The sequence below is a fragment of the Perca fluviatilis genome, chromosome 7 (genome assembly GCF_010015445.1).
Source record: "Perca fluviatilis chromosome 7, GENO_Pfluv_1.0, whole genome shotgun sequence".
NCBI classification, from domain to species: Eukaryota; Metazoa; Chordata; class Actinopteri; order Perciformes; family Percidae; genus Perca; species Perca fluviatilis.
In genome coordinates, this window is record NC_053118.1 from 36026756 (window position 1) to 36151810 (window position 125055).

The 125055-nt window shown below is 39.3% G+C and overlaps 4 protein-coding genes across 12 annotated transcripts; 2 read left to right on the forward strand and 2 right to left on the reverse strand.

The window, feature by feature from the left end:
- Positions 1 to 36806: 36806 nt before the first annotated feature.
- Positions 36807 to 44348, reverse strand: kcnv1 (potassium voltage-gated channel modifier subfamily V member 1). Its single transcript, XM_039804897.1, has 3 exons — positions 44041 to 44348; positions 40912 to 41579; positions 36807 to 37642 (listed from the first exon to the last, which is right to left on the reverse strand). The coding sequence occupies exons 1-3, from the start codon at positions 44346 to 44348 to the stop codon at positions 37116 to 37118; spliced, it is 1503 nt and encodes a 500-aa protein (XP_039660831.1). The 3' UTR covers positions 36807 to 37115.
- Positions 44349 to 48864: 4516 nt separating this feature from the next.
- Positions 48865 to 63737, reverse strand: LOC120563092 (NACHT, LRR and PYD domains-containing protein 12-like). 5 transcript variants are annotated; one of them, XM_039807181.1, is made up of 20 exons: positions 63701 to 63737; positions 63281 to 63323; positions 63019 to 63156; positions 61114 to 61346; positions 59150 to 61001; positions 57711 to 57887; positions 57446 to 57619; positions 56844 to 57017; positions 55495 to 55668; positions 55172 to 55345; positions 54666 to 54836; positions 54101 to 54274; positions 53908 to 53948; positions 53659 to 53714; positions 53441 to 53487; positions 52629 to 52846; positions 51037 to 51302; positions 50814 to 50930; positions 50333 to 50474; positions 48865 to 50142 (listed from the first exon to the last, which is right to left on the reverse strand). In XM_039807181.1, exons 3-20 carry the CDS (start codon positions 63144 to 63146, stop codon positions 49793 to 49795), a joined length of 4668 nt encoding a protein of 1555 aa, XP_039663115.1. In that variant the 5' UTR covers positions 63147 to 63156; positions 63281 to 63323; positions 63701 to 63737; the 3' UTR covers positions 48865 to 49792. The 5 variants fall into 5 exon arrangements, with proteins under 5 accessions (XP_039663115.1, XP_039663114.1, XP_039663113.1 ...); XM_039807180.1 differs by lacking the exon at positions 63701 to 63737 and having other exon boundaries at positions 59150 to 60998; positions 63281 to 63692; XM_039807179.1 differs by lacking the exon at positions 63701 to 63737 and having other exon boundaries at positions 63281 to 63692.
- Positions 63738 to 65443: 1706 nt separating this feature from the next.
- Positions 65444 to 83377, forward strand: dek (DEK proto-oncogene). Its single transcript, XM_039807323.1, is given in 15 exon segments — positions 65444 to 65556; positions 66704 to 66857; positions 70144 to 70236; positions 70396 to 70505; positions 71614 to 71708; positions 74283 to 74412; positions 74902 to 74926; positions 74929 to 75206; positions 75208 to 75252; positions 76136 to 76300; positions 77558 to 77648; positions 78576 to 78718; positions 78862 to 78930; positions 80124 to 80240; positions 82811 to 83377. Coding segments are annotated over 13 exon segments (1410 nt in total). The 5' UTR covers positions 65444 to 65556; positions 66704 to 66733; the 3' UTR covers positions 80166 to 80240; positions 82811 to 83377.
- Positions 83378 to 84294: 917 nt separating this feature from the next.
- On the forward strand, positions 84295 to 102487 carry LOC120563175 (NACHT, LRR and PYD domains-containing protein 3-like). 5 transcript variants are annotated; one of them, XM_039807324.1, is made up of 14 exons: positions 89995 to 90061; positions 90610 to 90655; positions 90961 to 91047; positions 91916 to 92053; positions 92241 to 92378; positions 92613 to 92748; positions 93923 to 93968; positions 94281 to 94506; positions 96072 to 97857; positions 97957 to 98130; positions 99055 to 99228; positions 99333 to 99506; positions 99589 to 99635; positions 100376 to 102487. In XM_039807324.1, exons 5-14 carry the CDS (start codon positions 92351 to 92353, stop codon positions 100918 to 100920), a joined length of 3336 nt encoding a protein of 1111 aa, XP_039663258.1. In that variant the 5' UTR covers positions 89995 to 90061; positions 90610 to 90655; positions 90961 to 91047; positions 91916 to 92053; positions 92241 to 92350; the 3' UTR covers positions 100921 to 102487. The 5 variants fall into 5 exon arrangements, with proteins under 5 accessions (XP_039663261.1, XP_039663262.1, XP_039663258.1 ...); XM_039807326.1 differs by lacking the exon at positions 92241 to 92378 and having other exon boundaries at positions 91916 to 91968; positions 92664 to 92748; XM_039807327.1 differs by lacking the exons at positions 90961 to 91047; positions 91916 to 92053; positions 92241 to 92378; positions 92613 to 92748; positions 93923 to 93968 and adding exons at positions 84295 to 84393; positions 85471 to 85517 and having other exon boundaries at positions 89954 to 90061; positions 90601 to 90655.
- The last annotated feature ends 22568 nt before the right edge of the window (positions 102488 to 125055 follow it).

Sequence of the window (125055 nt, forward strand, 5' to 3'; positions counted from 1 at the left end):
CACCGGCGGTGAAAAACATGTTTTGCTCCAGTGGCTGAGCCGTGGAGGTCCTACATGTTGTTTTCGACGGCTCCCTCTGCTGTTGCTGCACCGTTACTGTGTGTGTGTGTGTGTGTGTGTGATTAAGCTGCTGTCACAGTGCATCACAGTGTGTGTCGTCCGTCACAACAGCAGCACATGGCTGTTTGGGGTCACTGGGTGGATGTTAGACATCACAACACATAAATCCTCATTCAGACTGAGATCCCAGGTCGAGACTGAACACACTCACCTGTGTGTGTGTTGCTTTGGGTGATTGTTAAACTTTTGTTCATATGCTATCAAAAAACTCAGACAATCTTAAAAAAAAATTAATGTTAAACACAAGTAAAAGAGACTAAAACCCATAAATGCCCCAAAAAAAATCAGTGCATAATTACATGGATAAATACAAGTAGAATCAAAGAGTCTTTCCATTTATGCTGATGTTTTAATGCTGCGTTCCAGATACAATTTTTAGCCCGTAAGTTACGACTCACGACTTGGTAGCGCTCCAGGCAAAGTCACTACAAACCCTTCTAGCTAGCCTTAGCTAGCAGCTACCTAACGTTGACGTTAGCTAGCGCTAGCTGATACTAGCGATTTCTAGTCGGCGACATATTTTTGGCTTCATTTAATAAACATAACCTGTAGTAGTAGTACACAATCGTATGTGTATTGTTTTGATTGCTATGTGCGGGATTACTTTACGTTGCCTATTTATGTCTATTTATTTCTAATCACCTGCATGCACCAGTTCACAGGGAGTAAGTTATGGGTTTGACTGGCGTTCCAGGGCACTTTCACCGGTATAAGGTTGTGAAAACACGGGTTACGGATTGCCTGGAACACAGCATAAGTACTTAGTCCACAGTTTCTCCAGATGGATCACCGAAACAAGTTCATGTAGCCAGTTTCTGAAACAAGGTGGATTTGATGTTATATCCAGTCCTTGAGAATTAGTTGTTTTGCTTGCATCTTGCCTAGCAATAAAGTTGTTTGGATGTGCAGAGGGAGGAGTAAAGAGTCCTCTGAGCATCCAAAGAGAGCCAAGTCTCTCTCTTATCTTATGAGATTCACCATGGAAAAGAAGACAAATATTGTTGACCAGAATGGATAAATCAATGGACACAGCTCCAGAATAAATGCAACTATGCACCATCATTTGATGTACATTCGTCATAAATTGGAGCAACAGTACTTTTAGCGAGTGTACTCAAATGTATTATAGTGGGTATACTGTACTGTGTATAAATATATTGGCCTATATATATGGGCCAGAATCTGCCTTTGAGCGTCAAAGACTTCATTTCCTGCATTCAGATAACTTGTATTCCCCACTTTATGGTGGAAATCCCTTTATTTAGCCTATGTGAAGAAGAAAAACACAGATGACAATTCAAATTATATCAAAAATATGATGGAAAGTATGTTGTTGCGTGTCATTGGGCATTGTTAAATGGGTATATGGAAATCCTGGAGCTTTCTTAATGGGTATACTGCGTATACCTGCGTATCACGTAGACTACACCACTGCTTTTAGCGTTGTTTCTATCCACTTTGGATGAGGTGTGTTTCACAATGATAAAATTGGGATAAAATGTGTTGCAGTCTGTATCTGAGAATAAAACACTGAGTGTGAATGAGCTCGTTTTTTCGTGGGCGGCTGTTTGTTCTTCAGGTCGGCCTCCCACACAGTTTCACTGCATCCCTGACGCACACAGAGCACAAATAGAAGATAAAAATAGAAAAAGCTGTGACTGTAGTTGTGTAAGCTCTCTCACTCATAAAAACATACGCTGTCTGTACCTTCTCTCAACTCCAAATACGTCATCTTGTGAAGAAGAAACACAAAAGACAGCTGAACAAAGACAAGACTTTATAAATGTAGGCCTGCAGCCTCGCTCATCTGTCTCTACACATACTAAACATCGATGGATCTGTCGTTCTATTGTATTGTATTTGAAAGCAGCAACTAGAACGGCAACAAAAAGAAACATGTTCAGATTCAGATTAAATTCAGATTCAGATTAATGTATTTGTCACAGTTACTTGTGTACTTCCATACATAAAGAAAATGAAACTGTTCTCAGCCAGCCACTTGCAGGGCAACAGGAAAAGACAACAATCATACATCATCATCATCATCATCATCATCATCAGTGTTGGGGAGTAACAGAATACATGTACTGGCGTTACGTATTCAGAATACAAATTATGAGTAACGGTATCCAGTTACAGTTACAATTTAAATAGTTGGTATTTAGAATACAGTTACATTGTTGAAATCAATGGATTACATGATGATACTTCTCCGTTTCACGAGTTTATTCACTCTCTATATAAATTAAGGCAACTCCATGCATTTCCCAGAAGCCCCGATATGAAAATGAAAAAAATTAGCTATTTGCGTGATCACTGATAGAGGGATGGAGCCAAGGGTAATCATTTGCTGTAGTTTTACTGGTCACCTTGCTATGTTATAGTTGGCATGCGACTTTACATTCTCCTATGTGCTGATTTACTAGCTCCAGAGCCGCTGACAGACTGACTAGCCCCGTTTGACATGCTAGCTAACGTTAGCTAAAATTAGATTTAGATTAGTTAGATTTTTGTAGTATGCAGGTCTGGACTACAAATACAACAACAATCTATCTGCTTGTTTAGGTACACATTCAGCCAGTTGGAACAGAAGAACACACCAGAGTAGGCCTGTTTAGTAAGCTGTATGTGATGGCCGCATTCCTACACTTATAAAATGCTATTCAATGTGGAAGTAATCCAAGTATTCAGAATACGTTACTCAGATTGAGTAATGTAACGGAATACGTTACAAATTAGATTTGTGGGCATGTATTCTGTATTCTGTAACAGAATACGTTTTGAAAGTATGCTTCCCAACATTGATCATCATCATCATCATCAACTTTATTGCCAGACTCAAGGTCCATTCAGAAGACACAGACATGACATACAACATACGTAAAAAAAGAGAAAGACAAACATACAACAGAGAAATTAAAACAAAAAAACAACATTACTATAAAAGACACTTACTGTATACCAGTGTTTCCACAGTGATGATTGGTATCGTATGGCACTAAACTTAATTAAATTATTAATTTGACTATTATCGCCACTGTTCATCATATCCCCAACCGGACCGTCAGACCCCGCCTACCAAGAGCCTGGGTCTGTCCCAGGTTTCTTCCCAAGAGGGAGTTTTTCCTCGCCACTGTCGCACTGCTTGCTCTTGAGGGAATTACTGTAATTGTTGGGGCTTTGTAAATTATAGAGTGTGGTCTAGATCTACTCTATCTGTAAAGTGTCTCGAGATAACTCTTGTTATGATTTGATTCTACACTGTAAACCCGAACGTTCAAAGTAATTAAATAGATTAAGTAGTGTATACTCAAAGTTTTAGAACAAGTTCTACTAACTTAATTTTGTCAAGTTGGTGTAACATGTTCTTCCTTTTTGAGTATTGTTAACTAATATTTTTTGATTAAATGGAACTATTTTGTGTATAAGTAAGCATAACTTAAAAACATAACTTAAGTACAATGTAATAGAATTGAGTAATAACATACTAAGAATGATAAAGTCCTGTTATTTCTATTGTTTAAAATAGGGATGATTTAAAAATAAACTGAATTTATATAGCACATGTTAAAATACAATAAAATCTCAAAGTGCTTTACCAAATAAGTAAAATCGATCATAATAAATAAATTGCAATAGCAAATGGTCTGAAATGCATTAGACATTAGTGGAGGACAAAATGTTTTTATTTGATTTATTTTTTGCTTCATCAGTTTAATGTAGCCTATATATTCTTTTTATTTTTATTTAAGCAGCTGCAGGGATAATTTTGTATGGAGAGTTAATCTCTGATTCAACCTCGCGAAGCGAGAGCAAAGGTGGCGCTAATTTGCACACTACACTGATTCCTTACCGTTCTTTGGAAAAACACAGAAGAAGAAAAGTTTGAACAACGCAGCAAGGCGGAAGCAGCAGACAGTAGGGTTGCAGAAACTACCTCACGCAGCAGCAATCAGGCTCACTGGACTTACTGTAAGTTTTGAATGTTAATATTCATTCGCGCTTTACTTCTTTTTATACATTTTGTATGTGTTTGTCTCAGAGAGCCGTAGACCTTCTCCAAGCCCCGCGCCTTCACTGGCTTATCACGGGAGTCTTGTAGGGATTGGCAACTTGTCAGATATAGGTTAGCTGCTAAAGAGCTAGCTAGCCACTTAGCTACGACCAATAACGTTACCAGAGACTATTTAGAAGGACTTTGACGTTACGCACTCCAGCAGCACAACTAGCGACCTAGCTACCACTAACCGACTCCCGAAGAATTTGACGACGGATGAATCTAGTAATCTCCGCCCTCATTCCCCGCTTAAAGGTGGTGTTAGAAAATTAGTTGTTAGTAGAAGCACTAACAGACACCTCGTATGCGATAGTTAGTTTTTTGTTGCTGGAAACTTTCAATAGTGCACAAAAGAGCATAAACGCCTCAAACTGAGTTCCTACACTGCAAGCACGCTCTCTGTGTAGCTTCTAGGGACGCTTAGTTTTAAATTATGTGTGAGCAGACTGTCTGAGACACGGAGATTGCTGTTAACAGAACGAGTCAACTGCCTCGGCCTGCCTGCTTGTGTTGCCTCGGGTTTTAAAACAAACGACCCTGCTGGAGGCAAGCTGCTTTTCATGACAAAGATGAATAAAGTAAAACCCTTAACAGTAAAGCTTTGGTTTGTAGAAATGGTATTATTGTTGATTAACCATGCACTAAGGTTCAAGTGTGGCTGCTTTTCTTTACAGTAATGTTAATTTTGCTTGATGGCTTTAGTAACTTGACACTTATGGGGATTAAATGAAAAGATCATTAACAGGGAACATTTATAAATGGAAGTATTTATAATTTGACACTCTTTGAATCTTTTAATTGTTCAGTTTCAGATCAGTTTATGCCTTTGCATCTTGCTGTTCCAGTTTCAAGAAGTTAAGGAAGATAACTGGAGATGTGATAACGATACCAGGTAATCCAATGAATGTGAATTCTTCTATCACCCCCCTCCCCTCTAAATACCAATAACTTGAATTGTTGTTTTTTTCTCAGACAAGGTTTTAGTGTGGTAACCCCAAATCATACGCACTCCCACATACACACATCATTGTTTTTTCTACTTGCCTGTTTGATCAAAATAAAGTGTTTTGCTGTATTTAAGTCAACAAATAATGAATGTGTTCTGTTCACGAATACTACTAATCATATTTTACTTAACTTTGTATTTGCTTGCAAAAATTGTTGAAGAAGACTGAGAAGAAACTGACCCTCATTAGAAAGATGATGGAGACCACATTTCTCCCTAACGCCGACAGACCATAGTGATGTCCTGCCCACCAGTGAACGACCTCATGGACCTCTGGCCGGCGCTCTTAAAATAGAGTCTGAGGTAATATGGATCAGCTCTCTCTTTTAAAGTGAAAATTGTGATTCTTACTCATTTGGCTGATATTTTTGCTTTATGAATGTGTGCAAGATTCTTCAAATTGAACTGTTTTTTTTAATAAGTGTTGTTGCTGTATTCTCCTCTGGCTGTTATTTCTATGTAGTTGTATGCAGAGTTCCAGCGGATTACAAATCAGAACCTGCCCAACACGTGCTATGCTGAGCTTGACAGCTATCTTCCTCGACTGATGACCTTATTCAGACGGAAGGCATCAAAAACTGGGAAGACAGCAGATGCTCTGGCTGAAATTTTAAAAATCCATGATGAACAGGTAAATAGATTTTTACACATTTCATAGGTTGAACCAGTAGAACATTGAACAGGTTCAATGATTGAAATGAGCTTTTGACTTTTGCAATTAGTCCACTTTGTTTGCCATTTGTCTGATTGCATTAAAGATGTTAACAGGTTATTTGTGGACATATGTTCTGTTTGAACTGTTTAAAATCAGCTTTATGTAAACTCTTCAGTATATGCAATTCTGTTTTTATCTGAATAGGAAATCCATGACATACACACCAAGCGCACTACTGTTCTCCACGTCCTTCCTGTGTATCTGCGCGAGGACGTCTCTGGATGTTTAAGAACCTGCACAGTGAGTCTCCTTAAGTCACTAACAGATTCTGCTGTGTATTATCTAACCCGTAAATACTAACATTTTATTCAATGTTCAGTAAAACATTTTCTTGTAAATGTCCTTGGTTTCAGTCAGCACTTAGATTCTCTGGTATTTTGGCTGATTCATGTGTGCAGAACATGGATCTTATGTTTTTCAACTCTTACAATGAGACCCAGGTCTCTTTTGTAAAAGTGGTATTGGATTTCAATGGGACTTGGTTAAGGAAAGACAAATTATGTCATCTGTTCTGTTCCATGTGTTAGTTTGTGATTAGTATCTCTTTTTTCATTCATTCAGGATGAGTCTGATGAGCCAGAGCTTGATGGTGTTGCAGTGGGCCTCATTACTTTCATCGGTGACCATGACGCAAGTCCAGTTCACTACCACCCTGTGAGAATCACTGTCGTCATTGAAAGTGATGCCGTGGTCAGCCTTCCCAGACTTGGCGATGCCTTCCTGGTAATCTGTGGAGTGATCTATGCACTACACCTCAGCTATCCCAAAGCACTGACCAACACTTTTGAATTCACTCTAAAGATTTAACTTGGTCTAGAAAGTGGTAAACTATCCCCGAGGTTGCAGACCCTCAAGAATGAATTAATGATGTAGAAACTCATCTGAAAAAAAGGCTGCAGGGTAAAGCATTATAAAAGGCTAGTTCAAAGTTATCTCCTTTTGTCTAAATAATGCCTCAAAAAGTTACTGCACTACTGCAGGTGTTCAGCCAATAGGCCCAAACTACTCAATATGCCTTTGTTCTTATTAATATAATGCAAAAGTAACGCTAATGTTTTGTATGTTTTAATGTTTTTCTTAACCATTGTGGGCTGCGGCAAGATGACTCACATTTCACTGTGCATTTGATATGGTTTGTAAAACATTTACATTTTAGAGTTTTAAGTGAAAATGTTCTTAAACTCTATAGAATATTTGAAATTTCATCCAAATTGCTGCCCTGTCGCCTTACTCAGGAATTAGCAAGGAAGCCAAAAGCAGTGTTTTTTCTTTTATAGCGGTAAACGAACGATAATTTCATTTTGGTATTATTATTTTTGATTACTCCGATTATTTTCCTGACTATCTGATTAGTTGTCTGGTCAATATCAGAAATGTGTGATAAATATTTATTTCCTAGGGCCTTAAAGAAACATGCCTACCGTATTTTCCGGACTATAAGTTCGCTCCCGGGTATAAATTCGCATCAGTCAAAAATGCGTCATGAAGAGGAAAAAAACATATATAAATCGCACCCGGACTATAAGTCCGCATTTATTTAGAAATGTATTTCACAAAATCCAAAACTACACAATAGCACCCAGAACAACAGGCTGAATACGGTAGGTGTCCGGTATATTAACGTAACACATTAACAGTTATTAAACTATACAATAGCACACAGAACAACTACCAGGGCGTGGCGGGAGTAGCGGAGCTAACTGCACCGTTGACAAGCCTCTCCCAGCAGCACGTTGTTCAAGCACCCATGTGTGACTCGTTCCTCCAGCTCTGGCCATCTTGCTTTCAGCCCGCGATTAGCCGATTAGCTTTCTTTGTTTTCTTCATTGCATAAGAGTCACCTTTTCGCCAGTCCCTCACAAGTTTCTCCCTTGTTTCAAACTTTCTTTCTGCTGCTCGATTACCGTTTTCGGCTGCATATTTTACTACCTGCAGTTTATCTCTTTTCTCTTTCTCAGTTGTCTTTAGGAGCAGCATTCTAGTTGTCACAAGCATAGAGGGCCTCTTAGCGGCTTTAGATGGTAATGTGTTCAGTATGAATTAACATTTAAAAACATGTTAAATTATATATATTTTGATATACAAGTCGCAATACGTCACAGGACGCAGCCAAAGTAGGAAAAAAAGTGCGACTTATAGTCCGGAAAATACGGTACTTATTGGGATTTATTCACAGTATCCCCAGAGTTAGATAAGTCCATACATACGCTTCTCATCTCTGTGGCGGTCGTATGTCGTACGCGACACCCATGCCTAGCTTAGCACAGATCCGTGGAGGTATCTGGCTCCATCTATGCTCCTAATAAGTGACAAAATAACGCCAACATTTTCCTATTTACATGTTGTGATTTGTACAACATGTGTGCTAGGCTAGCAGTGGGGTGCGCAGACAGAGTTACAACACACACTGAGATGAGAAGGGTATTTATGGACTTCTCTAACTCTGGAGGATACCTGTGAATAAGACAAAGTCCCATTAAGTCGGCGTGTTCGTTTAAGTGACCAGGAACACATTTGGAAGGATAGGATCAGAGAATTTTGTGTTTTTCTTCTTAAAAATCTCTCAAATTTATTTATTTATTTAATATACAATTAAAGTATATAAGTATATTTTAAAATTATTTTTTATTTTAATTTATAAATGTTTTTCTATTTAATTTTAACATGTAACTGTTCAAAAGCAGACGTTCACGACTTTAAGATATATTAAGTTAGTTAAACTTAATGTAAGTGAGGCAATCGGTTGCCTAAAAATGTTTAAGTTTTGAATCACATGTTTTTAAGTAAACAAACTCAACATATTTGACTAATGTGTACTTAAAACAATGACAAAACAAACTAATAAACATTGAGTTTTATTAACATAAAAATTGTTGTGTGGTTGTGTAATTATTTTTTTAAGTTCTGTGAACTTATTCCTGTGGTTTGAAAACTCAAAACTGTAAGTCATAATAACTGAAAATAATTGAGTTCCCTTAACAGAAAACTAAGTCATATTAACTGCAAATATTTGAGTTGAGCTAAATGAGCACTTTTAATTTAACTGTTATCAAAAGGTACAAGTAGCAATTCAACCAACCTTTTAAGTTCGGAAAATTTTGACTTTTAAGTTAATCAACTTATTCGGGTTTACAGTGTATAAATAAAATTGAATTGAATTGAATTGAATTGAATTAAACCTAGGACTTGCCAGCAGCATAACAATGCTGTTCTGGGGGACGCTCTGGCGACAAATTAATTTGTAGATCAGCCTCCTCAATAATGCCTGGATGCTGCTGACCCCTGCATTACAAAAGCTTACATACAGACGCACGTAAGAATACGTTGACTAAATTCAATCAGGAGAGACCTCATTTGAGTGAAGAATTATTTATTGACGTGTGCACAATAATAATAAATGATAGTCTTTGGTGAAAAAGACACCTTCGTGACATCAACGAATCCCCATTGTGACGTCATCATGTTTAAATGAGGAAAAATATCTAATTGCGATTATTTTTGACTGATATTGCGATTGTGACATGATTCACAATATTGGAGGGAATGATCTTTTTTGTATCATTATTCTCATTTTAATTTAAAAATTTAAAAATAAAAAAGCGAGGATCTGTACCAAACAAAGATGTTTTCTGTAGTCTGTAGGATAGTCCCTGCAACACCACAATACTTTATTTTAGAAAGGTTTGATACATATTTTTCCTTTAACAAATATTGCGCCCCCCTGCAATTTTGGATATTGCACTAGCCCATGTTGCGATTCCGATAAAATTGTGATTAATTGTGCAGCCCTAGCTGCGACGATTCACACTGAAATGAGAGCTGAAATCAACAGAGAGGAATACATTTAAATATTGAGAGCAAGAATGTGATTGGCTGATAGAGTAGAGTAGATAGAGTAGGTTAAACCTGGTTGGTTTTACTTAAAGAATAAACTTCCCCCTAATCCACTTGTAATGTGAAGCACATAGATATAGAACAATATGTATGGTGAAGCAGGAGGTTATGGAGAGAGAGGTGAATGAGAATGAGTGAGTAACCTAAGATAGTCTTCCTGGCTGAATTTATGCTAAGCTTATATATATATAAAAACACATTTTAATAAAAGTTAACCCTTGTGTTGTCCTCCTGTCGAAAGTGCACTTGATGAACACCTTTTTGACGACTTTTTTTCCATGTTTTTGACAATTTTTCTGACATTTATAGCTCTTTCTTCGACACTATTGATGCTTTTGTTCCACGTTTTCAATGCTTTTGTTACCCAACCGCCATACACCACTAACACTAGGTTAACACTTATTTATGGAATTTATGGACAATAATCTTCATTTGTAGGAAATTATACAAAATGTTTAATTAAAAAAAGCAGAAATTATGAAATAATTAGAGTAACAGAGGAAATTTGTGTTGATGGATAATCAGAGACTTCAAAGAGTCAAAGTTTAAATATGCAATATGCAATAACGTTGTTGAATACCGCAATAACAATATTACTTGCAATAAATAAACAGATGTTAAAATGTACTGCTGCTTTTTAGTGTTCTGCTAAAATTCACTGCTTGTTGAATTAAAAAAAGAATCAACAAACATTTCAACATACTTGTGTTAAACGGAACATTGAATTGAATATATATCTTCTTTCAACTAACACAAAAAATCTGTATCTGTAAAATCTGAGTGTATTTTGCGATATGTTGCAGCCTTTTGGGAAGTGTTTATCGCGGCAGTTGATATATATCGCGATAATAAAAAAAAAAAACATACTGTGCAGCCCTAGTTCCAGGCTTTTGAGGGCGGTGCATGTTGAGGCACATACTGTCGTCCCACGATTCCCTCAATTTATCCCTCATGACCTCCCAGTGGACTCACCTCTGGCAGATTTGGAAACCCACACCAGCACTTCAAAAACTTTCCAAAATACACAAGGCAGTGAAGAAAAGTAAAACCACAACAGACTCTGCAGTGTAATGACTGTGTGATTCCAGCAGAGGGCGAGAAGACACCAGAACACAGAGGACTCCCTTTAGTCCTCAGCAGCAGACTCCAACAAGTGACCTCAGCTGGAGAGTGACAGTTTTAACATTTTATATCTCGGGACTTAATTTTGTCGACTGTGAGGACAAAAGATGAAGTACCTGTGATGATTCCCCGTGATAGTGCTTGTCTGTCAATTTTGTTAAAAGATGTGTTGCCGTTTTTAATTGAGACTTTTGTCCTCATCTGTTGTGGGGTGTTAAAATAAGGGTTTATGTACAGTGGGAATTATTCAGACGCCTTCACTTTATGTTATGGTAAAATAATCTGTTTCTCGTCATTAATCTGCACTTAATGCCTCATCGACGCATTCTCAAGAACCGGTTTGTATGATATCGTACGAAAACGTATGCACACAAATCTCCACTTTTGAGCAAAATTGAAACTTTGAGCATATCAAACACTTCATTTCCTGCATTCTGGTGAATTTTTCTGCAACAATTTGTGCCTTTTCAAGTTATGTTGCAAATGTCTTTATTTATGTCAAGAAAATTTATAAGCGACTGCACTGGTTTTGATTATTGGGGAGGGAGCTTGTAACCCCCATCCCTCTGTATATTAGGCCTATGGTATGATATACTATGAAATTAGGGTGACCGGTCACATGACAGTTAAGTTGAGCGGTCTTTACAGTTAAATTTAGCTGAGAAAAGGTGACTGTGAGCCTGAACTCATAATGCATAAAGCAAACACAGGAGTTTAGACTTTTCTTGAACTTATGAAAGGATTTTTGTGACTGATACACAGCGAGTAAACCAGACGCTATGTAGAGTAAAACAGAAGCAGTATCACAGTTATATAACACAGATGAGATGTATGAAGTTTGTCTATATATAAAGTTTGTCTATGTCTGTCTTTTTCCCAAATGCATTCAAATGAAAAACTCTTTTAATTTATGTTATGTTTTTGTTGTTTCATTTAGCCAAACCTATGCTTGTTTTTTTGTGTTTTTATTCCATGCTTACTCGTGTTTAATATGTAGATCTCAGGACTTTAGTCATTTCTTTAAGTGAGATTCCTTCTATAAGCCACCCGCACAATCTTTCTTTGTTCTCTTTGTGTTCCTGCTGCCATGGTTTTATTGTGTTTGTCTAGTTGTTATGCAGTTCTTTGTAACCCAACCCTGAATCCCTGAGTCTCTGCTGATGAACTGGTTTCCACCAGGTTCAGATAAAACCATGTGATGACTGTTGGAGTCCTGCTTCTCTTCCTGCTCCAACTGTCAGCTGATCTGCTTCACTGGAGGTTTTCAGACGCTGTCTTCCAGCTCTTGATTGTCTAGTAAAATACTAAACTATAAGATCCAAATTGTAGTTAAAGTGTATATTTTGTAGCATAATTATGAAAGAAAGAACAGCAATTTCAGAATTGAAATGTTGTTAAATTTGCTGTTGCATGAAATACTGTAAATCCAAATGATTTAGAACAATTGAAATGTATTTAAAATAATATCATTACAGGCTACTATTGTGGTAAACAAATATCCCCAAACATACATGAAAAGTAAAGTTTTAATATATTCAAACATAGACATGTTTGGAACAGCTTAAGTGTACATCTGAATACAAACATTAAGAAGTCTTATAGGCTTTTAGCTTTTCTTTTTGACTTATTTAGAAAAGTACTCTGTACAATATTCCAGCCTTGCATAATGTATGAAATTGTCACATTTTAATTGTCTCACAACATTGTGAAAACATGCATAAGATGTGTCAGGGATAGGAGAGGCTAATGTGAATGTGTGTGTGCAGAAAAGAAGGCAATTGGTTCATCAGCTCCCTGAAGATCCGCCCATCAGGATATAAATTGAATTGGAGACTTTTTCTCTCTCTCTTTTTTCACTTTGTCTCTCGTTGAAATCGCTAAGTCATTTTCTTCTGGTTGGCAGTTTTCTTTGGTGTATTGATAAATAATTAGGCTATGGCTTCTTCATTGGAAGAGTTTAAAGCTGACCCTTCTTTGGAAAAACTGAATACATTCAGAAAAAAAGAATTGATTGCCTTGGCTAAATCATATGGCATCAAAGGTGTTCAAAATGACAAGAAGGAGAAAATAAAGGATATTCTATTTATAGAGTTGTTTAGAAGAGGTGCGACCCTCCAACCTGCTGAAACTGCGGAAGTGATCGGTGAGTTACAGAATCTCAGTATCAGTGGGTCGCCTACTACTAGGTCTACTCCCTCTTTATCTCCATCTGTGCCTATCGCTGATACGCCAAATCCCCCAAGCAGACCTGATCCAGAGGAATATTGGCAACAATTTAAAATTGCAACTAAAACTGCCAACCAGACATTTGTTGAATTTGAGAAACAGAAGAAAAACTTGTTTAAGAGTTGGTGTCAGGCTTCTCATGTAACGACGTTTGCTCAGTTAAAGAATCAGATTCTGCTGAAGGAATTCAAAAAACATTTACCAAGGAGAGTTGTTGACCGTTTAAACGAACAAGGAGTGGACAATGCAAAGACAGCCGCTGAACTTGCCGATGAAATTCCAACATAACATCAGCGTCAGAGTCTTGCGGTGCGAAAAAAAATTAAAATGCAACTTTTCCAGATCTGAAAATGACCATTATTCCATAATCATTAATGCCCCAGCAGATGTGCGTTTGATTAACATAATGTCCCGGCCTGAACTGCTCCCTGAACCTCAGCTAGAGAGTAACCATAGATTGTAAAACCACTTTTATTATTTTTACAGTCTGTGTGTAACACTGTGCAAACGTTTTATATCTCAGGGTTTCGTTTCGTTGACTGTGAGGACAAAAGATAAAGTGCCTGGGACAATTCACCGTGATAGTGCCCGCCTGTGTGTGGTGTTAAAGATGTGTTGGGGTTTTAAATCAGCCTTTTTTTCCTGATTTGTTTCTGTGTGGTGTCTAAAGGAGGGTTTATGTACAGTTGGGAGTTATTCCGATATCTTCATTTTTTGTTATGTTGCAGCCTTATGCTATATAGTCATTTTATTCCTTCATCAATCTGCACTTAATGCCTCGAAATGATAAAGCAAAAACAAGATTTTAGACTTTTTTTTGCAAATTTAATAAAAAGAAAAACTGAAATATGACATTGACAGAAGTAATCGGACCTGTAATTCATATGTAACATATGAACAATAAACCAGAATACATATTTACATACATATTTACAGCAGAATTATTTTATCTATGATACACAGAGTAACATGATGCTATATAGAGGGGAGAAGAGGCTGGATCATAGTTACAAAACAAATTAGTGTCTACTTTAGCAGTTGGTTTATTGATTGATTGATTGATTTTATTTGACCATTTTGTTATAAAATACAATACAGCTTTGCACCATACATTCATTACAAAATCAGGATAACACAATAAAGCCCTTAGACTTATTTCCATTGTGGTCCCTTGGAGGGGGGGAGGGTTGCAGATCAAGTGGCAGCAGATCATGTTCTGTTTGTGTTAACCCAACCCTGAATACCATAGTGATGTGTCTCTGCGGATGGATTTTTCCCCTAATGAACTGATTTATCAAGTTCAGATAAAGGAGTGTAATGACCACCAGAGGGCAGTGTAACACCAGAATACAGAGGACACCTTCAATCCTCAGAAGCAGACTCCTTTAAATTCGTTTTTTTCCAACCATTTTCCGATGTTTTTGTGTCTAATTGACTGATGGGCTGCAATTTAACGATAATGGACAAATGTTCACCTTCAATTTCCGTCCACTAAAAGTTCTGTTTTTGCCCCTGACAGACTCAGATTATTCTTCCATTCTTCCATGTAAATAATCAGGACTTTTAGCGTGTATAGAGCCAGCATATTTCCACCAGACTCCATGTAAATAATCAGGACTTTTAGTGTGTATAGAGCCAGCATATCTCCACCAGACTCCATGTAAATAATCAGGACTTTTAGCGTGTATAGAGCCAGCATATTTCCACCAGACTCCATGTAAATAATCAGGACTTTTAGTGTGTATAGAGCCAGCATATCTCCACCAGACTCCATGTAAATAATTAGGACTTTTAGCGTGTATAGAGCCAGCATATCTCCACCAGACTCCATGTAAATAATCAGGACTTTTAGCGTGTATAGAGCCAGCATATCTCCACCAGACTCCATGTAAATAATCAGGACTTTTAGTGTGTATAGAGCCAGCATATCTCCACCAGACTCCATGTAAATAATCAGGACTTTTAGCGTGTATAGAGCCAGCATATTTCCACCAGACTCCATGTAAATAATCAGGACTTTTAGCGTGTATACAGCCAGCATATCTCCACCAGACTCCATGTAAATAATCAGGACTTTTAGCGTGTATAGAGCCAGCATATCTCCACCAGACTCCATGTAAATAATCAGGACTTTCAGCGTGTATAGAGCCAGCATATCTCCACATGTAAATGGGTGAATTTAGGGTTTATTTCAACCAAACCAGAGTGGAGATTGTTGGAACAGTGGGAAGATGAACCAAGATGGCTTTTGATAGTTTTTCTTTGTTTCTGTCCACTTTGAATAAAGTGTGTTTTACGATGATAAAAGTACTGCTTATTTACATGGAGTTTGGTGGGTTTTTGGAGACACAAAACATAGGTAAATACAGTCCAGGTTAGTGATGTAGATCAGTTTTTTGTTCCTGGAAACCTCGCCCTGCTTCTTTTCCAGCTCCACCTGTCCAGATCAAGGTTTAAAACAGTTTGACATTTTCAATTAGTTTTTATTTTTATTTTAGTTTTGACTTTTAAATTTCATTTCCTATTAGTTTAAGTAAGTCTTCAGAGTGTGTTTGCTAGTTTAAGTAATTTTTTTAGTTTTAGTTTGTTTTTGTATGGGCCTGGTATAATGTCTAAGAAGTGTGTAGCCACATACATACAAAATGGTTGAAGAACTGTGAGGGAATAACCATGATGTATGGGCCTGGTATAATGTCTAAGAAGTGTGTAGCCACATACATACAAAATGGTTGAAGAACTGTGAGGGAATAACCATGATGTCTAATGCAGGGGTCTATAACATGTTTTAGACCAAGGACCCCTTAGCTGAAAGTGAACTGAAGTAGGGACCCTGTACTGCATATATTGTATATTCAGTAGCATACTGCATGTCACATGTCAACTTCATTGAATTTTCTGTATAAAAAAAAAAACAGTTTAGTTTTTTCTTTTCTTTTCCAGTGCTTGTTTTAGTTTTGGTTTAATATAATAACCCTGGTTCACAGAGGGTTTTCAGATTATGTCTTCCAGCTCTTGATTGTCTACTCAAAAATACAAAACAATGAGATTGTAATAAACTGGAATTATCTTCACTCCAGTGGTCAAGGCTGCAAAAGGTACATGTGGCAATAAACACTGACAAATATCACATTGACAGAAGTATTCAGACCCTTTGCCAGGACACTTATGTTTTGTGGAGATTGTTGGTGGAAAAGAGAGAAACTTCCAGAAGGACGACAACACAGACAGAAGCCTCTCCTCAGGAAAAGAGAGGTGCCCAGAGTTTGACTCTTAGACTGTGAGAAACATGATTCTCTGAACTGTTTGAACTGTTTTACATCGATTCTAAGCACCATGTCTGAAAAGAAACCAGGAAACCATCCCAACGGTGCAGCATGGGGGTGGACGCATCCCAACGGTGCAGCATGGGGATGGACACCTACCATTTTGGACTGGGCTGGTCAGGGGAAAGCTGAACGGACTACATTACAAAGATAACTTGCTCCATGACCCTAAACACACAGCTAAGACAACGCAAGGAACAACTGTGAATGTTCTTGAGTGGTCCAATTCTTCATGTCTGAAGGAAACCAGGAAACCATCCCAACGGTGCAGCATGGGGGTGGACGCATCCCAACGGTGATGGACAGTGTTCCTAAACACACAGCCGAGACACGCAGGAGGTGGCCCAGGAACAACTGTGTGAATGTTCTTGTGTGGTCCAGTCAGAGTGAGGACTTGAGTCCAAACATCTCTGGAGAGAACTCAAAATGGCCGTCCACCGACATCCCCATCCAACCTGACCCAGTCTCGAGAGGATCTGCAGAGAAGAACGGAAGAAAGTCCCCAAATCCAAACAGACTTAAGGGTGCCAAAGGTGCTTCAACTCCTGAGTAAAGGGTCTGAATTAGGGCTGCAACTAACGATTATTTTCATTGTCGATTTGTGGATTATTTTCTGGATTAATCGATTAGTTGTTTGGTCTCTAAAATGTCAGAAGATGGTGAAAAATGTGGATCAGTGCTTTTTTCCAAAAAGCCCAAGATGATGTCCTCAAATGTCTTGTTTTGTCCACAACTCTAAGATAGATTGAGTTTACTGTCACAGAGAAGAGCAGAAACTAGAAAATATTCATATTTGACAAGCTTCAATCTTTTTTCATAATTAATGACTCAAACGATTATAAAAATGGTAGGCATTTCATTTATTAGTTGACAATAATCGATTAATCTTTGCAGCTCTATACTCTGAATACTTACATCAATGTGATATGCACTTTTATGTTCATGCATCGCTGTCGGGTGAAAACCTTGTATGTCCAAAACTGTTGCTTCTTAGAAATGGAAAAAAATGCAAATTTGAAAACATTTTATAGAGCCTTTTATCTCAGACAAAACTACCTCGTCACTGTTGAAATATTTGTGTAAATCACACACAGACGTAATTGATTCATGAAAAAAGATTGAAATGACAAGATATGGAGATGCGAGTTTTCTGCCCGACAGCAACGAGGTGCAATGCGTGTGTAGTCATTCTGCAGGAAGACGAGCAGTGAATCGATCATCTCATCTTCTCCTTTTTCCAAAAAAAAATCAACAAACATCATCCGAACTGCAGCCCCATGAAGAAGCTCTCGTCCCGCAGCATTTGGAAGTGTTTATTAGATCAAATTCACAACCTGTCAAAATCTTTACTGACCACAATCCTTTGGTGTTGTTTTTTAAAAGTGTGACTCTCTCCTGCTGGTGTATCATAACAAATGTGCAAGAAAAGTAATAACTGATGCCTTTTAAATTTTACTTAAATGTCACTTACATGAAATGTAATAGGAAACAGCAGGTCTTTGAATTAACAAAAAATAATTGAATATGTGCTATGCAGTTATTTTATATTCCTTTGGCGAGCATCTTTTAATTAAGTAGACTTCAGTTGTTTTTGGAGAGTGGTAAATGTACAGGTGTTTCTTTGCATTGATTGAAATTGATTTGAAAAATGTAATAGAGTGTAAGGGAATGTTTAAATCTTGGGAAAGGGGGTGTTGCAGATGTGTGCTTTATTTTTCCATCATTATGAAAGTTTCCATGCGATGTGTCAGGATAATAATGTAATAATAATGTATACTTTATTAATCCCGCAAGGGGAAATTACAATGTTTTTGAGGAGGCGACCAGCTGCAGGTGATTGGCTCCCAAGCTGTTCTCATGAACCATTCGTATGTATCGCTGCACTGTAACTCGTATGTATTCCACGTATTAATTACCAACACATTCTCACTCCCGGCACATCAGGAAGTGACCGTTGGTCAGATGCCTTTGCCGTTAGTTACTGACGCAAAATGTCTCCTTATGTGTCCAGCCCTTTGGTGTCACTTTTTGACGCTCTGGGTCAGGACGTGGGTTTAACTGACGTGCGGCACAAGAACGGGGCAGTTTTAGGAAAAGATCGTGGGTTGGGTTACAAAATGCGTTTACCCCGGTCTCCTGTGTTGTTTGATTTTCCATCTTCCGTCTTCCACACGACTCAATACGGTTGTTGTTCTTAATACGACGTCAAACTAAACTCAACTGTAACGGCCGCTGAAAGGACCGCCCCCTCGCGCTGCTCTGTACCACCACTGTATCACAGTCACCTTTTCCCGGCAAAATCTAACTGTAAAGACCGCTAAACTCGTCGTGTGACCGGCCAACAGTCGCTTTTATTAATCATATCATAAAGATTGTTGTGCATACGTTTTTTGTACGATATCATACGAACACATTCGTGAGAACGCTTGTTGACTTTGTTTTCTCCTGTTTATGTCAGTTATGGATGTTAGTTATGTATGTAATTCTTTGATTTCCTTTGATTTGTTACATTCCTATAGATTTGTTTTGTGTGTTTTGTTTGCCTTTGCCGACCATGAACTTAAATCAATCTCTGTGTAATAAATTCAACCATTACCGTGTTGCAGCAATCTGTCTTTGTGTCTGATTGGGATTTGGAAGATGGGTTTTGTTCATGTTGTGTCTCAGTGATCTCTAGATGGGTGTGACACTAAAACAAGTATGGATGGGTGTGACACAACCCTTTCTTTCTTTTACTTTACTGTAGGTTCAACTTTATTGTCATTGCACTAAATGCCAGTAAAACAAAATGTAGTTCAACATCAACGTACACAGAATGAAGAATAAGCCAACATGGAGTTTGTCGTGTATAAATTTATGCTACCTGGATATTTAAGTGTAAACAATAAAGCAGCAGCTGAATGTACAGCAGAAACTCTGATAAACACAAAAAATATGTATGTACAGGGGAAAGACCCACATGAGTCAGAGAAGAATTTACTTAGAAATTATTCTAATTAAAGGCATACTCTGCAGTTTCTGTTTTTTTGTCAAACAGCGACCCCTAGAGCAGCTGTGGAGTACTTGTATTTAATGTTACTGTCGTATGCAAAGCCATCTCTGCACTCATGGCCTGATCCCCCCCCCCACCCCGTCTTGCGAGATTTGGCTTTGAAGCTCTTATATTAAGGTACAAATTTTGCATAGTGTGCCTTTAAACGAAAGTGAAACTTTTTTATTACTTTCTAAAGGAGCTAGTTTTATAATACCAAATCTGTGATTTCACAAGAAAAAGTCATAATATTATAGAATAAAATCTAATCCTTAAAAGAGACTCATAGCTTCCAAAAATAAATCTTGATTTTACAAGAAAAATCCTAACATCACAAGAGAAAAGTTGCATTGTGAGAATAAAATCATTGTCTTGCAAAAAAAAAGCGTTACATGTCATTTAGCTGACGCTTTTATCCAAAGCGACTTACAATTGCTATATACAGTATTTCAATGACAATAAACTGTTTATTGTGGACAAATGACTCTGGCAAGAAACATACACAGACATAACATGTTTCAAATTATTCATAAATAGGCCCATGTATAAAAAACAACAGCTTATACGTGTCCTTTCCCGTTGGTTGTCCTGCAGATAACACAAACACACACCTGTCCGTCTGCTGTTTCTATGTTCGTATAAGACAACAGCAGCAGATCTTTTGTTATTGTGGCCTCCATGTTTTCACACACCTGATGCTCTCGGCTACGGCCAACCGTTGGTGGCAGTCATGCAACAAGTTGTTATGCCAAACGGCCAATATAACAGAAGAAGAAGAACCGCATCCCGACCATGTGAACGCTGGCAGTCGGAAAAACAACGTAATCACGGGGGCGGTCCCTGTTATTCCCAGGCAGCATGAACGCAGCATATTGCTCTGTCTGACTTACTGTGCGTTGTGTAGGGCTGTTTATGTCGCTGTCTGCGATGTCTTGATTCGGGCCTGGTTTCCCGTGTGCAGATGCAGCTCCACATACACACCCTAGTGAGACTGTAACAGGGGTTTTCAAACTCTTTGTGTGTGTGGACCACTATTTGTAATCAAGAATTTTCGTGGACCACCTCATAATACACATAACAGAATATGTGTCTACACACAGTCCTGCCTGAATTAATGCACACCTCCTAATAGGCCTACTAGCGCTAAAACTAGAACTGGTCATCGCATCAGTACAACAGGCGATTTTAGGGGATTATTTATCTTCAGAGTTTGGACTTGAATGTCACGGCCGAGCGCCACTAGCCTATATTAGTAACACACACAATAACTTGACAATTTAATTAAAATTTAAATTGTATATAAGTATACATATTTTAAATTTTTTATGGGACTTTCCTGGTAAAAAAAACAACCTATTATTTTATATTTTATTTTGCTTTTCCACGGACCACCTGCAGTACCCTCACGGACCACTAGTGGTCCGCCGACCACAGTTTTGGGAATGACTGACGTGGAGGATGGTCACACAACCAAATTTCAGAATTGCATTGTTTTAATTCCAGGGCGGGGCTGCGCGATATGAGGAAAATATGCAATATGCAGTAACGTTGTTGAATACCGCAATAACAATATTACTTGCGATAAATAAACAGATAGTGTTATGCTAAAATTCAACAATCTGCTTGTTGAATTAAAAACAAAAACAATTTCCGACATACTTGTTTTTAACGGAACATTGAATTGAATATATATCTTCTTTCAACTAACACAAACTAATCTCTGAGTGTCTTTCGCGATATGTTGCAGGCTTTTGGGAAGATTTTATTGCACCAGTTGATATATATCGCGATGACAATTAAAAAAAAAACATATTGTGCAGCCCTAGTTCCAGGCTTTTGAGGGCGGTGCATGTTGAGGCACATACTGTACGTCCCACGATTCCCTCAATTTATTCATCATGACCTCCCAGTGAACTCAGTTCTGGCAGATTTGGACACTAAAACCAGCACTTCCAAAACTTTCCAAAATTCACAAGGCAGTAAAGAAAAGCAAAACCACAACAGACTCTGCAGTGTAATGACTGTGTGATTCCAGCAGAGGGCGAGAAGACACCAGAACACAGAGGACTCCCTTTAGTCCTCAGCAGCAGACTCCAACAAGTGACCTCAGCTGGAGAGTGACACAGTTCAAACATTTTATATCTCGGGACTTCATTTCGTCGACTGTGAGGACAAAAGATGAAGTGCCTGTGATGATTCCCCGTGATAGTGCTTGTCTGTCAATTTTGTTAAAAGATGTGTTGCAGACCTTTGTCCTGATCTGTTGTGGGGTGTTAAACTACGGGTTTATGTACAGTGGGAATTATTCAGACGCCTTCACTTTGTGTTATGGTAAAATAATCTGTTTCTCGTCATTAATCTGCACTTAATGCCTCATCAACGCATTCTCAAGAATGCGTTGTTGAGCATTTCAAACACTTCATTTCCTGCATTGTGGTACATTTTTCTGCAGCAATTTGTGCCTTTTCTGCATCAAGTTATGTTGCACATTTCTTTATTTATGTCAAGAAAATTTATAATAGGTTTTTAGGGAGATTGCAATGGCCAGTTTTGATTATTGGGGTGGGAGGTTGTAACCCTCCATCCCCCCTGTAAACTAGGCCTATGGTATGATATACTATGAAATTCGGGTGACCGGTCACATGGCAGTTAAGTTGAGCGGTCTTTACAGTTAAATTTAGCCGAGAAAAGGTGACAGTGAGCCGGGTACAGAGCACCTGAAGGGCCTGAACTCATGATGCAAAAAGCAAACACAGGAGTTCAGACTTTTTTTGAACTTACAAAAGGATTTTTGTGACTGATACACAGCGAGTAAACCAGACGCTATGTAGAGTAACACAGAAGCAGTATCACAGTTATATAACACAGATGAGATGTATAAAGTTGAACTGGTTTACATCAGGTTCAGATAAAACTATGTATTGACTGTTTCAGTCCTGCTTCTTTTCCAGCTCCACCTGTCAGCTGATCTGCTTTGCACTGGAAGTTTTCACATAATGTCTTAAATTTTGGCTTCTTTTTCTCTCAAAAATATTGCACCCTAGTTGTCAAATCTCAGATCACAGAACAGAAAAATCGAACATCTGTAACATAAACAGGAGGGGGACGAGTAGACCAAAACTTGCAAAGACCCACCCAAAGATAAATTCAATAGCTGGCAACAATTTTGGTACTAAATGTTTCACGGCCAATGAAGTTTTACATTTTTCCCTAGTAGTACCAAAACGTTAACCCTAACCCTAACCCCAAGCAGGACTACGCAATTTAAAAGTCCTATGTCATGAAAATCTCACTTTATGAGGTTTTTTAACATTAATATGCGTTCCCCCAGCCTGCCTATGGTCCCCCAGTGGCTAGAAGTGGCTGTAATTCTGCACCAAGGCTGAATTTTGGGAAAGAGACTTCAGATACAGTATTAAGGGACCACTAAGGTCTATATAAAAGAGACTTCAGATACAGTATTAAGGGACCACTAAGGTCTATATAAAAGAGACTTCAGATACAGTATTAGGGGACCACTAAGGTCTATATAAAAGAGACTTCAGATACAGTATTAGGGGACCACTATGGTCTATATAAAAGAGACTTCAGATACAGTATTAGGGGACCACTAAGGCCTATATAAAAGAGACTTCAGATACAGTATTAGGGGACCACTAAGGTCTATATAAAAGAGACTTCAGATACAGTATTAGGGGACCACTAAGGTCTATATAAAAGAGACTCCAGATACAGTATTAGGGGACCACTAAGGTCTATATAAAAGCATCCAAAGAGCACCTTGTCATGGGACCTTTAAAGAAACCGTTTAATAAGCCGACAGGCTTAGAACAGATTGAAAAAACTCCAAGCATGACTGTGCAATTTCAATGTGACATTAAAATAAGTAAGTGTGGGATATGCAGGAATGGAGAACTTTGACTGACGTGTGCCAATCAAAGGCAAGAGCGTGGGCTGGTCCAGTCATCCGACGAGGCAGGGGGAATCATTGTGATAACTTTTACATCCCCTAACCCTAACTAGCTATTAAGATAATAATAATAATAATAATAATAATAATAATAATAATAATAATAATAATAATAATAATAAATTGAATTTATATAGCGCTTTTCACGAACTGGTCGCTTATCTTTTTGTCTTATCTTTGCAAGTTAGACACTGTGCAGGAGTTTCTGATCTTAACAGTCATTGTACATTAACTTGAATCATTGTACTTCATTTGTGAAATAATATTAAAGCAGTTTTAAGTTTTCTTTTTCAAACTTCCAACACATTAGAAAATGTATCCGCCGACGGACAACTGTGATCAGAATTTAAACACATAGGCTAACTGTTGGTGATCAGTAATTACATTAAATGTGAGATTATAAAATGTCAGCAGCATGAGAAAAAGAGGTTTGTTGAAGCTAATTTAAGACTTAAGATTTGTGCCAAAGAGAGCGTGAGAAAGCCTGAGGGATGGAGAGATGTTTGTGTGTGAATTTTTCCAAATCTTTTTCAGATTTCTCTATATGACTCAGAGACACAAACACAGGTTTTTTTTGCTGCCAGCTTCTCTCACATCAGAGACCAAGATTTGCATTTATTTCCGTGTTAAAGAGCTGGTTTTATGTGACATCAATGTTCGTTAAAACGTTAATCTGAGAGGATAAATATACCACCATGTCTAATGTCTCTTATTTAGATTCAACTGTGACAGACTGTCACACAACGCTGTGGAGCATTGACTCACAGCAAAATACATTTACAGACATGAAAAATGCTGAAATCCATCGTTTAGGGTCAAACAAAAACATCAGAGGTTTTACTCCTAACCATTTTACTTTGTTTCCCTCCCAGTTAAACCGTGATCAAAGCAGGAATCAGGGATTATATTTTAAAGGAACATTTGTTCCAATCAGAGATGCTGCAACCTCTGATTGAACTTCTTAAAGGGATAGTTCAGATGTTTAAAGGTCCTATAACATGCTGTTTTTTGGATGCTTTTATATACTGTAGACCTTAGTGGTCCCCTAATACTGTATCTGAAGTCTCTTTTATATAGACCTTAGTGGTCCCCTAATACTGTATCTGGAGTCTCTTTTATATAGACCTTAGTGGTCCCCTAATACTGTATCTCAAGGCTCTTTTATATAGACCTTAGTGGTCCCCTAATACTGTATCTGAAGTCTCTTTTATATAGACCTTAGTGGTCCCCTAATACTGTATCTGAAGTCTCTTTTATATAGACCTTAGTGGTCCCCTAACACTGTATCTGAAGTCTCTTTTATATAGACCTTAGTGGTCCTCTAATACTGTATCTGAAGTCTCTTTTATATAGACCTTAGTGGTCCTCTAATACTGTATCTGAAGTCTCTTTTATATAGACCTTAGTGGTCCCCTAATACTGTATCTGAAGTCTCTTTAATATAGGCCTTAGTGGTCCTCTGCAATACTGTATCTGAAGTCTCTTTTATATAGACCTTAGTGGTCCTCTAATACTGTATCTGAAGTCTCTTTTATATAGACCTTAGTGGTCCTCTAATACTGTATCTGAAGTCTCTTTTATATAGACCTTAGTGGTCCTCTAATACTGTATCTGAAGTCTCTTTTATATAGACCTTAGTGGTCCTCTAATACTGTATCTGAAGTCTCTTTTATATAGACCTTAGTGGTCCTCTAATACTGTATCTGAAGTCTCTTTTATATAGACCTTAGTGGTCCTCTAATACTGTATCTGAAGTCTCTTTTATATAGACCTTAGTGGTCCCCTAATACTGTATCTGAAGTCTCTTTTATATAGACCTTAGTGGTCCCCTAATACTGTATCTGAAGTCTCTTTCCCGAAATTCAGCCTTGGTGCAGAATTACAGCCACTAGAGCCAGTCCCACGATGAGCTTTCCTTAGGATGTACCATTTCTGTGTCTGTAGCTATTGAGGAGGAGAGGGGGGGGGCAAGGTGGAGGGTGGGGTGTGGCCTTGACCAACTGCCATGCTTTACTTGTTTGCAACCAATGATGTCGCTCTCTTTCATGGGCGGGCCAAATTCTCTGGGTGGGCAAAGCAGAGAAAGAGGAGGTAACCTTGCTCCTTATGACCTCATAAGGAGAAGATTCCTGATTGGCCCATCTGAGCTTTCATTTTCTCAAAGGCAGAGCAGGATACCCAGGGCTCGGTTTACACCTATCACCATTTCTAGCCACTGGGGGACCATAGGCAGGCTGGGGGAACGCATATTAATGTTAAAAAAACTCATAAAGTGAAATTTTCATGCCATGGGACCTTTAAAAGTGTGGTTGTGTGAGCTACTTCTACACAGTCAGTGTATTAGCCACAGTCAGTTGGTGAGTTTGTTTTAGGGATTATCTTCATAGTCAATTAATCTGACCATTATTTGCTTGATGAATGGATCAGTTGTTTGGTCTCTAAAATGACAGAAACTGGTAAAAAATGTGGATCAGTGTTTGCCAAAAAAAGCCCAAGATGACGTCCACAAATGTCTTTTTTTGTCCACATGTATAGTGCCCAAGTATTCAACGTTAACTGTAGTGTTTACAGGATTAGAGTTATGACATCTGAAATCTATACACATAGTCTTGGTCTTTGTCACATTTAGTTCTGAAAAGATTCCCAACTATATGAAATGGTATAGCCTGTGTCTGGGCTGCAGCTTCTGTAAGCAGAGCAGCAGTTTGTGTCTCCGGACAGGATGATGAGCGTCTCCTCCGCTCCTTCTGCAGTAAACAGAGTGTCCTGAGCTCTGCAGAGGCTCCGCTGCTGCCGTCAGCTGATGATTTAACTCTCACACAGGGAACACAACACATTTTGTTTGACTGTAACCAGGGGTGTAGTGCTATCTGTTTAAGTACTGAAGCGTATGACACAGTGGTGTAGTCTACGTGATACGCAGGTATACGCAGTATACCCACTAAGAAAGCTCCAGGATTTCCATATACCCACTTAAAAATGCCCAATGACACGCAACAACATACTTTCCATTATATTTTCGACATATTTTGAATTGTCATCTGTGTTTTTCTTCTTCACATAAATAAAGGGATTTCCACCATAAATTGGTGCATGAAAGTGTATCCAAATACAGGAAATTAAGTCGTTGATGCTCAAAACTTCCCTGTGGAATACACCCAGACCCCCCACTGTGATACGCCACCCCCCAAAAGGCAGATTCTGTCAATATATATATATATATATATATATATATATTCATCAGGAAATCATCACAGGTCGGAGTCCCTGCAGAGATTTGAGGGGCAGTTAACCATAGTCCTCATAAATCCACCGGAGTTCAGGATTACAACACAAAGAAAGAGGAAGGTGACAGACATCCGGTCGAAAAGAGGGACATCACGGAGCAATCCCGGAAGTGGAACATCGTGGATATAAACTAGTTATAGACTGAGAAAAATCATTTAATTCACTGGGCTGCTGAAAGGCTATTGCCGACAGCTACCGGAAACTTCCAAGGGGGAATGTTTTCTTGCATGTTACTCAATAGAGCTGAAGATCTTTGCAGGTTCGGTCTTAATTTCTATTATTTTACACGGGCTCGGGCTTGCACTCTGGGTTGCGCGGTAAATGAGCGGTCAGGTGATGCGTTTCGATTAGCGCGAAAATGGATGCTGAGGAGGTGAAACGGAGGCTGGCCTCTGGAGGACTTATTTTATTTCTTTGTTCCGACTTCCAAGCGGCCGATAGCCCACGTTAGTCATGAATAAATGATGTTAACATTTTTTTAAATGACTCATTCTTGACAAAAGGCGAAAGGGCTGCTATTTGAATAATGTCTGGCTGTAAACGGGACGGCTGAGGCTCAGTGATAGAGCGGTTGCCTGCCAATCGGAAGGTTGAAGGTTTGATTCCTGGCCCTGCAAGACACTGAACTCCAAGCTACTCCCGATGCTGCGCCATCGGAGTGTAAATCTATGTGAATGTTTATCTGACGAGCAGGTGGCACCTTGAATGGCAGCCTCAGCCACAGTATATGAATGTGTGTGAATGGTACTATGTTAAAGCGCTTTGAGTAGTTAAGACTAGAAAAGCACTACACTACTATACAGTACATTTAAACAGGTTCGGGCTTTTAAAAAGCTAAATTACTGTCGGGCTCGGGCCTTGTCCAGCTTTGTACAGCTCTATTACTCAATGAGATGACGTGAATCAATCAACACACTTTACATGTCAATATATATATAACAACTTTGACTTATGAATTTATTTTTTAATTGTCTCTCTGACATGATATATGATTTAGTGATTATTGGATCTTCAAGTGCTTAAAAAATAGGAATTTCAATTGGATTATGCAAAATTAAAAAATTTGATTTCCTAACTTGGAGAAAAAAGAGGTGGCGGAGCGTCGTTCCAGTGCGGTCCGGCAGCAGGTAATATTTTTTAAATATTCGCATAACAGCACGCTTTCAGAAGGTCTCTCCTGGAAAAGGGATATATATGGGATTTGTTATTTGATCATATTGAGTGATAAATGAGCGATTTAACTGTACAGTTCAGATACTGTTAAGTTAGTGGAAGCTGACCCACTTTGAGCGGGACTCTGTAACCAGGAAGGTTCTGAGAGGACCACTGCATGAAGAATGAGAGACCGGCCTCATTTCCTCCCCTCTCGCCTCCCGTCACAGCCGGGAATACCTGCAGCTCCGTCCTTGGAATGATCCCCGTCCACCTCCTAAGGTCTTCTCGCTGAACAAAACTGGGCTAACGAGAAGTCCCTGGCTGGGAATTCTGGGAAAGTAGGAATGAGCCGTACAGACGGAAGGAGAGAGAGAGAGAGTACGTTGTGTCGTTTCCTCAGCTCGCTCTCCGATGTGGTTGTTATTCTGAGCAGCTGACATGTGAATGTTTCTCCTTTAAACACTGCATCTATCTATCTAGCTATCTAGCTATCTAGCTATCTATCTATCTAACTAACTATCTATCTATCTATCTATCTATCTATCTATCATCGCTTGTTTCACAATGAAAGATGAGAGATAAGGGTCTTGTGTTAATGTGGACAAAGACTGTTCAGGCTGTTCCAATGAACCATTTGTACATATAGCTACAAAAAGCAAAGCACTGTAATTATGTATTCCACATGTTTATTAATGTAGTACCACATTGACTGCTGCTGTATGAGAGCGTGAAGATCCTTGTCGTTGCTGCAGGACAGTCACCGTTTGTCGGCTAAACTAAACTGTAACAGCTGCAGAAACCACCGTAACCTGTAAACACCGCTAAACTCAACTGTTGTGTGACCGGCCGGCGGTCACCATAACTTCGTAGAATATCATAGAAATTGTTGTGCATGACTTTTGTTATACAGTAATTTCAATACATATCTGAATTCACATTGCATCATTCGTTGCTGTACATGTTGTCATAAAGAGTTTCTTTTTAAAAAATTATGGAGACATCTTCAGGTGGACCCTGCAGGTCTCTGTTTCTGGCTAAAAGGCAAAAGTTGTCTTTCAGAAATAACCTCTGAGACCCAGGAGACATGGGGTCAGCCCTATGTTCCCACAGCCCAATGGTCCCAGCCCTATGTTCCCACAGCCCAATGGTCCCACAGCCCAATGGTCCCAGCCCTATGTTCCCACAGCCCAATGGTCCCAGCCCTATGGTCCCACAGCCCTATATTACCACAGCCCTGTTCCACAGCCCTATGTTCCCACAACCCTATGTTCCCACAGCCCAATGGTCCCACAGCCCTATGGTCCCACAGCCCTATGTTACCACAGCCCTGTTCCACAGCCCTATGTTCCCACAGCCCTTTGTTCCCACAGCCCAATTGTCCCACAGCCCTATGTTCCCACAGCCCAATGGTCCCAGCCCTTTGTTCCCACAGCCCAATGGTCCCACAGCCCTATGTTCCCACAGCCCAATGGTCCCACAGCCCTATGTTCCCACATTTCTAAGAATTTGTTTTTAACTGAAAATTAGTCCCTATGTTCCCACATTTCTAAGATTTTTCTTAAAATTAGGCCCTATGTTAGGGTTAGGGTTACATTCCATCTGTGGTCCATTGCTACTGGATAATAGGTTGGGTGTAATTGGCTACCAAATTGGGAGAAAGGGGGATAAAATCTGATACAAACTTATGAAAAAGGAACTGTGGGAACATAGGGCCTAATTTTGAAAACAATCTTAGAAATATTGGAACATAGGGCTGTGGGAACATAGGCACGCTCCCGGAGACACATCTCTGTGCGGCCTCATTGGAGCCGAATGTATTTAGTTTTAAAAGCAGAGCAAACCAGTCCCAGCAGAGTGGACAGAGACAGGACACGCCGACGGGCAGAGCCAGAAGGACGCAGGGTGACCGGACGACGATGGTTATAGGATTCTAGTTTAGTTAACAACTTTAAAACTCTAGTTTCAACATTTCCTGTAAAACCGTCAAATTATTTGATCATATCCTACAAGTCATTATAAAATAATTCAACAGAAAATGTAAACGTGGATTTAACATAAAGTTGCATAATTATGTAAGCGTTAATGCCTGCCCTACACCCATGCCTTGATGTTACTAGTATTAGAAATGATCATAACAGAGAATGTATGAGTAGTGATTAAAAACAAAAAAAAGAGAAATAACAGAAAACTGTGAGAAATCAGACACACCAAAAAAGTAATCAAGCATTAGGGAAAGCACTTACAACCATTGCTTGTTTGCAAGTAAATGAACAAAGTGAGCAGAGCTCCTGTTTGGACGTCACTAGTTCTGTCTGGATCTGTCTTTTGTCAACGGCAGAGTTTGATCGGAGGTGGACGAAGAGGAAACAAAGGAGGGAATTAAAACAGCTCAGAGGTAAACAGTTATGACAAGCTGAGCCTCTGATCATCACAAGGCCTGAAACAAACACTTTGAATGGTCTATAGAGTCTGTTAAAGTGTCTCTGGTACGCTTCATGTTTTAACTTGAACATCCACATTTAATGTGTTTAAAATTAACCATAAAAAACATCACAATTTAGATTTCATTATTATTATTTTCAGAAATTATGTCCTTCGATTGTCATAATTTCCTGCTGTTCACAACACTTTTACAACAGTATTAATGTTAATATGAAACAAATTCAAAGCTGAAAAACTTCTGGACTTAAATAAGTCCAGATATCTGCCTGTTCTTTACTTTCATTAACCACATTCATCATCAAGTTGCTTTTCTTTAAACTATGTTCAGCCCTCAAGCCTTTTATTAACAGATTCTTACTTTCCAGTTTTTTCACACCCTAAATATGGGGTCAGCCCTATGTTCCCACAGCCCTATGTTCCCACATTTCTAAGTTTTTTATAAAATTAGGCGCTATGTTAGGGTTAGGGTTACATTCCATCTGTAGTCCATTGCTACTGGATAATAGGTTGGGTTTTATTGGCTACCAAAATTAGGAGAAAGGGGGATAAAATCTGATACAAATTTATGAAAAAGGAAATAGGGCATAATTTTGGAGAAGAAAATCTTAGAAATGTGGTAACATAAGGCTGTGGGAAGATAGGCACGCTCCCTTAAATATAAAGATTCCCAGTTTGAGTTTTGCATGTAAAGATTTATGGTTCTGTTGAGAGGTATAAAAATGTTGTCCTGTGCCTTTTCTGCCCTCTAACTAGATATCTAAAATAAAAAGAGACCATGAAGAGATGAAGCGGTAAGTTGAGCTGTAACTTGGTGGAAAAATAATGGTCTCTGGGGAACCACAACGGACTTCAGGGGATAACGAGCATGTCTAGACTGATACAGCGTTAAGTAGGACAGGAGATTTCACTCTGAAGCTCAGAGCAAAATAAATTGTGATTGATAGATTTCAGCACGGACAAGAATAAATACAGAATCTGTAAAATGTCTGGGAAAAATCAACATCATGCAAGTTGAGTGAATTAAAGTTGTGGGGTGTTAGCACACATCGAATGCATCAGACTAACAGAAGAAGTAGTCCGATACACTAACTGAGGGTGTGTTCACACTTGGCTCTTTTGAAGCAGTTGGTCTGAAAACCGGGAGTGTTTCCCCCCCACCCCCCAAAGATTGGTTCGTTTGAGCCTACAAATACGGCAATCGAACTAGGGTGCAGGACAAAACTAACAGACCCTGATCGCCAAGAAAGGATGGTCTCGGGGAGTGTACTCACCCCCTCTCCCCCAAGCCATGATATAGTTTGCACACTCAATATATCTTAGATTTGACCAACATAATGAAATAAAAGTAGAGACAAAACGGACACAGAAGCAGCTAAACTAAAGCACATCAATCACACAGATAACAACACACAAAGGGCCCTATCTTGCCCCCGGTGAGGTGCAAAGCCCAATGCGTGTCTTTGCTAGTTTAAGACTGATGCAGTTGTCAGTTTCCCGTCCAGCGCCCGCGTCGTTTAATATAGATATAGCAAATGCACCTACGCCCATCTGTGCGCCCATGAGTGTGCTGGTCTTACAGGGAGGTGTGTTCAGGTGCATTCTGGGCGTATTGCTATCTTGAGGCAGCGGGAAGTGATCGCGCCATTGACCAAAAAAACCTGGTCTAAAGTCAATAACGCAGCATTTCATTGTTATTTTAACAGCAAATTAGTAACATGCGCCTAGGCTTATGCACGGTGCGTGCACACTATGCTTGTTACACACACACGGACGCACAGCAGCACACAAACATGCAAACCATTACATATAAAAATATTACTGTGCAAATCCACCCTCAGCAATGCTTCAAGGTAGAAACGCGCCAGGCTTTTAAAGGGAATGGGAGATGATCTCTGATTGGTTTATTGCATGTTACACCCAAAACACATGATGAATTAACGGACACGTAAGACACTAAGTACAACCGTTTTTGAACAATGTGCGCGGCGCACGGACCCTTTTTTCTGCCGTCAAACTAGCAAAAGTGGATTTGGACACGCCCTAAATACAACTGCGCCAGGTGCATCACGCCGTGTGCTTAGATCGTTAAAATATGGCCCATTGAGGGAGACAAGAGGAGAGGCTGGATCACCTAAAAGTTGTAAAAGCATGGATGACTGACTGATGAAAGCCGTCTTGGTCTCTCTGCTTCTTAATGTAGTTTCAGTTCAGCGCAGTTCATCTGTGAATCAGATGACTTCCTGCCTGACTGCCATCACAACTGACCTGAATTCAGCGTTTGATGCCTCTGGCTGCACAAAGAGAGAGAAAAAACTAGAACATCACATTTGCATTTCAGTCATTTAAGGAGAAAAAGAGAGGATTTACAGTGAGGACAGTGTGTTCAACTCCTGGATCACTAACATCAGAGGTCATAGCACCCTGACACCTATTCCTGACCAAAGCATTCTCGTGAACGGGTTCGAATGCTATCGTACTAAAACGTAAAACAAAAAGTCGTAAGATAGGCTATGAAATTACATTAATTACAGTTAAGTTTAGGATTCTTGACAGTTAAATTCAATCTCAGAGGCTTGGAGGTTATAGTTGATTTTGAATCACAAAATGTGAAAGTCCTGCTGTGACGACAGTTAAGTTTAGACACCAAAACCAACCACTACTAGTTAAGATTAGAAAAAAGATTGTGGTTTGGGTTAAAAACACCAGCCCCCTTAAGTAGTACTCCCGGGACACGAACACCCGTTTCCTGGGTGAAAGTCTTGTGTTTTCTCCTTAACATCTTCCAGGATATGAACTCCACTTGAAGACCCTGTGTTTAATGAATAAAACATCCCACCCGACCTCCTCCCTACGAGGATGTTCACACTCTTATATTGCAGCGGTCAATGTGGTGCTGACAGTAATAAATGCGTGGAATACATACAAATTATAGTGCTTTACTTATTGCAGCTGTATGTACAAATGGTTCATGAGAACAGCCTGTCTTGACGTATTAAAGTCACTGGTTGTTGGGAAAGCAGGATGTTAATGTAGAGAAAACTACAGATCAGATTTTATTTTTTAAAGATTTGATGAATACCTGTGTGAATCACTCCAGAGCATCAGCTGCTGATATTGAAGTGTAATTAAAAGTGTAACATATTAAGTATTCAGTGCAAAGCAGACAGGAAGAGAACGTAATGCCTCAGAGATTCATGTCAGGACAAAAAGTGCACATGAAAAGGTTGTGTTATATAATTACAGACACACACGAACAAAAATAGCCATAGAGGAGTGAAAAGCTGCTGGATGTATGGAGGTCATTACTGTTTTTTTCTCGTCAGGCGTCACCTGAAGCCGACAAGAAAACATGTCTGGTAAAACTGTGAAACAAGCCCACAAACGGGCGTGTGTGTGTGTGTGTGTGTGTGTGTGTGTGTGTGTGTGTGTGTGTGTGTGTGTGTGTGTGTGTGTGTGTGTGTGTGTGTGTGCGTGTGTGTGTGTGTGTGTGTGTGTCTGTGTATTCTTGTATTAACACATTGTGGGGACAACAACAATTTTGAGTTCTGGACGAAACATGGGGTCACAGGATAAGCAGATGGTGTGTTTCCTTCATATACTACATGACATATCACAACCTTTTTTCTTGTAAAATCGAAACCGAATTCTTGAAATATAAGGACTTTTACTTGAAGTAGTTTTTTCTTGTAAAAATGTAAACGTTATCTTAAAATATTAGGAATTAAGATTATTCTTGACATATGGCCTTTTTGTCATAAAATTATCATTTCATTATTGAAATATTGTGACTTTGTATTTTGTTAATTTACAAATATATACTTGCAATATTTGTTTTTGATATTCTTTTCACAAAATATTGCAATCTCTTTAGTTGTGCACCTGACTTTATTCTATTTTTTCTTTGAATATAATAGAATCACTGTGCTGCGGAGGACAGGGGTATGAATCTTTACTGGTGTCACGATTCAAATTGATTCAATGACAATGCAGCAAAGGGCCGCAGGTCGGAGTCGAACCCACGGACGCTGCGTCAAGGAGTAAACTTCTATATATCCAGGCGCCCACCTCCTTAATATTAATATATATTGCTACACAACACCCCCACAGGACACAACCTCATTTTTTACTTCTTGAAGACTTTTTGGCCCGGCTATTCCCATTTATGCTTTTGAAAATGAATCACATTCAAATGCACATGAACATATTCTGGGGTCTGGGATTAGGAAGTTTGGGATTGGACCTAAAAATAGGTTTATAGGCAGAGTAGATAATTGGGCATTATGGGGACCCACCTCTCATATGGGGACAAAAAGCTGGTCCCCACAATGTAACTAATATGTGTTAGATTACGGTTTAAGTAAGGTTTGGACTAAGTCTACAAGGAGTGACTGCAAGTCAGTGTAACGTCCTCCTAAGTGACAAAAACAAGTCAGCTACCAACACAGCAACCTGTTTTTGTGCTTCGGTGCTTTTATATCAGCTTCTGAATTTGAACTGTGATAAAGGAACATTTTTTAATTTTTTGAAATCCTTGGGAAAGATAAATTATATCAAATCTACACACAGTAGCTAATCTACAAACAACAGTGTGATAAGGCAGAAAAAATCCCGGCAGCAGGTGACAGGTCAGTGTTGTTATTCAGGCCTTCGGGCCATCACTGTGATATTTAAGAAGACCACTGACCCACAGGAGAATGTCATTTATTGCATGACTGAGTCACAAAGCGATAACAGAACTAAACAAGGTGCCAAGACCAAAGAACAGCCTGTAGGGTTTGATGCTGACCTCTACACAACACTTACTAATGCATGTGTACTCTCTGAGAAGAAGGGTGGTGCACAGAGATAATGTGATGAAACACAACAGCAACACAGAAATATTTTTTCTCCGCCAAAGCAAGCGTTGTTGTGGCAACAACCTGTCTAATAACACATGACATGCTGTGAATTGTAGGAAACAACTCAGAATGCTTGCACCAAATTACATATTACGGTTACTACATTATGACTGTCCTCACCCGAAAAAAAACACATAACTCGTTGGTTCAAGCAGCAAATTACGAATTATATTTACATTTATAGTGGCAACACACTCTAGTGGCCTCCTGTTATAAAGGAGCAAAGCAGGAAGTAAGTTCATGAAGTGTAAGAGTGCCACAAGTAGGCCTGGCAAACTCAATTCCTTTTTAGGATTCAGGTTATTCTGAGTCACTCACTAAACTGATCCGGGTTATGCGAGTCACTTGAATCACTTGAGTCAGTATTGTATGCTACATCCAAGGCGAGCTTTTGATTTGGATAAAATGCCATGTTTTCATTTAGAATCTTTTAATTTTATTTGAAAAAAATATCCATAAATATAAATGGTCTGAAAGAAAACCGAATATTCATTTAAAAATGACATGTAATTATATTTTTTAACTTTAATAGGACTGACAAATAAGAAAGCCATCTGGACTCTGAACATTTACAATGACTTAAAATCTCTTTAATCTAAATTCCATGCGCCCCTTTTTCATGTATGCACTGTATGCATTTAATGTTTTAAATGTGTATGTGCATCTGTATTTGAATAATAAAGTTTTGTGAAGTAAAAAAAAAAAAAACATGAGTTGTCGGTGCAGGCGGAGCTTATAATGTTTTCGGACTGTCTGCTTTCGGCCTAATTGCATTTAACATACTACATTTATACACCAAACCTACAGTAGGCCTAGCTAGGCTACGTGCAGAACATTGTATGGTATTTCAGAAGTGAAAGAATGGCTTTTGTTGTTGATTTGCTTTAACCGAGCTCGGCGGAGAAGCTGCACCCGCTCGCTGCTCGCTCGTCTGAATCAGATCACACCATGCGCACAACGTAGCCGCTGATTCAGTTGATTCGGTGGATTTACTGACTCCGCGAGAACTCACGAGTCATCAACAACTCATGAATCACCAACAACTGACGAGTCATCGAGGGCTCGTGAGTTCTCGAGTGCGAATCCCACGGCTTCGTTCCGAGTTTCGCGGGTCGGGACTGTCTCTCTGCTCACTCAGGCGCTTGAGTTGACTTGTGGAGTTGCTGTTAACTACGAAATTGTAAGTTATAAAGCTTTTTGCAGCTAAGATGACTAGGAATAGTAGAAGCTAATGTTGCAAGAGGTTTGTGTATGCCCCTGTTATCATTTTAGATTGAATTGTAGTAGGACTCAACTGAACCGGGTTAATGATGCTAGAGACTCGTAATTCGTGAGTCAATTTAAAGTCTCGGGTTAAAGGTCCGAGTGAATCACAACTCCAGAAGGACAGATTAGGTTGGTGGACAGGTCAAACAAAGACAGGACTATCACCCAGGACACAGAGGGTTCATGTACCATTTAACAGCAAGTTTTTTTAACTTTACAGAACAAAATGGAAGTACTGCATGTTCTGCATCACATGTGGAAAGTTAAATAACTACACAAAAGATCAGAAACTCTAAAGCGGACTTATCAGCTTTATTACAAATTGTATTTCTTATGACAATTCCCTGTTTTTGACTTGAGAGAACATTTGAGTAATCCTATAGGTAAGAAATGTAAATTTTCCCACCCAGGGATTATTTTCTTCTCTTTATACTGTGGATTCATACCAGGGGATTCCACTGCTTTGTTTTCACCGGTTTAAACAGTTTATACTGGTTTATTCCAGTGGACCTCTAGAAAGGCCAGAAACATCCGAGGGTGTCAGTGCCACTGACTCTTGTGTGGTTGTAATCTGCAGAGCAATCACTAAGAGTCTCCTGGTTTTACCACCACATTTCCTCTCCTCTGCTGCTCTGGGTGCTCACCCTTTCTGGGCCATGCAGCCTCAACATTTCCAGAATGCTCCGGGCGTAGGCGTCCCTCAAGTTCATGCCTCCTCCCACTCCTCCCTCGCCCATTCCCCCCACCGAGCCGCGGGCCAGCCTCTTCAGCATCTCGCTTTGCCTCATCGCCGCATCCTTCACCTTCATGGTGTAGTAGCAGGCGGAGAAGCGCTCGTTGATGATGGCGATGGGCAGCGCCAGGATCAGGATCCCGGACAGGATGCAAAGGAAGGCCAGCACCTTCCCCACAGCCGTGTCGGGCCGGATGTCTCCGTAGCCGACCGTCGTCATGGAGGTGGTCGCCCACCACCAAGCGGCTGGCACGCTTGTAAAAGTGGTGGTGGGAAGATCGCGCTCCAAAGTGAAGACCACAGTGGCGAAGATGGAGATGCCAACACCAAGGAAGAGGAGCAGCAGGCCGACCTCCTCGTAACACTCAGCAATGGTCAAACCCAGAGACTTCAGGCCTGGACAGCAATGATGACAGACAAATATTTTATTAACACATCATCTATACTTTCCATTCATGCTGAGCATATAAATACAAATGTATGACATATGTATGACTGATTGTGCCTTTACAATGAAACATTTAAAATTGCAAAAATGTCTCTTTGATAAGGAAATGTTCAGTATATATATATATAGAGATTTCTCTAAAAAACAAAAAACAATCGTAGGTTATCCTTTTGTATCAAATGAGGAATACCACGTGACTGATGATGTATGAAAATTCAAACATGACTTTAGACAAACAGAATGTTTTGAAAGTTTTTAGTTTCTTTACAAAGAAAAGCTTGTTCCAAAATTTAAGTTCAGATCCGGAAAGTTTTTTCTGTTACAGTAGAATTCCCATTTTGGAAACTGTAACTCTGGTTCTCGGGTCTCCCTTTTTTTGTCAGAGGCAAAAAGATGAAACAGCAAATGTATAAATACACCTACATGTGAGGCGCTCACAGCGATGACGTTCACACCACAGAATGGTTTGACATCTCTCTATTCTCCTAAAAAATTTGATTTGATGTAGCCTAGAAATCTAGACCAACGTAGCGGCAGCAAATGTAATTTGCAGCCAGGGTCAGTCTAGTAACTCTCCGTTGGCTTGCAAGCTTGAAAAACCAAACTCTGGTCAGGCCAATCACATCGGGTATATAGTCAGTGGGCGGGGCTTAACATAATGACGGCAGAGTTGCGACGGTTCCGCGTGAATTCCCTGCTACTTGAAAAAGAAGATGGCTGCTGCTGCTGGCGAACAGCGATCTTTGGAATCGGCTTTGGCTGCGACTCTGGAAGACTTGGAGTTCAGCTTTTCTTTGAGAAAAGAACAAAGAACGGCACTGAAGTCATTCTTAAAAAAGGAAAATGTGTTTGGAGTTTTGCCGACTGAATACGGCAAAAGTTTAATCTATCAACTAGTGGTTTGCTCTTCCTGGTTGTAGCGCTATCCTATTGCATGCAGAGGGAATTTGAAAGACAACCGTTTATCACGCCCTTCAGATTGAACCCTGCCAATGGTGAGTTCCCAGATCCAACATCTTGATGTCGGTCTGGCTTGTCAGGCTAGCTTTGATGTTGAGTTTAAGGAGGATTTGAAATTAGCTCAGAAAGTGCTGAAGACAAAAAGTTTACTGCAGCTACAAGAAGCTGCTTCTTTACATTTGAGAATTTGAGAGAGAGTTTGCTTTCACTCAAAGATGCAGTAGGTAAGACTTATAAAGCTAACTTTCTTCATATTCTTCATATTTGCTGAAACTGACCCTATGTTCAAGTAGAACTATATGAAGCAGTTAATTTAAAAAAATCTGGCTCCTTAATTACATTATATTACATGTAATTTAGCTGATGCTTTTATCCAAAGCGACTTCCAATTAAATGCTTTCAACCCTGAAGGTGCAAACTCCAGACAAGAAGCAGTAAGTGCAAGTACATTAGCTTTAAATATGCAAAACTACAAAGATCCATATGAAAGTGCAGCTTCAAGAAATATAATCCTCTGGCACCACCTGTAGTGCGATTTGCAAAAATCCACAGCTCCCTGTTCAGATGCACCAATAAGGGCTGGGGGGGGAGGGAGTGTCTAACTGCGTGTCAATCACTGCTTATGCACACGCATTCATTCTCCCTCGTGGGGGGAGGGGCTTAGGAGACCAATTGGGACTTAGCTGAAAGGGGGGGAGGAGAAGGTGTCGATGTTAAAATTCTTTGGTTAAATCCTGGATCTTCACAATCCTACCTACGGCACCTTCAACACTCAAAATCCAAATCAAAACATCAATACGTCAAATCAGTTCAAAGAGTTAAAAGTGTGAAAATCAAAATGATTTTTAATTATTAATCGGGACACAAACCACTGTATCCTGGGTAAAATTTCTGCTTGTTTGGTGCTCTTATGCTTTATTATGTCACATTTGTTTCTGCTTTGCTCCTGTCATAACTACTACGGGCACTAGAGGTCGCTGCCACTATAAACGTAAATATGAGTCGTATTTGCTGCTTCAACAAGCAACCTATGTGGGTGTTTTTTCGGGGGAGGAAAGTCTGGAAACCTGATTTTATATAAAATTATATTAGTTGCATTTTTACACATAACAAGGACTGTGGATTTAGTTCCCTATTTCTTTAAAATGGAAGGATGGGATTTCCTGACACAAAGTATCAACATTATTACAAAAACTCTCAACATACACACTTCTCGTTTTCCTTTTTCTTTTCGCTCTCCTCCAACCCTACTCTCCATGTTCTCCATTATTCATCAGTCGCGTCCAGGGATTATCATCCTCCCCAAAATCACCCAGATCAAAAGCACTAACACATTTCCCAGTTTGATGCGCTCACACGCAAATATACTCACATATAATCACACACACTCTCCCTCTCCTCCCTGCGTCTCCTGAAAGAATTTACCATAAAAAAATAATATTAATTCAATAATATTTCTTTTTGTCATCGCCAGCAAACCTCCCGGCTGTAATCTCACAGCAGCAGCTTCTCACTGTGGATAATTTCCAGTTTCCTTTTGTCTTTATAGCTGCTCATATAAAAAAAAATTTAAATCCCCTGACAGGCTGCAACAAAGATCTGTTTATATCTGAGCTTTGTGGCATCTATTTCTTTTTTTAAATGACCCATATCTTTCTCTTGTTTACTCCTTTCCTTGAAAACAACCTGCACTTTCTACATGAGCACATTTCAAACGTAATCCGACAGTTTAGCCTCATTTTGTGTCTCTCGTGTTGTCTTGTTGAGTCTTTTGCATTGACGAATATTAAATTCTTGTCCACAACAATGCACGCAACATCATGGCTGCGCAACCGGTTCAAGTCTGCAGCTGTCCAGGCCTCCTGGACGGGTGAACTGGGACTCCGTTGCCTGCTTGTCGGTTATTGCTTAATGATCAGTTAACAAAAAAAACTAAATTAGCAATCACAATTGATACATAATCTTTCAAGAGAGTAATGCATCTAAGAATCAATTGTTCCCCTACCCGTAATGGTAATGTCATTACTTCTGCAGGTATTTGGTCACCAAAGTATTGGACACATCAACATGTTGAACGCGCTATATCAAAAGTCCAAGGATCACCGAGATATTACATTTCATCACAATCCATCAGATAGTTGTTTAGATATTTCAGTCTGGAACTGAAAATGTGTAGAATAATAGAATAATATAAAGGCAAACAATTATTTAGAAAAATTCAAATGTGTTTTTTGACAATACTAAAGCGTCTGTTTACCTGTCGAGTGTCGTCCCAGCTTCAACATACGGAGCGACCTGAGGAGTCGGAGGACCTGAACCACACGGCCCATGTTCTCCAGCTCTGTGGATCCTCCATGGAAGCTCTCCACCGCCAGCGTCACGTAGAACGGCAGGATGGCCAGCAGGTCGATCACGTTGGGAATACTTCGACTGAAGCGACACTTATCCCTCACGCAGAGAAACCGAAGTGCCAACTCGCCCGTGAACCACACCACGCACACGTACTCCAGGGCGTCGAACAGCAGCGGTGCACCGATACCGATGTCGCTCACGCCAAAGTCCTCCCCTAAATCTAGCGAGATGAGCACCATGTTGATGACTGACACCACCACGAAGAAGACTGAGAATGAGCCGAAGGTGCGAGCAGCGCGGGATGATTCAGGTTTCTCAAGCAGGTCCCACAGGCATCGGCGGAGAGCCGGGCAAGCAGCACCCACAAAGTCCTCATCGTTGTCCTCGGGCTCATACGCTGGCCGTACGTCCAGGTTCTCCTTCTGCTCCTTGTGGCGGTAGTAGCGCTCGCGGCAGCAGGGGTTGATGCGAAGCTCGTCGATGCCCCAGTATTCGATCTCCTGCAGGAAGGAGATCTCACACAACTCCTCCCTCACATGCAGGTGACCCGTCCGGTAGTAGTTCATCACATACCTGTCAGCAGAGGCACACAGAGACAGGAAACATTCTGTCAGCACAGATATTAAAAGACGTACAGGTTTACAGAAGAAGTCATTTATGACTATTAGCCAGTGCTATTTGAGTATCGGAGGGCAAGTACTGTATTACTTGCACATGTGTGCACACGTTATGTTGTGGCTCGTTTAGGAGGTTATTTAACCCTTGTTCCTATGGTGGAGTTTACATACATTAGTCAACTATAACTATAAAAATTAAAGGATGTTTTGCTGCCCCTACAGACTTAGAAAAAATACTTTATTTAAATGTGACACTCAAAGGCTTCCACTGGCAGCTACCGGCAACTTTAAAGGTGGAGTGTGGATGATTAATAAACACACCCTAAATGTCAATTTGACAACTTTGACCATTTCATTTGTTCATCGATGAATGGATCTTCAAACACTTAATTCAAAATTTGAATTTTAACCGTTTTATGCAAACTGAGATATATTTATATATATATATTTAGATAAATTTAATCAAGCCTGACCCTCGGCTACCTCAGGAAGCCTCACCACATCTGTCCCAAATCCTGTACTGGCTTCACATACACAATGTAATTTAAATGTAAAAGCCTTTTTGTTCCAGTTTATGAATGTCTATATGGATTATTTGCACATAACTTAAAATAAATTGATCTTTGCACTTAATTTCCATATCACACTGGTGTCAAATGGCTAAAAGCTATAGTGCTATAGTAGTTTATGTCGCCCCCATGAAGAATTCTAAGTAATGACAACAAAACTGTCGGCGAGTACACATGATACAAGACTTCCATGATCGCGCACCCACCCACTCCTTCACACAGTTGCTAGTAGCTAATGAGGAGGTAATTGTCTTATTGATTTTTTGCGCTGGATGACACCACTTTCTAAACATAGCCATTCTCAGTGATACACAGAGAGTTTGGTGAAACTGATAGTCTTAATCAGCTTTGTATCAACTCATTTGTCAATGGCTTGAATGTAACGGACATTCATTAATTTAAAAAGAAGTTGCGCACTAAAGCTTTAAACACTTTTATTAGCTTCAACTATATTATCTTCTGTGCATAAATTAAGTATGATATACTGTAGAAATGTTTGACTTTGGTATATTTTTTACATTGCAAGTTATGGTGTTATTACAATCAGACACCAACTGTTATTCTTCCCACCAGGCCCGCCGATAGGGGGGGACAAACGGGTCTGTTGTCCCGGGCCCACAGTAGGGGGGGGGGCCCAGAACTGGGCCCTCATTAAATTATGGAAGAATTAAAAATCTTTTTTTTAAATAGGCCTATTTGTGGAAAAAAATATGTAGCATAATATTTGAATTACATAAAAGCGTTTTATTTGTTTTCTTCCTAATTGTCCTGGAAATGGTGGTCAAGAACCCCCCCACCCCCAACATAAAAATGGTTTGGCCTCTGATCAAAATTTGATATTGTCACTTGATTTGAAGTTCAGTAACGCGCCAAAATGTCCGGTCAGCACAAGTCCGGAGCTCGGAAAAGGAAAGAAAAGAGAAGAAGAAAATAGAGGCCTTAGAGATTTTCTAAACAAATATTTTAAAAAATTGGTGACGGTGAAGCTGGAACTGTCAACGTAGAGCAAGGTAAGAAACAGCGCAGCCAACGTTTACCGAGCCTTGTAACGTACGTAACAGGCCAGCTCTCATGTTAACGTCCATTAGCTTGTAAAAAGCCTGACACAACACGTTCTCTCTGACAGAAACAGTTGAGTTTGGTAGCTCCATCATAAGTGATGAGACAGAGAGAGATCCAGCTGCAGTCAGGTGACAGAGAAAGTGATGCGGGGGGGGCCCACTGCCCCCAACGGAGGGACAGAGTCAGGCTACCCGTGAGAGAGAAGAGAGAGAGATAGAGAGAGAGTGATGCGGGGGGGCTCGCTGCCCTGTCGGAGAGTCTGAGCAGGATGGATCAGAGACTGATTACACACTTAATTTCAGTGAGAGATGTGAGGAGAGGAAGAGTAAGGGAAAAGGAGAGATCTGGCCGCGAGGGGGGGGCCCATCTAAGATCTCGTCCCGGGCCCAGGCAAGACTGTCAGCTGGCCTGCTTCCCACCATTGTTGTCATACAACTTTTCACATCATCTACATCACTAACTACACCACAATTTGCATTAACTGTATATTGACTCTTTACTGCATTTCAGCTTTAGACTGTTTATTCATTTATATTGTGTTATAACAATATCACTTTCGCATATCCATCGACTTACTTATACTTCACTTTGCGCTAGCTTTGTAATGCTTACTTAATCTGTATTTTATGTAGCCTATTGTATTTTTGTACTGTTATTGAATGCTGTTATGTTGTCTTGCACGCTTATTCTTTATTCTTGGCCAGGTCGCCGTCGCAAATGAGAATCTGTTCTCAAATAAATAAACACCATGTATTTTCTCAGGTAAAAGATCTAGGCGCCACCTACTGGAAGGTCTGTGAGTTTCGGTCAAAGAAGAACTCGTTCTCCAGGAAGTCGGCGTCGTCGCAGAGCTCAAGCGCCGAGTCTCGGCTGCAGCAGGCCAGTCTCCCCAGCCGGGTCTCCGGGTGGGACGCCAGCAACTCCTGGGACAGCATGTGGCGACTTCCCCCGACGTTGATGATGAAGAAGTCGAGCGGGTCTTTGACGCAGGATGCCGTCGTCTCGTTGAAGAAAACACTGGAGTCCTGAGACACCGGAGAGGCGCTGTCGCTATACAGCTCCGTCCCAGCCATCGAGCTGGAGGGGAGGCTCATGGTGGAGGAGGGGGCTGGTAGGGAAGTGAAGGGTGAGAAGTGTACAATAAAAAAAAATAGTTTATTTAAAAATCACACAGTAGTCCAGGCAACCTTAAAGCTCCATTGAATGATTGTTTAATCAGAAATTGGTAGAAGAACTCTCACTGGCTGAACATATTGTAACCATTACATCTCAACCTGAAAAACATTTTATAGACTTGCTTATGTAAGGGATATTGCAGAGCATGCCAGTCATTATTGTGAATTTGAAGTGGGGCTGCACGACATGAGGAAAATATGAGGAAAATATGCTTCATGCGATAACGTTGGATATTGAGATTGCAATATTATGTGCGATAAATAAACAGATATTAAAGTGTACTCAGTTCTGCATTTCTGCTGCTTTCAGTATTCTGCTAAAATATAACAAATTGCTTGTTGAATATAAAACAAATGAAAGGAAATCATTTCCAACTTTCTTTTATTAAAGGTCCCATGGCATGAAAATGTCACTTAATGAGGTTTTTTAACATTAATATGAGTTCCCCCAGCCTGCCTATGGTCCCCCAGTGGCTAGAAATGGTGATAGGTGTAAACCGAGCCCTGGGTATCCTGCTCTGCCTTTGAGAAAATGAAAGCTCAGATGGACCAATCAGGAATCTTCTCCTTATGAGGTCATAAGGAGCAAGGTTACCTCCCCTTTCTCTGCTTTGCCCACTCAGAGAATTTGGCCCACCCATGAGAAAGAGACATCATGGCTTTCAAATGCGCAAAGTGGCAGTTGGTCAAGCCCAACCGCCCCCCCACCCCTCTCTCTCCTCCTCAATAGCTACAGACACAGAAATGGCACATCCTAAGGAAAGCTCATTGTGGGACTGGCTCTAGTTGCTGTAATTCTGCACCAAGACTGAATTTCGGGAAAGAGACTTAGATACAGTATTAGGGGACCACAAGGTCTATATAAAAGAGACTTCAGATACAGTATTAGGGGACCACTAAGGTCTATATAAAAGAGACTTCAGATACAGTATTAGGGGACCACTAAGGTCTATATAAAAGAGACTTCAGATACAGTATTAGGGGACCACTAAGGTCTATATAAAAGAGACTTCAGATACAGTATTAGGGGACCACTAAGTTCTATATAAAAGAGACTTCAGATACAGTATTAGGGGACCACTAAGGTCTATATAAAAGAGACTTCAGATAAACTATTATAGGACCACTAAGGTCTATATAAAAGAGACTTCAGATACAGTATTAGGGGACCACTAAGGTCTATATAAAAGAGACTTCAGATACAGTATTAGGGGACCACTAAGTTCTATATAAAAGAGACTTCAGATACAGTATTAGGGGACCACTAAGGTCTATATAAAAGAGACTTCAGATAAACTATTATAGGACCACTAAGGTCTATATAAAAGAGACTTCAGATACAGTATTAGGGGACCACTAAGGTCTATATAAAAGAGACTTCAGATACAGTATTAGGGGACCACTAAGGTCTATATAAAAGAGACTTCAGATACAGTATTAGGGGACCACTAAGGTCTATATAAAAGCATCCAAAGAGCACTATGTCATCGGACCTTTAAACAATCTGAACATTGAACTTAATCTAAAGGGTACCACTAAAAGAAGAATGACCGTTACATTTTAAATTGAAGTTTTCTACTCATATTTTCTTTCAACTAACACTAAAAATCTCTGAGTGTCTTTCGCAATATGTTGCATCCTTTCGCAATTTGTGTTTATTGCGCCAGTTGATATCACAATCACAATAAAAAAACACTATATTGTGCAGCCCTATTTAGAAGGGGTCTCATACAGAGGTTACTAGCTGATAACGCCTGCATCCCGGTCGGGACGTTTAACTTTTCCGGTAAAATAGGATGAGTGTTGTGAATTGTAAATTGTAACTTATTAATAGTATCAGTAGTATTATTGTAGTGCTGCAGCTGTCGCTGTTGCTGGAGTTCAGGGGATGTTTTGAAGGAGCCCTTTTCAGAGAATATCCTCACTTAACCTCCGTTAAAACAGCACAGCAAGAATTAATAAATGAAGGACAAAAGAAAGGGGAGGAAAGGAGGAAAACAAGAGAGGAGAAAGCTCAAAGACAAATCCACGAAATGAGAAATAGAGGGTCATAAGAGTTAAGAGAGACGAAGCCTCTGGTAGTGTCCCACTTCCAGCAGATCAATGGCTGCTGCAGTTTTTAAATATTTTAACTGGCTTTTCTTATTAATAGATCGAATGCTACTATTCCTGTGATCATTCATTCCCTTTTGCTAGGTTCTCTGTCATCTAACTAATTCTTACACACTGAATATTACATAAGGATGACAGACGGCGGAAAAGGGAAACAGAGAAACTTAGAGCTCCACAGTTTTGTCCTTCTGCATTAAACATGCAGTGATTGTAAAGATAATATATTCTTTCAGGGCCCAGAGAGAGCCGTTGTCAGGGGCCCAGGATGTGTAGCTGCTGTGTGGAAGCTTGTTTCTCCAAAAACATGAAATATGCAGTGGCTGCTCTCCTGGGTTTGATTTGGATGTGTTAAATATAAACATGGTGTGAAACTCATCTCTTATAACATGCTCCCTGTCTGACATAAAGTGGTATTAACAAGCAGCAGTGACCCAACAACAGCGATGTGATGCAAAACAGGCGCTCCTGATGCAGGTGGGCAATCAATATCCACTAAAAACAGGCAATGTATTTCGAAAAATAAAATAAAAAGGCACTCTGTTTTGTTAAGGTACAAAAGTTCAGTCCAAACCAGTGGTGGAAGACCTTCTCAGATCCTTTACTTAAAGGTGCTGTAGGTAGGATTGTGAAGATCCAGGACTTAGCCAAAAAATTTGAACATCGACAACTTCTCAGTCCCTCCCTTCTTTCTGCTAAAGCCCCAAACGGTCTCCTAAGCCCCTCCTCCCACAAGGGAGAATGAATGCGTGTGCATGAGTAGTGATTGACACGCAGTTAGACACCCCTTCTGGCCCTGATTGGTGCATCTGAACAGGGAGCTGTGGATTTTTGCAAATCCCACTACAGGCTGTAGGTGGAGCCAGAGGAGCCGGATTTTCCTGGAAGATGATATTTTGTATCTTATGCACACAAGATAATCACTTGTTTGACAAGTTTTATGTGCAACAAAATAAGACAAGTATTTTGCAGGACTACTGGGGTTTATCTCGTTTTCTTCTGGATAATTTACAACTTTATCATTGCTATAAGTACATGATGACCTTATGTAACTCCCAGCAGAGCTTCACACAACTCCAACCTAAAGTCTAATCAGCCACATAACTTAAAACAGCTTTCATTCATAATAATGCATCATATTTCATGAGTTGATCATGTGTTTTGTGTGTAAAATGACAGTAACATTTCAATATTTCAACAATATTTCCCTGTGAGATGTAGTGGGGTAGAAGTTTAGGGGGAATTAATTAAATGGATAAACTGTATTTTAGACACTTAGAAACAAACAATACATAACTGATACTGATCATTTTAAAAGAGGAAGACAAATTAATTCCTTTATGTTCCAATTTTCACACTCAAAATGAATCTTGTGCTGGGATTTTTTAAGATTTTTTCACATTATTTTTACACTCTGTTTAAGCTTTTTTAGTCTTTTTAATATTTTTTTCCCTGTGGAATTTTTTTTTAAATTCTATAACTGATTTCTAATCATCCCACTTATGAATAAGAATTGCTTCAATAGTCAGATATCTTAATATTATAATTTCTGCATTGAGTTGAGTCACATCTTGACTTAAGTTTCAACCATCTTAATTCAAAACATTTACAGATTACAAAATATCACGCAAAAACTTCATAAGAGTCAGAACAGCTGGTAAAACAACGGTGAATCTTACCTGGTCTAACTGTAGGGGATCTTTGTTTGACGATAACTCCACCTTTTCACAAAATCATCGTGCACAGTACAATCCAATGCCAATGTTCACATTATGACAAGAACAGAGAATAAAAGAATAAAGTCCCAGGACAGACAGACAGACAGCAGGAGGAAGCAGCTCGGCTCTCTGCTGCTTTCTGAGCGTCTCGGTGCAGGTTTAAAGTAGAGCAGTGGAAGGTATGAGAGGCGATCAATGACACCCAGGAGGAGGAGGAAGAGGAGGGTCTTTCACAGTCACAGCTATCACACACTATTCTCACGTTTTTCTTCTTTTTTTATGATTTCTTTTAATTTAACAAACACATCAACATCAACAACAGAAAAGAAATATAGAGATACACAAACAGTATATACACACATAAACAGAAAAATCCCACCCCAACCTACAAGCAAACAGGAGACACTGCAATGCGCACATAGTTAATTGAAAGAATGATAGAAAAATGTGATCACAAACAGTGGTGTAGTCTAAGTGATACGCAGGTATACGCAGTACATCCACTAAGAAAGCTCCAGGATTTCCATATACCCATGTAAAAATGCCCTCTGACACGCAACAATATTCTTTCCATAATATGTTTTATATATTTTGAATTGTCATCTGTGTTTTTTTTTTCTTCGCATAAGCTAAATAAAGGTATATCCACTGTAAATTGCTGCCCCCCCAAGTCTCATCCTGGCCCATATATATAGCCCCATACATAAACAATACAGTATACCCACTACAATACATTAGACTACACCACTGATCACAAACTAGGACTGTACAAGAAAGAAATCGCAATGTACATACAGATTAAACCAAACACAAGTTAGTCAGAATGCAAAGTCTCCAGAATTTGTCCGAATTATGATTGAGGTCATAAGTCAGTTCTCCAGAGAGAAAAGAGCCAATATCTGTGATAACCCCAAACCAACCGTGGGGACCTTCGGAGCGGTGGTACGTGGGGACCTTAGGAGCCAGACATTTATGCAGTAGAGAGGGAGAACTGTTCAGATATTTTTTTCAAGTAAAAGTAGCAATATCACAGACAGTGTAGAAATATTACAAGTAAAAGTATTTCATTTAAAATCGTACTCAAGTAAAAAGTATTAACATCAAAATGAATCATTCTCAATTGTTTTTTTTTTCTGATTTTCACATCTGCCTGATGCTGCAGCTGCATCTTCTATGTCCATTAGAGAAGTGACTCCATCTAGTGGCTAAAACAAAGAACAACACTCTGGCCCTGACTCCTATTTTGTCCTGCCCTCCCTCTTCTCCTCCTATTCTCCCTTATTTAAGATTTCACAACATCATCTTCAAATTGGGTAAATCCAGAATAAATTCCTCTAAATTAGTTCAACAGATTTTCAGCTCTAAATTGCCCCCCTTCAGGTTGGAGTTTCTGTTTGCTTTCTGTTCTTGTTTTGAAAGGAGATTGATGCAAACTGTTAATAATGTTACATGGCATAACACTCAAATGTAACTAATGAGAGGAACTTCTCAATCAAGGTTTACAATCATCCCACTCCACAGTTTCTTGCTCTTGCTTCATCTGAAGTTCAGCACTCTGAAAAGACATGGGTCCACCTGACAGAGAGCAGCGATCAGTACTGAGCTCGCATTAGCGCCCTTTCTTCGTACCGTGTCGACCATGTCTCGTGCTTTGTCTTCTCTGGCTTTTGTTCTGAACGACTGCATTTCAGCATCATTGATCACGTGACGCTCAAGAAGTTTGTCTAGAAGCTGATTCAGAACAGGTTCAGTCACTCTGTTAAGAAACTGTATTCGAACTGAGAAGAGCTTCTCGTCAGCTGGGACGCCATCCACTGTTGGGACGCTGTCCTCTACTGGGACGCTGTCCTCTGATGGGATACTGTCCATTACTGGGACACTGTCCTCTGCAAAAAATATACATTTATATTTATATTCATCAATATTCCCATATATGGATATCTTTTCTATCAATGGAGCAATGATGTGCTGCAAATTACACATTAATAATAAAGAAGGATATGAAATGGAGCAAATGTGGAGGTCCCTGAATGTGCAGAAGAGCTTCACGTATCTATTCTCTGATGAAGTCTTTACCTTTCAGTAACACCTGACGTTTCCACACTTCTGTCCTCTCATGGTCCTGGACCGTCAAAGTCACTTTCTCTGTGTCCGTAGTCAAAAAAACTTCAAATGTTGGATGGAAATTTGGTCCATACTTCAAGTGAAATGTTGCATGCTGAAAACCAGAAGCAACGTGTCATTTTCAAACCTGTTTATCTGGTACTTTACTGATTGTGAATCTACCTGCATTTAAAAGTTATATTTATGATGATTGGAGACTGTCATCCATCAAAAAACAACTCCATTAGTTGTTTGATCAAGCAGCAATTATGACTCATATTTACATTTATAGCATGTAGTAGTGGCGCTATGTAGTGACCATAGTAAGGAGGCAGGTTGGGGTGGTGGATGAGCCAAACAAACAGGACTCCTCACCCAGGGGTAAGTGTCCCATTTCAAAATGTTGGATGACTCTATTTATAAGCATTAGAAGTGTAGAAGTGACTTGACTCACCTCAGGCTGTATTGTGAAGCCCTCGGGTTCACAGTGGACACTGTAACTTTGACCAATGCCGAGATGACATTCAGATGACATCGGGAGGTACTCAGCACCTCGTTGTTTCTTTTCAACCTTCAGTAATAAGGAAATTTGTATTAGTTTAGTTTATTCTCAAATAGGCCGCACAATTTAATTATAGAGCACACTGATGGTGAGCACAAATGACGGATAGCTTTACCTCATCTAGAGGGATGTTGTCGGGCAGCAGAAATACATCGAGTACTTGATACCTTGCGCGTGGGGGTCGAAGGAACAGCAGAACTTGGCCCTCTATTGGCAGCATTAAGCTCACAAACCTTCTGACGAAATCCCAGACCAGGCCAAAGGCAGAGAGGTGAGGGACCTTCACAACCACATGAGTGTCTGTAACCTCCAGTGGCTCCAAGATGCTCATTCCATCATCAGTGATGTGGACGACAGACAGCAGGCCATCAAAGAGCAAAGCTGAAACCAAAAGAGTTGTTGAATCTTTTTTCAAAAACAGGTTAATCTCTACCTAATTCATTTCTTACCATTTTAGTTCAGAGTTTAAATGAATCTATTGTCATTAACTCTGGAGCTGCCCAATTTGATTCTAACCTTTACCTATATTTAATTTTAGATAGGCTTATCACAAGGGCAGCTGACATAAGTAAGCTGGATTCCTGGAACCTCCATTGTCAGTTACCAGAGCTAAGTGATGCAGACTAGATAAGTGTGGTTGGATGGTTGACGTGTGTTATGGTGACAACCGAAGGGGTAGATCTACAGGGGATGTTCAGGAAAGCTATAAATACCTTGAAATCCCTCAGGTAAATGGAAATAATGAGGAGGCCACAAGCAAGGCAGCCACAGCCCAGTGCCTACACAGAGTAAGGCAGGCCCTGAAAAGTCAGCTGAATGGGAAGAACAAGGTCCGAGCCATGAAGACCTACGCACTGTCAGTCATTAGATACCCCACTGGTATAATAACTTGGCTAAAGAAATAGATAGAGGCCACTGATATCAAGACAAGCAAGCTGCTCACAATGCAATGAGTGTTTCACCCCAAGTCCAGCACCCTGAGACTACACTAAGCGAAGGTAGGTGGCCGAGGCCTAGTGAGCATCAGAGCCCCTATCCAGGATGAAACAAGAAAAAGATCCAGGAGTACATCAGGAAGACGGCTCCAAGTCATGACCTGCAAAGTGAATTATCTCAGGCAGCAGAAACCAGATGACAAAGAGGCAGGGGGAGAGGAGGAACCATAATGTTAGGAAAAGCCCCTGCATTGCATGTACCACCGACAGATACAGGAAGTGGCTGATATCGAGAAATCATAACAGTTGCTAGAAAAGGCTGGTCTGAAAGATAGCACAGAGTCACTAATCATGGCACCAGAAGAACATGCACTATGTACAAGTTCAATAGAGGACAGGGTCTGCCATACCGGAGGATACCGATACCAACAGGACCCAAGGTGCAGACTGTGTAAAGACATCCCTGAGAGAGTAAGATGTGGAGGAGAATTGAACCAATTACCTGTTCACACAAGCTTGCTTCTTATTCTTATTCTTTATTTTATAAAGGACAACACACATTAATCAACATTTTTGTAAATGTGCCAGTGTTAGCCAGCTGGCTAATTTTCAACTGTACTCCTTTGGCCACGTGATTTTAGACCAGAGCAACAGGAAACAGCTTCTCTAACATATAATATACTGCGCAGAACCCTCAGACCCCAGGCTTCTGGTAGAGGACCCGTAAATTACATTTAACCCATTTAACATATGTATACAGCCATGTCCTTACCATCCTTTGTTTCACAGTGTGGAAGGTGGAGCTGAAGGACAGCAGCATCCTCAGAGCTCTTGATTTCAAAGAGCGGCCCTGCAGCCTTCTTGCCAGCTGGTTGGAGGAGGCTCTGGTTCCATTGGACAATACTATACAGCAGCTCCGCCTCCTGAGCCATAACGAACACCAGTCCAGTCAAATCGCACTGAAACACACCTGGACCGGGACACCTGAACCTGCAGGACACAGAAGGTACAATTTGATATAACAAGCATTTGTTGGCCTGTTAGTCAAATTATCTGTTTTTAACTGATTAGTGTTTATTCACAGCTCTGGGAAACTGATTGTTGTTTAAGGAATGATAACTAATTTGATACAAATGTTGCATTTGCCCCTTGGTTAATTTGTGTTCACAGTACAACATTCAAGACAAATGCATTGTGCCCTCTGCCCTCTTATGGTCACTTCTGGCTCAAAAAAACAAGATGGCGAGGGCCTAATGCCAAACTCTCCAGTGGGTAATGCCACTAATTATACGTTTATCGTTATTTTACAGTCTATGGTTCTGACTATAAACAAACAGCTCCAGGGTTGGGTGGAGACAAACAAATACCACCCTCTCGAAGGTGATCTTGAGTGACATATGCCCTAATCTGGCTCAACAGATGTACGTTGCTGGAATAAAACCTACTCATCTCTCGCCTGATGTGTTATTAATATTTGACCAACAGTGTTCAGCTTTGACTCATTCATCACAGACTTGGTTAGAATCACAACTTGATTAACCATGAAAAAAGTTGGAATAGTCTTTTGTCACTTTTTAGGGTTACCTGTATGAAGATACAGTTGTGTGTTCAGGTGAGAAGGATATTGGACCCTATAATTAAGAAATGCATAAAGTTATTTTAATACAAATCAAGTTCAACTCAAGTTTAATGAACAAAACCTGCAATTCCTCACCCTCTATTCACTTTGTCCAAAATCATTACATTTTATTCAGTGGTGAAACCTCAGTAAATAAACTTCACACTGTACAAACCTCTTTTACCTTTTTGTTTTTCTCTGGCAAGTTTGTTTTCACATCACGTTTCACATTGGAGTCATCTGACGGATGGAAGAAGTGAAAGAGAAGGAACAATTATGAAAACTTGATTTGGGGTAAGAAACATTAGCAGCCAAAAATGTGAACGCTTCCAAAAGGTTTTAAAAAATGGAATTGAAAAATGTTTTTATTGAACAACATGCTGATTTTCAGATAAGATTTGAACATAATGGGGGACATTCTTTCAATACTCACCTTTCTTGTGTGTCTTAGCTGTGATCAACTTGTCATTGATCCTGTAGAGATGAACACAACCCCAAATAAAAAAAAAAAAGTTTAAAAGTTTTAGATATAGTTTAAGATTCTGACACGAGCCAATTGATCCAATGTGAGGAACTCATTAACCTCCCTAATACTGCTGAACCAGCATGGACTGAGTCTTACTGACCTCAGAGTCTCCAGTCTACAGTGTGAACTCTCCACATGACAAGAGAGGAGCTCCACTCCTGAATCCAGAATGTTGTTAAGACTCAGGTCCAGCTCCGTCAGATGGGAGGGGTTGGACTTCAGAGCTGATACGAGAGAAGCGCAGCTGATCTCTGACAAACCACAGCGACTCAATCTGAATAAAGAATGAATGATCATCATTATCAAATCTTCATAATATCAGCCTTCTATTTAATTATTTGTGAAAAACACAATGAAATGAATGGAAACCAAATAAATATTTCTTCTTCAGAAAGTACACTATCAATTTAAAACAAATATGTAAAGAGGATCTTCTGTATACAGATTTGACCATTTACCAACAATTATGAACATACATTTACTTTAACAACTAAGAATCATCTTTTCTGATTGCAGAATTTACTCTGCAGAATTTAGTACAAGAAAATATGAACAAAAATAAATTGTAATCTTTATGGATGTAGTTATGTTTGTACATAAATTATGTCCAATTGTTAATTAAACACATTAGTCCTACAATAGTAACAGGTAGTCTGTAAACTGACCTCAGAGTCTTGAGTCTACATCTTGGACTCTGTAGAAAATCACAGAGCAGCTTTACTCCAGAATCCTGAAGCTTGTCACTCAGCTCCAACTCGCTCAGATGGGAGGGGTTGGACTTCAGAGCTGAGGCCAGAGAAGCACAGCTGATCTCTGACAAACTGCAGCCCCACAATCTGAATAAAGATGTGACTTTAGAATACAATGTTTCTGTTTGAAATCATTTAATGATGACAAATCAATTGTTTAAGATATTTGGTGTAATATATATTTTACCAAGGAAAGCACTTTGTTTGTTTTGATTGCACCAAATCTCCTTTCCTTGACTGTCCTTTAGGTGTCCTACAAGGCCCTTTTTTGTGAGACCAATTTTATTCACACTCTATATAAATGACTTACCTCATGTGTGTCAAAACACAATATTACAATGTATGGAGATGATGCAGTAATTTGTCATGTGTAAAAACCGTCATATATAAATGTCAGCAAAGATGTAAAAATGGTGTCTGACCTCAGAATCTCCAGTCTACAGAGAGGACTCTTCAGAAAATCACACAGCAGCTTCACTCCTGAATCTTGCAGCTCGTTGTTACTCAGCTGCAGCTCTCTCAGATCGGAGGGGTTGGACTTCAGCGCTGAGGCCAGAGAAAAACAGCTAATCCCTGACAAACCACAGCCCCTCAATCTGAACAAAGAGATACATTATGTAAATAAAAATCTATTTATTTAATGTTCATGTTTTAAATGTGTAGATGTAATGTTTGTACATAAATTAAGTCCAGTTGTTAATTAAACATGAGATGTACAAAAGTAACAGATATGCAGTAAACTGACCTCAGAGTTTCAAGTCTACATTGTGGACTCTTCAGAAAATCACATAGCAGCTTCACTCCTAAATCCTGAATGTTGTTATGACTCAGGTCCAAGTCTTTCAGATCAGAAGGGTTGGCCCTCAGAGCTGAGGCTAAAGAAGCACAGTTGATCTCCGACAAACTGCAGTTCCACAATCTAAATGAAGAACAAATACTTAAGAAGACAATGTTCCTGTTTAAAATCATTTGATGTTTAATCATCTGTTCAGAGCTGGAGTTTAGAATGTAGAAATGTAGAACCATAGCTACCAATTTCAATATTTCTTTGTGAAATTCTGTCCATGGAATAACCCAGCTTTTAACTCCATCTGAAGTTACCCATAGTCTGATTTCACAGCCTATTTTTAAAATGGAGGAAATAACAGAGCCAGAAGTGGCCGATATAATTGGTAAACTGAAAAGCTCTAAAGCTAAGGAAGCTTACGGGCTTGATACCAACCATCTGTTTAATTTAACATTTAGCTAAACAGTTGTTCCATCTGCTTTGAAGGTGGCAGCAGTTACCTCAACCTTTAAATCTAGGGGAAAAACAGACCTGGCTAACTACCGCCTAATAGGCATTTTCACGGTTATGTAAAAGTTCCCTGACTGAACATTTAAATAAAGACCACACCTATCTGCATCAATTGCAATTTGGATTCCTTGACCACCATTCCATATAATACGCCATTTGTGTATTTTTAGAAATGTTTACTGGAGTTCCTGTGTTGGTGCAATCTTTCTAGACGTAAAGAAGGTATTTGACACAGGCAACCACCTGGTTCTTTCATCAAATTTGGCATGTTTTCATTTTTCTGAAGATGCTATCCTGTTGATGAAATATATATATATATCCCACAGAAAGCAATTTGTTTTTGTTGATTGCACCAAATCTTCTTATACCTTGTCCTGTCCTGTAGGGATCCCTTAAGGCTCTATTCTTAGACCAAATATGTTTACTCTATATACTAATGACTTACCTAATGTGTGTCAAAAAATCTACATTCAAATTTATGCAGATGATGCATAAATCATTACACTGGCAAAAGACAACCACGAAGCCTCCTCAATTATTACATCTCCAATGTCCCATGTTCAGGACTGGCTTACTAAACATTGTCACCCCAAAAAAACTTTGTGTATGATTTTTACAAAACACCAGGTAGAGGTGACACATTCCAATGTGTTCCTGAGAGGGGAGGAACTTGACATTGTAAAAGTGTTCAAGTATCTTGGGGTCACACTGGACTCTAAATTAAGCTTTAAAAGTCATTTGAAAAGGTGTCAAATTCATATTCATCTCAGAACAGAAGTAAAACCTGGTGAACTGACCTCAACGTTTCCAGTGTACAGTGTGGATTCTTCAGAAAATCACACAGCAGCTTCACTCCTGAATCCTGAAGCTTGTTGTTACTCAGCTGCAGCTCTCTAAGATGGGAGGGGTTGGACTTCAGAGCTGAGGCCAGAGAAGCACAGCTGATCTCTGACAAACTGCAGCCCCTCAATCTGAATAAAGAATAATGTAAATAAAAATCAATTTATTATCCTATCAGATGTGTTGCAGTCAGCTTTTCCATAAAATGAGTAGAGTGACTTTATCATTCTGTTATTGCAGATAATATCAGCCTTTGATTATTTGTGAAAATACATTGAAATTAATGGAATCCAAAGACATATTTCTACTTTATCAATTCAAAACAAATATCAGTTCAGATGATCTTCTGTATACAGATATGACCATTTAATATAAACAATAATTTAATTATAAACATACATTTACTTAAACTAATAGTCAACACTTAAAAACATTATAATAATTTTTAGGAAACAGACATATTTTGTGACTGCAAACTAAATTTAGTAGGTGAAAAAAGGAAAATATTAAGAAAACTTACAATGTTATGCATGTAGTAACAAAGATTCAGTGAACTGACCTCAGAGTCTCCAGTCTACAGTGTGGACTCTTAAGAAAATCACAGAGCAGCTCTACTCCTGAATCCTGCAACTTGTTGTCACTCAGATCCAGCTCTCTCAGATGGGATGGATTGGACTTCAATGCTGAGGCCAGAGAAGCACAGCTGATCGCTGATAAACTGCAGTACCTCAATCTGAATAAAGAATAGATTATGTAAATAAGGATATATTTACATAATATATACAAACAAACAAATCTACATTAGCTACAGTCAGTGAACTGACCTCAGCGTCTCCAGTCTACAGTTTGGACTTTTCAGTCCATCAGACAAAAGCTTCACTCCTAAATCCTGCAGGTACTTGTTGTAACTTAGGTCCAGTTCTTTCAGATGGGAGGGGTTGGACTTCAGAGCTGAGGCCACAACTTCACAGTGAGAATTTGAGAGGTAACAGCCAGTAAGTCTGTCATGACACAAATATTACAAAATATGTTATTATGAAAGAGGACACGTTCAGCAAATCTTCCCTCACTGTGTTTGATGTGAAACTATAATTCTCAGCCCTCTCTCTCTCTCTCTCAGCAGATTCTAGCAGTTACATTTAGGCTTCCTTAATGTCTGCAGTCCACTGTCAGTCTGATCTGATTTTATGTCTGTCTACACAATGTTAGCATGAGGTAATCTTAAATATTAAACACTTTTTTAAGCTCAGCGAACAGTTACAGCTGAACAAAAATCTCTCTTTGCTGGCTACCTGCTGCTTTCAGGTCCACGTTCATAAGTGAGAAAATTCTGTTGCCAAACTGAACAGAAATTAAAATACTACTACAATATTAGAGATAAGCAGAGACTCAGGGTCGTTTGGCAGCAGAGACTCGAGGTTGCTGGGCAGCAGAGACTCAGGGTCGTTGGACAGGCAGGCAGGGAAACAGGTAGCAGGTTAAAAAAGCTATGATGATCCAACAAGGGACAAACGAAGTGGACTGATATATGTAGGAGGTCAGGGGACTGCAGGGCTGATGAGAAACGGGGAAAAGGTGTGCAGGCGGGAGGGAATTTTGGGTTAACAGGGCGGGCAAGAGAGTTTGAGGGCATCTGGGGGACGGTTCAAGGATGGCAGGTCTTGGGAGTAAGGAGTGTACTTGGCCAGGGTAAGTGATTACCAAACGTCCCGCCAGGCTGGTCGGGAACACCAAGCAGGGTGGGTGAAGATGGACTGAATTACCCAGGAGGATGGCCTGAGGTAAGGACAGAGCATCTCAGGGAGTCACCGACGTAATTCATCTGGAGGATGAAGGTGGTCATGGAAGGCAACTACAAAGAGGGGACTCCACTGGAGGACAGCCAGAGGACTTGCAACCAGAACTGGCAACCAGTGGAATCAGGAGAACAGGAGACAGCCCCGTCCTGTATACTGCCGGAGCACAGGAACTGTTGACCGGATAGCAACTGAGAAATTCACACTCTGTAGCCTCCCAGTGAACCTCCAGTAGGTGTTTAGCCAGGGCTGGATCCTCTTTATGCAGTGAGCGCATAAAAACTCAATAAGCTCATCATCTGAGTTCATGGAGTAAATATATGGCGGGAACATTGTGCAGGGAGCTTGTGCAGTTCAATGATTTATTAAGAAAAAGACTTACAATATCAAGTAGTTTAAAGTATATATTTAAAGAACTAAACTACTAATCTAAACAGATTCATAAAGTTAATCACATCTGGACTTACAGTGCCTTTCTGCAGTTCCTCACAGCTGTAATCAGTCTCCGTCGTCCCTCTAGTGATGTGTTGTACTTCTCCAGGTCCAACTCATCCAGAACCTCCTCTGACATCTGCAGCATGTAGGCCAAAGCTAAGCAGTGGATCTCTGAGAGTTCCTTCTCTGATCTGTTCCCTGACTTCAGGAATTCTTGGATCTCCTGATAGACTGAGTGGTCGTTCATCTCTGTCAGACAGTGGAAGATGTTGATGCTTCTGTCAGGAGAGATCTTGTCCATGTTTATCTTCTTCAGGTTGTTGATGGCTCTTGGGATCAATTCTGGACTGTTGTCCATCTGACCCAGAAGACCTCCTAACAATCTCTGGTTGGACTCCAGAGAGAGGCCGTGGAGGAAGCGGACAAACAGGTCTAGGTGGCCATTTTTACTTTTGACAGATTTCTCCATGGCTCTCCTCAGGAAAACATCCAGAGATGGGTTATCATGTTCATAACCATCACTGTCACTCTCATAGTAGAGGTTATTCACGGTTTGGTAATTATCCCCATCTTCTCCCAGGAAGTCCTCCAGTACCTCTGTGTCCCTGTTGGTGTAACAGTGGTAGAAATAGACTGCAGCCAGAAACTCCTGAACACTCAGATGGATGAAGCAATAGACTGTTTTCTGGAAGATCACACTCTCTCTTTTGAAGATCTTTGTACAAATTCCTGAGTACACCGAGGCCTCTGTCACATCAAGACCACACTGCTCCAGGTCTTCTTGGTAGAACATGATGTTTCCTTTCTCCAGCTGTTCAAATGCCAGCCTCCCCAGCTTCAGAAGAACTTCCCTGTCAGCCTCCATCAGCTCCTGTGGACTCGTCTCATGTCCCTCAGCATACTTCTGCTTCTTCCTCTTTGTCTGAACCAGTAGGAAGTGTGAGTACATGTCAGTCAGTGTTCTGGGCAGTTCTCCTCCCTGGTCTGTAGTCAACATGTGGTCCAGAACCGCAGCAGTGATCCAGCAGAAGACTGGGAGAAGACACATGATGTAGAGGCTCCTGGATGTCTTGATGTGGGAGATGATTCTGCTGGACAGCTCTTCATCACTAATTCTCTTCCTGAAGTACTCCTCTTTCTGGGCGTCATTGAAGCCTAGTACTTCTGTTACCCTGTCAACATATGCAGGAGGGATCTGATTGGCTGCTGCAGGTCGAGAAGTTATCCAGACGAGAGCCGAGGAAAGCAGATTCCCCTCGATGAGGTTTGTTAAAAGCATGTTAACTGATGACTTCTCTGTGACATCAGAAACAACCTCATTGTTAAGGAAATCCAGTAAAAGTCTGCTTTCATCCAGGCCGTCAAAGATGAACAGAACTTTACAGCCAGAGAGTTGGTCTGCTGTGAGCTTCTGTAATGCTGGATGGAAAACATGGATCAGCTTGAGAAGACTGTACTGCTCATCTTTGATCAAGTTCAGCTCCCTGAACGACAGTGGGATCACCAGGCTGATATCTTTGTTTTCCAAACCCTCTGCCCAGTCCAGACAGAACTTCTGCACTAAGCAGGTTTTTCCAACGCCAGCAACACCGTTAGTCAGAACGACTCTGATGTGTTTCTGTTGGTCAGGTAAGGCTTTAAAGATGTTGCAGCACTTGATTGGAGAGTCATCGAGATTCTTCATCTTGGAAGGTCTCTCGAGCTGCCTCACCTCATGTTGGGTATTAACACCTTCACTCTGTCCCGCTTTGATGTAAAGCTCAGTGTAGATCCTGTTTAGGGGGGTTTCAGTTCCTGTTTTAATAGGTCCTTCAGTCACATGTTCAAATCTTGTCTTCAGACTGATTATATGTCCAACTGAAACCGCCTGCAGACCACAATCTGCTAATAGAGAAGACAAAATGTGAGATTAAAGAAAAAGGTTAGTTTTAATGTCTGTAGGCTACTGTACAACACAACGAAATAAAAGCATCAGCAGAAAGACAGAAAGTTTTACTTGGTACAGTGCTGGTCTGACCGGCTCTCTGCAGTCCAGCTCTTGTTCTGGATTGTTTTCCACACTTGGGACAGGAAGAGTCTCCTGATGAAGCAGACTGTTCCGAGTATGAAGTGATGCACTCTCTGCAGAACCAGTGTCCACAGCTGGTAGAGACTGGATTCTTCATGATGTCATGACACAAAGCACAGCAGGATGGCTGCTCCTCCATAGAAACATGACTTTTCTTTTCTCTGTTGAGATGAACACATTCTTTATAACACTTTGCATTAGAGGTTACCAACCCCTTTACATATACACTACCATTTGTCATCTCTGATTATATTGGTGGTATTGTCTTTTTTCCTTCAATATTAACTGTTTGAACAAAGATGTTTCTTTTTTTTAAACATTTTAATTCAGACACCAAATGCAGTGTTTTAATAGGAGTCACAGCCCAAGAAGGCTACAATCCCTATTGAAACCGCTCAGGTTTCGTCGGTGAAGGTAGCCACTGCAACCTACACCGTACAAGTGTCAGGGGTGGTATAAAATGGTAACCTGACATGCCAGATGGTTTGAAGAATCCGAGCAACATCATTTTAGAAGTCATCACTGGAAAAAATACCTGGCAGGTAATTGGATGAACCAACTGTCTATCACGTTGGCCATTTCTTTGCGGCTGTCACACACACATAAACCACACCTGTAGCTGCCAATAGCTCCTCTCCGGACACTGATTGGTGCAGTAAGCTGGTATTTCAGACCCAGGCATTGGGTTGGAGCTAATAAAGTTCTGTCTTTATTTGGCGATTACTTCCTGCTGCTCCCGTCATAAATACTATGGCCACTAGAGGGCGCCAACAATATAAATGTAAATATGAGTCGTGCTGCTTGAATAAACGACCTATGGGTGCAATATTTGGCAGAGGACAGTCTGGTTGTTACAGTCTGCATTATTGTGCACTTGACGCTGAAACAGGATGCTCTTACTATTCAAATCGGCACACATTTCGATCCTAATCCTCCTCTAACCAATGGCTGGTGAGCTTAAGTCATAAAAATAGTTTAGGCATTGTATGGTATAAAAGTGAATTGTTTACAGGTTACAAGAACAAGAAGAGGAAGTTGCACCAGACAGAGGACATGTGAGTGTGTGTGTGTGTGTGTGTGTGTGTGTGTGTGTGTGTGTGTGTGTGTGTGTGTGTGTGTGTGTGTGTGTGTGTGTGTGTGTGTGTGTGTGTGTGTGTGTGTGTGTGTGTGTGTGTGTGTGTGTGTGGCAACAGAAGAATCTGCCTGGAGACAGGAGGACTACATCCCATCAAGGAAAAGGATAAAGGTTGAGGGATATTGCAGGAGAGGGCTCACAATTGGACAGAGACTTTGCTAACCTGAGCTCCGTCTCTTTTGTCTGTAGCTGGGGATACTTAATGTCTTTTGTGAACCCACATATGTGATTACAACTTAACTGCTGCACTCAGTACACTTTTCTTAACCTGAATTTATCGTCTCTGAGTTGATCCTTGAGTTTTGGTATCCATAAGTCCATGGTTGGTTGTAGCGCTATCCTATCCTAAGAATTTGAAAGAGAACCGTTTATTCCACCCCTCGGATTGAGCCCTGCCAATGGCACCCCCAGACCCAACATCTGGATGTGGGTCTGGCTTGTCAGGCTACAATAAGACATGTAGAGTAGTTAAGACATCTGACTGGACACAATCAACATATGTGGCTCTTCTATATTTTCATTCATTTTAGAATCAAATTGTATTTGATTTAAATGAATGCAAACACAGAACACCGTCTATTGGCTGTTCTGTGTTTCTTTACTGTCCTCTATTTATGTAATTATCAAAGAACAGTGGAGATTATCAGACAACATAAGAAACTGAGTCAGATCAGTTTACAGTAGAAACAGTCTCTTACTTTGTGTCTGAGGGTCCAGGTTCATTACTGAGGTTTTGAGGATCATCTTCAGACTGCTCCCACTCCATAGAGGGACAGTTGCAGACTGGAGACTTTGATCTGTCCTCGTCTTCTTCTAAATCACTCATCTTCTCAAGTCTGAGAAGTAAACCAATAACAATGGACACACACACAAGGCAAGGCAAGGCAAGGCAATTTTATTTGCACATTTCAGCAGCAGTGCAATTCACACACGCACACACACACACACACACACACTCACAGGTCCTCTGTCTGGTGCAACTTCCTCTTCTTGTTCTCGTAACCTGTAAACAACAGACACACACACCCATACATACATACAGAGTATAATAAAGTTTATTTTACTTAAGTTTATTCAAAACCATGTGTAGTTCCTAGTTATTATAATGATAAACTTTGACTGGTTTGAATACAAACAAATAAGTCAGACTTCACACTGTGGCTGTTCTCTATTTTGACTGTTGGTGTGTCACAACTTAAGTAGCTGTGATGGCTCAGAAACCAGGAAATAAAAAAAGGAAATAACATTTCAATTTGACAGATTGGACTCTGGGATGGTGACTTTTATTACGGTATTTTTCAGACATACAGTAAAACAGACTCAACAATTAATCTGAAAAACATCAGCAGATTCATCAATAATGACATTATTTACACTCACCCTCCCTTAGACGTCAGTCTGTCTTCCTCCCTCTGCTCTGTCTAGCTTAAAATGGAGTCTCACTTTTTACTTTTACCTTTCAGTGTTCCTTCGTGTTGGCACTTCCTCCAGCTCTTTTGGCCATGTGGGAACACCTACAGAGAAGAAGTTTGCTCTCAAAGTTACACACAGTTTCAAGAACACTTTACAGGTAGACAGAAACAGATATGTTGGGGGAAAAAATAGATAAGTATATGAATATATAAAAATCCACAATGAATATACAATGTCTATATAAGTCAAATTTTCAGTATTGTGAACAATAATGCAATTATTTTATGTCTTGGACGCATGCTTTTTTTCCCTTTTCTTTTTCAACATTTTGTTGTAGCATTGTTGGAGGAAGAATGACATTTTAATATATCATATGATATTATATTGTATTGTACTTACAGTTTTTTTCGATTGCTAAACGACACAACTGGAGTCACAAAACTCTAACTACAGTCTGCACAGCAGCAGTTCATGTGGACCAAACTCTAGTTCGTTTTTCATTGCTTGAACACAGCTTTCAAAACTCTACACACTTATCCCAGGACTTTAACCACAACGTGCACAACACTGTAGATCTACAGCACTTTGTTCAAATGCTAAAACACTGCTGTCAAAACTGTTAACCACACATTCAAAACAGAATAGATTTCAATCTGGTGCCTATCAAACACTGCTGATTGCAATTTTAGCTGAAAGCCTAAGCAGGTGTCTTATTTTAGACTAGTTAGTGAACATATATGGCATTTATACAGAGAAAGCTCAGAAAGCCTTTTCAGTATACAAACACCAAATAAGAATGAAACAATTCTACACTGTACCGTTTGAGAGAAACAGGTAAAAGAGCAAAGATACCAATATGTCCAGGTAAGATGTCTGAGGTTATATACACAGCTATAAAAAAAGTGAAAAACACTATATCTTTACTATAGTAAAACTGTGTTCTTACTGTTTTTCAGAAAGTAATGGAGGTGAAAGCAATAGAAACACCACATTCATTTTTATTTAGAGATGATGCAGACATCCAATGTGATGAAGAAAACTTGCCACATGAAGCTGGAGAGAGGCAGGATTAGTCACACTATTCTTTGGTGCTGTTACGTATGTACCTTTGGGTTTTTTTCCCCAGTAATTCTATAAATTACTAGAGACAAAATACTTTATTGAAGAAAACTGCTGATTTTCATTCCTTCTTTTTTACCTTATGTAAAAATTGGTATGCTATACAATCTATATTTTTTCCTTAAATAAACTATTGAGTAGTGTCAAGTCACTCAAATTGTTCAAACTGTAAAGATGAAAAAGTTTGTAATTTGTGTATTCGTGTTTGACGCTAGTGTTTTTACCCTCAGTGTGTTCTGAGTGACAGTGTGTGTTATATCAGTGTGTGTGTGTGTGTGTGTGTGTGTGTGTGTGTGTGTGTTATCTCAGTGAGGCTTGTGCAGAGTGTTTGGCTGCACTGAGCCTGTTTTGCAGGTGATGTGAACTGTTTACCTCAGGTGACTGGTGGTAGTGCAGACTGTAGTTTGAGTTTTGCACATGTGACTCCAGTTGTGCCCACTGTCATTTAGCAATCGGAAAAAACTGTAACATTTGAAACTACTTTATCCATTAATAGCAACAGAAGGGTCGGTAATGCAACGTTAACGTGCAGGAGCCTCCCATCCACTATTTATAACACACGGACAACGTCATCCATCTTTGGTCCAATCAGGGGAGTAGACGCCGCAGTAATCCCCGCCCCCCAGAGAAACCGCCATCATGAAATTGAAAACAAGAAACTAGAGGAGAGACGCGCACAGTCCACTCTGCTTCACAACAACAAGGTAAACTTTTAATAGCTTCTCGGCTAACGTGAGCTCAGTGAGCGTTTGGATACATGGTGGCATTTATGTGGACTTTGTCGCATAGCTTTATCAGGTTGTAATATCGTTATTTCGCTGTAATTACTGCACAGCAGTGATTTAACGTAACGTTACGGTAGCTAACGTCTGTTGTTAGCTAGCTAGCTAGCTGTATAGCGCGCCAATTCGCACGGGCGTTTATTTTGACTGAATAAAGACACAAACCCGCATCAGCGTAATACAGATAGTAAGCCGAATGTTTCCTACGAAACTCAGAAAGATCCTTTTACTAGTATTTTCATTTACTGACACAAGTTGGGGTTGAATTCAAGGGAAGATTCCGCTCATTGTAAGTGGATTCACGGCTTAACGTCAGCTGTTGCTAGCTAATTGCTTCTGCTCTTGCCTGCCAAACGCCATTGAAAAGTCTGTCGTTTTTGTGGATTACAGCTCCTAGCTGGTAAAACACGAGTTCACAATGCTACATTTTTATACTTAATGAATCATTAGAAGCCAAGATAGTGTCCGGCATACGTCTAATACACCAAACTAAAGCACATTTAATAACGTTATCTGATGTTGTTGCTTGACGTTACTTTATTTGCACACACTGTAACGTTAACTGTTACAGTGTGCATTACTGTATTGTTGCATTTTAAATATATTGTATTTCATTGTTTTTCTCTTTATTTAGTACCATTTGTAATGCCTTTCTATTGCTAGCTAGTTTTATTGCTGTTGCACAATTCAAGTTTTTCTTACACTGGCTAGTTTTTGAATGGAATTTGTACATGATGCCCTCACACAATTATAGATCCAGCAGCATTGTGACAAGTTCTTGGACACGCCTTTCACATTCAAGTGTGTGGGGATATTATTTTATTTTTAGCAACTGTATACCCATCCTTAAATGTAAAGAGTATAACGTTTTATTCACATACATGATGCTTTATTTCTGTGCCATGTCAGTTTTGTTGTTCTAAATTCATATAAGGCTCCATAAACATTTAAGCTGCAGCAATTCATTTGGTGTGTGTATTCCTGATCGTGTGTAAAACACGTCCGTTGCCAGACCAGCACAGGGGGGGTTTACAGCAATATAAACATGTGTTCATCTTTCTCCTGTTAGGATTAATCAGACGGACTGAGGCGGTGCGATATGAGTGAGGTTGCGGAGGAAGCGAGGTACAGCTCTGCAGTGTCAGAGGAAGAAGTGGAGGATCCGATGGAGACGTCGCAGCAAGACCTGGCGAGTCCGAAGAAAAGCAGCGCCAAAATATCTGGTAAGAGAAAAGGAATCGTTGACTCCCTCTGTTCAGCCATCTAGAATGAGCAACTATAATAGCACCTGACACTGATGACATCCATGTGTGGTAGAGTGACCTGTAGTACCACTTTAAGGCTACACTACTACGTGTTGGTTTAAAAAACAAATATCTTTAGCTACATTTACTGCTCTGGCGTTTCTGAGCCCCTAAAACGGAGACATTTGGAAACACTTCTGCCCTCGTTTTGGTTTGAAAACTTCGGGGTTGCTTTGTATTCTGGATGGACACAAACGGAGAAATTTGGAAACAAGGACGCACATCAGTCAGTTTTATCAGTTGGGTAGCTTACATACCTTTTCAGTAACAGTTCCACCTCGTCCTCACTCCAAGATAATAAATCCCTGCTCTTACTTTTCACCGTTGTTCTTGCTCCAAAGTATTTTCAACTTATTCATCCAAGATTTATAACCGCAGAGTATCATCGGACAATCTGCTTCCTTGTTTACAACGCCATGCACATGCCCAGCGTATGTGAACGGTCATGTGATATGTGTTGTCAGATGTGTTAATACGGACAGAGATTAGTTCTGCTACTGGAGATAGAACTGTTGTGTGGACAGAGATCGCTTTTCTCTCAAAACTGCTTAAAAATGAAAACATAGTAGTGTAGATGTAGCCTTAAACACACACAGGAATAATTAATTTTCATGCTTTCAAACCATGCGTGTGTGCCGTTCATACAGGGCGCTGATAACTTTTAAATCTTTGTGGTCATAGTTTATAAAAGACCTGGTTCCTCTGCTCTGGTTTAATACACTTTGCTGCTGTAACTACGAATAATTAAACCACAATAAGTTTTAATATACAGTGCCTTGCGAAAGTATTCGGCCCCCTTGAACGTTTCGACCTTTTGCCACATTTCAGGCCTCAAACATAAAGATATAAAACTGTAATTTTTTGTGAAGAATCAACAACAAGTGGGTCCCAATTTTGAAGTGGAACGAAATTCATTGGCTATTTCAAACTTTTTTAACAAATAAAAAACTGAAAAAGTGGGCGTGCAAAATTAATCAGCCCCTTTACTTTCAGTGCAGCAAACTCTCTCCAGAAGTTCAGTGAGGATCTCTGAATGATCCAATGTTGACCTAAATGACTAATGATGATAAATAGAATCCAGCTGTGTGTAATCAAGTCTCCGTATAAATGCACCTGCTCTGTGATAGTCTCAGAGGTCCGTGTAAACGGCGAGAGCATCATGAAGAACAAGGAACACACCAGGCAGGTCCGAGATACTGTTGTGGGAGAAGTTTAAAGCCGGATTTGGATACAAAAGATTTCCCAAGCTTTAAACATCCCAAGGAGCACTGTGCAAGCGATAATATTGAAATGGAAGGAGTATCGGACCACTACAAATCTACGGCGACCCGGCCGCCCTCTAAACTTTCAGCTCATACAATGAGAAGACTGATCAGAGATGCAGCCAAGAGGCCCATGATCACTCTGGATGAACTGCAGAGATCTACAGCTGAGGTGGGAGACTCTGTCCATAGGACAACAATCAGTGCTATACTGCACAAATCTGGCCTTTATGGAAGAGTGGCAAGAAGAAAGCCATTTCTTAAAGATATCCATAAAAGAGTGTCGTTTAAAGTTTGCCAAAAGCCACCTGGGAGACACACCAAACATGTGGAAGAAGGTGCTGTGGTCAGATGAAACCAAAATCGAACTTTTTGGCAACAATGCAAAACGTTATGTTTGGCGTAAAAGCAACACAGCTCATCACCCTGAACACACCATCCCCACTGTCAAACATGGTGGTGGCAGCATCATGGTTTGGGCCTGCTTTTCTTCAGCAGGGACAGGGAAGATGGTTAAAATTGATGGGAAGATGGATGGAGCCAAATACAGGACCATTCTGGAAGAAAACCTTATGGAGTCTGCAAAAGACCTGAGACTGGGACGGAGATTTGTCTTCCAACAAGACAATGATCCAAAACATAAAGCAAAATCTACAATGGAATGGTTCACAAATAAACATATCCAGGTGTTAGAATGGCCAAGTCAAAGTCCAGACCTGAATCCAATCGAGAATCTGTGGAAAGAACGGAAAACTGCTGTTCACAAACTCTCTCCATCCAACCTCACTGAGCTCGAGCTGTTTTGCAAGGAGGAATGGGCAAAAATGTCAGTCTCTCGATGTGCAAAACTGATAGAGACATACCCCAAGCGACTTACAGCTGTAATCGCAGCAAAAGGTGGCGCTACAAAGTATTAACTTAAGGGGGCTGAATAATTTTGCACGCCCAATATTTCAGTTTTTTATTTGTTTAAAAGGTTTGAAATATCCAATAAATTTCGTTCCACTTCATAATTGTGACCCACTTGTTGTTGATTCTTCACAAAAAATTACAGTTTTATATCTTTATGTTTGAGGCCTGAAATGTGGCAAAAGGTCGAAAAGTTCAAGGGGGCCGAATACTTTCGCAAGGCACTGTATCTGCTACACAACGTTTTTAATATAGTATTATTATTATTATTATTATTATTAACGCATCGGTGCTTAAACGACCGGTATCTACAGGACCGAATAGCAACACTGATTTCGGTGCCTAATTTCGGTGCCACTTAAATGCCTGCGCTTCTCTCTGATGCTCCAAAACAGATTTTACAGGCAACAGAATCATCGCTGCACGTGACGCTAGTTAACACTAAACTTGGCAGCAGATACCAGTGTTTCCTTAAGGATTTTTTTTGAGCAGTGGGGCCAGGTCCGAACCCCCCCCCCCCATGAAACGGAACTGACACTTCGCTGCAACACAAACTAATATATTTATTCACCTCTATTCACACACACACAATGAGTCATATTCTCAGTTGTGATTGAACTGTATTTTTTGAGTTACTATATAGGTCAACTTTGATCTTGACATATAGGCTAAGCATTCTGTAGCAAATAATAATAAACCCACTATTAATGACATTATCTTAATGCAGTGTCACTTCTTCAGCATGTAAATAATGCACCTAAAATACAAACGTGAGCAATCACTATTATATCGAATGAACAGCCACGTGCAATTTAGCTCGCAGGTGAAGAATACAAACAACGGAAGTACTTTTTAAAGTATCTGTTCAGGCACCGGCAATGTTTTCAAGGTATCGCTTTAGTACTGGTATTGAGGGGGAAAAACCTAACGATACCAAACCCTAGTCGTTGCAATGTGTACTCTGATGAGAACATTCAGGAACAGGATTTTTACTGTTAACTGAAATAAGCCGTTATTGCTCATTTATTTTTCAGGCGAAATCATCGAAGGCAAGCGGGCAAAGAAGACAGTCGAGAGGCTTGACTTCCAGGCACCAAAGCAAAAGGAGAAGCTCAAGACTGGCGATGGTAAATATTTAACTACGACAGACACAACTTTGTGTTGTTGTTGTTTTTTGCATTTCCTTTTAACAGTATGTGAGTATTTGTCATTTAAAGATCATCTATTCAAGCATTTTCCGACACGTGCATGAAAACTGTCCGCTTGTTTTGTTTCCCGTATTTCAGGTAGCGGAGATAAATTAGGAGACATTCCACGTATCGGCTTCCAGATCAATAAGATAAAGGCAGCTGACCTGAAACCTCTACACGCCATCCTGTTCGACAGACAGGGAAAGGTACAAACTCCTGGATGATTCAAGATGATCCAACGTAAAGACAGAGACATATGCAGGGTTTCTGCGGGGTCTTAAAAAGTCTAAAATTTCTAAACAAAATATTTTAGGCCTTAAAGAGTCTTAAATTTATTGAAGTATTTGGTTCTAGGTCTTACATTATTTTAAACGGGTCTTAGTTTTTCTACGTCGATACAACACTTCCTCTAATGCTCTTTTTTTTCTTTTCTTTTTTATTCCGTGTAGTAGAGCTGTGCGATTTGTTTGCAAAGGCAAACCCTTTCTCTAACTGAAAAGTCACTGTGTAGTGTGCAACAAAGACTGTTAAACATCCAAATTATTTATACTGTATTTGGATAAAAAAAAAAAAAATTTTCCCAGCCCTACCGTGTAGTTGTAGTTCTTTCTTTCGCTTTAGTCCAAATATAATTTCGCTGTATTTCGACTACAATGAAACAAAATATATCAGCCAATCAGCTTTCGTGTTATTGGCGCGAGTCTCTTTCAGATTGTACCACAGACAGATTTTATTCTTCAGCTTTGGAGAAGTGCAAGTTTAGCGATACTTGGCTTGAAAAAACTGAATTTAGGGCTCAGATGATTTTAATATCAGAAGTATGGGTTTCTTACAACCAAATTGCCCCAAAATAACTTGGATGTGTGCATGTAAGATGTATAGGACCCATGCAACATTCTTTACAGATAAAATTAATGATTATGTCCATTGAATTTTGGGTGTTTTATTCAATTTCATATCATTTGAAAAAAAAATGGTCTGTGATCCACTCAACATTCTCTGGTCTTAACTATTAGTCAAAATAATTCATAATTTCTGCTTTTTTTCTCTCAAAAATTAGGTAAAATGTCATATTTGTCATATGATAAAAAAGTGACTAAAAAGTTCATTTTGTAATTTTGACCCAGAAGGACAACAAGTTCATTGTCGACAGGAAGACAAAACAAGGTTCACATTTTTTTGTGAAATCGCTTCCTTCTTTCAGGAGGTTACACCTCTGCTGTAAACAAAACCACGACCAAAAAACATACACTAACAGTGAATCGCAGAACAATTACTATTCTGAAATTAATGTATTGTTTGTTCTTTCATCAGATGGCCCTGTTAAAGAAGAACTTGCGTCTGTTTAACGGCTTTCCTTTTGACGCCGACAGCGAACAGTACACCAAGAAACGAGAAAAACTCCTCAAGTAAGTTTCTGAGCGGCGACACTTTTCCTTTCCTGTCATCATGTGGAATCAGAGGATTGATTTTGGTTTTCTTGTTTCCAAAATATAAAGATAGAAAGTGGTGTCTGATTGTGATTGGGAAAACTTGCTCTGTTAGCAAACCAAGGCGAAATAAAATATTCGCGTAATACCATTTGCGTGAGGATCATATTTGCATTATTTGTGTTTACTCGGTGTAGAGCTGTAGGCACCAACAACGTTTCTTTCCGTCATCATGTGGCCAAAATAACCACCATTACTGCTTTGTACCTGGTGTGGAAGTCACAGTCAGTCATTTCTGGATTAATAATATCACCTGGCGGAGCAAAAAGCACGGTAATGTTTTACTGCCTTCTCCAGGGAGACCTTACGTCTGATGTCTGCCACTTCCAGCACGACTTGAAGTACACATTGTGCCGTTTTTTTTTGTTGCAATAAACGGATAAAAAGTATGCCAAAATGACATCATGATGCAGATTTGTAAAAGAAATAAAGTCTGAATTCATACTTAGTCAGGTCTGTCTGCAAGACGACAAGCAAACGACTTTTAAAATGCTTGTTTTCTGGATGGAGTTTGGTTCTATCAGAGCTCTGCTAACATTGGAGATGCTCCATAAACACAACAACCAACAGAGAGAATATATATATATATATATATATATATATATATATATATATATATAATTTCAAAGCTTACCAGGTAGTCAAACTTCCCTGCTTACTTTTCCCAAAGAAAACTTCTTTCTAAACGCTTTTGTGACATACAGTGCCTTGCGAAAGTATTCGGCCCCCTTGAACGTTTCGACCTTTTGCCACATTTCAGGCCTCAAACAGAAATATATAAAACTGTAATTTTTTGTGAAGAATCAACAACAAGTGGGTCCCAATTATGAAGTGGAACGAAATTCATTGGCTATTTCAAACTTTTTAACAAATAAAAACTGAAAAAGTGGGCGTGCAAAATTATTCAGCCCCTTTACTTTCAGTGCAGCAAACTCTCCAGAAGTTCAGTGAGGATCTCTGAATAATCCAATGTTGACCTAAATGACTAATGATGATAAATAGAATCCAGCTGTGTGTAATCAAGTCTCCGTATAAATGCACCTGCTCTGTGATAGTCTCAGAGGTCCGTGTAAAAGCGCGAAGGCATCATGAAGAACAAGGAACACACCAGGCAGGTCCGAGATACTGTTGTGGGAGAAGTTTAAAGAGCCGGATATGGATACAAAAAGATTTCCCAAGCTTTAAACATCCCAAGGAGCACTGTGCAAGCGATAATATTGAAATGGAAGGAGTATCAGACCACTACAAATCTATGAAGACCCGGCCGTCCCTCTAAACTTTCAGCTCATACAATGAGAAGACTGATCAGAGATGCAGCCAAGAGGCCCATGATCACTCTGGATGAACTGCAGAGATCTACAGCTGAGGTGGGAGACTCTGTCCATAGGACAACAATCAGTCGTATACTGCACAAATCTGGCCTTTATGGAAGAGTGGCAAGAAGAAAGCCATTTCTTAAAGATATCCATAAAAAGTGTCGTTTAAAGTTTGCCAAAAGCCACCTGGGAGACACACCAAACATGTGGAAGAAGGTGCTGTGGTCAGATGAAACCAAAATCGAACTTTTGGCAACAATGCAAAACGTTATGTTTGGCGTAAAAAGCAACACAGCTCATCACCCTGAACACACCATCCCCACTGTCAAATATGGTGGTGGCAGCATCATGGTTTGGGCCTGCTTTTCTTCAGCAGGGACAGGGAAGATGGTTAAAATTGATGGGAAGATGGATGGAGCCAAATACAGGACCATTCTGGAAGAAAACCTGATGGAGTCTGCAAAAGACCTGAGACTGGGACGGAGATTTGTCTTCCAACAAGACAATGATCCAGAACATAAAGCAAAATCTACAATGGAATGGTTCACAAATAAACATATCCAGGTGTTAGAATGGCCAAGTCAAAGTCCAGACCTGAATCCAATCGAGAATCTGTGGAAAGAACTGAAAACTGCTGTTCACAAACGTTCTCCATCCAACCTCACTGAGCTCGAGCTGTTTTGCAAGGAGGAATGGGCAAAAATGTCAGTCTCGATGTGCAAAACTGATAGAGACATACCCCAAGCGACTTACAGCTGTAATCGCAGCAAAAGGTGGCGCTACAAAGTATTAACTTAAGGGGGCTGAATAATTTTGCACGCCCAATATTTCAGTTTTTTATTTGTTTAAAAGGTTTGAAATATCCAATAAATTTCGTTCCACTTCATGATTGTGTCCCACTTGTTGTTGATTCTTCACAAAAAATTACAGTTTTATATCTTTATGTTTGAGGCCTGAAATGTGGCAAAAGGTCGAAAAGTTCAAGGGGGCCGAATACTTTCGCAAGGCACTGTATCTATAATTGCGGCACGAATAAGGCAATTTTTGTGTCATCACCTCATTTGCGCCGCGCTATTTGCGTCAGTCGCGCTGTGACTTTGCGTCTTTGATTTGACTTTGTATGGACAAACCGATAACAATAAGCACCGTTTTTTTTCTTCTCCTTTTTTCATTCCAGGAATTCAAACTTGACCAACAGCAAACTGAAGGTTGTCTGTGGTGTTTTGGATCTGGAGAAGAAAGGAACCCACGCCGATCTGGTCGACAGGATCCTGAATTTCCTCATTGAACCGAAAAACAGCGGGAAGGTGAGCAGATGGCAAAATATCGTCAAATGTAAAGAAAAAAAATCAAACGTTGAAAGCATCAAAAGTGTAAAATGTTAATTTAAAAATGTCAAAAGCATAAAGCGCCAACTCAATTCTTGATTGGCCAATGGCAGGTTCAAATCAAATGTTTATGAAACCATGACGCCAGATCTAGCGAGCGGGTTGTTACGTTGACTTTCCCGTAGTGGTGTTTACTTTCCCCGGGGCCATCGGGAAACCCGGATTGTTGAACCCTGGCCAACAATATTAGATTGTTGTTAAATGAACATGTTCATTGCTACTGGAGATTTTAAGGTTTTTAAACGAATAACACATGACTGATTTTGATTTCAAAAGAACGTATAAATCGATCACAAACTTGTGCCCCATGATTTTTCCATTATGGAAGTTCTCAGAGAGAAATATTAGATCTTGAAGTTCCCTCTCCTTCAGGGAAGTTCTTCATTCCCACTGTTTGTGCTTTGGCAGCGTCTGCCCGTGAAGAAAAAGAGGAAATCAAAAAGAAACTGTCCGGCGACGACTCCGAGACCAGCACCAAGAAGAAGAGCAAACCCAAACCCAGAAGCTCGTCCTCCAGTCCCAAGAAGTCCAAAGCCGGAAGCAAGTCCAAAGCCATCGTCATGGACTCCAGCAGCGATGATGATGACGGTGAGGAAGATGAGAAGGCGGCGGCTTCAGCTGAGGCTGAGGGATCGGACGCAGAGGACAAACCATCCGAGAAAGAAGACGGGGACCACTCCGACAAGTCAGAGGAGTCTGCTGAGGAAGAGGAGGAGGAGGAAGGAAGAAGAAGAGGAGGAGGAGGAAGACGATGATGAGGTGAGGTTTTCTAGGCTGAACACAAAATTAGAAACTAGTTTTTCTGGTTAAGCTCCAAATAAACCAACTGGATCTTTGATTAATGAAATAATTCTCATCTCCGTGCGTGCTGTAAAGCTGTCTGACGTCTCCAGCGGCATCAGCCCATCACAGAACCTGCAGGTGAATGGTTCCAGTAATCCTCGTATCGAATAGTGACAAAATAACATAACATAGTATTATTTACATGTTGTGATTTGTGAAGTCCGCGTGTACAAAAACAACGTAACATGAGGCGCGCCATCTTCTAACCGTAAAAAAACCGGGAACTATATTCTCAGGCGGAAGAATATAGTACTTGGGCGGAGTGATATGCTCGCAGCAAACCTGTCTGAGAATATAGTTCCCGGTTTGTTTACAGATAGAAGATGGCTGTGTCTCATGTTACGTTTTTTTTTTACACGCCCGCTAACAAAACATAATGTAAATAGGAATATGTTAATTATTTTGTCACTTTTGTCACAATTGGGAGCAGTAGGCTAGTTGGAACCAGTTACCTGCAGGATCTGTGCTAGGCTAAGCTAATGCTGGAGCCGTCAGACAGTGTTACAGCACACACGGAGATGAGAATGGTATGTATGGACTTATCTAACTCTGGGGGTTACGGTGAATAAGCTAAATTCCCAATAAGTCGGCGTGTTCCTTTAAGTAATAAAAGACCCGAAATAAACACTGTAAGCAGACTACTTGATTATTATTTTTGTGATTCTGTCCCAAGCTTTTTGATCACTTTAAGCTGTTTCTCTGTAATTCCTAATAAGAGATGCTAAATAATTATCTGGTTGTCTTCTTATTTTCATTCAGTAGTCATTTCAGTTTTTAATCCACAAACATTTTGTGCCAGTCTCCCAAATCAAAGTCCAGCAGAGGGAAGTCTGCTTCCAAGAAGTCGGCCCCGGTGAAAAGACAGAAGCCGCCGGCAAAGAAGACGGCTCCTCCTAAAAAGAGAGCGAAGAAGGAAGTTTCAGACGCGTCCGAATCGGACGCCGACAGTGAAGCTGAGGAGAAGGTAAAACTCAAGTCAAATGCAGTAGTTTTTAAAATGCTCACAGTGGCAAAGAGTTGAATGGAAAGCAGCTCCAGAGATTAGAAGTCTGAATTGTGTCTTTATAATCAAAATTATTAAAGTTTAGGGGTGTAATGATTAGGGATGCACCGAATCCAGATTTTTGGGGTTCGGCCGAATACCGACTCCACTGGTTAAGATTCTGCCGAATACCGAATCCTCCTCCCATCTTCAGTCCATGAACACAGTAAACGCATGAATGAAGTAAACAGAGACTGTCCTATCTTTGCCGTACCTGAAGTTGCTGCATTCTGGCTGCTGTCTGGAGATTCCTTCATCACAACTCGTGTTCTTTCAGATGTTTCATACACAAATGTTGTAAGAGCGGCCATGTTGTGTATAGTTTAGGGTCCTCGCCACCACCAGACCAATCAGCATTGAACAGATTGAACATGTAGCTGGACTTCAATGGTCTTCTTTTGACTAAAAGTACTGCCAAACAACAAATATTTCTGCTCACCAGTTCCATGTCCACTTTCTCCCAGCCTGCTGCATTGAACGCTCCACCTACGTAAACACCTTCCGGTAATCAACGGCGCCGTCATTACAGCGACCAGCGTAGGGTTCGGAGGGAAAAAATTCTAAGGTTTGGCCGAACCCCGTCAAAAAGCCCAATATTCGGCCAAAGCCGAATCCTGGATTCGGTTCATCCCTAGTAACGATACAGAGATCTGGATCACTATATCGATTGATGCAAATTTAAAATATAGACTTTTATGGATTTTCTTTTAATGAGATGCAGATAGACAGACAGGAAAAGGGGGGGTGTGGGGGAGAAGGGACAACATGCAGCAAAGGGTCATGGGTACAAATTTTGAATTTCCCACTTTATATTTATTCTTTTTAAATAGAATAGTTTGTTTTTCATTTAAACAACTAGAAGAGCTCATTATTAAAATTGTTAAATCATATTTTAGTTTATTTTTTTATTTGATATAAATCTGATCTACTGTAAATAAGATATAAATCTTAATGATATGGTCTCAAATATTGTATCGTTTTCCAAAGAATCTATATAATTATGTATTGTGATTTACACCCCTAATAGTTAATAGTATTTGTTAATATTTTTATCATTCTCCAGAGTGTTTGTGGCTTTTATTATTTTTTTCTTTGCTGCTATAACTGAGTTTCCTTCTGTTTGTGACGTTCAGTTCTCAGATGTCTTATGATGTTGTTGAGCTGATGTTTGTTTTCCAGCCCAAAAAGAAGAAGTCGACTCCAGCCAAACGTGCCGCCAAAACCAAGAAGGCCGACAGCAGCAGCAACAGAAAAAACAACACAAACACAGGTTAGCTCATAATAATCAGGGCTGCACGGGTAATTACAGATATTATTTTAAGATTTAAAGTGCTCATATTATCCTTTTTGGCATTTTCCCTTTCCCTTATTGTGATATATATCTTTTTTGTGCATGATATAGGTTTAGAAAGTGAAAAAGCCCAAAGTCCCCCCCCAACCCCCAAAGGGACTTACCATCTCCAACAGAAAACACTGTTCACCAACTGCTCCAAACAGCTCTACTGTAGTCCAGCCTTTACTTCAGAGACAGACGTGGTCACTTTGGAACATACGTTATAATGCTCGCCTAGCTGCTAGCAGGGCACGCCCTCATACTCTGCTTCTGACTGGCTAGTAGTCCTTACCTAGGTACTGTCAGGGCATGCCCTCATACTCTGCTTCTGACTGGCTAGTAGTCCTTACCTAGGTACTGTCAGGGCACGCCCTCATACTCTGCTTCTGACTGGCTAGTAGTCCTTACCTAGGTACTGTCAGGGCATGCCCTCATACTCTGCTTCTGACTGGCTAGTAGTCCTTACCTAGGTACTGAGTATGTGCGACTCCCAACAAAGATGGAACAGCAGTGAGAGGTCTCACTCTGTAGCTAAAACAGAGAGCTCAACACACAGGGTGAAAAGAGGAGCTGCAGCAACGTGCAGTACAACAAAAATATGGTGTTTTTTGAAAATTAAACCATGTAAACCTATTCTGATATAACCTATAAATACAATTATGAACCTGCAAATGAGCATAATATGAGCACTTTAATATTGAATATTTACCTGATTGATAACTGTAAGCTTTGTGTTGTCCTCCCATGTCAAAAAATAAAAACAATTAACACCTTTTCCAAAAGTCTGAAGTTCAACTAAAGAGCCTTTTTTTTTTACCGAAGCATCCCCTGATTTTTCTCTGCTTTTGTGTTTTTTGCCTGCAGCCGAGGACAGTTCAGACGACGACGAGCCGCTCATCAAGATGGTGAAGAAGGCGCCGACAGACGAGCAGCTGAAGGAGACGGTGCAGAGTCTGCTGAAGGAGGCCAACCTGGAGGAGATGACCATGAAGCAGATCTGCCAGAGGGTAACCAGCCTCCTCCGGCTTACACACCTGCGGCACCGAGACGGGAGATGCTCTCTGACTCGGCCGTTAAACACTGTAGATGTTCTATGTTATTACACAATGTGGTATAAAATATGAATAAATGAATCATTTATGTTGTCTAGGTGTTTGACACCTACCCAGACCACGACCTGGCCAGCAAGAAGGACTACATCAAACAGACTGTTAAATCTGTGAGTACACACAGACACACACACAGAAACACAAACACGCAGATGTGCATGCACACACACCCACATACATACTGACACACACACACAGCACTGTGTTCATGCCAGAGCATGCGAGCAAGCGGAGGGATTTTGGATGGAGTGCAGAGTGGATTTTTAAAATCTTGAGGCATCTCCTTCTCTCCCCCACTTCAATTTGGCTCCATACCGCTCGCACCGTGAGTTTGAACCATGCCCGAGCCCGTCTCTTTGTTACTGCAGCACGGTACTTGCAGATGAACGGACTCGCCCGCCCTCTCCATCCGGTCGCCATTTTGCTGGCAGAGCTCCGGGCATGAAGTTCACCTGATAAATACAGTTCATCTTTTTCTCTCTCTGGAGCGAGCAGTAAGCGACTAGAGTAGAGTGAGGTGAGACGGGGGAGCAGAGAGAATGAACGGCTCCGTGAGCAAGGGACGGATATTCTCACCGCTCCACTCTGGTTCGTGCTGCTTGTTTTTAGTTTATGGTATAACACTTATTTTACTTCAGTACTTCAGAGAATGACCTGCTTTTCTCTTTTTATATCACAGTGAACTGTATATCGTTTGGTTTTCAACCAGAGTTCAAAATTGGCACCATCCACCAGCCAAATGCTGGTAAAATATGAAAGTGGCTCATAATAATAATACATTTTATTTATATAGCGCTTTACATGGTACTCTGTCACCCCAGGTACGGTGCTTGGTCATGAGTCAGTGATGGGTGGAGACGGGCAATGTTTTTGTGGTGAAAGAAGGCAGTTCTGGTTATTTGGTTGATGTGGTTTTCAAAAGTGAGGTTGCTGTCGAATGACTCCCAGGTTACACATGTGTGGGGATGGAGACAGGGTGGAGCTGTTGACAGTGAGACCAAAGTTATGGACATGGAGCATTATGTCAGATTTATTGTAGTTGAGTTGGAGGAAGTTGGTTTGCATCCCGGTTTGAATATCGTGAGGCAGTTGGTCAGGGTGGAGGATGTAGCTGTGGTGATGGATTTGGTAGAAATGTAGATCTGGACATCATCGGCGTAGCAGTGGAAGTGAAGACCATGTTTGCGTATGGTATTTCCAAGTGGCAGGATGTTAAGGAGAGGACCAAGCACCGAACCGAGGAGCAATGGAGGAGGTGCAGTTGTTGATGAACTGTATGAACTGTTGTCTGTTGGTGAGATAGGAACGGAGCCAGCAGAGTGCGGTGCCACTGACGTTGCAGTAGGTTTCCAGTCGGGACAGGAGGATGGAGTGGTTGATGGTGTCGAAGGCTGCAGTGAGGTCGAGCGTGATAAGAATGGTAAGGTGGCCAGAGCAGAGATGGGGACTCGAGTCGCACTTAAGTCTCACAAACAGCTGACTTCAGACTTGACTCCGACTCGACCCAGAAGACCTCAGACTTGAGTCGAGCCTCGAGACTCGTTAACAACCTGTTTTCATGCAATTATTGCTTTTTAAATCTAGCATCCACATAAAACACCATTGTCGATGGTGACACCAAGTCCTCCCGGAGTTGTGCCTTCTGTCATTAGTTAATAACTTTGTAAACAGTGGCAGTAAGCGAACAGCTACATACAAGGTGTGTGGCACCAAGATAAATGATGGCGGATCAACAACGTTGAACTTCATTAGGCATCTCCAAACGCACCTAAATAGGTCAGTCACTTGCTAATGTGAAAGAGACGTTCCATTTAGCATATATCATCACAGGTAACAAGCTAACCATTGCAAAGTGTTGTGCTAATGCTGGGAAAAGACAAATTGTATCTTTATAGTTAGTATTTGCTGAGGCTCAGACATCCATGGTGCACAGGAGGCGGGACGCACGGATCCATCTCCCCAGGAACAAACGCTGTGTCGGGGGGGCAAACTCATGTGATGCGTATTATGTGTAATTTGGACTGACACTGAGAGGTTACAGGCGTGACTGGGAGGTCGTCGGTTCAATCCCCAGACCGACAGGATAAAATCTGGGTGGGGAAAGTGAAAGAGCAGCGCTTGTCCCTCCCTCATCACCACCACTGAGGTGCCCTTGAGCAAGGCCCTTAACCTCCAACCGCTCCAGTGGAGCTGCTCAGTGGCCAGCAGATCAGACTGGTTGTCCTGGGCAGCTTCCAGGTATGAACGTGGAACTGAGTGAATGTGATCAGGGTGTTCATGCAAAGGAGAGGCAACCTCTCAACTATCCTTCCCTGAATAAATAAAGGTAAAATACAAAAGGAGGAGGTCATTGGTGACTGTTTCAGTGCTGTGTTGTGAGCGGAATCCAGATTGAAATGGTTCAAACAGGTTATTGGAGGAGAGGTGTGTTTGAATTTGAGCAGCGACAACACATTCCAGGATGGATATGGGTCGGAAGTTGGACCTGGTGTCCGGGTGGAGACCAGGTTTCGTGAGGATGGGGGTCACTGATGCAAGCTTGAGTGTTGTGGGGTCTGATCTGGAACTGAGAGAGGAAATTGATAATTGTAGTGATGAGCGGGGCGATGGATGGTAGACAGGTCTTAATGGTGGGGAAGTTAACGTGTCGGTATGTGATCAGGCAGCCAGAGTGTTTGTTTGGAGGACGGGGTGGTGACGTATGAGGCCACAGGGGGGAGCTGGTGAGGGTGATGGATCTGGGAGCTGCCAAGGTGGGCAGAGAAGAAGAAGAAGACTAACTGGGGGGCGTGTGGGGTAAATAGTCACACACGTGGGGCAGACTGCTTCACTCAACAGCCCAAAAACCAATGGTAATCTTCTATTCAGAGGCTGGTCACATTTGAACATTCACTAGCCATTTGGCTGGTGGATGAAAAAAGTAAATTTTGAACTGTTTTTGAAGACCTCGCTTTGAGAAACTTGACTTTTTGGATTCAAAAATGTGTTGCTAGATTGAAAAGAATGAAAGGATTCATAGTTAAAGAAAAAGAGACACTGTGCCAGAATTATGCAGTTCCCCTTGGTGTCCAGCAGAGGTCGATGCAGATCAGTGATTACTTCCTTCCTCTTTATGTTTACTTAACAATCAACAGGAAAAGACTAAGGAAGGAAGGGAGGGAGGGGAGCAACAGGAACTTAACAGCTGGGTTAGTCTCCAACAAAAACATTGGTCTTCTGAGTCTGAAGCATGTGGATCCACCCATCCTGCAGAGCAGCAGATACAGATCAGGAGATTTAGCAGTTTTTCCCTGTAATTTTTAATGACCAATGAAAACTCACTCATTTATGTACATAGAGATACAAAAGAGATTCCCACATTGAAATCTCCCTATACATGTATTTAAATGATCCAACAGAGATGGTAGACCGGTATTGTGAAATAAACACCGAGCAGAACACCAAAGACTTAGGGACAGTTCTGCAGATCATTGAGAAGCATTTTAACACTTTAGTCGAGTATTTAATTCACTGAGGTCTAAGAGATCACATGAACTAAGTCGTGTGTGTGTGTGTGTGTGTGTGTGTGTGTGTGTGTGTGTGTGTGTGTGTGTGTGTGTGTGTGTGTGTGTGTGTGTGTGTGTGTGTGTGTGTGTGTGTGTGTATGTTGGTTGAACATACAGATGCTTGTTTGTGTGTTTTGTAGTGTTGACTGTTGGAGCAGACGATGCAAGAACATTTTCTGTGTGAACAGACGATAAGGTTTTATCATATCTTATAAATTGACAAAAGAAAAGTTAATCTGCACGGATTTTATTAATCATTTTATACATAATTTGTCATTTTGAAAAGCAAAATTATCAGAAATTCAACTTTTGAGGTTGACGTGTAGAAGTGTGAGGCTCTGTTGTGTTGCCACGGTGACTCAAAGTACTCAATGTTTGTTAGCAACATTAGAAAACTCTTTTTAATTTGTCATCACTTAAATCTTCTTTGAATGTTTCCTCACAGCTCATCACATGAAGATCTGAAGAAGAATGAAGTTGTAGAAGCTGCGAAAACATCACCAGAGGGAAATCTTCATTAGTTTCATGTTTGTTTTCATACAAAATAGTTTTATACATAATTATGTTTGTTGTTTTCATTAACGTGTGACTTGTGTTTAGATTTTCAGCTTAACTCGACAGCAGTTGTCACCACCATGTTCAGTGTTTTCTGGCAAAGTTAGATTTTATGAGAAATTATGTTTTTTACACTTTCAGTGACCAGAAGTTCAAATGTTTTCCTCTTTTAGTCGTCCCGTTTCGGCAGCAGAAGAAAAGAGTCCGACTTCTCTTTATTTCTGCTTTTCACTGACAGAAATTTACCCTTTTTATTTCTGGATTAAGATTTGTAAATATGTTTCTAATTAGGTGAAGCTATTTTTTGATTGACAAACTTTAACTCGTTATTTTCTAGGATTTCCTGGATTTATAGTTTTATTTTTTTCCTTTTGGTTGTTTTTCTTCGTCAGATGTTAATTCATTGTTGAGTAATTTACTTGCTGATGATTAAAAGTGTACATTTTTTTGAACAAAATTGTCTTATGTGGTTTGAAATGTATGTGCAACACAGCTTTTCCCTTTACTGTGAAGTGACAGTGGATAGACATGAAGGGGGGAGAGAGAGGGGGGGGGGGATGACACACAGCAAAGGGCAGCAGGTCGGATTCGAACTTGACACATTTTAATTGTGACCTGCGTGAACATGTGAACGAGTAGGACTCTAAAAATGATCGGCAGTTTGGGATCTGTATGTAAACGATGGTCACAAATAAGCAGGGATGCACCGAATCCACGATTCGGAGTCGGCTGAATATTGGGGTTTGGTTACTGCCAAATTTTTTCCCATAGAACCGAACCCTACGCTTGCTCTACGCGCGCTACGCTGGTCGCCGTAATGACGGCGTCGCTGATTACGGGAAAGTGTTTACATAGAGATGAACGTGTAGGAAATTTGTTATGAGCTTTCTGTTATCTGGATTTTGCATGAGGCCGCCCAGAGGCCACTGTGTGTGTGTGTCCTTCTTTGATAGTGCTGCTCTTGACTAAACATCACTACAGGAACTTAACCCTCCTGGTGTCCTCGGGTCTAATTTGACTCATTTTCAAAAAGTTTCCATATCAGAAATTTCTATTCTATTAGCACTTTTTCTTTACATGCTATAAAATTGAATAAAACACCCAAATTCAATGAATGTCGTGAACTGATCATTTATTTAAGAGCATTGTATGGAATCATCCACATTATTATTTTTTTTTATTTGTTTGAAAGAAACCCAAATTTCTGATATGGAAACATTTTGAAAATGGGTCAAATTAGACCCGAGGACACCAGCAGGGTTAACTTTCTGTAGTGATGTTTAGTCAAGAGCAGCACTATCAAAGAAGGACACACACACAGTGGCCTCTGGGCGGCCTCATGCAAAATCCAGATAACAGAAAGCTCTGAGTTTATATAAAAAATGTCCTACACGTTCATCTCAGTCACCTTGGATTATTTCCACAGCTCCAGTGAGTGTGGTTCCTCTCTGACTGCCTACTTTCAGCCTCAAGGTGAAGAGTTTACAGTTGATATTCTGTTGTAAAGATTGAAATCGCCTGCTTTATAACGGCTACACGCCTCAGTCATTGGATGTTTTCATCTTCTCTGTTAAATCTGTAGCCTGTTATGGAAGCTGCTGCCTGTTTGCAGGTTTTGGGGGTTTTTGTTGTTCCCAAAGCCTGAACTAAACTGGGAAATAAGGGTTTTAGGTTTTCTGCACCTACTGCATGGACTAATCTACAGATAAATGAAATAAATAAAGCAGTGAAACAAACATATTAGGCTATCGCTGAATGAGTTTAAAACTTAAGGTGGAATCTCTAAATCCTTAAGTCATTTAAATTTCCTTTTTTGACACTGTTACTGCTGCTCTGTGCCGGGTCTCCCTTGTGAAACAGATCTTTGACAAAGCTGGTAAATAAAGAATAAAGGCTTAATGAAAAACCTGTAAAAATAACGGTGCTTTTTGTACTTTTTAGTTCTGATGCAAATGCAACAATTTCTCAAAAGCTTCAGTCTCAAGCCCCCCTAAAAATTATAAAAAAACAACTATTTTTTAAAAATCTATTGAAATGGATACTTCACCGATTAGCATTAAGCTTTGTGTCAGTAGAAACCCGGTAGTACTTTTGAATGACCGTGCTTCCCTCCCTCATGTCCCCCTGAGATGAGAGATAGCTGTATTGAGTGTCTGGGAAAAAATTATACAAAAATTGTCATTTTGCGTCATCGGAGGCTTTTTTGGCCAGAAGATAGAGACTACAGCCAAAAGAAAAAGTAAAAAATTCAACTTAAATAAATACCGTTGACCGTTGTAAAGTTTAACGTTGGTAGTCCCCAGAGAAGAAGTTGGTCATTTCATGGCGCAGATCAGAACCCAAATTAACACTTTTGCATGGTACTATATCCTGTTACATTCTCATTAGGGGCTGAGCCCCCTAAAGGTCTGATCCTAGACTCACCCCTGCACTCAAGCACCAACATACTGTACAGTATGTGTGAAACCCATCCCCCTTTAGAGGGTGAAAGTGGAAATAGAAGTTGTTTCCTGCTGAACTTAACCGGCTGTTTCTTTCTATCTGCGTCAGTGTGTTTTAACAGCGACAGGTTGAGGTGTTGATCCGAAGACTAACCGGTAAGTTAACATTACTTCATATTAACAAACTGTGGGGAGATGTTATGAATTTGCAGTAAAAGTTTGGTGTTTTCTGACCGTCGACCTTGCAACTTTTAGTTTTTCTGGGTCAAAATAAAAACTTTTGTTGATATTCCTGATGTTATTGTCACTTTTATCCAAATTTTCTTTTTTTTGTCACTTTCTCTGTGCTTTTTTTTAACGTTTTTGTTGGGTTTTTTCAACGTTCTTTCATCAATTGTTGAAAATTGAATAAAACACCCAAATTCAATGAAAGTAGTCAGCTGATCATTTATTTAACTTGTGAAGAGCATTGTACGGAACCATCCACGTTACTTTTTTTTGACAATCTGGTTGAAAGAAACCCAAATTTCTGATGTAGAAACCTTTTGAAAATGGGTCAAATTAGACCAGAGGACAACAGGAAGGTTAATACTGAGTAAGATTTCTTTTATTAATTTCATTGTGCAATAGGTTTCCCTTATACAGGTACACACAAACTAATGAATGCTTTGATAGAAAGTGTTTTTTGGTTATCATCTTATAACTATCACGTTTTTACAGTGGCCAGTCTACTTCAATCAATCAGGAGAACCAGAACACCCTGAAGATAGGCAGCAATATTTAATAATCTGCATAATTGATTATTTTGTAAGTAGTTAACAGTAGGAAACACTGAGCAGATGTGTTACTGGATGCAGGTTGATTCCTGATATTTCACTAATTTATACCAACACATCTCACCTTTTATTTAGTCAACCAAAAACACGAGTTGATTGGCACGTCGTAGTATCCTCGCAGGAACACTGTTACTTCAAAATAATTTGAAAGTTTGATATTTGGTTGATGCTTTCTGTATGTTTTCTGCAGAGGTGGGTTTATATCCACATCTGTTAACTTCAACTTTGATATTTGGTTGATCCTTTCTCTATTTCTTTGCATAATCATAGATACATACATTGCTTTTTTTTAATGCTGCATTAGATGTTTGGTTTTTGATCGATTTCTCCCTCCAACTTGTTTCACAAAGCTTTAGATTGACAAATGTCCATGTTACAAGAACACAGACTGTATTTAACAAAGAAGAAGAGGAACTAGACCAGGGGTGCCCAACCAGTTCAGCATAAAGAGCCACAATAAAACACGCACCATATAGCAAAAAGCCACACAACACATGCACTTCCACATTATAACAGCAACAGTGACTTCCAGATCTAATGAAAATCAGAATACATAACAGTTTTCATAGGTTTTTTTTCTTACTTAGATTGACTCAGTGGGAACCCTGACAGTCTTTGTTATCCACAATCCTTTTTAGGTCTGGTTGTACTCGGTTGTGGCCACTCTTTCAGAAATCTGGGGCAGCTTTTATTCCTCAGGTTGCAGAATCAATCCATAAAAAAAACTCTGCTGCATTAGTTATTATTTTAAAATAATTGGCAAATGTATTGGCAAATGCATCATTCAAATCCTTTTTTTTTTAACTTATCTGAAATGTTTCAAAAAGTAAAAAAATAAAAATAAATCCACCAATAACACAGCCCTCAGCCACACAATAAGAGCCTCAAAGGAGCCGGCAAAGAGCCGCATACGGCTCAAGAGCCACAGGTTCACCACCCCTGAACTAGACCAACTGCTGTTCTGCAACTTATCAGAAACATCATGGTGCTACCATCTAGTGGCAGCACAGGGACATAACAACCTGATGCATTAAAATAAACAAAAGCAATTACACTAAATATAGATGTCATGTATATTATGTATGTATGTATATCAAATGTAAATGGCTTTAAGAGCATGTTATTGAGGGGAGTGTGACATTGTGACATCTGAGGAACAAGATGGAAGAAGAAGGTCCAAGAAACTCACTTGAGAAATGTTAAAAAGCCTAAAAAAGAGCTAAACATTACATTTTTTTTGATGGCGATTTTTATATTAAAATTATTAGTATGTTAACTCTATGTTCTACATACTAATAATTGTAATATCTATATAATATATAGCCATCTAAATGAAGAAGAAGACTGCCTTGGGCCTTTTTGAACTTTTGTGTTCCATTCCTAAGAGCACCTTCATTATTTGTTTGAACTTCTGAACACTCTCGAGCTTTATTTATTCTAGAGAGACATTTGTTACTTTATTATCTGTAACAAAACTCAAACAGGCTGAACACCGTTTAAATAAAACATAAAAAAATGAAATCACATCTTTGTATACGTTGTGTTGCCTGCCTGAGGCTCACAGAATCACTGAACACTTTTGAAATCACTTCTTAAACCTCTTTTTATAGACTTGCTTTCATGTGATGTTGTCTCTTTGTTTTTTTAATTTATTTTACTTATTGATGTTATTAGTGGTTATATAGCCTGCTCTACACAATCTACATTTGTGGAAATAATGTTTTGTGAAAAGAATTGTTCCCCCTTTCCATGAAGTTCTTAAATGTAATATCTGAATGCGTAAGGTCTACATTTTAACATTAGCATTTTACTAATTTTTGTGTGATATTTGCACAATTAATTTATGATAGATATTTTTGTTGGACTTGATGCTTCTTTCTGTAGCAATCCTCATATATATATATATATATATATATATATATATATATATATATATATATATATACAGTGCCTTGCGAAAGTATTCGCCCTTGGAACGTTTTGACCTTTTGCCACATTTCGGCCTAAAGCCTCAAACATATAGATATAAAACTGTAATTTTTTGTGAAGAATCAACAACAAGTGGGTCCCAATTATGAAGTGGAACGAAATTCATTGGCTATTTCAAACTTTTTTAACAAATAAAAACTGAAAAAGTGGGCGTGCAAAATTATTCAGCCCCTTTACTTTCAGTGCAGCAAACTCTCTCCAGAAGTTCAGTGAGGATCTCTGAATGATCCAATGTTGACCTAAATGACTAATGATGATAAATAGAATCCAGCTGTGTGTAATCAAGTCTCCAGTATAAATGCACCTGCTCTGTGATAGTCTCAGAGGTCCGTGTAAAGCGAGAGCATCATGAAGAACAAGGAACACACCAGGCAGGTCCGAGATACTGTTGTGGGAGAAGTTTAAAGCCGGTTGGATACAAAAAGATTTCCCAAGCTTTAAACATCCCAAGGAGCATTGTGCAGCGATAATATTGTAATGGAAGGAGTATCAGACCACTACAAATCTACGAGGACCGGCCGTCCCTCTAAACTTTCAGCTCATACAATGAGAAGACTGATCAGAGATGCAGCCAAGAGGCCCATGATCACTCTGGATGAACTGCAGAGATCTACAGCTGAGGTGGGAGACTCTGTCCATAGGACAACAATCAGTCGTATACTGCACAAATCTGGCCTTTATGGAAGAGTGGCAAGAAAAAAGCCATTTCTTAAAGATATCCATAAAAGTGTCATTTAAAGTTTGCCAAAAGCCACCTGGGAGACACACCAAACATGTGGAAGAAGGTGCTGTGGTCAGATGAAACCAAAATCGAACTTTTTGGCAACAATGCAAAACGTTATGTTTTGGCGCAAAAGGCAACACAGCTCATCACCCTGAACACACCATCCCCACTGTCAAACATGGTGGTGGCAGCATCATGGTTTGGGCCTGCTTTTCTTCAGCAGGGACAGGGAAGATGGTTAAAATTGATGGGAAGATGGATGGAGCCAAATACAGGACCATTCTGGAAGAAAACCTGATGGAGTCTGCAAAAGACTTGAGACTGGCGAGGAGTTTGTCTTCCAACAAGACAATGATCCAAAACATAAAGCAAAATCTACAATGGAATGGTTCACAAATAAACATATCCAGGTGTTAGAATGGCCAAGTCAAAGTCCAGACCTGAATCAATCGAGAATCTATGAAAAGAACTGAAAACTGCTGTTCACAAACGCTCTCCATCCAACCTCACTGAGCTCGAGCTGTTTTGCAAGGAGAAATGGGCAAAAATGTCAGTCTCTCGATGTGCCAAAACTGATAGAGACATAACCCCAAGCGACTTACAGCTGTAATCCGCAGCAAAAGGTGGCGCTACAAAGTATTAACTTAAGGGGGCTGAATAATTTTGCACGCCCAACATTTCAGTTTTTTATTTGTTTAAAAGGTTTGAAATATCCAATAAATTTCGTTCCACTTCATGATTGTGTCCCACTTGTTGTTGATTCTTCACAAAAAATTACAGTTTTATATCTTTATGTTTGAAGCCTGAAATGTGGCAAAAGGTCGAAAAGGTCAAGGGGGCCGATATATACAGCTCTGTCGATGAAATCAGCTAATCTCTTAGTTGATCAAATCATACGAGTGTTAGTCAACTTAAGAGTTCCTTTAGTTGAGGACAGCTCTAAACATCAGCACATTCTGGTATGACAAAGTTATATTAAATCGGGTTGTGTTCACTGCTGCTAAAACATCTGTTCAAATCTACATTTTAATTGATCTTTCCAGATGTTCTAAAGTCAAGAAGATGGGAGGATCTGCGTCTACAAGTGACTGTCCCAGATTCAATGGAAATCCTCCAGGCTTTAACACTGAACCTAGACCTTCACAAACAAGGTAACAGTTATTATATACTCATCATCATGTTTAACCCTCGTGTTGTCTTCCCCGTTGACCTTGCCACTTTTAGTTTTTCTGGGTCAAAATGAAAACTTTTGTTGATATTCCCGAAGTTTTTGTCCCTTTTTTCAAAACTTTCTTTTTTTTGTGACATTTTTTCAATGCTTTCATCGATTTTTTTCTGTGCTTTTTTTGACGTTTTTGTTCTTTCATCAATTGTTGAAAATTGAATAAAACACCCAAATTCAATGAAAGTAGTGAGCTGATCATTTATTTAACTTGTGAAGAGCGTTGTACGGAACCATCCACGTTACTTTTATTTGACAATTTGGTTGAAAGAAACCCAAATTTCTGATGTAGAAACTTTTAAAAAATGGGTCAAATTAGACCCGAGGACAACAAGAAGGTTAATACTGAGTAAGATTTTTTTTTATTAATTTCATTGTGCAATAGGTTTCCTTTATAAAGGTACACACAAACACTAATGCATGCTTTGATAGAAAGTGTTTTTTGGTTATCATCTTATAAGTATAAAGTTTTTACAGTGACCAGTCTACTTCAAGCAATCAGGAGAACCAGAACACCCTGAAGGTAGGCAGTAATATTTAATAATCTGCATAATTGATTATTTTGTAAGTAGTTAACAGTAGGAAACACTGAGCAGTTACTGGATGCAGGTTGATTCCTGATATTTCCCTAATTTATACCAACACATCTCACCTTTTATTTAGTCAACCAAAAACATGAGTTGTATCGCACATCGTAGTATCCTCGCAGGAACACTGTTACTTCAAAATAAAAGTTATTGATGATGCAGGGCTTCACCTGAGGAAACAGGAATCTGATGTATGAGAACAGCTCAAAGTTTAATCAAAGGATTTCATTGTCTCTGTCAGGTGATTCAATCTGAATGTATGATGATGAGGAGAGTCTCATCCAAGGAATGTACTCGAGACTTCTGAACCCAACCTTTATCAAACAAGGTGAGATCATCAGTCCTGTCAGATTATATACTCAACCCTAACACTGGCACCATCGTTTAAAGATTCTGATATTTAGCTTTAATAGTTTTGGTTTGAAATGTTCTCTGCAGATAAATGATTTGTTTTGATTTAATGCAGTTCCTGATAAATCATTGCTGTCAGCGCGTACTGTACATGGTTCTAACAGGAAATAAGAGAAAACATGTTTTACATAATAACAGAACAAAGACATCCTTAATAAATGATACCTAGACAACAATATTATTTTAGTGTCTGTGTGATGTGTGTTAAATTTAACAGTGCAATCTGCTGCAGAGTATTGTCATCATTTCAGAGTATTCCAACAAAAAGATATATACACAGTAGAGTGCTGATCGGGCTGCATTTTTCTGTCCGAGCCCGGCTCGAGCCCGACAGTTAAAATCTAATTTTTTTCTCACACTAATGACACATGTACGTCTGTTTGTGTGGAAAGCTTTTATTAAGCAACTGTAGGAAGGCATTCAGAAATGTCAACAGATGAGACATCAGCGCACACAGGGCAACAAGCGCACGTTAACACAGGCGCGCACCTACATAATAAGCTGTTTTAAATTTAAAATGTTCAATGCCTTATTGCGCTGATGTGACCGAGCCCGACCCGAACCCCAACATCATTTCTACATATCTGTCCGAACCTGGCCCGGCTCCATCCTCTAATATACAGATATACAGATAAGGAGGTAGACGATATTTAGTACAACAGCACTCCCTCCCGTGTGATATTGCTTTAGTATTTATGAATTCCTGCACTATAAATGTAGTTGTTGTGATCGACAGTTGAGTATCAAAACATCTTTTGTATCTACATTGTAACTGATCTTCCCAGATTCACTGAAGATGAGAAGATGAATAAATCTCAGAGAGGGTCAGCGTCTTCAAATGTCAGTTTAATGTCTGAAAAGACTGACCGCTCCAGAGAATATCCTCCAGACTTGAGCTCTGAATCCAGACCTTCACAAACAAGGTGAGATAATCAGTACTGTCATTTAAAGATTCTGATATTTAGCTTTCATAGTTTAGGTTTGAAATGTACTTTGTCTGAAGACCAAAATAGTATTATTCACGAATTCCTGCAGATAAATGTAGTTGTTTAGATCGACAGTTGAGTTTCAAAACATCTTTTGTGTCTACATTGTAACTGATCTTCCCAGAGTCACTGGAGTCAAGAGGAAGCGTAAATCTCAGAGAGGGTCAGCGTCTTCAAATGTCAGTTTAATGTCTCCAGAGACTAACCGCTCCAGAGAATATCCTCCAAACCTGAATGCTGAACCCAGACCTTCACAAACAAGGTGAGATAATCACTACTGTCAGATTATGTACTCAAAATTATACCTTTTCAGATTTCCCAGCACTGACACCAGCATTTAAAGATTCTGATATTTAGCTTTAATAGTTTTGGTTTGTAATGTTCTCTGTCTCACGACCACAATAGTATTAGAGAGGATTCCTGCAGATTAATGTAGTTGTTCAACAGTTGAGTTTCAAAACATCTTTTGTGTCTACATTTTAACTGATCTTTACAGATCCACTAAAGTCAAGAAAAAGGGTAAACGTCAGAAAACCAGCGTCTTCAAATGTCAGTTTAATGTCTGAAAAGACTGACCGCTCCAGAGAATATCCTCCAGACTTGAGCTCTGAACCCAGAACTTCACAAACAAGGTAAAATGATCAGTAATATGTATACTCAACATCATGTATTATAGTGGGGAAGATTTCCCAACACTAACATTTAAAGATTCTGATATTTAGATTTAATAGTTTTGGTTTGAAATGTTCTATGGTCAACAATTCAATTTTCAATTTCAATTCAATTCAATTCAATTCAATTTTATTTATAGTATCAAATCATAACAAGAGTTATCTTAAGACACTTTACAGATTTACAGAAACCCAACAATTCCAGTAATTCCCCCAAGAGAAAGCATTTAGTGTGACAGTGGCGAGGAAAAACTTCCTTTTAGTAAGAAACCTGGGACAGACCCAGGCTCTTGGTGGGCGGTTGTCTGCTGGTGCCAGTTGGGGGTGTGATGAAAAGTGGCAATAATAGTCACAATAAATATAATAGAACTATGACTAGAAATAGTAGTTGTTGAAGTAGGTGGAATAGTTCATGGCGTAGCAGGACATAGCATGACGACACCAGGCATGTTGATTACTTACTAATTACTTAAATGTATGTAGTACTTGGCATTCTGACTGGTAGCCCCCATGAATCATTTGTATTATTAGGAATTATATTTGTATGTTATCTGCATGTTACATCACATACATCAGTCTAAATTAAGAGTTTACTAAAGTGATGAAAGCTGTGCACTCTGCAAAATCCCGTCCAAATCATTTTTAAGTTTAAGAGTGTGCTGATTTTTTTCTGCGGTATTGTACTGAAAGACAGCCTTGTCATCAGCATATAGGGAGTTATGGACGATACCATTGTATTAGTTTTTTATGTCCATAGAATTAATAATAATATATCATATTAGCTAATCACTCACTAAAATGAATCATATTCACAAGATTTACACAATGGTGGTTATGTGCTCAATAGATAAAATAAAAACCAATAAAATGATGTGTATTGTTTGCCAAACAGTAGGCAAAAGTTGGGAAAGTGTCTAAATTCTATAAACTCCAATAAACTCAGCATTTAAAACAATTATAGACAAATGGTGTCTGTTAGGCATAAATTGTAAAACCATGTACTCCTAAACAATTGGAAGTAAAGATGAATTTCACTGTTCTTAATTTCATTGTGCAATACGGGGAATTGGACAGCACTAACTAATGCATGCTTTGATAGAACATGTTTTTTGGTTACTATATATCTTTTTTTTAGTGGCCAGACCACATCAGGCATTCGACGGAAGCAGAACACCCTGAAGGTAAGCAGATATTTAAAGATATATTTTGCTGTTATATATCCAGCTCTGTGTCATCTTTGTGTGGGCAGTTTGTTTGCCTGAACGGTGTTTTGGCTACACAAAAAAAAAAAAAAAAAAACAACTGCTGTGGTTCTCTCTGCACTGGTGCCATACACGTTCATCTAAATGCACTGCCCACACAAAGATGACACAGAGCTGCATTAAAATTGGCTATGCATCCCTTAAATAATCTAATAATAGCAGATTTGCTAAAACGTGTGATTTATGGTAAAGTAGACAGTAGCTAACATGTAATTTCATGGTCTTCGTCAGGTGTTTGAATCTAAAGTCATGGCTTTCGTAAAGCAAGCTCTGGTGACACATAAGAAGGTCCTTTCTGAAAACCACAAAGAATTGTTTGAGGAAGACGAGCAGGAGGAAGTGCTTGATGATCAGCCGGTTGAGTTTGATGATGAAACAAGTGAAGCAGCTCTGAAGATTGCTCTCCATATCTTGAGGGCCATGAAGGCGGATGAACATGCTCACACACTTGAGCAAAGTAAGTTACTTTACTAGTGTGTGTTAGGAGATTGTAGCTGCTCGCTGTTAATATGTTATTAATCTACATTAAGCTTTTTCTTTACCAATTTGTCTGTTAAATGTGGCTTAGTTTATTTATTAGATGAATTGCAATGACATTTGATGTTATGCTAGCTAAAATTAATATGTTTGCATGCTAACATTAGCATTATGCTAAAAGCAAAATTGAGCCAACTTTCTACTGAAATGTAATGAGAAGGGGTGTCGCGATTCTCCAAATCCATGATTTGATTTGACTTTTGTTTTTAAGGCCATGACTTGATTAAATTATTGATTTAAACATGTTTTAGGGACAAATGGCAGAAGTGTCATTATGGCGTGTTTTTTTTTTTTTTTTTTTTTTTTCCCCCCTTTTTTTTTTTTTTAGTTTTGTGTTCCCTTCCTTCTTTTTTACCCCCCCCCCCCCCCCCCCCACCCCCCCCCCCCCTCTTTTCTCCCCCCCCTCTCCCCCCCCTACAATAAATATTTATTTTTTTTTTTTTTTTTTTTTCTTTTCAATAAAAAAAAATAATTTTATAGTGATTATGGTCCTTGCAACAACAGCTTTGAGCCTCTCAGAGGTTTTTTTAGTGGCACAATTGAATGTACTTCCCGTCAGAGCCCCCATGCGTTATGTACAAAAGGCCGTCTATCAGCAGTGATTGTTAGTGTGCATGTCGGAGAACAGTGTGGACACGCGCTTCACACTCCGCGCGGGCAGCGCCACTCGGAGAAAAAGGGGAGAAAGAACAAATCCTCTCCACTGTCCGGAGGATAACTAGCCAGTTGAGATTGCGTGTGTGCGTCCTTGAGAACTGTAAGTCGTATAATTAATGTTGTCAGTTTATTTAAGCTAATTATTGTATTACTCTATAATTCTTGCAACTTTAAGTTGTCATGCTGGTAGATCCCCAGCTACCAAGGGCACTCTGGCCTATCGGACGAGTGGTCAAGGTACACACTAGTGGAGATGGTCATGTGAGGTGTGCTGACATGAAGATAAAGGATAAGATCTACACCAGGCCCCTGGCCCGGCTGGTTGTCCTCCCAGCTATAGCAGATGAGGACACTTTACCTTCGTTTTTTGTTTCCGTAACTCACTCATCGGGAAGGCAAAATTATGCCACACAGTGATTTCAGGAGAGCAGGATGATTTTCCAGTTCTATTGTTTCTCCGTCATCTCCGGCTCTGGCAGTGGCCATGATGACTGAAAACAGCAGCTGCAGGCAACCGCTATGTTACCCTGTGTCTTTAGCTGCATGCTACCAGCCGCTAAGCTACGCTGTGTCTATTTTGTTTTTCGTCTGACATGTACAAGTAGGTGGCTGAAGGGAGAAACAAATACTGTTGGAATCGCTGATCCTGCTTCTGATTTTGATACTCAAAATCGAAAGCTCATTTCAATCAATTTTCAATTTACAATTGGAAACACCCCTAGTAACGAGCATTACAACCTCCTCAGAACTGGTGTAAAGGGTAACAAGAGGGAAAAGCACATGCATTGTTGTTATTGTTATTGATGTTACACATTTCTGTGCTGTTAGGTCATTATGGAGAACTCGTCATGTACCAACAGAAAATAAAACCTTACCTGAAGGAGAAAAGTGACTGCATATTGGAAGAGACACAGCAGTGGCCTGTGCCTCTTAGAAAGATTTATACAAAGCTATATCTGATAGATGGGGACTTTGGAGAAGTCAACATTGAACATGAAGTGAGACAAATTGAGACAGCCTTTAACAGACGTCAGAATTCTTCTGAAACTCTGATCAAGTGTGAAGACATCTTCAAGGCCAAACACAACCAAATAGCCAAACCAATCCGAACGGTGCTCACGAAGGGGATAGCAGGCATCGGCAAAACTGTGATGGCACAGAAGTTCATGCTGGACTGGTCGGAGGATAAGGCCAATCAAGACATCCAGCTCCTGTTTTCACTTCCTTTAAGGGAACTAAATTTTCTCAAAAATGAAACAAGAAGTTTGATGGAGCTCCTGTATGACTTCTCTCCAGGCCTGAATGAATCTGGAATAAAAGACCTACAGATGTACAAAGTTATGTTCCTACTGGATGGTCTCGATGAGTGCAGACTCCCTCTGGATTTCAAAGGAAATGAGAGATGTTGTGAAGCTACACAGTCTGCCTCCGTGGATGTACTCCTAACAAACCTCATTGCAGGTCAACTGCTACCAAAAGCTAAACTTTGGATAACTACTCGGCCTGCTGCCGCAAACTGCCTCCCTTCACAGTATGTCGACCGGGTGACTGAGATACGAGGCTTCAACAACCTACAGAAGGAGCAGTACTTCAACAAGAAAATCGATGATGAAACCTTAGCCAGAAGAGTTATCGCAAACATAAAGTCGACTAGAAGTCTCTACATCATGTGCCACGTGCCGGTGTTTTGCTGGATTTCCTCTATCGTCCTTGGAAAAATGTGTGCCAAAGCAGGCGGAGGAAAAATGCCAAAGACTTTGACTCAGATGTACATCCACTTTCTGGCACATCAGACTGTACAGATTCATGTCAAGTACGGCAAAGAGCAACAACTGGACTCCCAAGGTAATAACAAGGTGATTATGGCACTTGGGAAGTTGGCCTTCCAGCAGCTGGAGAAAGGCAACCTGATCTTCTATGAGGACGATCTAAGAGACTGTGGTATTGATGTCAAAGACGCCTCTGTCTACTCAGGAGTGTGCACTCAAGTCTTTAGGGAAGAGTCCTGGATGCAGCATAAAGTCTTCTGCTTTGTGCATCTGTCTGTCCAAGAGTTTCTCGCAGCTTTGTATGTCCACGTGATGTACAAGGCCTATGGACTAAACCTGATGACCGAAGAACCTGAACAGGTAGACCACGCCAAGCCTGTATCCGAACTGCACAAAGCTGCAGTGGACAGAGCCTTAAAAAGTGACAACGGCCACCTGGATCTCTTCCTGCGTTTCCTTTTCGGACTCTCTCTGGAATCCAGTCAGGGTCTGCTCAGAGGCCTGAACATTAAGGTAGAAACCTGTGACTCCCAAAGTCATGAGGAAACCATCAAGTACATCAAGGAGAAAATAGATCAGACTCATCAGTCCGAGAGGTACATCAATCTCTTCCACTGTCTGAATGAGTTAAATGAACACACTCTGGTGGAGGAGATCCAGAGCCACTTGGACTCAGACCAAGACTTGGCAATGGACGGGTGCTCTGCAGCTCGGTGGGCGGCTCTAGTCTTTGCGTTGCTGACCTCACCGGAGAAGCCAGAGGAGATCCACCTCAAGAAATACTCCAGAACAGAAGGCGGCCTTTTCAGGCTCCTACCAGCCATCAAAGCATCCAGATCAGCAAAGCAAGTATCCTTCATCCTTATCACTGGATGTGTTGATCCTGTGTCTTAAACCGTAGATTTTTTTTTATAACAAGTTGACTGTGTCTTTCTTTTTATCAGGTTGAATGATTGTAATCTCACTGCAGACTGCTGTCAGAAGCTGTCAGAAGCTTTCAGCTCAAGCTCTAATGAGCTGATTCACTTAAACATAAGTGACAACAACTTACAAGACTCAGGAATCGATTCTCTCTGCGCTGGACTCCGAAGCCCACACTGCAGACTGAAGACCCTGAGGTGAGTCAGTGCTAAAGCTGACAGTAATGTAACTGAACAAAGATAGGGAAAGTACCCACAACTTCCATGACTCAGACTGACTACAATATGATCACATTTCAAATTCAAAGTCATGGTGCAAGCATTTGTGGGTTTGGCCAACACAATTTAATGGCGTGTCTACACAGAAGGCATTTCAGCTTTGTTTTTCATCCGTCTCCAGTGTGTCTGATGGAGAAAAAATCAAGCGTCTGTTTTAATTAATCAAGCTCATTCTTCCTTTTTACACCTGTTTGTGTGTTGGGTTCTGAACACTGCCAAAACACAGGTGACCTATACTCAATTATGTGTGTCACCTTTGCCACAACGCAACATCATCTGGTAAGGTGCAGTGTTGGCCAAATGATTACATGATGATTACTTGTAGCACGTATTTCTACTGTTTATCGCCCCGTCAAAAGATAAAATACTGGGCCCTTGATCACTTTCCAGAGTTGCAAAATCCTGTGTGAGAGTATTATAAACCTCTGTGCAGTGTTTTGGCATCGGTTAAAATCACAGCTCTGTTACTCAAACTGAACCTTGTGGATCAAATATCACGTCTGATACAGGATTGAATAAATTTAGATTCCATTCCAGCTAGCAGCCTTCTTCAGATTCAGTTTTTTTATTTTTATTTCACTTTCATTTCCCGTTGATGTCTGTATGTGCATAAGGTTTTGGTATGACTCACAAAATTTGACTTATAAAAAAAGGTCAGAGTCATGGTTTCCATATCCAACACAAAAGCCTGTAAATAAATTGAACTTTGCAAGGTTTTTAATCAATATTTGAGATGAGGGATTTAGCTATGTGGTACCATTTGTGGTGTTGTATTGTAGTTTGGGAGTTTGTTATATTTGATGTCTTCATATTGCAAGGGGATATGTTGTGTTTTCCCTTCAGGCTGAACCGATGTGGTCTGACTCAGGGATGCTGTGAAAAGCTGGCTTCAGTCCTGAGCTGTCCATCATCACATCTCCGAGAGCTGGACCTGAGTGACAACGACATTGAAGATTCAGGGGTGCAGCAGCTCTCCACTGGACTGAGAAATGTTGTCTGTAAACTGGAAACCCTCAGGTATCACTGAAAGAAAACTATATAAAAAAAACTGTAGTGCATGTTTAATAGCTATGAACGTTATCAAACGCCAGTTAAGAATGAATTATGTCACTCTGTCACAGGTTGTCATTCTGTAACATCACAGAGAAAGGTTGTGGTTTCTTGGCCTCGGCAGTGAAGTTCAACCCCTCCCACCTAAGCGAGCTGGACCTGAGCTACAATCACTTAGGAGAGTCGGGAGTGAAGCTCATCTCTGAAGCTTTGGAGGAAGGACGGAGTGAATTAACTAAACTCAGGTAAAGAAAGAACACACTCTAATGTTTTTGTATTGTTTTGTGTAATCTATGCTGACAACATGTCTTTCTATCTGTTCCACAGAGTCGACCACAACGCAGAACACTGGTTCAAACCAGGGCTGAGACGATGTAAGTCAAGTCGAGTCATTTTCTCGCAAAACAATCCTTATATTATTATATATATATTGAGTACAGACCTTTGTGTTGATGTTTTGAAAATACGGATGCCACAGTGAGGAAATGTTCCCACCATGACAACACATTTTATAAAGGAAGAAATTCATCAATGAAGCTCAATATTTGCAGAGTGCCTTCTTTGATATCTGGCCCCTCCAGTTCAGTTTATAGATTGCCTCATTAATGATATCAGGTTCTCTATTAATATTGTGTTTAAATTGGAACTTTTGCCAAATAGGTGATTTTGCTTTTCAAAATGTAAATCATTGTAGACATTGTTTGAGCGTCACAAAATTATTTCGAATTTGATCCATTTGTAAAGTCTAGAAGAGCCACACGATTAAATCATTTAATCCCCACTGAAGTTAGCGGCTCGGCTGGCGGAGGTCTCTAGTATGCCTGCTCTATGGCCCAAGGAAGTTAAACTTTTTTGGCTTTATGCACCACTGAGCAACTATCATAGACATGAATGGGGCTCCACCTTGAACGCTGTATCCAGGTTTTATTATACATCCATGCTCCTACATGTAAGCTAAAGTATGTCAGTTCAGTTTCCTCTTTCAAATCATATTTCAGACATTTCCTCGTGCATTATTGCCATTATACCACGGCCACTTTTCTAAGTATATTTATAATTTGTGGTATAAATTGCCATTATAGATGCCTAACTTTTGACTATTTCCTGCCACCAGATGCCTGTGAACTGACACTGGATCCTAACTCCGCTCACAAACTCCTCGCCTTCTCTGACGACGGACGAAAGGTTAGCCAGGTCCGAGAGGAGCAGCCATATCCAGATCACCCTGACCGGTTTGACTACTGGCCAGAAGTCCTATTCCAGGACGGCCTAAAGGGCCACCGATACTGGGAGGTGGAGTGGGAGGGAAAATGGGTCGGGATCGGAGTGACCTACAGGGGCATCAGTCGAAAAGGGTCGGGCAACGACTGCGTGATGGGTTACAATGGGATATCTTGGAGTCTGCACTGTTCCGGAAAAGGCTACCGTGCGTATCATAACTTCGAGAGCACTGCCGTACCAGTCCCTCTGAATGATAACTCTGGTAGACTGGCTGTGTATCTGGACTGGGAGGCTGGCATCCTGTCCTTCTACAGAGTTTCTTCAGGAGGGTCGCTGACACACCTGCACACCTTCAACACCAAATTCACTGAGCCGCTCTACCCAATTTTCAGGGTGTGGGGTGAAGGCTCCTCAGTAAGGCTGAGTCGGGTGGAATAAGTTGACAAAGAAAAGACTCAATGAGGGATGATTGCAATGAATCAATGTATGATTAGCAGACCCGAATGGAATCTTTTTTTTTAGTGGTGATCCAGAATGAAACTGCAGTCCTACCCGGTGGTAGTGACAGGCTGACACCGGTGTGGAGGACAGTGTGACAGGAAGAGGAGCTTAGCTGCATTCAATAATAACTAAGTGCGCAGTGAGTATGAGGTCGTGAGAGAGAGATGGTGGATGAGTAAAGTAAAGGTGGAAGAGTAAAGCTGTCAAGTAGTTGTTAAGTGTACAGTGTAGGTCGGTTTGTTTTTGTAAATATCTAAGGCGCCTGCGAGAATAGACTGCAGTAATCAGTACCCGAGATACTATTTATCACTTATAGGTGAATTACCTGTTTCTCTGTGTTGTGTGTAAACATTATGCCGGGATAAATTTTAAAACCAGAAAACTAATGTCCGTGGAAACCCACCCGTTGATTTAAGAAATGTGTGCCTCCCTAAATTGGACTTTCCTGCAGTAGCATGAAGTCGTACTGCGGCTTGCTCAAAGCCTTTATTCAGATTCAGGTTGCTCAGGGGGTAACCTTAGGTTCAACATTGGGGGGTTGAGATCTCCATCTATCTAGGGAGGTCCTGGGACATGCCTGCATTTTTTTGAAAGAAGCAACAAAAACATTGAAAGAATTGTCGAAAGAAAGCCGCAAACATTTTTTTTTAAGCTTAACTTTTGAATAATCGTTTGTATTATAGTATATAACAACAAATCATCTGCAAAAACAAAACTCTGCTTGTCTTTTGCATCTTCCAAAACAATCATATACTTCATAATAAACATGAATTAACTGACATTTAAAAGAAAAAAAACTGCAAAATATAAAAAAACACAACTGAAAAAAAAATGCAAATCTTTTTATAATTAAAGAAGACAGTAAAGGCAACAAAGGACAAGTCGTCCTAAGTAACTCACATTTACACATTTTCAGATTCATGTATACTATTTTATTTCATTATTACTTTTTTATTTGAAAGCAGATATGTTTCCATTGTCTCTATGACATGGTATTTAAATGTGATAACTTTCCAAATTGTTACGTAAATTAACATAAATGTTTTTTTTATAATGTTAACTTTTTTATATTTTATACATTTTTATTGTATAGTTTTAATATTTTCAGTTTTTGTCTGTATTTTTCTATTTTTTATGAAACTACTAGACCATCCTCAAAATAAGTAAATTGTAGCACACCTTAGGCAATTTTAACAAAATAAAATGTAACTTCCCACAATATTGTGGCTAGTGGAAATGCTGGGTGGCCAGTAACTTTGGAAAACCACAGTGGCTGCTGAGCAAAAGAAGTTGAGGTCAAGCCCCGTTTAAACATGATAAATTAATCTATTATCAAAATATGCAAATTCCCTGTTGATTTGCTGCAGTTATCATTGCAGGAATCCTGTGTATTTATCGACCTGTAATTTATATAATATAGTTTTATAGACATCACTTTATACCTGCATCGGTCTATTCACTGTTTTGTTTGTCTGTGCATAAACACTAACATAACCTAAAAGTATAACTGGCTGAGCTTTGTCTTTTGCACATTTCACATCCTCCTGATTCTATTTTTTTAAGGTAATTTCTTCCCAAAACGTGTTTGTATTTGGTGAATTTGAAACCCTGTGCAGTTCTTTGTGATTTTTTGTTTTTTAGATGTATATGATACTTTAATTGTGATATTGATTATTTCTTTAAGGTTTATCGCTATCAGTATGATTTTGGGGAAACTGGTTTACTCAGACATGTTCATGTTTGCTGCAGCCACGACAACTAAAGACCCTACGTGTTTAAAATCTAACCGTGATTCAGGGAAGTTCCTCCTCTGGCTCTAAAACAGCAGCACGGCCTCTTGGTTTGCATCATAAAGAGCTGATTTATTGTAGCACAGCTGTATTTGTTGTAGCCAGAATCCGCGGTGAACTGTGTGTTTATTTAACCCTTGTGAAATATGGTTTTCTCACTGTAAAAACGATTAACTTTATTTCATGGGCCCTGAAAGCACCGGTCAAACTCTCCCACTTGGACTCTCCCAAAGAAAATATTTAATCGAGAAAGCCAACCTCTTATCATGTTTTAAAACAGTTTAAGCGCCTATGAATTTGTATATTCTCTCCTGACTAAACTTTGACATAAACTGTGATTGAATCAACATCCTCTGATCTTAACTATTAGTCCAAATAATTCATAATTTCTGCTTTTTAAAACAAAAAAAATGAGGAATAATGTCATTTAAATTAGGTTTATTGACCATGAATTTAAAAAAAACATCAAGCGTTACATTTAAATTGTTACCTGGAAGGACAACAAGTTCATGGTCGACAGAAAGACAACACAAAGGTTAATAATAATGATCACATTTCAGTGTAATATGTTATTTGCTGTGTTAACCCTCCTGTTGTCCTCGGGTCTAATTTGACCCATTTTCAACAAGTTTCTATATCAGAAATGTGGGTTTCTTTCAACAAGATTGTCAACAAAAAAAGTAAGGTGGATGTTTCCCTACATCGCTCTTCACAAGTAAAATAAATGATCAGTTCACTACTTTAATTGAATTTGTGAATTGGTGTTTCACTTAATTTCATAGCATTTGAAAAAAAATAGAACGTTGAAAAAAGTGACAAATCCCACAAAAGGCTTCAAAAGGCGCAGAAAAAAAGTTGATAAAAACATAACGTTGCATGGTCGACGGGAAGACAACACAAGGGTTAAAAGTAGCCTACATACAGTACATGCAATAAATAGATATATATGACACACTCACGTCCGCCCCTTCGGGTGAAAGTGAAAGTAGACGTTGTTCACCCTGTTTATTTCTATCTGCGTCTATCTGTGTTCTAACAGCGACAGGTCGAGATGTTGATCCAAAGACTGACCGGTAAATTAACACTACTTCATATTAACAAACTGTGGGGAGATGTTATGTATTTATTTACAATAATGTACAGTAGAAGTTTGGTGTTTTCTGCAGCAGTGAAGAGCTGAGTTTAACTTTCCGTCTTGCTGTACATCAGGACTCCATGTTTGATATGTGGTTGATCCTTATTTTAGTTCATTGCATAATCATAGATAGGACATACATTTGCACCATTGCTTTTTTTCTAATGCTGCATTATATGTTTGGTTTTTGATCGTTTTCCCCTCACACTCATTTCACAAAGCTGTCCATGTTACAACTACACATAGGGCCTACTATAAACTGTAAAAACAGAAGAACTAGACTAGTCATTATTTTCTCCTACTATGTGCTCTTACTGCAAGTTATCAGTGTAGGTCTGCAGCGCCATCTAGTGGCAGCACAGGGACATAACAACCTGATGCATGAAAATAAACAAAAGCAATTACACTAAATATAGATGTCATGTATTACAAATGTAAATGGCTTTAAGAGCATGTTATTGAGGGTGACATTGTGACATCTGAGGAACAAGATGGAAGAAAGGTCCAAGAAACTTTCACTTGAAAAATGTTAAAAAGCCTAAAAAAAGAGCTAAACCTTTTTTTTTTTTTTAGATGCCGTTTATTATAATAAGAAGTGACCGTCTCAGCTCCAATGGAAATCCTCCTGGCTTTAACACTGGACCTACATCTTCACAAAGATGGTAACAATTATTGGGACTGTCAGATTATATACTCATCATATTTAACCGTCGTGTTGTCTTCCCCGTTGACCATGCAACTTTTAGTTTTTCTGGGTCAAAATTAAAACTTTTATTGCTATTCCCGATGTTTTTGTCCCTTTTTTCCAAAAAAACTTTTGTCACTTTTTCCAATGCTTTTGGCGATTTTTTTTCTGTGCTTTTTTCAACATTCTTTCATCAATTGTTTTTTTTCAAATGCTTTAAAATTGAATATAAAACACCCAAATTCAATGAAAGTAGTGGACTGATCATTTATTGTGAAGAGCATCGTGTGGAACCGTCCACGTTACTTTTTTTTGACAATTTGGTTGAAAGAAACCCAAATTTCTGATGTACCGGTAGAAACTTTTTGAAAATGGGTCAAATTAGACCCGAGGATAACAGGAGGATTAAAACTGAGTAAGATTTCTTTTATTAATTTCATTGTGCAACAGGTTTCCCTTATACAGGTACACACAAACACTAATGCATGCTTTGATAGAAAGTGTTTTTTGGTTATCATCTTATAACGATAACATTTTTACAGGGTCAAGTATGCTTCAAGCAAGGAGAACCAGAACACCCTGAAGGTAGGCAGTAATATTTAATAATCTGCATAATTGATTATTTTGTAAGTAGTTAACAGTAGGACACACTGAGCAGTTACTGGATGCAGGTTGATTCCTGATATTTCCCTAATTTATACCAACACATCTCACCTTTTATTTAGTCAACCAAAAACATGAGTTGTATGGCACATCGTAGTATCCTCGCAGGAACACTGTTACTTCAAAATAAAAGTTATTGATGATGCAGGGCTTCACCTGAGGAAACAGGAAACTGATGTATGAGAACAGCTCAAAGTTTAATCAAAGGATTTCATTGTCTCTGTCAGGAGAGTCCATCTGAATTGGTGATGAAGGGACACTCATCCGGGTCGGGTCGTCCAGACTTCTTAACCCAACCTTTATCAAACAAGGTGAGATCATCAGTCCTGTCAGATTATATACTCAACCCTAACACTGGCACCATCGTTTAAAGATTCAGATATTTAGCTTTAATAGTTTTAGTTTGAAATGTTCTCTGCAGATCAATGTAGTTGTTTTCATAATAATAATAATAATAATAATATGTAATGTAACGTAATAAAATATAATGTTTGGTTTTGACTCAATGCAGTTCCTGATAAATCATTGCTGTCAGTGCGTACTGTACATGGTTCTAACAGGAAATAAGAGAAAACATGTTTTACATAATAACAGAACAGAGACCTCCTTAATAAACGATACCTAGACAACAATATTATTTTAGTGTCTGTGTGATGTGTGTTAAATTTAACAGTGCAATCTGCTGCAGAGTATTGTCATTATTTCAGAGTCTTCCAACAAAAAGCAATGACCAACTTTATAAATTCTATTTAATCACTTATAATATCAGTTGTTTTAAATCATGGTTGTGTTCTCTGCTGCCAAAACATCTGTTATAATCTGCGTTGTAACCGATCTTTCCAGATTCCCTGAAGTCAAGAAGACGAGTAAATCTCAGAGAGGATCAGCGTCTTCAAATGTCAGTTTACAGTTTTTTCCAGTTGCTAACACACTACAATGACATTCATAGCACAATTATTTAAAGTGAAACACAGAGAGCAAAACCTCTTCTCAAGTCTCCAAAACTCTAAACACATTTTCTGCTTTACACACATTTTGCAATTCAAAATGGCCCTTTTTAAATGCACTGAACACGGTTCTCTGCATAAGACACAACGATCTGACATAAAGTCACATGTTTGCCATTTCAAAACACTGCCATTCAAAATGACACTACATGAGCTTTTCGGCCAACATATGCGCCACCTGACCAACCACCTCAATGCTTTATTGTTACCACTTCAATCAGGAAGTAAGCACTATAAAAAGACCACATGTGAGCACCTCTTTTTTTCTATATATTTTTCTGCAATTTTCTTTTTCAGTTTACTGTTTGTTGTGAGCATATTTCTGTTCAGTCCAATGTAAATATATCTGCTGTGCATATGTTGCACTGACTTGTTTGGTGAAAAATAAAAACATAAATGTTTCAACAGCATGTGTGTGTATCTGCAAGTATTTAGATAGATAGATAGATAGATAGATAGATAGATAGATAGATAGATAGATAGATAGATAGATACTTTATTCATTCCGAAGGAAATTTTAGGATCCAGTAGCTCAGAACTACCCTAAATTGAGATAGAACCTTATAATTCTAAGCTCACGATATATCACACATACATAAGAATAAAAATAAAAATCAAGCACAGAAATGCAATGACCATGATAAGGTCTGTGCCTGTGAACAATCTGACGAATTTTCTACAATTTGAACTATTTTAGTATTATAGCACAGCATACTAAAGATGAGAGTGCTTTTCATTATGCCCAACAGTGTGTAGTTGGTTAGACACAAAATCTGGTGTTATGAATCAAGTGTGTGCCATGTGGTGCAAAAGTTTTTGATAATGTTTTATTAAATATGAATATCAGTCATTGAAAGATTTGAAAATGTGAAATAGAAACAACAGTCTGTTGGCTCCAGGATGGAGGAGAATCTGACCAGCTGAGTGATCTGACACACATCTACTGTCCTTAAGTCTAATTTTAGGGTCTTGTACTTTGAGTGTGTCTATCTACTGCTTATATACTTCCACGTATCTAAAACTAAGAAAGAAATGAACTGCGTTAGATTTATTTCACAGCTATATTAAGAATAAAATAAACCCCATTCCCAGATTTAACCCTTGTGTTGTCTTCCCCGTCGACGGTGATGCAACTTTTATTTTTTCTGGCTCAAAATGTAAAAAAATTCCAACGTTTTGGTCATCTTTTTGGACACTTCTGTCACTATTTTTCTGCGCTTATATGATGTTTTTTTTTAGCTTTTCCCATGTTTTTGTCACTTTTCCTGATGTCTTTTAAGATTATCCCGACATTTTTGTCACTTTTTCTGATGTTTTTGTCACCCAAATTTCTGATATATAAAAACTTTTTGAAAATGGGTCAAATTAGACCCGAGGACAACAGGAGGGTTAAGTTCCTGTAGTGATGTTTAGTCAAGAGCAGCACTATCAAAGAAGGACACACACAGTGGCCTCTGGGCGGCCTCATGCAAAATCCAGATAACAGAAAGCTCTGAGTTTATATAAAAAATGTCCTACACGTTCATCTCAGTCACTTCCACAGTGGTTCCTCTCTGACTGACTTAAGAGTTTACAGTTGATATTCTGTTGTAAAGATTGAAATCGCCTGCTTTATAACGGCTACACGCCTCAGTCATTGGATGTTTTCATCTTCTCTGTTAAATCTGTAGCCTGTTATGGAAGCTGCTGCCTCTGTTTGCAGGTCACGTCATTTTTCAAAACTCTAGACACAAAACTCACAACCAATGATCAAAATGCACATTTTTCAAAACTCTAATACTTCTTTCAATTGCTTGGATATAATACACATAAACCTAAGATCATTTGTTCATTTAACAACGATCATCTGTTCAATATGACACAACTTAACATCAAAGTACTACTATTTCAAAAAGCAATTCACACATTACATTTCAGATAATTGTCTTTTCATTCCATTACAATCATCTAACTATCAATCGATACAACTACTCAAAATGATAAGTAACTGTTGCATTACTCTTAATACATAGTTTTATGGAAACAGACAAATAATATTCCATGTTTAGATCAGCAAAGTTTCAAGATAACAAGATTAATTGTCACCAGTTAGTGTGGAGCATGAACCAATTAGAATACAGTATCTATGGATGTAATATTTCATCATCCTTCTTTACTTTAATGTATTACTGTTTACCAGACACTGTTTCTATGCTCCCATGTACTACATTTACTGTACTGTACTACTGTTTGTCAGACACTGTTTCTATGCTCCCATGTACCACCTTTCAGACTATTTACAGTATTGACAGTACTGCACTGTATAGTTGCAGGCCCTTGGAATTGCTTGTCCAATTCTGCCAACTCGTTACTGATGATTGAGATATATAATTTATATATACTTTATGTATAAAGTACTGTAAGTATATATATATATATGCTCAGCTTCCAGCAGGTCAGACTGTGGTTGTACTGGGCAGCTTCCAGGTATCAATGTGGAACTGTGTGAATGTGACAGGTCGTCATTGCAAATGATAATTTGTTCTCAATCAACTTACCTGGATACTGTAAATAAAGGGTAAATACAGTAAAAATAAAAAAATATATATATATATATATATTTTTTTTTTTGTATTTACCCTTTATTTACAGTATCCAGGTAAATAAAGGGTGTATATATACTCGTACCACATTGGTCTGTAGAATTCTCTCTACTACTGCAGTACTTTTACAGGGATACATTTATATGTAGGACCATAATGAAACATATATTACCTATTTTGTACTACAATATTTAATGATTGTATGAACGATGACTCAGTGAAACTATGGGTAGCTTGTGTGTGGGTGATCTAAAGTAACGGTTCAATGGTATTTCACAATATATTAGCTTTTTGAACAAATGATTGTGCATGTGCAAGATTTCTTTAAAGATATGAATGCAAAATCCAATGTTTTGGACATTGGACAGTCTGTGTTACAAGTGATGACCGTTGTGAGTTTTGTGTCTAGAGTTTTGAAAAATTACGTCAAGGTTCTGAAAGTAGTAGCAAAGTGATTGTAAAAAATGGAATTAAGGCATTAAGATCAATTTGCAAAAGATGATTTTTTTATTCCTCTTTTTAGTCAACTTTAGCATGGGTGTACTACTTTTTTCATATGACTGTAAATTATATATCTCAATCATCAGAAACGAGTTGGCAGAATTGGACAAGCAATTCCAAGGGCCTGCATGCATACAGGTCAGTACTGTCAATACTGTAAATAGTCTCATAGGTGGTACAAGGTGGTTTCCATACAACTAGTCACTAGTTACTTATCATTTTGAGCAGCTTTATCGATTGATAGTTAGAGGATTGTAATGGAATGAATAGACAATCATCCGAAATGTAATGTGTGAATTGCTTTTTGAAATAGTAGTACTTTGATGTTAAGTTGTGTCATATTGAACAGGTGATCTTTGTTAAATGAACAAATGATCTTTGGTTTATGTGTATTGTATCAGAGCAATTGAAACAAGTGTTAGAGTTTTGAAAAATGTGCATTTTGATCATTGGTTGTGAGTTTTGTGTCTAGAGGTTTGAAAAATGACGTCAAGGTTCTGAAATTAGTGCCAAAGTGATTGTAAAAAACTGTAAAGATATGAATACACAATGCAATGTTTTGAACATTGTACAGCCTGTGTTACAAGTGATGACCGTTTGGAGTTTTGTGTCTAGAGTTTTGAAAAATGACATCAAGGTTCTGAAATTAGTAGCTAAGAGATTGTATGATATTACCTCTCCAACACAGGTGTGACAATAGATTATACATACAAGGACCACGTCTGTGAACTGGTCAGATTTAGTCTGTGAACTAGATCAGTAAGAAAGACAACATCTGTGAACTTGTCAGATATTTCTGTGAACTTATCAAGAGACGGACTGTGAACTGTCCCTGATTTAGACCGAGAACTGCTCTTTATTTGCGTATTTTATCTCTTAGTTCTTTAAATTGTTAAACTGCACTGTACATTTTATTCTTGTCTTTAAATGTTTTTGAATAGTTTGAATTGTTTTCTAACTGCTCTTTCATGTTTTATGTAAAGCACTTTGAATGGCCCTGTTGCTGAAATGTGCTATATAAATTAAGGTGCCTTGCCTTGTAAAACAACTGTAAGGTGGAAACTCTAAATCCAGTCATTTAAATGTCCTTTTCTGACACTGTTACTGCTGCTCTGTGCCAGGTCTCCCTTGTGAAAAAAAAGAAAAAAAAAAAAAAAAGTAAAAAAAAAAAAAAAAATAACGGTGCTTTTTTTACTTTTTAGTTCTGATGCAAATGCAACAATTTATCAAACGCTTCAGATTGTGTTGTTGGAAGAAAATACTGTATCATAGTTATTAAGCGCATCGCTGGCAGTTAATAGGCCTACATTTAAGCGTAATGTTATTTGCCGTTTTAAATGTAGCCTACATAAATGCAATAAATAGGTATATGACACACTCAAGCACTGGTGATTTTAGACCCTAAAAATTATAATAATAAAAAAACAACTATTTTTAAAAAATAAATTTAAATGGATACTTCACCGGTTAGCATTAAGCTTTGTATCAGTAGAAACCCGTAAGAATTTTTGAATGACCGTGCTTCCCTCCCTCATGTCCCCCTGAAAGGAGAGATAGCTGTATTGAGTGTCTGGGAAAAACCCTCTGATGATGCAAAAATCGTAATTTTGCATCATCAGAGGTTTTGGCTGAGTCTCTATCTAATCTGTCAGAGGGAGAGCAGGAGACGGTTGTAAAGTTTAACGTTGGTAGTCCCCAGAGAAGAAGTTGGTCATTTAATGGCGCAGATCAGAATCCAAATTAACACTTTTGCATGGTACTATATCCTGTTACATTCTCATTAGGGGCTGAGCCCCCCTAAAGGTCTGATCCTAGACTCACCCCTGCACTCAAGCACCAACATACTGTACAGTATGTGTGAAACCCATCCCCCTTTAGAGGGTGAAAGTGGAAATAGAAGTTGTTTCCTGCTGAACTTAACCGGCTGTTTCTATCTGCGTCAGTGTGTTTTAACAGCGACAGGTCGAGGTGTTGATCTGAAGACTAACCGGTAAGTTAACACTACTTCACATTAACAAACCGTGGGGAGATGTTATGTATTTATTTGTAATAATGTACAGTAGAAGTTTGGTGTTTTCTGACCGTCGACTTTGCAACTTTTAGTTTTTCTGGGTCAAAATGAAAACTTTTGTTGATATTCCCGATGTTTTTGTCACTTTTTTCCTAAATTTTCTTGATTTTTGTCACTTTTTCCAATGCTCTCGTCGATTTTTTTCTGTGCTTTTTTCAACGTTCTTTCATCAATTGTTTTTTTCAAATGCGTTAAAATTGAATAAAACACCCAAATTCAATGAAAGTAGTGAGCTGATCATTTATTTTACTTCTGAAGAGCGTTGTATGGATATTTGGTTGAAAGAAACCCAAATTGCTGATGTGGAAACTTTTTGAAAATGAGTCAAATTAGACCTGAGGGCAACAGGAAGAGTTTATATCCACATCTGTTAACTTCACGTTTGATATGTGGTTGATCCTTTCTCTATTTCTTTGCATAATCATAGATACGTACATTTGCACCATTGATTTTATTTTTTTAATGCTGCATTATGTGTTTGGTTTTTGATCGATTTCCCCCTCCAACTTGTTTCACAAAGTGTTAGATTGACAAATGGCCATGTTACAAGAACACAGACTGTATTTAACAAAGAAGAAGAGGAACTACACAAACTGGACAGTGCTGTTCTGCAAGTGATCAGGAACATCATGTAGGTCTGCAGCGCCATTTAGTGGCATCACAGGGACATAATAATCTGATGCATGAAAATAAACCAAAGCAATTACACTAAATATAGATGTCATGTATTACAATTGTAAATGGCTTTAAGAGCATGTTATTGAGGGGAGTGTGACATTGTGACATCTGAGGAACAAGATGGAAGAAAGGTCCAAGAAACTTTCACTTGAAAAATGTTAAAAGCCTAAATAAAGAGCTAAACATTTATAAAACACAAAAATGAAATCACATCTTTGTATACGTTGTGTTGCCTGCCTGAGGCTCACAGAATCACTGAACTCTTTTAAAATCACTTCTCAAAACCTATTTTTATAGACTTGCTTTCATGTGATGTCGTCTCTTTGTTTTTTTATTTATTTTACTTATTGATGTTATTAGTTGTGATATAGCCTGCTCTACACAATCTACATTTGTGGAAATTGTTCCCCCCTTTCCATGAAGTTCTTAGATGTAATATCTGAATGCGTAAGGTCTAGATTTTAACTTTAGCATTTTACAAATTTTCGTGTGATATTTGCACAATTACTTTATGATAGATATTATTGTTAGACTGATGCTTCTCTCTGTAGCAATCCTCATACTGTTATATATACAGCTCTGTCGATGAAATCAGCTAATCTCTTAGTGGATCAAATCATACATTCTGGTATGACAAAGTTATATTAAATCGGGTTGTGTTCACTGCTGCTAAAACATCTGTTCAAATCTACATTTTAATTGATCTTTCCAGATGTTCTAAAGTCAAGAAGATGGGAGGATCTGCGTCTACAAGTGACCGTCCCAGATTCAATGGAAATCCTCCAGGCTTTAACACTGAACCTAGACCTTCACAAACAAGGTAACAGTTATTATATACTCATCATCATGTTTAACCCTCGTGTTGTCTTCCCCAGCGACCTTGCAACTTTTAGTTTTTCTGGGTCAAAATGAAAACTTTTGTTGATATTCCCGATGTTTTTGTCACTTTTTTCCAAATTTTCTTTTTGTCACTTTTTCCAATGCTTTCGTTGATATTTTTTTTGACATTTTTTGTTGTTTTTTTTCAACATTCTTTCATCAATTGTTTTTTTCAAATGCTTTAAAATTGAATAAAACACCCAAACTCAATGAAAGTAGTGAGCTGATCATTTATTTTACTTGTGAAGAGTGTTGTAGGGAACCATCCATGTTACTTTTTTTTGACATTTTGGTTGAAAGAAACCCAAATTTCTGATTTAGAAACCTTTTGAAAATGAGTCAAATTAGACCAGATGATGTGAAAAGTAGGATTAATACTTGTGTAAGGGATTTACATTTTTTTTTTTTTTATACACATAAAATGCATGCTTTGATAGAAAGTGTTTTTTGGTTATCATCTTATAACTATTAATGTTTTTACAGTGACCAGTCTACTTCAAGTAATCAGGAGAACCAGAACACCCTGAAGGTAGGCAGCAATATTTAATAATCTGCATAATTGATTATTTTGTAAGTAGTTAACAGTAGTAGTATCCTCGCAGGAACACTGTTACTTCAAGATAAAAGTGATTGATGATGTAGGGCTTCACCTGAGGAAACAGGAAACTGATGTATGAGAACAGCTCAAAGTTTAATCAAAGGCTTTCATTGTCTCTGTCAGCGGATTCGATACGAACATACACCAAGGGTGTCCTCATTTGAGTTAAGTCTTCCAAACTTCTGACACTGAACCCAACCTTTATGAAACAAGGTGAGATAATCGGTACTGTCAGATTAAATACTATATAGTGTGTGTGTGTGTGTGTGTGTGTGTGTGATATAAATCCTTATTGCTCATCCTGAGGTTGTGTGAGGCTCTGTTGCGTTGACTCAAAGTACTCAATGTTTGTTAGCAACATTAGAAAACTCTTTTTTTAATTTCTCATTATCACTTACAGCTTCTTTGAATGTTTCCTCACAGCTCATCACATGAAGATCTGAAGAAGAATGAAGAAACGCCACCAGAGGGAAATCTTCATTAGTTTCATATAAGTTTGTTTTCATACAAAATAGTTTTATACATAATTATGTTTTTTTTCTTCATTAACGTGTGACTTGTGTATAGATTTTCAGCTTAACTCAACAGCGGTTGTCACCACCATGTTCAGTGTTTTCTGGCAAAGTTAGATTTTATGAGAAAAATGACGTTTCAAAAGAGTAGAACATTTATTTTTTACACTTTCAGTGATCAGAAGTTCAAATGTTTTCCTCTGTGAGTCGACTTGTAGTCGTCAACTTTTTGGCAGCAGAAGAAAAGAGTCAGACTTACCAACGCTTTCTCACTCCCATCACATAAAATACGGACGCTTGGTCAGGTGCCTTTGGCGTTGTTATTGACGCTAAAAGTCTCCTTTAGCGTCAGATCCAAACGCGCTGGGTCGGGACTATTTGCTTCACTTTTGATCCCAGTTAGGTTTATGAAAAGGTCGTGGGTGGGGTTAGGGTTAGGGTTAATGCTGATTTTTTGATTGACAAACTTTAACTCGTTATTTTCTAGGATTTCCTGGATTTATAGTTTTATTTGTTTCCTTTAGGTTGTTTTTTCTTCGTCAGACGTTAATTCATTGTTGAGTTATTTACTTGCTGATGATTAAAAGTGTAAATTGTTTTTAACAAAATTGTCTTTGTGGTTTGAAATTTGTGCGCAACAACACAAGGTCATTTTCTTTTCACTTCTTGGGATTTTGACACATTTTAATTGTGACCTGCGTGAACATGTGAAAGAGTAGGCCTAGGACTCTAAAAAGTATCTGCAGTCTTTTCTGAAACTGCTGCTGATTTGGGATCTGTACGTAAGCGGTGTTCACAAATAACCAGGGATGCACTGAATCCAGGATTTGGCTTCGGCTGAATATTTCCACCAGCTCTACGCTGGTCGCCGTAATGACGGCGCCGTTGATTACGGGAAGGTGTTTACGTAGGTGGAGCGTTCAATGCAGCAGGCTGTGAGAAAGTGGAAATGGAACTGGTGAGCAGAAAAAGTTGTTGTTTGCGCAACATGACTGACATGACTTCTCATAAACGTACACGGCACTTTGTAAAGCCACGTGGCATGTTGTCGCGAGGCTACGGTTGGTTTTAACATCGCACGCGGGGGAAAAGACCTGGGACCTGATCCCCGGTCTCCTGGGTGAAAGTCCTGTGTTTGACCCATCCTCCCCCCCGACCAACCTCCCTGCACCTACACGGATTTTCGCCCTTTCATACTACTCGCTACGGTGTCAATTCACACACAAATGTAATGTAAGTCAAAGACAAACGGCGTTGATCAACATGCTGAAAAGCGAGTGTGCGTCTTCATAACATTGGCGTGTCATACATACGCCACTTCATGAGGTCAGTCTGGTTTGGCAGTACTTTCAGTCAAATGAAGGCCATTCAAGTCCAGCTGCATGTTCAATCTGTTCAATGATGATTGGTCTGGTGGTGGCGAGGACCCTAAACTATACACAACATGGCCGCTGTTACAACATCTGGTATGAAAACATCTGAAAGAACACGAGTTGTGCATGAAGGAATCTCCAGACAGCAGCCAGAATGCAGCAACTTCAGGTACGGCAAAGGAAGGACAGTCCCTGTTTACTTCATTCATGAGTTTACTGGGTTCATGGACTGAGGATGGGAGAAGGATTAGGAATTCGGCCAAACCCCAAAAATCTGGATTCGGTGCATCCCTACAAATAAGCTTTGTTTAATGCGACTGAGGGAATTCTCTCCAGAAATATGAGAAAATAACTTTTAAAATTTGACTTCAGTTCTGCTTTGTTTTTAGACTGAAACACTGAACCGGTTTGTGATTACAGACGGGTTTCACCAATGCAGGGTCTTAAAAAGTCTTAACATTTTCAAAATCAATTAAAAATCATAGTAGAAAAAGTCTTAAATTCGCTGAAGTATTGTGTTCTAGGTCTTAAATAACTGTAAAGTGTTTATTGTTTTGATGTTTTTGTTGTTTTTGGCCCTTTTCATATTTTCATTATTTTTGTACTTATTTTTTTATTCTCAATGGTCTTAAAAAGTCTTAAATTTTACTTTGTGATACCTGCAGAAACCCTGCAATGGTTTTCTTATTCGATTCCAATTCGATAACATTTCCCATTTGATATCAGAAACTTAAGTTCCAGATTCTCAGAGAACTTCTGCTTTAAGTTGTAGGTTACAAGCAGGAAGCAACCCTCAAATATAATCTTATAAAGCACCAGGCTGATGTTTACAGTAAGATCTGACACTCATTAACATATTAAAAGATTGATTTCTGGATTTTATGAATCACTAAAAGATGGATTTTAATTGGAGAATCGGTTATATTTCAACCCAGCCCTATTTGTGATGTTAGTCGGGTTTTCAGTTGACCCCTATAGATTAAATACTGTTTTTATTAAATATGAATATCAGTCATTGAAAGATTTGAAAATGTAAAATAGAAACAACAGTCTGTTGGCTCCAGGATGCACAGAGGAGAATCTGTGTTAGAAATGTGTGTCATCTGACACACATTTAAGTCTAATTATAGGGGCTTGTACTTTGAGTGTGTCTATCTACTGCTTATATACTTCTACGTATCTATAACTAAGAAAGAAATGAACTGCATTAGATTTATTTCACAGCTATATTAAGAATAAAATCAAACCAATTTCCAGATTTAACTTCCTAGTGATGTTTAGTCAGAGTGAGAAGAGATGGCTGTTTGCTATCAGAGTAGTGCATCGTTCTGGCAGTTAGAGCATCTCTGTATTCTGTTTCATTACATATTAATAGGCCTACATTTCAACATAATGTTATGTGCCGTTTTAAATGTAGCCTACATAAATGCAATAAATAGGTATATGACCCACTCAACTCCGCCCTTCAGAGGGTGAAAGTGAAGGTGTTTACTGCGGAAATTAATTTCTATCTGCGTCAGTGTGTTCTAACAGCGACAGGTCGAGGTGTTGATCTGAAGACTGACCGGTAAGTTAACACTACTTCATATTAACAAACTGTGGGGAGATGTTATGTATTTATTTATAATAATGTGCAGTAGAAGTTTGGTGTTTTCTGCAGCAGTGTAGAGGTGAGTTTAACGTTCCGTCTCGCTGTACATCAGGACTCCATGTTTGATATCTGGTTGATCCTTTCTGTAGTCCTTTACATAATCATAAATACATACATTTGCACAATAACAATACCAATTGCATAATGTTGCATTATATGTTTGGTTTTTGATCGATTTACCCCTCAAACTTGTTTCACACAGCTTTAGATTGACAAATGTCCATGTTACAACAACACACGTCTTGCAGTGTTTATTTTCTAACGAATTTGCGCAATTTGCTTGTTGGTAATAAACATTTAAACTGTTACCCAACGACATCAAATACAATGGATATAACAAAACGGAATAAAATACGAAAGAGTAGTACTATTTTACAGCGGTTTGCAATGATTTTCCCCAGTGAACAAAAAGTCGTCTGATAGGCGTGACGTGATTTATGGACATCCAGAAGACGTCCTAACAGGAGCCAGAATGAAAGTTTTTTATAGGCTACGTCTTTTCTGGACGGTGTATAGAGGTCAATTAAAAATGTTTTAAAGAAGTAATTGTTGGACCAGTGTGCATTTTTTTTTCTGGACGTTGTAGCCTATAGACGTCATCCAAAATACGTCCCAAAGGCAGCCAGAATGAAAGTTGTTTTAAATGGCTTTTTTGGACGTAGTAGCTATAAATGTCAATTAAAGACGCACAGACATTAAAATCCCAACTGTCCACATTTGCAAGGCTTCATCTTTTAAAAAATCTTAACTTTCAGGCATGAAAACGGGTCGGGGTGAGAAGGATATTACCTCTCTAGGGGGGTCCGGGGGCATGCTCCCCCGGAAGAAAATTTTAAATATTCCATATTTTAAAGCATCAATCTGATGAATTTTTTGCCAACCGACATTATACCAATATTTCAATATGCACTCATTTAAGTTAATTTGACTAGCAAAACAGTTAAAGACCTTCTGACATTAGGCCTACACAATAATAAAAGTCATAATTTGATCAATACGTTTTGATCAATTTTTACTTCTTCCAACCACATATTAAATAAAGAGTCAATGTGGATTTACATATTGCAATAATATCATAATCCTACAATGAATCATTGTGAAAACTAAACTTTACTGCTTTGGCCAGGTCATCATCAAAAAGTTAAATTGTTTATCTTTTCATATAGCTAGCTAGACGTTTAAACTCTGGGACGTAAATACCTGCCATGCTAATTCCAAACAGACAGCTTTGTCAAGGCAGTTTGGGCTTCAGATAGCTTTCCCATAAACAGTATAAGAATGGAGCAACAGCAACAGCAACCTGTCTGAAAGTGTGAAGTCTTCTGGTAGCTGTGCCAAGAGAAATCTCAATCATTCCCAATCTTACAGAGACGGAGAGTGTAGGTATATGTAAGGAGATAACATGGGCACAGGCTAATTACTGATCACTAACATGCTAGTTAACATTAGTAATTAAACCTAAACAGCTAATGTAAGTCAAAACTGCCTGCGAGCTTCTCCTGTACTATACGGTAATTCCTCTACACAATCGTTAGCCTATTTTTACAAAAGCGTCTGCTACGGAGCCATAACGTGAGGTACAAGGTAATGGAGCCTTTTATACATTGTCGTGTTTCTTTAGAAATAAACAACGGACAAATAGAGTCTTTAAACGCTTCAGATGTAAAGTTATTCGCTGTCAAAATGAATGGGAGTCAATGGAATGCTAACGGGAGGTGATCACTTTGTAGCATTAAAATGGCGCCATAGGAGGTTAGAGTTCTGAAGCCAGGCTTACCCCCTTGGCTTTTACACAGTAACAGTGGCCATTGTTAAAGACAAATCATGTTCCGCTATGAACGTGCACACACTTATTGTTTGTGTCACGGTCGGTCGGTAAAGGCGCAGACGCAAAGGTAGCGGTCGTTGCCGGTAACGTACTCGTATTACAGAGTTCACGGACCAAAGCTTTGTGACTAGCATCTAATGACTAGCAAGCCCTGTCTTACCGCTGCTGCCGTCCAGTGTCTTCCTTGAACATGCGCTGCAGAAGCCCAGCAAACATTGGTCCGACGGCAACGTCGTGTCCCTGGCCAAAAATAGTTGCGGTAGGACGGCATAAATCGGTAAAAAGATGTTACACAGAATATTTCCTAAAAATGCATTCAGATACATTTGTACATGTCAACAGTTCTGTGGGGGTGCATGTATAATTGTTATTTTGCTACGTGTACTTCAACATATACCATGTTGTGAATCAGTTGTAAGTGGACTTCCACTAGGTGACGTCCTTTACACGTGCATTTATAGTCCATCATGCCCCTCTATGAAATCAGTTGTGATAAAGCTGCGCTAAACCCTTGCATGGTTAATACTGCAATAATTAATTTAATTTGCCAAGTTTTTAAAAGGTTGTGAAGACGTCCACTGACGTCCTTTACACATCTATAGCCAAGGCTGTGATAGTCGTCCGTTGACGTCTTTTACACGTCTAGTCAAGCAAAACAGAAAAAGAAACAGGAATTTTCTTTATGAAATACACGATTTGTATACAAAGAACATTTTAATTACATTATAATTACACAGTGCCCAGTGTGGTTAAGTGATTGCAAAGCCACTGCATTTTAGTCATTATTTCAACCTGTTGTACCTGATGTATTTTTATTTTTTTAAATGAATGATGCATACATGTAAAACATAAATATATCCGGTCACCATTTATGTCTGAGTTGGATTTAATCATTGACATATATAAAATGTAATTGCCATTGACAGGGAAACTGCTGCCAAGATGTAGTAACAAAATATCTCGCGATATTACAAAATCCCGCGATAGGATAGATTATCTCGCGAGATGTTAACGCATTCTCCCCATAGACTCCAGAACCAGAACACGTAATTTGAACGTAGAACAACCACGAGGAGAGGAGGATTTGAGTTGTATCGATAATATTATTAAAAATCTACTGTTGGGTAAGTACATTTTGTATTATTAGATTAACGTGCTTGAGTTTTACTTGTTTGACATGAATGAACCGAAAGAAATGATGCCCACATTGTCAACTGAAATGTACTGAGTTTGGCTAAAATTAGCTAGCTAGCAAACGTTAGTAGGCTAAAAGTTACTTTGAACTTATACAACGGTATACCATAGTATAAAGTATGTTTAATGATACAGTCAAAGTTGTGAAAGTGTATGTTTTAACATTGCATGCAATTGCTACGCTGCACTGTACTGTTAATCGTGATTTTTTTTTTACCTTATTTGGTTATTTTTTCTAAGATGAAGTAATCCTAAATTTTTTTCATAGCTTTTTCTAACTTTTCATTCATGAAACTGGTGCAAAATCTTGTTTCATTTTTTTTTTTTAAATTTAGTTATAGGACCATAAAAACATTTTGAAAATAATTGAATGTAATTTTTTTTCCTACTGTTTGTTTATTATTATTATTATTATTATTATTATTATTATTATAATATTCTCTTCCCTCAGATGCTGTGAAGAGGTGGAGCCCAAATTCAACTGAATCAGAAATTGATGCGGCTATGGCGGAACACTTGAAACATGCTCCAGGAAGAGCTTGGGGTGGGGTTATAACAAATTACTTTTCTGATGCAAAAGATGTTGCAAAAAGATGTCTGCAAAAAGATGCTACACAAAGGCAGATATTTGTGACAGTGTTATTGAACTGAACTAAATTAACGGAATTGAGCTAAAACTGAATTTGTTTTGTAATGAACACGTTTTTCCTGTTTCCCGGGTTAATCTGTATTGTATAAACCGTGAAATAAATAAATGTGATTTGGGATTTTGTGTCTTTTTAGTTCATCCCGTTATCTTTATGATCATTTGTAATGAACTACTAAAATAAAAATAAGATAACACTTTATTTTACAGTGTCCTTGTTACATGTAGTTACTGTAATAACTATAAATTATGCATAATTACAAGCAACACACCTTAACCCTATATTCAGATGCATTTAATTATATTAATAAGAACTTAAATGTATAAGTAAAGTGTTGTTTGATCTACACGTGATTATAACGTGTTATAGACGTTCAGGTATGACTGGACCGATTTTTGACCTTTTTAGAAACTTTGTCAAGTTTATATGTGTAAACGTCAAGATCGCCGTTCACGATTTAACACAATGGGTGTATGATTATTTTATATGCAGGCTTATGTATAGCCTACACTTATGCAGAAACACACCTTATAAACATCCAGAAGAAGACTAATTCTGACGTCCAGGGACGCGCAGAAAAGACGTGGAATTCACGGCCAAGTGACGTCAAAGACGTCGGTTCAACTTTCATTTTGGAACTATTTTTCAACCATGACGGGACGTCTCGGACAGACGTCTTTTCAACGGTCAGTAAACGTCCAAATATTTGCTTGGAACAAGCACCTGGCTCCCTCAACCTGAGGCACCAAGTGCTAAACAGCTTCCCGTCTCCACCCTTTTCCTCTTGTCCTCTATTCATGCCCAGCGCCATTTGTTTTTAATCTCCTTTCTCAACTAAAGCTGCCTGTATCTACATGCTCCGAGTTTGATAAACTTTGCCCCCATTTTTTTTTTTAGCCACGTTACCACGGAGACCACACCTGCACCGGACTCTCACATTTCGGCAAAGTCCCGCCCTACTTTGCATCTGATTGGCTAGAACTTGTTTCTAGGTGGAAGTTTGATGATTGGTTAAATCCAGCGCATCAAAACAAATCCCATGTGGACTTTTTAATTTATTTATTTTTCTAAGAAATCAGGCACCAGGCCCGAGTACTTAACCCCCCCCCCTTAAACATTTTCTCATTGAATCTACACGATTCATGTAGGTCACCTACTTTAAAAGAATGGCAGTGAGTTAAAAACACAAGATAAGAGCTTTGAGAAAAAGCCAGTAATTGTAAATGAGACCAGAGTCGCATGTCTTTACTTACTATTAGCTTTTTTGAATACCATGTTTTGGTCATCAAACCTACATGTAGGTTATTGTTCCAGTGTTGGAACACCATATGGTATTTAATAAAACTGATTTTAGTAGGCAGTGTGCAGAAATACTTCTTTAAAACTGTACTGTAAATGATATCCCTCAGATGCACCTGTCCAAGACAAGTTAGTAGCCCTATTTACAATTGAAAATACCTGAAATCTTATCTATTAAAAATGACATTGTTTGAAATTAAGAGATAACTTTAATTTTTAATGAGATTGTCAGCAAAACATTAACAGCTAATAAATTAAACATTCAATTATTCTAACATTCTTATAGTCAAGGTTGAAGGGACAGTTTACCCCAAAATCAAAATAAATATTTTTCCTGTAGTGCTATTTATCATAGATTGTTTTTGTATGAGTAGCCGAGTTTTGGAGATATCGGCCATAGAGATGCCTTTTTTGATAAATTACAGATTTGTTGTGAGCAGTTTCATGTACAGTATACTAATTTTTGTAGTTCCAACATGAAACTGCAAAGAGGTATGCATGTAATCCTGAGTAATTGAGTCATGATTTCTGTAAAAAATATCATGAAAAAAATATTGCTGTTTTTTGTGCTTTAAACATAGCAAGCCGAGTGCCATATAGTGGCATTATGTTAAAAAAAGTCAGGCAACTATATTGCCGATATCTCTGACACTGGGCAACTCACACCAAAACAGTGGATACTTAAAGTAAGAGAAAGAAAACATTTGTATTTTTGATTTGGGGGTGAAACATAAAGTAGTTATAAATTTGAAGCGTTGTAAAAGTATAATTCATGGCAGAGCTGTTGCATTTGATTGCATTACATTGTCCATGTGTACCTTATGAAGTGGGTGGTTAGAGAGAGGTGTAAACAGTTTGTAAAACAGTAAGTAAAAAGTAATTAAATGGTCCCATGGCATGACAATTTCACTTATGCGTTCCCCCAGCCTGCCTATGGTTCCCCAGTGGCTAGAAATGGTGATAGGTGTAAACCGAGCCCTGGGTATCCTGCTCTGCCTTTGAGAAAATGAAAGCTCAGATGGACCAATCAGGAATCTTCTCCTTATGAGGTCATAAGGAGAAAGGTTACCTCCCCTTTCTCTGCTTTGCCCGCCCAGAGAATTTGGCCCGCCCATGAGAAAGAGACATCATGGCTTTCAAACAAGCAAAGTAGCAGTTGGTCAAGGCCACACCCCACCCTCCACCTTGCCCCCTCCCCCTTCTCCTCCTCAATAGCTTCAGACACAGAAATGGCACATCCTAAGGAAAGCTCATTGTGGGACTGGCTCTAGTGGCTGTAATTCTCACAAAAAAAGATACATGTATTAGGTTATGCTGAAAGAGGAAATACTTCAGATACAGTATTAGGGGACCACTAAGGTCTATATAAAAGAGACTTCAGATACAGTATTAGGGGACCACTAAGGTCTATATAAAAGAGACTTCAGATACAGTATTAGGGGACCACTGAGGTCTATATGAAAGAGACCTCAGATACAGTATTAGAGGACCACTAAGGTCTATATAAAAGAGACTTCAGATACAGTATTAGGGGACCACTAAGGTCTATATAAAAGCATCCAAAGAGCACCATGTCATGGGACCTTTAAAATGTAAAGTGACATCATTATGGTAAAGTGTCCTGTGATGAGCTCAAGAGTTCAACATTCTTGCTTTGTCTTGGTCTGTGGGATGAAACAAGCTGAGACTTGCGGTGCAGGTCCAGAGTCTGTGGTAGGCTACTGTCCCCCCGGACGGCAGCAGGCAGAACAGTTTTTGACTGGGGTGATTTGGGTCTCGGATTATCCTGTTGGTTTTCTTCCTAGAAAAGTAAACTTTCACCATTCTCCTTTTACATGTTACCGACAACCTTTCCCCTTTAAAGCAGTCTGTTTCTGATAACGTCATTTACACTGATTTAAGTGTTCTTGGATACAGTTTGTTGCTAGTGTGTGACATGCAGGCTCTGCATGCACAGCCAACCACCAATCACAATCAATGTTGAACAATTTATCAAACAACCAAAGCAGGCCCCGCTAGTCAACCATTTCAATCAGGAGAGACTTCCTTGCAAATATGAACAGATTTATTGTACAGACAAACATGAAAATGTAACGAGTCTTTGGAGATTGGACTCCATCGAAACCAAATGTCATAAAGGGTTAGTGACACCCAAACATATCCCCCGATGGAGTCCAGACACTGGTGGTGGTGATGAAGGTGCACAGGCGGGACGCACTCTATTCCTGAAATGATAACTGACAACCGCAGAGGAGAGAGCAGATTTAAAACAGGATGACATGCTGTGATAGGCTTGTGACAATTGGCTGACTCTGATTGGTTTAACTGAAAATTACACAGCTGAAACTAATTTACTACTGACATGCAAGTACAAGTGACATGCCATGAAACAGCTGATCATTGAAAAAAAGGAGTATGAAGTCTTCCTGTAAGAACTTACGCTGAGCTCCATAACCTGAAATTTAGAGGAAGCAACATAAATGCATTATTATTAATATCATTGATTTTAATCTGGATTAATAGTATTATATGAATACAATGGTGTCACATCAGTCAACTAGTGTATTTCTACCTAATTTCCCTCTCCAAAATCTCTTCAAAAGAGTAGTCACAGCGCAAACTTGATTTGGTTGTTTGTAAAGCATTAAAGTTCAATAAAGAATGGAACATTAGAAACTTTTCTTTTTCAATTTCTATGTAGATGCACTCCCCTACGAAATCAGTAGTCGAGAATTATTTATTATTTCCAAATAGAGCTATTTACTGTATGTCATCTTGTAAAAATGTGTCTTTTTTTCTTATCGCAGAAAAAAAATATATCGCAATGTCTGCCTTGGCATGGGAAATATGTTCTGTGCCTTTGCTTTCCCACTTTAAGACAGCAGCTGCAATAACAATGAAAAATGTTTTAATCAGCGTTTGTTTAATCCTGATTATTATTACATACACACATCACGGATGGAAACACATGGTGTAAAA

Bases quoted from the DNA above. Each gene is read 5' to 3' on its own strand.
- LOC120563092 (XM_039807179.1), bottom strand. From the start codon at position 63,354: ATGTATGGGTGTGTGTGTCTGTTGTTTACAGGTTACGAGAACAAGAAG. The intron at 61,002-61,113 runs GTAAAACTTTCT...CTTCTCTATTAG, and splicing joins TCAGACCAGCACTGTACCAA to CAGATTGTGGTCTGCAGGCG. The intron at 57,018-57,445 runs GTCAGTTCACTG...TTCTTTATTCAG, and splicing joins TGTAGACTGGAGACTCTGAG to ATTGAGGGGCTGCAGTTTGT.
- LOC120563175 (XM_039807324.1), top strand. From the start codon at position 92,351: ATGCTGAACCCAGACCTTCACAAACAAG. The intron at 93,969-94,280 runs GTAAGCAGATAT...GGTCTTCGTCAG, and splicing joins GGAAGCAGAACACCCTGAAG to GTGTTTGAATCTAAAGTCAT. The intron at 99,636-100,375 runs GTAAGTCAAGTC...TCCTGCCACCAG, and splicing joins CAAACCAGGGCTGAGACGAT to ATGCCTGTGAACTGACACTG.
- kcnv1 (XM_039804897.1), bottom strand. From the start codon at position 44,348: ATGAGCCTCCCCTCCAGCTCGATGGCTGGGACGGAGCTGTATAGCGAC. The intron at 41,580-44,040 runs GTAGGTGGCGCC...CTCTGCTGACAG, and splicing joins CGAAACTCACAGACCTTCCA to GTATGTGATGAACTACTACC. The intron at 37,643-40,911 runs GTAAACAGACGC...ATTGCTGTCCAG, and splicing joins GCTGGGACGACACTCGACAG to GCCTGAAGTCTCTGGGTTTG.